General features: G+C 34.5%; 1 protein-coding gene across 4 annotated transcripts; it reads left to right on the top strand.

Moving 5' to 3' along the window:
• The first annotated feature begins 24,095 nt into the window (after positions 1-24,095).
• On the top strand, positions 24,096-108,166 carry SLC38A9 (solute carrier family 38 member 9). Of its 4 annotated transcripts, none has more exons than XM_031965144.1 (16): positions 24,096-24,207; positions 24,929-24,970; positions 32,445-32,596; positions 46,662-46,794; positions 50,728-50,849; positions 51,216-51,279; positions 52,363-52,456; positions 54,769-54,939; positions 56,349-56,408; positions 65,301-65,498; positions 69,277-69,384; positions 71,883-71,989; positions 87,345-87,458; positions 100,947-101,095; positions 102,163-102,205; positions 103,286-103,365. In XM_031965144.1, the coding sequence occupies exons 3-15, from the start codon at positions 32,493-32,495 to the stop codon at positions 102,200-102,202; spliced, it is 1,464 nt and encodes a 487-aa protein (XP_031821004.1). In that variant the 5' UTR covers positions 24,096-24,207; positions 24,929-24,970; positions 32,445-32,492; the 3' UTR covers positions 102,203-102,205; positions 103,286-103,365. The 4 variants fall into 4 exon arrangements, with proteins under 4 accessions (XP_031821004.1, XP_031820987.1, XP_031820998.1 ...); XM_031965127.1 differs by lacking the exon at positions 102,163-102,205 and adding an exon at positions 107,905-108,166 and having other exon boundaries at positions 24,097-24,207; positions 103,286-103,375; XM_031965138.1 differs by lacking the exon at positions 102,163-102,205 and adding an exon at positions 107,905-108,166 and having other exon boundaries at positions 24,194-24,397; positions 103,286-103,375.
• The last annotated feature ends 336 nt before the right edge of the window (positions 108,167-108,502 follow it).

The following is a 108,502-nucleotide window of genomic DNA, read 5'->3' as shown; positions in this document are numbered from 1 at the left end:
GAGACCTTCCAGGTCCTCTAGTCCAACCCTCTCGTTTCACGAATAAAGGTGCTGCCCGCCCTTTCAGTGGGAAGTAAAAGCGAGGAGGTATTTAGGAGGGAGGGGGTGAGCGAAATAAAAAGGGTTTCAGTGGGGTGGGACAATTCAAGCTCTAAGGAGGAAATCAAAGGGGCGATGAACTGGGAGAATGGTTGCTAGGAAATTGGATTCTACAGTCTTCTCAGATTTGGCCAATCAATCCACACTACGTAGGGCGGACTCCGGATAAATTTTGTTGTTGAGTCATTTTAGTCACTCTTTGTGACCCCATTTGTGGTTTTCTTGGCAAAAGCCCTAAAGTAGTCGACTATTTCCTTCTTCAGCTCATTTTTACAGATGAAGAAAGTGAGGCAGACAAGTTTGTGTTACTTGCCCAGGGTCACCGCTATTAAATGTCTGAAACTAGATTTGAACTTATTTAAAGGAGGTGTTCCTGGTGCCAAGCCTACCACTGTATCTACTGCACACCTAGCTGCCTCTCTAACTCCTCTAGATCAACATATAGGTGTGTGGTTTCTTTTTTTATTAAAGCTTTTAATTTTCAAAACATATTCATAGATAATTTTCAGTGTTTACCCTTGCAAAACATTGTTACAGTTTTTTCTCTCTCTGCCCTCCCACCCCTTTCCTAGATGACAAGTAATCCAATATATGGTAAACATGTGCAGTTCTTCTATACATATTTCCATAATTATCATGCACAAGAAAACTCAGATCAAAAGAGAAAAAAAAAAAATGAAAGCAAAAAGGAAGGAAACAACCAAAAAAGTGAAAATGCTGTGTTGTGATTCATACTCAGTCCCCACATCCCTCTCTCTGGGTGCAGATGGCACTCCACCACAAGACTGTTGGATAAGTGTGTTGTTTCTTTTCCATATCGAGTCATAGTTTCCAATTTATTTTTTCACTGTCCTCTGAAATATCCTCTTTGTATTGAAGCCACTAAGTATTAAAATACTAAAACAATTGAATTCAGAGGGATTTATCCAATTTCTTCCTTGACCTCTGTTTTCTGCAATAAATTATTAAATTAAATCAATTGAAATAATTTTCTCCCAATTTTACATATTTAAACCATCCATTAAAACTTTGAGGTTTAGAGATTTAAATTCATTTCTCATTATATTGTTCTCCATTGTGTCCAGCAATTTTTAATAAATTGTTCCTTGCCCAACATTTTTAATTTTGGATTTTTTTTATCTAAGTAAATTTAAATTCTTTATTTTTTTATAAAATGTATTTTCATTTTATTTGAAAATATGAAATTTGAAATATATTTTCATATTATTCATTTTCATTCAATTTATATTTTCAAATTTTCATTTGTTAAAATGTTACATCCACCATTTCTTCTAAAATTAATTTTTTAAGAGAATGAAAAGTTTCTTTTTGTTTTTCTAAAGCCAACAACAGGTGTGATTTAGAATAGAGAAATGAGCGTGTAACATAGAATTAAAGAACTATAATGGTTGTATCTATGACCTACAGCCACTAGTAGTCTCCTAACCATGAATAAGTTACTAAACCTTTTAGCCTTTTGTCATCTAAAAAAGGGGGGGGTGGGATAAGAAAACAGTGTTTGTAAAGTGTTTTGTTAACCTCAACGTTTATAATGTCAGCTATTAAAATAACAATACTAAGCAGAGTTTCTATATATAATAATCTGAAAGTATCTCTAAAACTCAATAACTTCCCACTTTGTCAAAGATCAGCAGTCAGCACTTCTAACTCCTTTTCAACCTCAAGTCTTTGCTTTTTTCTTGGTTACAATGTTGCTTAGTTTGAAGGTATCCTATCACCAAACTTTATTTAAATTAATTTTTCTCTCCATTGTTTTTCATTATTTTGGGAGACAGTATTGGTCATAATCTTCCACTATTTTTAAAATCTCACAAACCATCCATAAACTATATTGCCCTTTGCTTATCATATCTTTCTGTTGGAAAGGAGATTAAATGTTTGCTGGCTAGAGACCATTACATTTTCTTCTACAAATTATACTAATTTACATAAACATTCTAGAAAAAGGTATTAATCTATGTAAATGTTGTTTGAAAGCTGTTCCATTTGACAGCACTGGACCCCTTGTTCACAGAGGTTAGATTAGGGTTGTCTCAGTTACGTAGCTCCATCTTAATTTTATTCTTCTAGTTTTGAGACTGATTTGATCCTTGCTTTAACAATTTGAGTCTGAATAAACACAGACAACTGATTGGAAATAACTCCTATATCAGAAACTCGTCATTTTTCTGTTTATTAAAATAAACTCAATTTCTTTTTTTATACTATTGCACAGTGTTTGTCATATTCAGTTCCTGCCTTGAAGAAATTATTTGTGATATGTAGAGTGAAGCTTCTGCATAATCTATAATCATTTGAACTCACTAATGTCATACTCCTAAATATATTGTTCATCATTGTCCCCATGCTCACCTTTGCAATTTGGGTAAGGAACATCTCTCAACCCTCCACATCCCTACAGGGCATAGGTGGAATTTATTTTTCCAGACTTATTTCAACTACTGGGGTCTTTTTTGTGAATGACCTTTTTCCAAAATCCCCAAATCTATCTTCTCTTAAGGGATTGAGAAATCTAGAAAGTCCTTTTGTTCTAAGTGGCCCAAGAGGGAAGATTATCTCACTTTTTTTAGCCAAAGGCAAAAATCTCAGTTCTTCCTAGCTTCTTCTCTCTGCTGTTAAAAAAAATTTTTTTAATTGTTGTTTTTCAATCATTCTGACTCTTCATGACCCCATTTGGAGTTTCCTTGGCAGAGATACTGCAGTCGTTTGCCTGTCCTTCTTCAGCTCATCTTACAAATGAAGAAACTGAGGCAACTGAGGAGTTATGTGACTTACCCAGGTCATACTATTGAGTTCACATTTTCCTGACTCCAACCCTGCCACTTGATCCACTGTGAGAGCCCATAATGCAAATTATTAATAAAGTTTATTAACTGCTCTAAGTCCCCAATCTTGACTATCATGTCAAAAAAGGTGTTCTTCCAGCTTTTTAAATATTGTACCAATTATTTACTGCTTTCTCAATTTTTGAGAAAGAAGTGACATCTGTAATCATCTTGGGCTGGTTAAATATATTTCTTAATAGTTCTAGAGTTTATCATCTGAAAGATTAAGCTTAGTTATTTGATGAGTACCTCAAGTCAAGGTGAAAGGTGAAAAGGTTTAATTAGTATCATATACAACAGTGTTATGCTCTGATAAAACTTAAAATATAAGCCTTTAAACTTATGACTGTGGGTATAAATTAAGTTACAAAATGATGTATGCTACAATTGTTTTAAGTTTAATACTGTTTTAAGATTGTTTTCTTCCTTCCCTCTCCCAAAAAAGACTGCTTTCTTTTTTCTCTTTGTAAATTATTTTTTCCTTATAATAAACAAAATCAAGAAAAAATATGTTCTCACATTGCCCATGTCCAAAAATGTGTCTCAATCTGCACCTCAAGTCCATCATCTCTTCACTAAGAGGTAGGTAGCATTCTCCATTATGGGTCTTTTGTTAACATGGTTGATTACTGCATTAATCAGAATTCATATGTCTTTCAAAGTTGTTCCCCTGTACAATGTTGTTATTATTGTATAAATTATTCTCTTGGATCTGCTCATTTTTGCTCTCAGTTTTTGTCTTCTCAATTTTCTGAAACCACTTATTTTTATCAATTTTTGACAGCTCAACTCTATTCTATTCGAACATCGTATTTTGTGCAGCCATTGCCCAATTAATGGACATCTCCCTCAATTTTCAATTTTCTGTCATCACATAGAGCTGCCATAAATGCTTTTCTATACGCATCTTTTTTCTTCTTAATTTGACTTGTTTGGAGCACCTAATAATGGTATCACTAGTTCAAAGGATATACAGTTTAGTAATTTGATGGGGCATTATTCCATATTGCTTTCCAGCTTGGGTTTCTCTCACCTCCTCTAACATTGGCAAAGTTGACAAAACAAAACAAAAAGACAAATCTGATGAATATACGTTAGAATTTCAGAGTTGTTTTAATTTACATTTTCCAGACAGAACACATAGTTTTGGTTTTGTTATTGTTGTTGTTGTTGTTTTAGGACCGTTACTCAAAGCCTTTCTAGTATGGTAAAACCTACCACAGTTTTTATTCCACTATTATATCCTTTAAGAATTCACCTTCATACTGTGTGAGGTGTTAGGATAGAACTTTTTAGAAGTTATCTATAATGCTCTTTTGTTTATTTTTATTGTTATTATTCAACATTTCTTTTAAAAATTATATTGACAATTCACTGATTTCCAAGTATTCCTCTCCATTTAATCCTCCCTTGTGATCAAGAAAAATTTAAATAAAACCCCAAACAAGTGATCTTATCTGACAGAGTATGCTCCCTTCTGCTAGTCAGTCTCTCTGCCAACAATAAAAATATTCTATCTCAGCATTTTCTTAAATAAAAAGAAGGAATTCAGAAGGAACACAGATGAACAGGACTACTTTGAAAGTAACATACCAAATTTATTATACACACAAAAGGAAAAGCAAACTGTACAAAATAAAGATTTGCTTTCCAATGCAATCTTTATCATCTCATCTACTTTGTTTATGGAAATCCCCTTTTGCTTGGTGATTGGTAGATTGGGAATAAAAAAAGAAAAGAAAAGAAAATGTGCCAAAGATTATTATGTGAGCCAATTTAATAAGTAATGAGCTACTCAAAGTTTTAGCAGGAAAAAAAATTAGCAGAAGGATTTATACCTTCATTAAATCCCAATACCGTGACAGTATAAATATGATGTCTTCAAAATCAAGTTTGAAAAATAAATTAATGGAACTCAAAATCTTATAAAAATGAACATTGAAAACTATTTTACATATAATTGGAAAAATAAAATATATGCAAAAAATTGAAGAAAATGGGAGGAAAAAAATGTTCCATCATCTGTCCTCCAATACTGATCAATGAAATTCATCTGAATTCCTCTGCCTTTTAGCATTGTTTTCATTTACATTCTTATAGTCATTTTTATCTTTTGTTGTCTTGACTACCAGTTTTCGTTCTGCTCATTTGAGTCTGTCTATATTTCTCTGAATTGTTCACATTGTATTTTCACAAACACAATATGACATTCATATGCCACGGTTTGTACATCCAGTCTCCTAATCAGTGGATACCTACTTTGTTTCCAGTTTTTTTGCTACCACAAAGAGTGATGCTATATAAATATTTTGTCATATGGGAGACATCAATTTCTTTTCTGTCATTGTCCTCTTTAAATTATATGCCCAGCAGCAAGATAGCTAGCTTTAGTATGAAGAACACCATTTATTAGGGTCCTCACCATGTAGGTGGGAGTCATTTCTCTAAAAGGTAGAGAAGCTGTTTGAAAGATTTGGTTGGACCAGCCCCTGATAGTTTCTTGTTTGCCCTATGCCATAAAATGACCAGCACAAAAAGATTCAAGGCCTTTCAGACTGGCAACATTTTCTACTGCTATTCAAGTTGATTTTTGTATATATATCAACTTGAAAATTATTATTATATATATATATAACTTTCTTCACTTCCATTTTAAAAATATTTTTATAATTTTTTCAAAATACATGCAAAGATAGTTTTTAATATCCAACCTTACAAAATCTTGTGTTCCAAATTTTTCTCCCTCCCTCCCCACTTCCCTCCTCCCCTAGACAACAAGTAATCCAATATAGGTTATACATAAGCAAGAAAAATCAGATCAAAAGGGGAAAAAAAAAGAAAAAACAAGCAAATAAACCACAACAATAACAACAAAGTTGAAAGTACTATGTTGTGATCCACATTCGTCTCCATAGTCCTCTCTCTGGCTGCCGTTGGTTCTTTCCATCATAAATCTATTGGAATTGCCTTAAATCATCTCATTATTAAAAGAGCCAAATCAATCACAGTTGAACATCGTATAATCTTTTTGTTGCTGCTCTTGGTTCTACTTATTTCACTTAGCTTCAGTTCATGTAAGTCTTTCCAGGCTGTTCTGAAATAGCCTGCTCATCATTTTTTATAGAACAATCATATTCCATTACAATCATATACCATAAATTATTTATCCATTCCTCAACTGATGGGCATCCACTCAATTTCCATTTCTAGCTATTACAAAAAGAACTGTTACAAAATTTTTTTCCACAAGTGGGTCCTTTTCCTTCTTTTTTCATCTTTTTTGAAAAACAGACCCAGTAGAGACACTGCTAGATCAAAGGATATATACAGTTTGATAGTCCTTTGGGCAAAGTTCCAAATTGCACTCCAGAAAGGTTGGATCATTTCATAACTCCACCAACAATGCATTAGTGTCACAGTTTTCCCACATCACTTCTAACATTATCATTATGTTTTCCTATTAGTCAATCTGAGAATTATAAAATGGTACTTAAGAGTTGTCTTAATTTTCATTTTTCTAATCAATAGTGCTTTAGAACATTTTTTCATAGGATTAGAAATAACTTTAATTTCTTCTTCTGAAAATTGTCTATTTATATCCTTTCAGTATTTATCAATTGGAAAATGGCTTGTATTCTTATAAATTTGAGTCAATTTTCTATATATTTTAGAAATAAGGCCTTTATCAGAAATGCTAGCTATACAAATTTTTTTCCCAGCTTTCTGTTTCCCTTCAAATCTTGACTGCATTAGTTCTGTTTGTACAAATAAAAAAGTTTTAATTCAATGTAATAAAAATTATCTCTTTTGCACTTCATAATATTCTCTAGTTGTTTTTTGGTCATAAATGCCTCCTTTCTCCACAGATGTAAGAGGTAGACTATCTCTTGTTCTCCAAATTTGCTAATAGTATCACCCTTTATGTCTAAATCATGAACCTATTTAGATCTTATTTTAGTATAGAATGTTAGATATTGGTCAACACCTACTATTTTCCAATTTCCCCAGCAGTTTTTGTCAAATAACATTATCAGAAATTTGACCAACACAGCATGGATGATCACAAAGTGATGCATTAAGATACATTAAGTATGTTTTGCATATGCATGACTATACATGTATAATCTATATCAAATTATCTGTCATCTTAATTGGGGGGCAGAGGAAGAAAGGAGGAAAAGAACTTAGAATTCAAAATTTTAAAAAAAACTAATGTTAAAAATTGTTCTTATATGTAATTTTAAAATACTTATTTTTTTAAAAAGACATATTAAGATGATAACCATAGTTGAAAAATATCTATTGTTATGTATGTTGATATCTAAACTCCCAAGTCATAAATATTCTCTACTTATTTAAATTGGAATTGATCTCTTTTTTTCTTGCTGGGTTTTGTTGTTAACAGAGAAATTCTGATGCTGTATGTGGGTTTGTATTATATACTGTGACTTTGATGAAGTTATTGTTTGTTTTAGTGTTTTTTTTTTCTTTCTGGGGCTCTCTGAATAAATCATCATATCTGCCAAAGCAAAAGAAAGAAAGTAAAATATCTATTGTTCAAAGTACTCATATCTCTAGAATATCTATTTCAGAGTTTGAGAATGCCAAGAAGGGAGTACTTGTGTGGCCAAGACAGAGATTAATCTTTAATCAAATTGAATTATGTTTTACATGTAATGGGGCCTTTGGCACATGCCCAAATCACCTAATATAGAGGAATCCCAACTGTGTAACCAGAACAGGCTGCCATACTGGGATTTCTAATTTTCAAGCATGTTCTTTCCTTATGCTATCTAGAGGTTGGAAATCATAGTTCACCCACAATGGATACCAGAAAGGAACATCCCTTTCTAGCAGTTTCTTTTTATCCTATCTCTGTTCTTTAAGATGTTTCTGTTTTGTTTCATATGTCCTTCTGAGCTTGGGATGCAAACAACAATCCCACTGGACCTCAGAGTTTGAGCCATGGTGATTTTGGAGCTAGGATTCCAGGCAGGATATTAAAGCCAGTCAATCCAATCCAGAGAAGCCAAAGTGCCAGGGACTTAGGACTTGGAATTCAATTCTATGTTCTATGGGAACTGAACTAAACTAGTCCTTTTTGGCTCCCCAGAGACTGAAGTGAGTATAGGGATGGAGATTTTTGTCTTTTACATTTTATGGATTAAGTTTGCATAATTGTGATTAGTTTTTACAAAGAAATATTAGTTTCAAAGGATTAACCTGTTAGTAAATTGAACTGGGATGTAAGAAATCACCTGTTATATTTGAGGGAACAAAATCAGTGGGTTCTGGCCTCATTTGCAGAGAGCCTAGATACCCCAATCCTCCTAAGGGTACCAGAGAATCTAGGGAAAGGGAAAAGATGTAACAAATTTGGCTTTCTGGAAAGGAAGGCCAGGGTTGTCAAATGTTGCCTAAGGTAGAAACTGGTGGAATAAGTCTAAAAAAAAATCTCTCTACATTATTTAAAGTAAGTGATGACACTTTGCCCTGGTTTCTTTACCAGGTGAGAACACATTCAATTATTCACAAGATGTGAACAAGCTTTGGGCATGTAAGATATCTGCTTAGGTTGGCTGAATATCAGACTAAATGAAAACAGATTCACACAAGCAGCAACCCAAGAAATAGCATTCCAACCATATATCCCTAAGGAAAAAACAGCCTCCTCACCTACCCTTAGCCAGAAGAAAACCTTGTAAACTTTGAAAGATATGATTTAGACTTTTCCTCAGCATCCTAGCAACTTCTCAGAGAAAAAAGTAACTGGTGGTAATGTCTGAGTCAGGAACCAAAAACATGTTTGTGTGCATATTCAAGTTTCTAGAAAGATCTAAGCAGAAATGAAAAACTACATAGTACCCAGGACCAGCATCTTGAGGACCAAAGCAAAAGTAGTTAAGGAGACTGAATTACTGCTTTGGCACTAAGCTTGACATTACTTTTCTCTGGACTATACATATACTTAAAAATGTGTTCCAGATTGTTGGAGGATATTTGTAGTACCCATGTTTAGTAAATAGTCCTTTGTAAGAACTAATTAAATCTGTTTGACTAATAAACAGCAATGGTGGGAAGCACCCCAATGAAGGCTTGTGAATTATAGAACTAGAAAGATATATACCCTTACCCCTAAAGCTCTGAGAGAAGATATACAAACCATGCTCTGGCAATCTTATTTGTCAGTGTAAGTGGGATTTGGGATAGTTGTTCTCATCACAAATGATACAGTAGATCACCCCAGAGAGTAATACAAGTGCATTATACAGATAAATCAAATCAAAATATATACAAAATAACTTCAAAAGGTAGAGAGAACTACCAATGGTAAGAGGAGTAAGGGAAGAGTTTGCTCAAGAAAGGTCTTGTAGTATATGTTTTAACATACTTAACATGTATTGGTCAACCTGCCATGAGGGGGAGGGGATGGTGGGAAGGAGGGGAAAAATTGGAACAAAAGGTTTGGCAATTGTCAATGCTGTAAAATTACCTATGCATATAACTTGTAAATAGAAAGCTATAATAAAAAATTAAGAAAAAAAGAAAGGTCTTGTAGGAAGTGCTACCTGAGCTGCCCTTTGAAGGAAGATAAGGATTATATAAATTGAAGTTGAAGAAAGATTTTATTATAAACATAGGGAGAAGAATGTACAAAGTCATGGAGACATCAAGTTTTTAGATGGATTTCAAATAAACCAATTTTACTAGAACAAAGTTCATGAAAAAGAGTTACATGAAATGAAGCTGGAAAAGAGTGACTGTTCTCCATTGTGCCCACCAGTTGCCTACCCTGGCAATGCCATGCCAAGCCAAACCAAGAGAAAGATGTGTTCAAACAGAGTTATCAGAGGCAGAGCTGATGACTAGGGACTAATTCAAAAAGGAATCATCAAAACCTGAACAATTTCAAATATCAACAATAAATTCTGTTTAACTGCTCATTTTTAAAAGTGACCTGCCTTAACGTTCTGGGATCAAAATATTCATATGTTCCATCCAACTCTCATTACTTACTTCCATCTAACTTAAAATCATTTACTATATGAGCTCTTAATTCAAAGTTTTCTGTTGAAGAAATTTACTTATGAAAATAAAGAATCAGAATTTTAGAGTAGGAAAGAACCTTAACGCTCACCTTGTCCAAACTGTACTTGAGCAATAGTCACCTACACATCATCCCAGAAAAGTGTCATTCAGAGGAAGCCCACTGTTTTCTAAAGTTTGGGATAGCTTTAGGGAATATTTTGTTATATTTAACTGGAATCTATTTCTGTGTTTCTATCCGTTAAGCTTACTTTTGCCTTCTGAAGCCACGTAGAACAAGTTTAATCTCTTTTTTACATGCCAAATATAGATTTGTAATAATGATTATTGAGAAGCTGAAACCATGCCGATAATATTTTATTCCCTGAGCCTTTTCTTGCCTTATTAAGAACCTAATAAGAGCCTCCGGCTGGCACTGGTTGTTACAAATCAGCCTGAAAGAAAGCATGAAAGATTGTGATGGAGTAAGACTGAAACATCTGTGTAGTTAAAAGAAAATATGTGCAGAATGATCCAGAAGAAAAGAGTCAAGCTGATGTTTGAGAAGATTAAATAGGGACTTCTGAACAATAAGAAAGCTAAGAGTGTCGCAAAATCTCTTTAAAACCATTAGGTGGCATTGGTAGACTATCAATCTATCAGTAATACCCAATGGGGAGTGCCAAATTCACCTATGGGAAATAGAGGCTTAACTAAAAACTGTAATCTTTTGGTAGAGATTGCTGAAAATGTACTTTTCTACATACAATTCTTTATTACCTTCTATGTATCAGACATTGTCCAACGTTTTTATATCCAAAGGGATACAAAGAAAGGCAAAAACAGTAGCAGGAGTTCATAACCTAAAGGGAGACACAACATGCAAACATCTATGTATAAACATATACAAAGGATAAATATGAGAATCTCAGAGGAAACGCAATAGCATTAATGGGGACCAGGAAAGACTTCTCATACAAGATAGAATTAGCTGAGACATGAAAGAAATCAGAGACATCAAAACATCAAAGGAGCAAAAAAATAATTGAAAGCAACAAAACTAAATACTAGAGTTAAAAAAAAAAGTACACTTTTCTATCATTGGTTGAATTGCACATTTGTACAATGTTAATGGAGAATAATTTAGCACCTCACAATGAAAATTTAAAAGAGTATAGTGAATTTTTTTTAATTAACCAATCAATCAAGCACTCATTAAGTGCCTATTAGATATCAGTCACTTATTTCTTGGAGAAACAAATACAAAGAATGAAATAATCTTTTCTCTTAAGGAACTTACATTTAAAGGCAAGGAAAAGGAAACAAGTACAGAATAAATATTAAGAAAATAAATAGCAATAGTTAGGAATGACATTAAGAATTTTGAGGAATTAGGAAAGGCTTCATGTAAAAAGTAGTGTTTTAATCATAAGATCTGACTTAAGATCCCCTCTGAGGTAAAGTTGGGGAAAGAATGCATTCCAAGGATTGGGGACAATCAGTAAAAAGATGTGGAGATGAGAGGTTGAGATTCCTTTCTGTGAACAGTAAGGACAGTTTGGTTGGATCATAGAATGTATGAAGAAAAGGAATGTACAATAATGGTGGAATATCCAAAGAGATTAGGCCAGGTTATGAAAAACTTTAAAAGTTAAGAGTTTATATTTAATTGTCAAAGCAACAGAGCAACACGATCAGATTTGTCCTAAAGTAAATCATTTTGATAGCAGTACAGAGTACTAAAGTAGGGAACATGAGGCAAGGGACCATTTAAGAGGTATTGCAGTAAATATATGATTTTCTTAAAAGAGCAACACGAAGAAATAGAAGAAAAAATGTGAAAGATTCTCATCAAGAAAATTTGGGATATCAAAGAGATGTTTCATGCAAAATTAATAAAAAAGACAAAAATTATAAAGACTTAGAAGCAGAAGAAATTAAGATGCAGTAGTAAGAATTTACAGGAAAACTATACAAGCAAGATTTTAACATTACCAATAAACATGATGATGTGATCTAGAATTGGACATTCCTGAAAATGAAGCAAGTGGAAGCATTACTAGCAATAAGGTAGGTGGAGTTGACAGAATTTAAGTTGAGCTATCTAAATCCTAAAAGATAATACTGTTAAAGTGTTGTGCTCAACATAGCAAATTGGGCAAATTCAGTAGTAGCCACTGCATTGGAAAAGTTTACATGACCCAATTCTAAAGAGAGGCTAAAATATGTCAAGATTCCAAGATTTCTTGGAAGACCATTTGGTTTCTTGCCTCTCTTCTTCTTAATGATATCAGTCAATCAGTTGCTAGGTTCAGTTTTACCTCAAGAAGCTCTCTCACCATTCCTTCCTTTGTATTGCAACTGTAACAAAATTAGTTTAGAAACTCTACATTCTCCTTATAAGGGAAAGTTGTTATTTTAGGCTTCTTAAGAGCTGAAACTGTTTCACTTTTTTTTAAGCATTCTGTTTCTGCTTACCACTTTGTATCGATTGATATAAAGTATTCTCAGCTTTTTCTAGAGCCATATCTTTATGATTTCTTAAAGTATTCTGTCACATTCATGTACTCAAATTTGTTCAGCCATTCCTGAATAGATGGGCATCTCCTCAGTTTCTGATTCTTTGATATTACAAAAGAGCTGCTAAATACATTTGTACCTTATGGGTCTTTTACCTCTCTTTGTTCCCTTTAGGACATAGACTAATAGCAGTATCACTGGGTCAAAAGGTATGCCTGGTCAGCTAGGTTTGGACACCAAATTGCTTTCCAGAATTGTTGAACCAGTTCATAATTTCACCAGGAGTAGACTCAAGTGACTTTTTACCAACAGCTTCTCCAGAATTGGTTCTCTTTCTTTTTTTGTCAATTTAGCCAATCCAGTAGTTGTGAAGTGATATACCTCAAAGATGTTTTATATTTGCATTTTTCTAAATGTTAGTGATTTAGATCATTTTTTTAAAATATGGCTATTGATAACTGAAAATTGCCTGTTTGCATACTTTAACCATTTATCAAATGGGGAATGCTTCTCATTCTTATAAATTTTATTTAATTCTCTATCTAAAATAAAAGAATTTTATCAGAGAAATTGGATGAAAAATATTTTTATAATTTCCTATTTCACTTCTAATTTTAGTTGTGTTTGTACAAAAAAATTTTCAGTTTTATATAATTCAGAATCGTCCATTTTACTTCCTGTGAAACTCTCTCTTATTTGGTCACGAACTCTTCCCTTATCTATATATTTGATAGGTAATTCTTCTATGCACCTCTACTTTTCATGTTGCCTTTCATGTCCAAATCATGCATTCATTTGGAATTTTTTTTGGTATTCTGTGTGTTTAACTTTTTTTTATTTGTACCCCCATCATTTAGATATCTGCTCAGAATATAGGCAGTGTTTAATAAATGCTTTTTTTCACTCATGCATTCAATGAAACTTTCAGCTCAGATGTCATTGACCATATCACATCAATTATTGATACCTTCTATTTAAAAGGGAGAGAGGGACAAAAGTTTAAAATAATTTTACTCAGCTACAACTGATGTAAAATAAGGAAAAGGCTTTCTATTCATGAATTTAGCAGAATTTTGATTAAAGACTTTTGCTTTGGAAAAGTGATATTACATACAATGATCATCAATACTGAAGACTGGAAAGCAGGAAGTGAGAAAGACCTGACACGGAGGATAAGCTAAGAAATTTACCCCAGAAGACCTAGGATCTTACCTGAGAAGGTCTAGTAAATAAGTTCAAGACATAATTCTCTCAAACTTTTTTTCTTGACCTGGCTCTTTTTCCTTCTTATGGCCATGAGAGCTGCTTTTTTTTGTCTCTGCTCCCAGTCCTTTCTTCTCCCTCAGGTTAAATAGAAGATCTGAAGCTTGACGTTCATAGCTATGACTGGTGCAACTGTAATTAGAACTGAAGCAGCATTTGGGAAAAATTAAGGTGGGAGAGGGGAGAGGAGGAGAGCACAGTAGTATAAAGAGCAAAGTAGTATAAAGGTGTAAAAGGGATGGAGTAAAGGGTAAAGTGGTACAATGGGAATGGATAGGGCTATCCCTCAGAGACAAATTGAACAAATAGAAAAATAGACTAATGTCTAGGTAAGAGTATTTTGCTTAGAGGGGATTCCAAAAGGACTGAAATCTTTCCTATCTTTCAAAATCTGACCAAAATATCTCTACTCACAATTTATTGTATTCTCGGAGCAAAAGTCAAGATTACAAAGTTAGGTAAAAGCTTGGTTCTGTTGCACACAATAACTTGTCTTTCAGTATATCCTGGAGTCATTTTCTGAAACTATCTGGTCACTCTATCTCCTTTCAATCTAGTCAAAGGTGAGTTCAAGAGATCCTTTTATTAACTGAATAATCAAAAAGTACCAGTTTTCTAAATTCATCCATTTCAGAGAGGAGTCCTTTTTGGGCTAATCCATTTTGTTCCCTTAAAAATTAGCTAAATGTTTCCTACCTGTGTAACCCTGGACAAGTCACTTAACCCCAATTGCCTCAGCAACAACAACAACAACAAAATTAACTAAGTGTTTGGTAAGGATGATATAAAGAGACATTGACTCCGCAGCCACTCAAGGAAAAATTGATTAGATCTTTCACTGAAATGAGAGCAAAAATCTTAGACCACGGCATTGAAATATTAATATTTCTAAAACTAGGAAATGGGGACAGATTTGGAGTGTATTTCTACATTAGGAACTTCTCTCATATCATCTATATGATGGATAGCTATTAATTTATGTTATGTTCATATAGACATTTTCGAACTAATAATTTTTCTGTTAGAAAAGTATGTTATTGTTGTTCAGTTGTGTACTATTCTTTGTAAACCCCATTTGAGATTTTCTTGGCAAAAATACTAGAGTGATTTGTCATTTCCTTATCCAATTTATTTTATGAGACAAACAGGGTTAAATGACTTGACATTTAGTGTCTGAAGCCGGATTTGAACTCAGAAAGATGAATTTTCCTGACAACAGACTCAGGACTCTATCTGCTAAACCATCTAGCCACTCCAAAACTGTGAAGAAGCAGAGGGTATTTATCCTTTAATTCAAGAGTTTCAAAAGTGAATCTAAGAGGTAACTGTTGTTCAGTTGTTTCAGTCCAACTCTTCATGATCTCATTTGGAATTTTCTTGGCAAACATGCTAGAGTAAAGTTATTATTTCCTTCTCCAACTCTTTTCACAGATAAGGAAACTGAAGTAAATAGGGTTAAGTAACTTGCCCAGAATCAACTCTTAAGTATCTGAAGCCAGATTTGAACTCAAGGTGTCTGGATTCCAAGCCCAAAGCTCTATGCATTATGCCACCTAGCTGCCCCTTATATAAGTCAGAGACCTCATTACATATCACTCTTGAGCAAAATTCTCCCTTTATTTTATGAGGTTCAGCTTTCAGCAGCTTCCATGTTCAGTGCCTTGAAGATTCTATCATTCTACATATTTGGAGTATAAGCAGATTTGTTTATAAAAACAATAAGTAAAAAACAAATCAACTAAAACAATGTTGATGTGAAGAGGAGTTGTTGTGAAGAGGAGAAGTTGGGAGTTGACAGAGACTCCCAAAGGCTCAGACTAAGAACCATAATTTATTTTTCTGCAGCAATTATATTGATTTTGTAAGCAATATGTAATTAACTAAATAAATAATTCTTGTACTGAATATAAATTTTTCTAGCTAGCTGAACATCCTCATTCACTATCACTTGGGTTGTAATCATTATTTTTCTTTCAGCAAACTAAAGGCACATGATCCTGCCTAAAAAAAAAAAAAATCTGAGCATGATAAGGATAAAAATAAAGTCTTACACTTGAATTTAAATACTGACTTCACAAATACATAATCATGGGTTAAGATAACAGTTTATTAGAAAAATAATTGGAACCCAGAGAGAGAACTGTGGGAACTGAGTATGATCCAAAACATAGCATTCTCACTCTTTTTGCGTGCATTTTATTTTCTTCATCATTTTTTTCTGGTTTGATTTTATTTTCCTTGTACAGCAAGATAAAATAATAAATATGTATGCATATATTGGATGGACTACTTGCCAATACTATTGTAATTATTGACACCTGGGATAGGAGAAGGGGGTGGTGGAACTAGAACACAAGGTTTTGCAAGGGCTAATATTGCAGAATTATCCATGCATATGTTTTGAAAATAAAAAGCTTTAATAAAAAAAAAAAAAGAAAAGAAAAAGAGTTGGAGGGCTTGGTGTACTGTAATCAGGGTCAACAGATCTTGTGTCCCAGATCTTAGCACAGTGAGAACTTTTAATAAAAAAAATTTTTCATCCAGTCATTCCTAAACTGGAGTGCATATAAATGAAGGCAACCAGAACACTGAAGGCTATGACACATGAGGATTGGTTGAAGGAACAGGGGTTGTTGAAGAAGAAACTTGGGGAATATAAAGGCTGTCTTCAAGTATTTGAAAGAGGGATTAAATGTGTTCTGTTTTTTTTCCCAGGGTCATATGACCAGAATATGCTATTGGCAAGACCTGAGCTTGAGTTTTCTGGGTTCAGTTATACAGCAGTCACTGTATAGAAGCAGCATACTTTCCTTGTCACCACAGATACTAAATGACACTGCCAGACAAGTGAACCCATGAGCATTGGGAGTGGCAGTAATCCCTAGGCAGTTTCAGATCTTGTTTCCATCCCAACCTTCATAGCCACTGTACTGGGAAACAATTCCTGTGAGAAAGGATTAAGTTGTCCCCACCAACTGCCAACCAACTGTCACCTCAAGTTACCAAGCCAGCCTAGCTGAACCAGCAAGGAACCTTAAAAGAGAGAAAAGAGGCAGCATATACCTGACAAGTCAAATTACCTCCACCATCTTGCCCACCACCTCCCCATGGAGCCTGAAGATAATCCAAAACCCTGAACCCAAGAACTGTGGCAATAGCTGTGCCCTTAAGACCATCAGCCCTCTTAGAATTCCAGCCTACATTCTATAGCTATGATTGAGAAGAACAATTCCTGTAGAAAAGGGACCTTCTGTGCTACCACCACCACCACTAGCAATTGCAGCCATGATCTTGGGAAGCAGCAGTTGTGAGTGTGTGACCTGATAACTCCTTCTTCAGAGATGATAGCTCTTTCCTCTTCAGCAATCACAGTTGCTGAACACTGGGAAGAGAAGTTATCTCTGTACAAGGGATAATGTTGTAAAAAAAAAAAAATTACCCAGGCATAGGGTTTGTCAATAAAAAGTTATAATAAAAAATAAAATAAAATAAAATAAAAGAGAAGTTATCTCTGCCAAAGTCCTTGTCATTGTCAAATATCATCAGATAACATCTGAAACAATATCAGAAACAAAGATAATCAATACAAATGACATTAGCAAAGATGTTTGACTATCAGTTTTGTCGGGACATAACATTCATAGGACTTTTCCATTTGACTTGTAGTTGAAACTTATGTATCTAGTCTTTTGTTTCAATATAAGCTCTTTGGACCCAACCCTTCTGGAGAGCAATTTAGAACTATGGCCAAAGAGCTATCAAACTGTGTATACCCTTTAATCCAGCAATGTCTCCACTGGGTCAGTATCCCAAAGAGATCATAAAAAAGGGAAAAGGACCCACATGTGCAAAAATGTTTCTAGCAGTGCTTTTTGTAGTGGCAAGGAACTGAAAACTGAGTGGATGCTCATCAGTTGGGGCATGGCTGAATAAATTATGATATATAAATGTAATGGAATATTGTTGTTCTATAGGAAATAATGAGCAGGCTGATTTCAGAAAAGCTTGGAAAGACTTATATGAATTAATGTTAAGTGAAATGATAGAACCAAGAGAATATTGTACACAGAAACAAAAAGATTGTGACAATCAATTGTGATGGACTTGGCTCTTTCAATAAAGAGGTGATTCAAGGCAATTCCAACAGACTTAAAATGGAAAGAGCCAATGCATCCAGAGAGAAGACTATGGAGACTGAATGTGGATCACAACATAATTTTCACCCTTCTTGTTGTTATTGTTGTAGTTTGTTTGCTTGAGTTTTTTCTTTCTTGGTTTTTTTCCCTTTTGATCTGATTTTTTTTCCTTGCATGACATATATGGATTGCACATGTGTAACATATTGGATTACTTGTCTAATGGAAAGAGGAGGTGGAGAGGGAGAAAAACTTGGAGCACAAGATTTTGCAAGGATGGATGTTGAAAACTATCTATGTATTTTGAAAAATAACAAGCTATTATTATCAATATAAGTTCTTTTGCAAATTCTGTTATACTTTTCTATTTCTATTACCTTTAGAAATTAGCATAATTTTTTGCACATAATAAATGCTTTTTCAACAAGAGAGAAGAAGCAGCAGCTGGGATTGGAAAATGCAGAGACAAATTCAGGTTTTTTCAGGGAGAAAATCCTCTAACAACTAAAACTTTGTACGAGGGGAATGGGTTGTCTCTGAAGGTGAAGGGCTCCCCTTCAGTGGAGGTCTTTAAGCAGAGTTTGGATAATCACTTGTATTATATAGTGTAGTAAGAATTGAAGGGGGGAGAAGAATATGGGTTAGACTAACTTTCCAATGTATCATTCCCTTTCAACACTGAAATTTTGCAATTGTGACATTATCATATTTAAGGTATTAGACTAATAGGAAGAGAGAAACAGCATAAGTTACTTCTCTTTTCATCTGCCCCTTTCAGCCGCTGAGATTATTTTGGAGTTCTTTCGTACCTCTCCAGCAGGTATTGCTAGTCTGAAATCACAAGGGCTAGAGGCTTTCTCCAATCCCTATCCTATATCTGTTCTCACAGTTTATTATTTATTCTGGTTTGAGAATTCTTTCAACCTCTTGGTAGAAACATCCCTGTCAATGGTAGTCAGTTACTGTGGTCAAAAGTAGGAGGCCAGACTGAATGTACAGAGTTTTAAGAGCATGCTAAGGAATCTACTCTTGTTAATAGCAAATTCAGATTTCTGGGGTACAGATTTAGTTTTTATACCTTTCTGACCCACTTAGAGTACACAACCAATCAGCAGCATCCTGGAGTAACTCCGAGTAGATAAGTAAAGCATTTCACAAAAGAGGGAGGAGTAAAGAAAGAAGGATATCACCCAAGGGATGAAAGGGGGAATTTTTGGAATGCAACTAGCAAGTTTAGTCAGAGTAAGAAATCATTTTCTATTTAAGATCAGAAGATAAAAAGGGGGAAACTTACAATTGTTCTTTTAGGCAGAACTTTAGTACAGTAAATAGTCATTAAAATATTGGATGGAATCATATTTACTACAGACATGCAAAGAGGTTAGGTGTTTTCTAATATAGGTCAAGACTAATATTAGGTTAAGACTAACAGCTAGGTGGCTCAGTGGATAGAGTACCTGGAGCCAGGAAGAATCATCTTCCTGAATTCAAATCTGACCTCAGAGTCTTATTAGCTGTGTGATCCCAGGCAAGTCACTTAACCATTTTGCCTCAGTTTTCACACCTGTAAAAGGAGCTGGAAAAGGAAATGGCAAACCCACTCCAATATCTTTACCAAGAATATCCCAAATGAGATCACAAAGAGTTAAACATGATTGAAAACTCATTGTACAAAAAGAGATTTCTACATTGTTAGTTGATCAAGATGGAGTGACATCTCTGTGGCTCCTATTTCCACCATTCTTGTCTCCTCAATATTCCAACTCACCCCCTCCCTTCCAATCATCCTTCTCACCTCAGGCCCTTGCAGAACAGTTCTATTTTTGGTTCTAATTTAAGGGATCCTTCCAATATGGAATAAGGTGGGCACAGCAAAATAAATAAATAGATAGATAGATAGATAAATGGATAAATGAATGAATGAACAAGCAAATAAATAAATAAATGAATAAATAAACCCAAAACAATAAAGAATAGAAACATGAATCAAATATAGAAAAATAGTTTTAATTCCACACAATTACACTTAGCAAAAAAAGAATCATAGAATGATTACAGTCCTTCACACAAGCCTCACTGAGATATTTGCAGCCCAGTTGTTAATTTTATATTCCCTCTTTGTAGAATACAATCAGATCAATGCCAAGTGGGCCCCGAAATTTGAGTACTAGAAGCAGAAGTTGAATGGAAGGGTGAATGAATCACAGGAGTACTTAATAAGGGTTTGAGTGGCAAACACATTCTATGAAGAAACTGACAAGATCCTCTAAATCAAATCAATAGACACTTTGATATTTGATGTACCAATGCAAAAATGGGGAAAGGTAAAAATGATAAGAAATATTCAGGAAAGATACATTATAACAAACAGGAAAAAGATTTACCGATGTGGGAGTTATCCTTCTATTAGCTGTCTAAGCACTCACTGTTAGACCAGTGACTTGAAAGAAAATGATACAGTATACTATTAAGAAGATTTAATCCTGAATTAAATTAATTTTTGACTCATACAATAAAAAGCAAAAGTAAAATAAGGAAATTGACACTGATTACCATAGTTTCCTACAGAAGTTAAGCCAATCTAAGTTAATTGCTACAACATGGAGACCAAAAAAACCCAGAAACTCCTTAGCCAGCAAATATTAGTAGTAATTACCAAATTAAGAGAGTTGACTGCAGTCAGTGTTAAATTAGACACATTCTTGTATGTCCGGTCAATAAACATAGTGCTTAATATAGATCCTTTTTCTCTTTCTTTCATCTCTTTGGGTGCGTAAGCCTACTAATGATATTGCTGGATCAAAACATATGCCAATTTAGTAACTTTTTGGACATAGTTCCAGATTGCGAAAAGCAACAGAATGGCTGGACTAGTTCACAGCTACACCAATAGCCCATTAATGTGTTTGTTTTCCTGCAGTCAGAATCATAAGATTTAGAGTTGGAGATAACCTAATTCAGGGGTGTCACACTCAAAGAAGAGGTCACAAAAAAAAAATACAGGAAGATCCCCAAGGGCTGAATATTGACTTAGAAAAACCCCAGTTAATATTCTGTTTTATTGCATTTTTATTTATTTTGTTAAATATTTTTCAGTTACATTGTAATTGGGTTCAGGCAAGATTTGGGAGTGTTGTGGGTTGTATGCTACAATAGGACCTAATCTTTAACTAAATTATAACCCAATTGTTTCATTTTATAGAAATCAAAGAATTTGAGATTCAAGAGTACAGTTTGATAGGTTTAACTTTAGCAAAAAGGGACACTTCTATCTTGAAGATATAATGCCAGAGAAATTGAGGCAAGACAGAGATTGGTTTTTAATCTTTTAATTGTGGAGAGTTTAGGCTTTTACTCTACCCATGGAACTCATGTTCAAAAATCATTCGGTCCAGAGTGACTGGGGAGCAGTGTTTATACAGAAAAGCAAGCGGGTGAAACAGAAGCAAAAAAAAAAAAAAAAAAAAAAATGCAGTTAGGTCATCAATCAGCTGTTATACAAAAAAAAAAAATATTTCTCACAGCCTAAAGCAATAACAGGATATACACAATGATGGACGTGGGCTTAGGAGGATTTTCCAGGGTCTGTATTTTGGGCGAACAATATGTAGAAGCACCTCACAGTTGTGATGTCCAAGTAGGCAAAAGAACAGAAATAGACAAGGTTACTTTATGGTCATATCTTTCACTTTGATCTAGTGTGTGAGGATAAGTTCAGGTTCTCATGAGAAACTTACAGGGACCTTTTTGGCTCAGCAGAGACAGAATAAAAAAGAAACAAAGCTCTTAAGAAGGCATTTGAAAGAATTTTTTCTCATACTACTTGGCATTTCTTAGTTAATGGAGCAAGGAGGTCATTTTAAAGAAGGGCCCCCAAAACTCTAAAAATCCTTGAAGGAGAAAATCTCCTTTAACTCTGCCTTAGTGAGGGCAACAAGACAAATAGTTTCATTCTGTTATCTAGGTGGAGATGATTCTAGTCCTTAGCAAAAGAATTCCAACCCTATTCAATTATCTTCTATTTTATTCAAATTCCAGCTCAAGCTGAAACCCAGCTTGTAGATGAGCCAACTTCAGGCTGTCCCAACCCCCACTAAATCCCAGTATAACAGCTTCCTTCAATGAAGGATTTTTGCAGATGGACCTTGGTAGCTCCTTTTGCTGCCAGGACCTTCTATCCACTGAGAACTTCATTCTCAGTGCAAAACTCCATTTTCCATAGATCTTCCACTATAAAAGTCAGGTTCTTGCTAAACTGATTTCTATATAACAATAAACTTTCATTTTGAAACTAACAATTCAGGAACGAGTGAATTCTTTCACTCCTAAAACCTGCGGGTCGATTTAAAGGGGATTCTTAACAGCTCTCTTCTAGCCACTAATCTAGACCACTCAAACAGCATCAATTTCTCAAGAATGGAGGATCCAAGTGGCCACAAGGATGGGGTTATTGGAAAAATTTTGGATTCGCCATAGTACAATAAAGGAGTGTGATAGGGAGTCTTCCTAGGCCAATAATTTTTCAGCTACAGTTGAAAAAAACCCTAGAAATCCCCTTTGGGGATTGTTTAATGAATTCAGAGAACTTAGTTTTTAAGTATTTTTATTAAAAATATTTCAATATAATTGACTTCCCCTTGTATGGAAGATTTATAAGAAATAATGCCAAGTAGAGTAAGAAGAACCAAGAGAATTAATTTATACAATGACAAAGATAATTCCAAAGGTCCTATAATGAAACATACTATTCACTTAGGTCACATTGTAAAACTCTGCAAATTAAAGTTTATTTTATTCTATGTCTTTTTCCTTTTGAGAACAAATTAAAGTTTATTTTATTCTATGTCTTTTTCCTTTTGAGAACAAATTAAAGTTTATTTTATTCTATGTCTTTTTCCTTTTGAGAACAAATTAAAGTTTATTTTATTCTATGTCTTTTTCCTTTCGAGAACAAATTATTTTATTCTATGTCTTTTTCCTGTTTTTTTTTTTTTTTTGAGAACAAATTAAAGTTTATTTTATTCTATGTCTTTTTCCTGTTTTGTTTTTTTTTTTTTGAGAACAAATTAAAGTTTATTTTATTCTATGTCTTTTTCCTTTTGAGAACAAATTAAAGTTTATTTTATTCTATGTCTTTTTCCTTTTGAGAACAAATTAAAGTTTATTTTATTCTATGTCTTTTTCCTTTTGAGAACAAATTAAAGTTTATTTTATTCTATGTCTTTTTCCTGGTTTTTTTTGAGAACAAATTATTTTATTCTATGTCTTTTTCCTGTTTTTTTTTTTTTTTTGAGAACAAATTAAAGTTTATTTTATTCTATGTCTTTTTCCCGCTTTTTTGAGAACACAGCTAACGCAGAAATTAGTTTTGCATGACTATGGATTTTATTTTTCTTGCCTTCTCAAAGGATGGAGAAGAGGAAGAGGTTAGGGAGAGAATGGAACTGAAAATTAAAAAAAAAAAAAAAAAGGTGGGAAATCAATATAATTACTATTCTTTGTAAGCCTATGTATTTTATGCTTAAAAAAAAATAATTCTGAGGCAAGGTGTACAGGGCTTCCCCAGGATACCAAAGGGGGTCATGGCACAAAAATTTAAGGACGTTCTATCTAGCTCTAACCCCACATTTTTGTGGGCCCAGAGAGAGGAATAAACTTTCCCAACTCTCGAATATGAACCCAGGAGCCCTCTCTCAGAACTCTTTCCATATATTTGAAGAGATCAGGTGCTTCGCTAAAAGATAAGCTACATTACGATGGAATCAGTCTTATCTGATGCCAGAGGACCCGTATCTACCGGTCCAACAAATTACACAGCAAGCATGACAAGGACTAGGTCTGCAAACCGCCTCCGCGGGCTGCTCTCGGGGGTTGGCTGGGAGGAGAGAGACACGTGACCAGCAGCCCGGCAAGGGGAGAGAGCCGACCTGGGGTCCCGGGACGTCCGGCAAAGCCCACACCGCACGTGACTACCGAGTCCCAACGGCGCGCTCTCGAGACTCTCCTCGGGAGTGAGGAAGCAAGGACCAGCCACCCACACTCCTTTTCTGGAGCTGAGGTGATGCTACCGCTCCGAAGCGAGCCCAGATTTGCCGCGAGGTCTTGTGGGGGCTGTAGTCCACATGGGTCTGGAGGCTCGAGCACACGCCGAGGCGAGAACTCCATTCCCCATCGATCCTTGCGCTGAGCTCAAGTGGCCACTTCCTGTTTAGGGAAAGCCGGGGATTGCTGGTTTTTTGAGTAGGGCTGTAGGGGCTCGTTGGCTGTGCGCTCCTGTCCTCGATTTGGCTCCTTCCCCACTCGCCCAGCCCTGTCAGGTAGACGCGGCCCCCCTCCCCATCCTTCTTTCCTCTCTCAGACAAAACAAGATCCGCCTCCATCCCTGAGGCTACCAGCGAGGCTCCAAGGAGCTGCTCCCGGCACGTCGGTCTGGCGTTTTGGGCTCCCCCGATCTGGGGCTGGAGGAAAGAAAGCGGCTTTTTAGGGAGGGACGGCACAAAATAAAAGGTTTCCGCGCTGCTCGAGGGCTGGGGCTGGAGAGGAGAGGAAAATGTGGGAGGGGGGGAGGGGGGAGGACAGAAGGGTAAGGTAAGATAAGATCGTGGGCAAAATAAACTCCGGGGACCCGCAGGAGGGAAGGGGGTGCGGGACTCTGATTTATGACTGGGACGCTCGGGCGTGGGCGTGGGGCCTGGGGGGGAGAATTCCACCTATCAGAGGACCCCACACAGGAGAAGTTGAGGGACCTGACGAATCATCAATTAGAAGGAGATCTTGCAGCGTCTCCCGTCTCCCCTCCACCCCCCACCTCGTCGTGTAGTGTCCTGTAGTAGGGCCAGGTTATGCCGAGGGACTCCCAGGAAAGGAGTGTCAACTGTGGTACCTGCTGAATTGCGGAGCTCTGAGTCACAGAGAGTTTGTTAAGTTGTCAATCAAGGGCGTGCCATCTTATCCGTTCCTGAATTAGAGAGGAGGGCGTTAATTAAAAAGCTTTGTGTCTATTCCTGGGATGTCTAACGTGTCTCCTTTTTGTTACAGTATTCCAAGTCTGAAAAGGAATTTTCATTTGCAGGCCAACAGGTAACTAGAGAAGAAATTTATTTTTTCACGTCTTTATTGAGGTGAGGTAAATTCAGCATAGAGCTGCCTTTCTCCCCTCCCCCCCAGTTTAGTAAAACATATATCTATATATCTATGTAGTAAAACTACATAGATATATAGATAGATATAGATATATGTTAATATAACATGTGTGGTAGCAAGCCGAGATGCTACTTGGCATAAGAGGAGAAACATTCACCTTACTCCCAGACTCTAGTATTTAGAGCTGGAAAGGAACCTTTGAGATAACTTAGTTTTGCCCCATTGTTCTGCAGATGAAGAAACTCAAGCCTGGGGAGGTTAAATACCAAGTTTTTCAGTAGCAAAGATAAGTGTATAAAAACTCAAATTCAAACCCCATTGCTTTTTCCACTTCATGGTAGATACTGTTTGAAAAATATAAATTATTTTTATTTATCCTCCTCTGCCTCTAGAAATAAATCAGTTATTTGAAAACAAAGTTTCTTTAGATTCCATCTCAGTATTTTTAATAGTACTGTTTTAGGAAAAGTTGATGGTCCCATTCATTGTGACCTTAAAATATGCTGTATATTATTTTACAGAAAATATTTCTAGTTCATAATGGAAAGTTTAATGTGAATTATAGATTAGATAACACAAAGAGAAATATGTAGAAACTTTGATTTTAAACACTTGCCAGAAGATAGGAAGAAGGGCAGTCAAGGGAGAACCACTAAAGTATACTCAAGTTGTCCTATAAGAAGTATCAGAAACATTAAAGTTCAAGATGAACTGAAATGGATGAGGAAAGCTAATGAAAATAAAATGGAGAAAACTGAGTCAAATTTATAAAAAATGAGAGCCATGCCCTGCTTGATAAATGATCCAAAGATATGATCTGTGTCCAAAGGGCTATAAATTCATTTGCTATAACCTAAATTCAGCATAGAGTTGCCTTTCTCCCCTCCCCCCAGTTGAGTAAAGATATATAGATATATGTTAATATAACATGTGTGGTAGCAAGCCAAGATGCTACTTGGCATAAGAGGAGAAACATTCACCTTGCTCCCAGACTCTAGAATTTAGAACTGGAAAGGAACCTTTGAGATAACTTAGTTTTGCCCCATTGTTATGCAGATGAAGAAACTCAAGGCTGGGGAGATTAAATACCTAGTTTTTCAGTAGCAAAGCTAAGTGAGCAAAACTCAAATTCAAACCCCATTGCTTTTTCCACTTCATGATAGATACTGTTTGAAAAATATAAGTGGACCTCATCTGCCTCTAGAAATAAATTAGTTATTTGAAAACAAAGTTTCTTTAGATTCCATCTCAGTATTTTTAATAGTACTGTTTTAGGAAAAGTTGATGGTCCCATTCATTGTGACCTTAAAATATGCTGTATATTATTTTACAGAAAATATTTCTAGTTCATAATGGAAAGTTTAATGTGAATTATAGATTAGGTAACAAAAAGAGAACTATGTAGAAACTTTGATTTTAAACACTTGCCAGAAGATAGAAGAAGGGCAGTCAAGGGAGAACCACTAAAGTATACTCAAGTTGTCCTATAAGAAGTATCAGAAACATTGAAGTTCAAGATGAACTGAAATGGATGAGGAAAGCTAATGAAAATAAAATGGAGAAAATTTAAGTCAAATTTATAAAAAATGAGAGCCATGCCCTGCTTGATAAATGATCCAAAGATATATATGATCTGTGTCCAAAGGGCTATAAATTCATTTGCTATAACCTAACATATCCTTTGAATTAACAATATCTCTGTTAAGCGAGGATTACCGAAAGAGATTTTAAAAGGGGGGGAAATGAAAAAGACTATATGTACAAAAATATTTGTAGAGCTCTCTTTTCAGAGCAAAGAATTGGAAATTGAGGGATTGCCCATCAGTTGGGGAATGGCTGAATAAGTTGTGCTATGTGGTTATCATGGAGTATTTTTGTTCTGTGGGAAAGGATGAGCAGAATGTTCTTGGGGGGGGGGGGGGGGGGAAACAAAGTCCTTCATAAACGCAAGCAAAATGAAATGTCCTGTATACAAAGTAATAGCAATGTTCTGGGACAACCAGCTGACTTTGCTATTCTTGCAGTACAATGATCCATGGCTACTCTGAAGGACTTATAATGAAGAATCCTATCCATACTCAGAGAAGAAACTGGTTGTGTCTGAATACATATTGAATCATTAAAAAGAAAGAAAAGAAAAGTTTGTTTTGTTTTTAGCTGTATAGGAGGAAAGCCACTTAGATGATGAATAGGACTGCTGCTAAGGTTAGATGGAACTTGATAATTTAAAAAAAAAAAAAAAAAAGCAAAACTATTCAACTTTAATTTTCTTTTTGTTTTATCTACCAAGGAGAATTGATCATAGAACTAGAAAGAACAGGACAAAGATGGCTATTTGGAATAATAAGTTGCTATCCAAGATAAGTAAGGATATATAAAAAGAAAATATTTAGTTGTACTTCATGAGTTCAGTTCACAGTACTCTCAAAGTACTATAGGAACTGGTAGATATGCCTGCTGAAGAATCTTTGAAATCACTGTTGGAAATCTCTTTAAGATTGAAGGATCATAGCAGTTCTCCCCATTTTCACAAAAAAAGAAGAGAACGGAAAATGCAATATTATAAGCTGTTGAACTCTAGAATTCCAGAAGGTATTATCCAAGAAGTAGGTAATCACAAGTCAGGATGGTTTCATCAAGAAAAATCTTATCAGACTAACTTAATTTCCTTTTGACAGGGCCGTTAATTAGCTTGTTAAGTCAGGTGTGATTTACTTAGATTCCAGCAAAGTATATGACAAGAGTTTTTTTATGAACTTCTTATGTATATGATAGGAAAACGTAATAGGTGAATTTGTAACTGATTGGTGGACTGAAAGTTCATTAATGGTGTCATGTTAGCCAAGAAAAGGAGTTCTTAACTTTTTTGTGTGTCATGGATCTCTGGCAGACTGATGAAGACTTTTCTCCGAATGATGTTTCTTGCCTACATTTAAAATGAAAGGAAATGCTAAATTTCACTTACAGATGAGTTTAAAATAAAGGTATAATTTTCCTCCTATTGAAGTTAAAGAATCCACTGAAATATCTGTGCATCCCCTGGGGGTCTATGCTTCCCTAGCATAAAAACCTTTGTTTCAAAAGGAGGATTAATAGAGTGACCCACGGATATATGTTTGATTCTGTGCTTGGTACTATTGTTATTAGTGATTTGAATGAACTAGTCAAACATTAAAGTAGGTACTTTGCAGGAAATGCTAGAGATACAATGACAGGAGTTCCTGCCTTCAGGAAGTTTATTCTCTGTTGGGGGCAAAGAAAGAGATGAATAGCTTATGTATCAGATTTGTATACCAAGCTAAGATTCAAAGCTAATAAGTTGGGTTACAAAGTCAAGGTCTCAAAAGATGTTGACAGGCTAGAATAGTCGGCCAAAGGAAGAGATGAAATTGGACAGGAAGTCCTACACACTGATTCAGATGGCTAGGCTGCAGTTCATCTGAAAAGGATTAGTGGTTCAACTAGTAGTAGTTCAATAAGAGTCAACTTGTGATTTTTGCAGCCAAAAGACTAATATATTTTAGGCTTTCTTAAGAAAGGCTTAGTGCCCAGAACTAAGGAAATATTGATTCTACTGGGTTCTGTCCTGGTTTCGCCTTTTGTGGTGTTGGATGCAATTGTGAGCACTGCATTTTGGAAGTCTATAATGAAGGGCTTGAAATCAGCCAATAATATTGGCTGAAGCAACTGGTAGTGTTGAGTGTTGAGGAAAGAATAATTAAGGAAGTTAGGCTAAAGGACTACCATGGGATAGTGGATAGAGTGCCATGCCTGGAGCCAGGAAAACTCATTCATATTCCTGAGTTCAAATCCAGCCTTAGACAGTGACTCTAGACAAGTTTCTTCATTCAGTTTGCCTCATTTTCCTCATTTATAAAAGAAACTGCAGAAAGAGATGGCAAACCACTCTGGTATCTTTGTCAAGATAACCCCAAATAAGGTCATGAAGACTCAGACATGACTGAAAACAACTGAACACCAACAACATGTAGAAGAGGGTTTAACTTGTTCTCCACAACTCTATTCCTCTTTTCACCAGAAACATATTGTAGGAGCCTAGTTTTAAGTCTTTATTATCTATCATTTGCATCACTGCAATCACCATCTAATTGGTTTCCCTGTCTCAAGTCTCTTTCCTCTGTAATTCTTTTTTTCATATAATCATTACAATGATTTTTCTAACAAATCTAGGTCTAACTATGTCACTTTCTTACTCATTAAATTTTTGTGACCCCTTTTATGTCTGGAACCGATATAAATTCTTTTGTTTGGCATTAAAGTCTTTCAGAAAGCTTTGATAGGCATTAGGATGACTTGAATTTAAATCCTGCCCTAAACACTTAACCCCCTCAGCCTTAATTTCCTTTTTTGTAGAATAAGGAGGTCCATTTATTTCAGTAGTCACTTAAATTCCTTTTGGTTCTATTAACTCCTGCCTTTTTATGCTTATTAGACATTAGTCTATCCCAGATACTTTTGGCCCAACCAGATTGCCCATCTTTCTGTTCTTTACACATAGTGTTACCTCCCATCACTGTTGCCCCCCATGCCCAGAATGTATCTTTTCACCTCTGCCTCTTGGCATCCCTTCTTTTCTTTAAAAATCAACTCAGACACCACCTTCTACATGAAGCCTTTCCTGCCCTCCCATTTCCTTGTACTTCCCCCCCATTACCATGAAATTTTGGGTTTTTTTGTGTATTCGGTTATGTATATTGTCACCTAGTAGAATATAAGGTCCTAGAAGGGGGAACTCTTTCCTTTTTTTGTCTTTTTATACCCATTGCTTAGCATGAACTTGGTACAAAGGTGCTTAATAACTGCTTAATGACTGATTTTATTTATGAATGTCTGGCAGAACTAGAATCAATGGTCAGAAATTACAGAATGATATTTAATTCCAGTATAAAATATCATCAATTACATATATTGAGAAGTGGAATTGGACAGCCTTTATAGGTTGTATATTCCTCTGCTCTGGAAGTCTTCATGTAAGAGCTAGCTTATTCCTTGTGGTGTATTGTAGAAGGGATTCTTATTTGGACATCTATAAAATTTGATGGCCTTCAAGGATCCTTTAAGCCCTAAGATACCGTGATTGTATCAAAGAATGGGAGTTGTTACCTAGATCTTTGTTTTATAACATCATTAAATGTACCTACTTAATAAGCCCCTACAATAATTACTATAGATCACGTTGCAAATAGTGATGTTATTTTAAAATCACAGTAGCAAAGTTTGTATTTATATCCTCTTTGCAACTCTACTGAATCATCGAGGAGAGAACTGTCAAATGCCAGAATGGAGGAGGAGTTCATATTATATTTCTGCTTTCTTTGTTTTTTTTAATATTGGATTGACGGCTCTAGCCTTAAATAACTTGACACTTAGTAGCTGTGTGACCTTGGGCAAATCATTTAACCTCAATTGCCTTGGCAAAAAAAAAAAAAAGAATGATAACTTTTGTTCTCCTTGTTTTATTGTATACCACAAACATCCTGATGTTACTGTTCATTTTTATGGGTTTTCTTGATCTTGAGTTTAATCTAGATGGCTCTCTTTGTGTTTTTAATTTCTTTTGCCATCTGTGTTAGTATCTTTTTGGCATGAATGACTGAAGTCACAGAATCACAAATTTTTATGTTTGGGAGGGGATGCTCCCTTATCAAACTGAATAGGAATCCCTTCTCTAATGTCCCATCCAAAAGATCAATCTAAGGTTGGCTTGAGGACCTCTAGTAATAGGCAGTTCTTTCTACTTTTATATAGCTTTATGTAGAATTTCATTTTTCATGTCTCCACCTTTTGTCATTAGATTTATGCCTTCTGGGCCAAAGTGGAGAAGGCTTATTCCTTTTCATATGACAACTTTTTCCCCCCTTGAACACAAACAGTTCTCATTCTTCAGTCCTTCCTTTTCCCTTATCAATTTCTTTTATGCTCTGAACATTATCAGGAGCATCAGAAGTTGAAATTTGTTTATCATGTGGAAGATAGAGATAGATCCCCAGGGTTTTTGACTATCTTGCCTGATCAGCCCTTTTGAATTTCTGTTATAGATAATTTTTGGGATTTACCATTTTCTAGTTTTCTAGATTTTTTTGGAAATTAAAAACCAAGCCTAAATTTTATCCTTCCCACCAAATATTTTAAATCCTTTATCAAGTTCTGTTCTAGTTATAGTTTCCTTAGTTTTCACTGATTGGTATTTAAAAATTTTTTAAATTTTATTCATTCCATCCAATGAGCTTTTCTTACGGAAGTTAATCAAATTGGCAATTTCCTAGTCAACACTAAAAATCCTGATTTGACCCAAATACCAATCCAACTTAAAAATTAATGGTTCAACAACTTTAAAAAATATCCCATAAGTCCCTCATTCCATCAAATCAGATAAATCAATTGATGGACTTATTTTTGTGTCATCCAATTTTGGTAGGTAATAGAAACAAAAGATGATTTTAGGTTTCCTTCCTCACTTCTAACCATGAAAAGAAAAAGTCAAGAAAAATAATCACAAAATATACCAAAAATTGAGACACTTCTGTGGAGCCACAGCACCATCTTGTGGTTTTGTAAGATAGAGTTCCTAAGAACTTAAATTATTGTGGTTTTTGCATTTCTTAGCATAAATGATGTCACCTCTTATACTTAAGGGCTGGAGGAAAAGAAACCAAAGGCCCAAAGTTTCCCATCTCATTGTAGATGGGGTGCATTTTCTAGGAAAGTATGTATTCAGTGTCTGATGTGCTACGTGTGTGTGTTTATATGTGTACATTTGTTTTTACATATAATGTTCAGGGTTTTTGAGTTAGACTAGGTTTATTATTCTTTGTCATTTATATGTGAGTGGCATGGGTCATTCAGGAAGTTGTGCTTATTGACCTCTCAAATATCTTTCAATTGGATATAAGTTAAGGTTTAGTAGTTGATATATTTATACATAACTTAGAAATTCTTTCTGCCTCTTTAATAATGAGGGATCCCTTTCTGGGTGAACTTGGTTTATGGTAATTGAAGAATATTATCAGCACAGAATTTTTATCTATAATAGCCAATATTTTATGTAATGCTAATTATGTATACCTCTTTTTTTTTTTTTTTTTTTTTTTAAAGCAACTGAGTTACGTTACTAACTTTGTAACCTGGAATTTCTCCTTGAGGAGTTAGAACAAATTCCCTTCAATTTTTCTTGTATTCTATCTTTAAATTATTTGTTAAGCTGAAAAAATTGAGTCCCTCACTAAATTTCCAATGAAATCAAAATTTCAAGCATCTGTTACATGTTCCCAGGGATTATTTCATGATTGTTCTTTTTCAGTTCTACACGATGAAAAAATATAACCTTGTAAATAGTAAAATCATGTCTTTTATATAGAAAATAAAATTGCTTATCTTTTTGTTTGTAAAGGTCAGAATTCTTCAGAAGTCAGAGATTTTAGAAAATTTACCTTTCAATATGGATGATGATTCTAGACCACTCCTCATTTCTGAAGTGAATAATGAAGTTGATCCTCAAGTTATGAACATTCAGTTTGCATCAGCAGACGTGAGGTCCAAAAGGTGAGTGTTTTATTTGTTAGGAACTGATAGTCCCTGATCCTTAAATTTCATGTATAATTATGCAAATATTATTATTAGACTGTTTAGTATTTTAGAATGTTAAATTACAAACAAATTTTGATTTGATAACCAAGTAACCAGTTTCTCATGTTATTTCTTTGGATTTTGTTTTGAGGTGGCAGTATTTACCCTTATGTTTTATGATTTTTATCAAAGTCACTTTTATACAACAATTCATCTATGTTCAGTTGATATAATATCTGGGTTTCATTCACCATGCTAAAGACTTAAGTATTTGAAAAGTGCCACAAGAATTTCAAGAAAAAAAATAAAAACATTCAGTATAGGAATGATTTCATCTTAATAACAGCTGCCTAAAAAATGGCCAATTAATTTAAGTTACATACTAAGTATATCTTCCTTTGGATTTAATTTTCCCTTCTACACCAAAAATATATAGCATGTCCTGTGATTAAATGATTCATCCCTTTTTAGTTTGTGAATTGAGTGATTATCTATTTGCTGAAAACATTTTTTTAAATTAGAAATTGATTTGTAGTAGCTTTGCTACAATACCTCATCATGATGGGATAGTGACCTTGACTTTTTGTTATTGGTTTTTTAAGAATCGTAATTATGTGAAAGGAGCAGTATTGCCTACTGGATATAAAGCTAGTTTTCTGGTTCAGATAAACCTAGATTCCTGTCCTACTTCTGCCCACATATTGACTCTGTGCAAGTCCATAAGTGCTCCAGGTAAACTTCTAAGATAAATTGGAGATAAACGTTACAACAAAGGAGTTGAAGGCTTTTTTATACCAATGAAATCACAAGTCTTGTATAGATACAAACAATATTGAAATTCGTGGGTTTTAAAATTATAAATGATCTTCTGAGCAGAAGAGTTATTGAATCTGTAAGGATCACAGATTTGAGCTGTGCTAAACTTTGGCAATAATCTAGGCCATCTTCATCTTACTGATGAGGTAATTGAAGCCTAGAGAAGTAAAAAAAATTTACCAAAGATCACAAAGATAGGAATTAATCAAGCACCGTTCAAACCCAGACCCTCTCCAAATCCAGTACACTTTGTCATTTATAGCTTCAATAGAAGTTGTATGGTTTCATGCAGAATTGAAATCAAAATGAGAGATAATGAGTGGAAATTCTGCTAACCTTCAGGCCTTTAATTTAAAGGACAAAGAAACACAAAATGTTATGGTAAAACAACAACAACAACAAATCCCCAAACATTTAGAAATTAAAATGCTAGAAAGTCAAGACTTTACTTGGTGTGAAGTTTGCTGGCTTTACCACACAGGGGAGCCTGAAGCCATGATATGAGTTTTGTTATAAACTATGAGTTTTGTTAACCAGACAACTAAGGTGTCTGGTTACTTTTACTTTTTTAGTTTATTCTTTTCTGTTTCTTTGATTCACTTTCAGCATAATGATAGCTTTAGTTTATTGAATTTATAGAAACAGTCATTCATTCAGCAAACATAATATTAAGTGCCTGCTATGTCCAGTTGCTGTGCTCAAGAAGCCTATACTTTATTGGGTCAAAATGACATGTATACAGATAAGTAAATAGAAAATATGAATATTTAAATAGTATTTACACTAGTCTGGAGGGCTTGTAGAGGAGATTGTTTGTGAGTAGAAGGTAGTACTAGGTGACTCCCACTTGGTTCCTGGGATCTTAGAATCTAAGAGCTGAAATAATCATTAGAAACCATCAAGTCTAATGGATTCATTTGCATAAAAAGAAACTGAGTTCTGGAAAGGGAAAAAGCTTGCCTACAAGTGCTACTGCCTTCACTCTTAGAGCTAGCACCAAGATCCTTGTCTCCTTCCAGGGTCAATCCTTTCTCTGCTCTCCATAATTACCTTCCATGTGACCTATGACTTTCTCATTTGTTAATTAAAAGGTGCTTTATTTATCTCTTTGTCTTAATATCAACAATCACTTTAAGCAAATCCTCCTTGCATCCTCCAGGATTTATATAACCTCGGGTCTGTGAACTTGTTTTTTTTTTTTTTTTTTCATATTTTGATCACTGTTACAGTATAATTGGTTTCCTTTGCAATCTTTGTTTTATGGATTTAAAAACATTCCATTGCTTTCACCAGAGTGCTAAAAGATTCAAGATGCCAAAAAAGTTCAAAATTCAGAAATAAGCAAACATATCTGATACAATGACCAATTCTGACAATGTGTGTCACCACCTAGCTACCCTAAAATAATAAGTATTTAATAAAAATTTGCTATATGCCAGACACTCATTTCTTTTTACTGTTAGTGATTTGAAACATGTTTTTATGTGGTTATTTATAATTCATTGTATATTTTGAGCACTTATTTATTAGGAAATGGCTCTTAATATGAAATATGTGTCAGTTTCCTATATTTTCAATATCAGACTTTTTAAATAATATTTAATGAAAATTCTTTTTCTAATTCTACCATTTTTCTCTGATCATTTTATTTCTACAAAATATTTTGGTTTTATGTTATCAAAATGAACTCTTCTTTGACGATTCTTTCTCTCCATTGTTTACTTCAGAATTTTCCCCTTACTCAATTATAAAAGATATTTAGTCACATTTTCTTTTAATCCTTATGTTATGTGAGCTTTTAGATTCAGTTCACATGTCCATTTTGAGGTTGTCATGAGTTGTGTTTTAAGATTTTGGTTCAAATCTAGTTACTTCCAAGGTTCTTCCCAATTTTCCTTTCTGTTCTTGTCAAAAAGGGAATCCTTGCCCAGTGATTTGAATTCTGGAGTTTGTCAAACATTGGGCTACTGTTTTCAGTGGTTTCTTTTTGTTACTTACCTACTCTGTTTCACAGGAACTCATTCTGTAACTCCATACTCATCACACTGATATGTTGGATCTCTTTAACATTCAGGGAACCTGAGATCCAAATAGACTCAGGGGACCATCACAGTGTATTGGACCTAATAGAAAAAGCTTTAGTTTTTTTTTATTAGTGGGCTCTGCAAATTATTGAGTATGAGTTTGAGTAAGTCATTTTGCCTCTTTAATCCTGTCTTCTCATCTGTAAATCAGGTATTTAGATTAAGTAATCTTCAGAATCCCAGGATTTTTCTCAGAGTCTTCCTCCTCCATTCCTACACACATGCTGCTGAACAGAACTGGAAGAATTCACATAATTGTACTTACTGCGTCTAAGACAAATTTGTTATTTAAAATTAACTGGTGCTTCCCTCCAGCTACTCATCCTTAATTAATTCTCTGTAGGGCAGCTAGGTGCTTCAGTATATAGAGACTGTCTGGCCTGAAAGGAAGATTCAGCTTCCAGACTTCACATTTGACCATGTATACTTCCTAGCTGTGTGACTCTGGGCAAGAGAGTTGAACTTGTTTGTTTTAGTTTCCTCATCTGCAAAATGAACTGAAGAAGGACCCAATTAGGGGCTTTCTTGGCAAAAATACTGGAGTGGTTTGTCATTTCCTTGCTTTCTAATTCCCAGTGTACTAATTTTGTTTTTCAGAATCCTTTAATTTTTTTTTTTAAATCAGAATTGCCCATGTTACTTCCTATGATTCTTCTTGACCCTCAACTGGTCCTCAAGACTCTTCCCTTACCCATAACTATAAAATGTATCTCCTTCCATTATCTTTTGCTTTATTATGATGTGACTTTTACCCATTTAGGCCTATTTCCATTTCAAATTTAATGTGTTTTGTGGTATAAGATGTTAGGTGTTTAATGATAAGTATTCATACATAGTACCTAACTTGAATTTCAATTTCTTCATGATGTAATTTGTGATTTGTTCCAAAATTGATCCTTACATACTTTTGCCTTCATGTTACAAACTACTTAGTAGCTTTAAAAAAATCTATTCTTACAGAAGTTTTTGCAAGGGTCAGTGTTGAAAAATTACCCATGCATATGTTTTGTATATAAATAGCTATAATAAAAAAAAAAACTAAAAAATTCTAAAAATAAAAAAAAATTTAAAAATCAATCCTTTAGTACTATAGTTTTTAAACAGTACTTTCTGAATTAAAAGACTGGGGGAAAAAACCAAAACTGGAAACATAACTATTGTACAACAAACTGGGATTCCATGAAATTTTGCAAGTGAAATTTACAACTAATGAATATGGTTACTTGGCTTAAGGAAATTTTTGAAAACTGGCTCCCTTTGTCCATGATTGAAATTATTTGTTTGCTACTGAGTATCTAATAGAATTTTATCATGGGAACTTCTTCCTTCGATCCCCCTTGAAATCTAACCAGGCATTATCAGTAGCCACTTCTCTTTTTTCATTTTCTCTTACAAGGAAGGCAATTATTTAATTTAACAAGATGATTAAGCTAAGGAAAATTCAGAAGAGAAGAACCAGAGAAATATCAGAAACTTGAGATTTTGAATAACTGCCCAGGAATTTGGTTGTTTTAAGGATAATATCTAAGTTAAACAAAATAACCAGTAATGTTCCAAGATGACTGCACAATGGATATTTTTCCTATTAATAAATTCATTCATTGTCTTTTAGCCATATTGATACATTTTAGAAGGAGTAATCTCTGTTGAATATGAAAAACAAATAAATATGTATATACATAATGTCCTAGAATTTTTAGTGCCATTTTAAGTTTCTGTATCTCAAAACTGGAATAAGATATTAGGAACACTGTGTGTATGTATATATTTATGTATATATATTTATACGTGTGTGTGTGTGTGTGTGCGTATGCTTTGTCATGTATTAAGTTGAAGCATCAGCCAAAACCTTCTCTCTCTAGAGAATGATAATAAAATATTGCTAAGTTTGCATGTGATTGCTATCTTGTTAAGATTTTATGTTTAAGCCACAAATAAGGGTAAACACTTCTGGCCCAATGGGTATTTTACTGCAATGTACCAACAAGCTTAGCAACTGTCAGAAGCTCTAATACTTCCCAGGTAATGAAGAACCAGCTTTTATAGGGAAATGTAAGCAAAACCTTGGGTGTGAATAAGGGGGCTACTGAACTTAAAGCATCAAGACTTGAGACTACTAAGAAATTTACTTTGCCTGGACAAATTAGAAAGCTAAACTAGGACCACAAGAACTAGCCATCTTTGGTAAATTCAGTCAGGATAGTGTGAAAGAGGATGTGGTACAGCTTCCAAAAGAGGTAGACTTCAGCTGGGTAGGAAGTGAAAGGCATGTCAGCAAGCTAAAGATCACCAAGATGTTTTCACAAGGGACCAGGGAATTTCCAGACACAAACTCCTTTGTTTTCCCTTATTTATCAAAAAAAAAAAAAAAAAAAAAAAAAAAAAAAGTGCTTGGCAGCCACAGAAGATCCCACTGTGAAGATAGAAAATGATATATTAGTACAATTTGTCATTTTTAATGTTTGTTTCTGGGATACTGTTTCAAAAGATGAACATTGTGTCCTGTATTGGGCCATCATAAAAATAATCTAGCAGGTAGTTCTCAGCATTTAAGAATATAAGGAAATTACTTAACCCTTATTGTTTGCAAAAATAAAAATAAAAAAGAACACAAGGAAATGTGTTTTTTTCAGTTGTTATCAATTAAAATTTGGGGATGATTTTTAAAAATATAGCATACAGAGAAAATAGTAATTAAAAAAAAAAAAAACCAAAACTTTCATTTTCAAGTACGCTAAATGGGAAAAAATCTGATCTGAAATTCTGCTTTTAAAGCATTTTTGAAATTTTGTTGCATCCTGAAAGCGCATTTCCTGTGTTCTTTGAGCTTTGACATGCTGGTAAGATTATGTAAGCTAGCAAAAACATAGTTTCTTCTAATTAACATTAGACATTTTGTCTTCAGAAAATCACACTCTTAATCATTCCTTTTTTAAAAAAATATGGACAGATGGATGAATTTATTCCATAAGCATTTATTAAATACTACCTTGGTTCTATATGAGAAACAGTGTAGTATGTAAACAGGGTAGGCCTTTGAATCTTTTGACTCATTTAGCTATGTGACCATGGACAAATCACTCCTTAGTACCCCACACAAATTTTCAAAGTTAATTTTCTTCCTCAATCAGCAAAAATCTTACTTTCTCATGAAAAATCCTCCACAGTGGAGAGAGGAAGAAAAAACAAAATCTGTGTCATAAACATGATATAAAACAAAACAAATTCTTGCATTGGTCCAATTGGGAGAAAAAAAAGTTTCATTTTACACTATGAGACCGATACCTCAGTGAAGAAGTAGGTAACATATTTCATGAGTTTTCTCAAATACAGTTGGTCATTACTCTGATTAGAGTTCCTAAGTTATTCAAAGTTGTTTACCATATTGTCATATAAATTGTTCTATTGGTTCCACTGATTTCACTCTATATCATTATCTTCCCAAGTTTCTCTGGAATTATCCCCTTCATCATTTCATACAACACTGTATTATTCTATCACATTTACATACTGTAACTTGTGTGTTCATTTTCTAATCTGTGGGGTACCCTGTCAATTTCTAATTCTTTGCCACCACAAAAAACTGCTGTAAATTATTTTTGTACATCCTTAGAATTTGTTTTGCTTAGGGCTAATCCCACCTTGAATAAGGAATATTTTACATGGAGAAGGGATTTGTGATCAAATGAGATAGTGAGAATTATGAGATATAAAAAAGATAATTTAAATTATATTAAATTAAAAGGTTTTACAAAAACAAAGCCAATGTACCCAAGATCAGAAGGAAAACAGAAAGTTGGGAAACAAATTTTTTTAGCAAGTGTCTCTGATAAAGGCCTCATTTCTAAAATATATAGAGAAGTGAGTCATATTTATAAGAATACAAATTACTCTCCAACTGACAAATGTTCAAAGGATATGAACAGACACTTTTAGGCAAAGGAAACAAAAGTATTTATCATCATATGAAAAAAATACTATAAATAGAGAAATGCAAATTAAAACAACTCTTGAGGTACCACCATATACCTGTCAGATTAGACAGAAAAAGAAAATGATAAAAGATTGAAGGGGATATGTGAAAATTGGAACACTAATGCACTGTTGGTGGACTAATTACAACACTTTGGATGTTATAAACTGATCCAGCCATTCTAGGGAGCAATTTAAAACTATGTATATCTTTTGATCCAACAATGCCATTGCAAGGTCTGTATCCCAAAGAGATTTTCGGGAGGGTGAAGAGCTAGCTCTTTTTATGATGGCCAGGAATTGGAACCTGATATGCTCATCAACTGGAAAATGGCTGAACAAATTTTGATAAATGATTGTAATAAAAATGAAGAACAAACAAATTTAAAAACCCCAATCAAATACCAAATTAGAAATTCTGAAACTCAAAGGAGAGATTAATAAAATTGAAACTAAGAAATGAAGAGCAGAGTGACTTCAGAAAAACCTTGACTTATATGTACTGATACAGAGTGAAATGAGCAGAACCAGAAAAACATTGTACATAATAATAGCAATATTATGCAGCGATTCCCATGAATGACTTTGCTATTTTTAGCAAAACAATGACCCAAGACTAAAAGGACTCTTGATGAAAAATATTGTCCACATTTAGAGAAAGAACTGATAAGAGTTTGAATGCATATCAAAGCATATTTTTTCACTTTTTTTTTGTGATTTGGTTTGTTTTTATTTTATTTTTTTGATTTGTGTCTTTACAACATGACTTGTATGGAAATATGTTTTGTATGATTATACACATTCAACCTATATCAAACTGTTTATCATCTTAAGAAGAAAGGGAGAGAATTTGGAACTTGGAATTTTTAAAAATGAATTTTAAAAATGTCTTTTCATGTAACTGGAAAAAAATAGTATTTAAAAAAATCTAATCCCTCCTTTAATCTACTTTCACTTATTGCCCATTTTCCCTTCTCCTCATTCCTTCCTGTTTTCCTGTTCAGGGAAACGGAGTTTTGTACCCAGTTATGTGTGTACTTTTCCCCTTCTTTGAACAGCTTAGAAGATAGTGACATGCAAGTTGCACTTTCTTACCCTACTTCTTGTTTGTATAGACTTCTTGCATACACAAATTAGGGCAATTTTCCCAACTCTTTTTCTCCCTTTCCTTGCTTAATATGTTGCTCTCACTTTCCTTTTCTAGTCTTCTTTTAAGATCATAAAGATGGAATCCAGACTTTTTGTCTAATTAGATTTCCTATATGATCTCTGATAATGATAAGAGTTCAGAGGGAAATCTATATTAGAATACAAACAATTTATATTTGTTTAGTTCTATATGATTGTTTGCTCATGTTTATTTTTTTATACTTCTCTTGATTTTTGTTTTTGTAATTTATAGTTCCTATGCAACCTTGATTTTTTTTTCTCAAGAATGCTTCAAAATTCTATATTTCTATTAAAGATCCATTTCAGACCTCCTCCAAATGTAGGATCATATTTAGTTTTGTTGTGTACATTATTCATGGCTGTAAGTATATTTAATATATGTGTATATATACATATGTGTGCTCAACCTATCAATATTTTTTGTCTTTTGGACTATTGTATTACAAGCTCTCTACTCCTTAATAGTGGTGGCTGCTAAATCAGATCTTAACTGAAGTTTCTCTGAATTTGATTTCTTTCTTTCTGACTGTAAACACTTTTCTTTAAACTGAAAGCTGGGTTTTGATTATAATGTCCCTGGAAGTTTTCATGTGAGGATTTCTTTCAGAAGGTGGCTGACTGGTAGATTCTTTCAATATTTACTTTTTACTCTAGTTCTAGAAATTTGGGCATGTTTTTTAAAAATAACTTCTTAAAATGTATCTAGGATCAGTTTCTGATCATGACTTTCAGGTAGTCCAGTGATTTTTAAATTATCTTTCCTTGATCTTTTTACCAAATTTGTTATTTTTGCTATATAAAATACCATGGCTGGTTCCATCCAGCCCAAAGTTTGATTCTCTTTTTCCCGCTAACCTCCCCTACCATACTCTGCTCTGGTCTGAGAGTTTCAGGTTCCTTAACTGTTTGGGTCTGAGCAAATATGCTTGTTGTTTTGCCCCAGTTAGAGGTCCAGTAGAATGCTGCTATATTTAGTCATTATTAGTCAGCTGGAAAATGTTGTTAATTCTTGGTGACAGAACTATAGATTTCCTTTTGGTCTTGGATTCCTGTCCTGGCTATTTCTCTTCATTTTTCCAGTTTGACAATGTGGTCAGAACCACATTCCTGCTGCTGCTTGCTTCTGAACTTGCTCTTTGTTTGGTATACAGTCTGGCATCTACATAACTGCTTTTTACCCTAGAATGCTACCAGTAGGAGAATCGGCCTCTCCTCACTCTCCCTTGGATCTGTGACCTAGAATTGGTCTGTGAGCTACAGAGTTCCCAGTTAACATCTCTTCATTTATCCTATACAAATTTAGGTCTCTTTTTGCTAGCACTAGGTACTAGATCTCTTTTTGACTTGGTGCCCCCTGTGCTAGAAAGTTCTTATGTATACTTCTGGCCAGCCCCTTTCCTCAGTATCCTCAGTCATCCTGTGTCCCTATGCCAAACTGGGCTCGAATAATGACTCTCAGTGATTTTTTTTCTGACATTTCCTAAGCAAGACAGTCTGGTGCACTTTCTAGATCAGCTTGGAGAATATTGTCATTCTAAAGAAAATTAAATATTTTTATGTGAAAGTATTAGCAAATGAAATTTAGTCCCAGTTTCAAATGTTTCATATTCTAATTAATATTTCTGTATAAAATGATAATTGTTAGTCTTTGCAAATCAAAATGAGCTTAGTCTGGAAAAATAATTTATTTCACTGATCTAAAAACATTTGTTTCTAATTACACACATATTATGTTGGGACTAAGTATTTTGTAAAATAAAGTTTATTTTTAAGGGATTCCAAAGTATCTGTCTTATACAAACATTCAGTGTCTCCATCAGAACTCTTTAAAAAGGAAAAATTCCATAGCCACAATGTAATTTCAGAATTCCCAAGCCAGCTGAACTCGTGGCAACATCTCTGTGAAAGGTCAAGAGCCAATAAATTTAGCACTTCCTGGACAGCTTTTTAGTAGTTTGAGACCAACTGAATGGATGATATATATATCATAGACTCTTCAAAATAAATAGATTATAGAAGAATTTGGATATCTGAACTTCTCTCCTTGTGTTTAAATGGTTAGCTCCTAATATGTTTTATGTTGTAGGGTAATAAGTAACTGTTAAGGCTATAATAGAAACCAATCTAATAGGATAGTTTATGTTGAAGATTTTTTTGTAGAAGGCTATTTCAAAAGATGATGAGAATTTGTTAAAAAAAAAAAATTGTCAGACTAATTCAGTCAGCATTTATTGAACACCTATCATTGTGCTAGGCATTGAAAATAAATACACAAATGAAAAATAATCCCTTCCCTTAAACTTACATTCTTGAGAAAAGGGTGGGAAGGAAAGGTAGTTATAATATATAAGCACATAATTATTAAGTATATATTAAGAATCTGAACTATACTAGGGGTCTGGGAATAAAAGATAAAGAATGAAATAATCAGTGCTCCCAAAGAGATTATATAATTGAGGATGAAGGTGGAGAGCATGAACATATACAAATATATACAAGACAAATATGATTGTTAGATGCAAGGGAGGGCACAAATATTTGGGGGGGATCAGGAAATGACTCGTACAAAGAGATCTTGAGTTTAGTCTTGAGGCAAAAGATGAATTATTTGAGATGATTAAGAAGAAGTATACTCTTAGCTTGGAGAATAGTCATTGCATAGGCAGAAAAGGAAGATAGAACACCCTGTAAAGAGCAGAGAGAAGGCCATTCTGGCTAGACTATAAAATACAGGAAGGGGGTATGTGTAGAAAGGCTAGAAATAGAGTTTGGGAAGGTCTTTTAAAACAGGAATTTATGTTTATTCTAGAGCAATAGGGACTGGAATGAGAATAGGGAGTGACATCGTCTGATTTAGCAATTCTGTAGAGGATAGGTTAGAGTGAGGAAAGCCTTGACAAAATTAAGCTAAAAGACGCTTGCAAGTCAATCAGGAGAAAGATTTTCAGTCCTCACCAGTGGTGGGGGCTGTAGGAGTAGTGAGAAAAGGAGAAATGGAGACAGGTGTGGTGAGATAAGGCAGCAGATTACATCCATCAGGTGAAGGGAAATAGGAATGTTAGAGGCCAGTGCTGATGTTATAAACATCAGAGACTTGAAGGACAGCAAGTACCCTAGAGAGGAACGGGGAAGTTTGCGAGGAGAGAGGGTTTTAGAATAAAGATAGACATGTTATTCAATTTTGGTAGCTTGAGAAAGAAGAGATCCTGAATAAAGAGGGTGATTAGGAAAAGTTTCCTGTAAATGATGATACATAATCTTTTCCTTGAAGTAAGCTAAAGGCTCTAAGAGGCAGAGATACAGAATTCTGTATGTTTCAAACATGAGGGGCAGCCTGTGAAAGGCATAGAATGAGAAATGTGCTACATTTGAGGAACATCAGATAGGCCAGTTTTGTTTAAATATTGAATGTATAAAAAGAATGCACAATAAACTTAGATAGGTAGATTGGAGCCAGAATATGAAGAACTTTACATGACAAACTGGATGGTATTTAGTTATATCATGGGAGGGGGAAGAATTATATTTTAGAGATAGAGAACCACTGAAGTTCTTGAGAAAAGAGTAGCATAGCCAGATTTTTTTTTTCTCTGTCGAGATCTATGACATGAAAGTCGTGGGTGGACAAAGTATTCAGGAGGGAACATGTTCAGCATTGTTAGATGTTGTAGAAAGATGAGCTTTGAGAACAGCAGGTCACTGGATATCAGGCCTTATCAATGGAGCAAAGAAACTGTTTGCTGAACTATTTGCTGAAGTGTGTTGACATTAGTTCTTTCAGGCCACAGGTATCAAAGTGATGTGGAGAAAGAATTTTATGTATATAAAATACCTTGAAAAAGTTAATAGAGTTTCCAGGGTAATTCTTTTTTTCCTCAACAGTATTTTATTTTCCCAAATACATGTAAAGTTTTCATCATTCATTTTTTGTAATATGTTGTGTTTCAGATTTTTTTCTCCTTCCTTTACTCCCTCTCTCCCCAAGACAGCAAACATTCTCTTATAGGTTAATCATGTACAATCGTTTTAAACATATTTCCATATTTGTCATGTTATGCAAGAAAAATCAGACTACAAAGGAAAAACCCACAGGAAAGAAAAAGCAAACAACAAAAAAAAAGGTGAAATACTATGCTTCAATATACATTCAGTCTCCATAGTTCTTTCTCTGGATGCAGAGGGCATTTTGCACAGAATAATTCTTTTAGGTTTACTTTCCTCCCCTGTAGAATCTGGCCCACCTGTCATTCATTCTCCAAACTTTTTTTTTTTTTTGAGTTTGCTAATAAGCTCATTGAATTCTTTTAACACTGTATTAAGCTTTTATTTACTGTTTACCTCTAAGAAATTAAATGATTTGTGGGAAATAAAATGACCAAGAAAGAATTCAAACCCTTAACTGAATAGAATCAAAATACTTAGAGAACAAATGTAGGCAAAGTATTAAGAATTGCAAGGTAATTTCATAGAAATTAATATAGATACACAGCAAGAGAAGCATAAATACGTTTTAGTGGTATTTTCTTTTTTCCAATTACATGTAAAGAATTTTTGATATTCATTTTTTATAAGATTTTGAGCTCCATTTTTTTCTCCTTCCTTTTCTCCCTGAAACACTATACATGTGCAATCATATAAAACATATTTTCATATTAGTCATGTTGTCAAAGAAGAAACAGAAGAAAAGGGGGGAAAAAAAACTATGGAAAAAAAGTTAAAATAGTGTGCTTCAATCTGCATTCTCCAACACTTCTTTCTCTGGAGTGAATGGCATGAGCCTTTTGGAATTGTCTTAGATCATTGTAAAGCTAAGAAGAGCTAACTCCATTATAGTTGATCACCTCACAGTGTTGTTGTTACTGTGTAACTGATACTGAGAAGCATCAGTATTGACTAGATTTAATCATAGCATCTTTGGATTGGAAGGAACCTTATAGACCATCTATCTTGCCCTGCACATGCATAGGAATATTTTCTGCAACTTTCATCATGTGGAATCATCAGCCACACCACTATTACCTTCACTAATGGATTAAACACTTTATAAATATTAAAAGAATCCTTCAGAATCTTAAGAATGACAGAGTTTTTTTAAAAAATGACAGAGTTGGATAAAGCTGATGGATAATCTTGTTTTTCTAGGGGTTTTATTGCTCAGCTCTTTGCATAATTAGAAATGGAAAATTAGACATACTTTTTGATAGAACAGCCCAAGTAGACATTATGATTTGAATTTCAGTGGACATTGATCATTCTTTAGCAGAGAACCTCGGTCCTTTTGTCGAATAAGGACCTGATAAAGGTTATATCAATAGCATTGAAACAAGCATTTTTATAATTGGACAGGGCCTTAGATAGAGATCATCCTGTTTTGGGGTACTATAAAGGGAACTTACCATAGCAATAACAAGGAAAAAATTCTTTGAGGAAAATAAGAAATGAGAAAATGAGGCAAAATAGAATCCTGATGTTGAATTTCTTGTTATTGTGAGAAAACCTTATGAGGGAAATGGTTGAAAGGTCTGTTCCCCAAGATGTGTCTAAGCCAAGAAATATAATTTCTGTTTGTCATAGGAAATAGTCCTGGTACATCATTAAGGAGATGTTCCGTAATAAAGGGACTTTCCTTCATTTTATTCTTCTGATTTGGTGCCAAAAACTTCTCAAGAAAATATTCAAATCTCTATCCAAGTTTAATGATAGAAACTGACTGTTGCCATATTTCTTCCTAATAACTGCTTCAAAGGTCATTTCTGTGTGTCCCTTTAGTTATCACAGTTCCCAAAATTAAATAAAGTATAACTTAAAGTAAAAGAATTATAATATAAAAGTTTGACACTTTCCTCTCCTACCAAGAGTGAAAAGAGAATGCTGTTTGCTGGTGCCTACCAGATCCTCTCAAAGTGAGGATGAAAAGTTCTTTTCTGAAATGTTTGATTTCCAGAATTTTGGGGATCCTGGCAAACTACTGTTTTTCTTGTGTATATTCTTTCTTTCAGACCTTTTTATGTGGAGCCCACAAACATCATCAGTGTGGCTAATGATACTCCAAGGGTCAGTAACCATGCTTCTGCCATGAACAAGCGAATTCATTACTATAACCGGCTCACATCTCCTTCCGACAGAGCACTGGTGAGGAGCAAAGCCCAAGCTTCTGATAACACGTTGAAACAAATAGTAAATCTGCCACAGCATGTATCACACCCGTTCCCACACAGTTGCCATTCTGGTTGAACTTTGAGCTGGCCAGATGCCAAGAGCAGCATTAGAGAAGGCTGATGTTAGCAAATCTAATAGCTTTCCTGTTCACTCTGTCTGAAAACTACTCTGTCCTCCACTTTTAGGAGAAGCAGTTCTAGATTTCCTGAATGTCATCTAAGTCATCCCCAATCCCAGGGACCCTGGGAGAGTAGTCATTTCTGAAATCTCAATGATACTTTGGGTCTATGATGGACTAGAATTCTAATTAAAAGTATACCTTTTTAATCATAAAGCTATAGGGAGTCACCCCCACATTTTGTGACAAGTTGCTTTTTTTTTTAAATTGTGGGAGAGAGGTTGTTTTGGTAGGATGAGGAAGGAAGGGAAAGCATTAAAAACTCAAGGAAAAAATTTGAATATATGCATACTTTTTTCTTTTAGCACCTTTTCACTCTTAATTTTCTTCATTTGTTTAGAAACCTAAAACTGTAACATGGCTTTCTCACAGAACAATCACATTGAGGATGTTTAAGTCATATATGAAAGCCTAGAAATTAAAAAGAAAAAATTTGGCCAACAAACTTTTTTTTTCTGATGGTGAAGATTAAACTAGAGTGAAGAGGTGACCACAATAATTGAGGGAAGAAATAACTTTTAATTTTTTCTTTAGTTTTCTGGGCCATCATATTGCTAGTTGAGGTGAGAGTAATCTAAATATTCTGAGGCAGGACTGAACTGCTTTCTTCTCTTAAGGCCCAAAATGGACTTTTTGGAAGTGCTGCCTGTTCAGAACAGGCTATAATTTTTGTTTTGTTTTGTTTTTTTCATATAATGAGTTGGCCTTGAACACATTAGTTTTAGCTTCAACTAAATTAGCCTTAGATCCCATGAGGGTTGAATAAACCATTTGGGTTAAGTACACTGAGCTGCTACATGTTGTTTAATAAAGGAAGCAAAGAAGAGAAACATTGTGGTGTGCTTGCTTTTAGGAACTTTCCCACATGTGTGATTGCATTTCCCAAGGGGACTTCTATCTAGATCAGACTGCTTTGGGTGCAGTGAAAGCTTATGGGTCCCTAGCAAGAACCTCCCATGCCATCCCCCTTCCCAAGATCTTTGAGGAAGTTGGCTCTCAGTCACCTGGAAAATAGTGGCAGGACTCCAGATAATACAGATCTATACCAAATAGAGGTACAGCCATTCTTTCCAGAAATACTCAGTGCCTGACCCCAATATAGTCCCAGTTTAGGAGAGAAGTCTAGAAATAGAGGAAACAAACAAAAAAAAATGATAATAAATAACTAATAGGTTGCCAGGGACAATTGAAATACATTTTCTAAGATTATTTGCACAATTTCTCCCTTTTCCCCTTAGATTTTTACATTAAAATGATGAAAATAATAAAATTTTATGGCAGCTGACATGCCCTGCATTTTTTCCAAAGCAGCCACAATACCCTTGTTGTCTTTGTACTCAAACTTTTTGTTTCCACCCTCTCCCCACTTCTTCTGCTTCTCTTCTCGTTCTGCCCCAGATTGCCTTTTCCCCTAACTTCCTACTCGATATAGGCCAAGTCTAGTGTTCTTTCATTCTATGGCTGTACTTCACCAGGCCAGGAATATAAATGCCTCCCAAAGTCTGCCTCCCAAAGTAATAATTTGCTGAGTTATCTCAATTGTGGTATCTTTTTTACTTTCCCTTTTTTTAAAAAACAGATAATGTAAACAGCAGACACATAGCCTATGCTGTCATCCTTCCATGGAGTTAGCTTCTCATGCTCTAGTTCATATAGATCTCTTCATTCTTTAAAATTATGACATCTATAGCCTGTACCACCTAATTATACTTTCTGTCATCTAATTTTTTTTTATGCTATTGGTTTTGGAGACAAAACTTGACAGACAAGTACCAACATCCCACTACTGCGGGCACAGCCACATCTGTAGGATCTCTCAGACAGAGTATTCTTAGGGACACAGCATTTGCTGATCTTGCTCCTGGCATGTCCCCCATCTACCAGAGATGTAGAGTGTGTATATATATATATATATATGTGTGTGTATGTGTGAGATTCCTTAAGAATAATTAAACACATTTTTCCATTTTCCTAATAACCAAAGAGAAAACAGTTGGCAAAGTTCACATATATATATATATATATATATATATATATATATGTGTGTGTGTCATCTAGATCAGTGATGTCAAATTTAAATTGAAACCAATCCCTCTAAGCCATATATGCACTTAAAAACTACAAAATAACATCAATGTAGTATTCTGTTTTTATTTATTTTGTTAAACATTTCCCAATTTCATTTTAATCTGGTTCTGGCTGAATTAAGTCTCACTCCAGCCAGGAAGGAGGAAGGAACTTCTCCAGGGACATTTTCCCTCACAGTTACCTGAATCTTCTTTATAGCATCCCTGACAAGTAATCATGTGACCTGTTTGTAGCTCTCTATAAACCAGGAGCTTACTTCCTATAGTATTAGTTTACATTTTTGTATAACTCTAAGAGCTCAGGGAAAACTCTCCCTTTATTAAGCTGAATTCACCTGCAATGTAACTTCACCAATTTTTGCTAATATGGCCCCTAAAGGCCAAAGAAAAGAAATAATTTCATTTTTCTATGACCATCTTCCCAAGTATTTGAAGACTTTCATATCTCCCAGACTTTTTTTCTCTAAGCTTAATATTTCTTCAGTTCCTTTAATTGATATGTGACATTTTCCCACTTCTCTTCACTATTCTGATAAACCTTGTATTCCAGTTTGTCAGTTTTCTTCCTTCTCTAGATGTGGCATACCAAACTGGACATTGTGCCCAAATGGGATTTAACAAGAACATAGTATACATACATTGCTGCATGAAGTGCTATGTGTTTGCAGATTTGTTAGATCCCTTCCTTCTACTCTCTTTTGAATGATTTTCTAACCTTTGTTTTTCCTGTTGTGGACTTGTACAGTTTTTGAAAATCATGCAGCATTTTACTTTTGTCTTTAATACTTCCTTCAGAATAGAATGGAGACTCGCAGGAAAAAATATGTCCTTTTCATCAAGAGGATTGGTGGAAAAAATAACTTCATTCAAATAACTCATGATAGGTTGAGCTAATTCTTTTATGTAAGTTGTAAAAAAAAAAAACCTTTGCTCAAAATAAGATGCTTGGTTAATATTTTAACTGGAAAATAATTGTGTGTGTGTCTATGTATATATACATAAATTATAGATAGATAGTGAGCATATAGAGAGAGTAGTTTTATAGTGAGAGCGATATCTAGATAGATATATGTTAACCACTTTTCAGAGTATTAGAATACAAATTAAAATAGACCAAAGTCTAGAACCATACTAAATGTTATTCATTCTTAGTGATTTTAAAGGTAGCTCAGAATCTTGTGGTGCCACAATTATTATGAATTTTAGTTGTCACTGTATCTTTAGATAGAGAAGACAAGGGAGTTAATTAATGCTGTTTGGCCTTCTAGAAGGAACCTTTATGGTTGCTTTTTAAAAAATTAATCTCTTATTGTTGTTAGTTTCTTTTTGATAAAAATGCAGAGAAAAAAAAATCTACCCTGTTGAATATTCTAGGGGATGGATTCCAGGTAAGTGTTTATTATGTTTTCTGTGCACCCTGATTTCTCTGGAACCATGCTTCTCATTAAATCAGGTTCTCCCATTTAGCTTGAAAAAGAATATTTTTAGCTGGTCAGAACTACCTGTCATTTATTTGTGAACAATATACTGGACAGTGTTCAGGTATTTTACTGCAGAATTAAGAAATCTCACAGCACTATGGCTCCTGATCAGCTCACACTGATTTTTTTTTTTTTTTTTTTTTTTTTTTGGTTCATTCAGATTGCACCTGATCATGTGCTTCCAGCACCTGAAGATCTCTATGTATATAGTCCACTGGGTTCTGCCTTTAAAATGGATCACTATGCTGATGGTTATGGTAAAAACACCAGTTTGGTCACAATGTACGTTTACCTATTTTTCTGGAGAGTTATTTAAGTTGTATGGGAATGAAAGTTACATGGTCTGTTTGTTTTGTCTGTCTATTATTTCAGTATTATAGAGAGGTCCTAGTAAGAAAACTCCCTCTACAAGTATAGACTACCTGCTGTTCTATTATTGGGGGCCCCAAAAAGTTAGACTGGGAAATTAAGGTATTTTCTGTGTCTGTCACAACCAAAAGGAGTTGACAGGGAACATGAGAATTCAGTTCTTCCTGATTCCAAAATTAGCCTCTGTCCATTTTATACATATTTCTAATTTACTTTTAATTATGATAACCTATAGCATCAAATTCTAGTTTTTCATTTCCATTTTTCTGCTTTTTTCAGTTTCATGATTTGGAATACTATGATGGGAACATCTATACTAAGTATTCCATGGGCAATAAAACAGGTAAGGTAATTTTCAAATTTTGCCTAAAAATATATATATTTTTTGTTATCTTGAGTTCTCATAGAAATTTCATTAATTTTATTAACTCTTCACAAAATAATTAGCTGTTTAATCAGTGATTAAATTCCATTCTTTTAAAAGTTCCTGGGCATTTAAATAATATATCTTTTTATTGAAATCTTTTGGTGTGTTCTTTTCTTACATTACCAGAACATTCCTTAAGAAATAATATTTTTAAGGGAACACAAAAAGAGAAAAGAAATCAGTGACTGATATACATTTTTAAAAAAAAAGCTGAAAATATGGGCAAGGTACACCACCTGTGGACCTCTTACTTCTACAGAAGTGTGGAATAGGTTATGTTCTTGTATCTTGTAGATGCTTGTTTGTTCTTTTTAACTTTACAGCCTTCTTTTTTATTTTGATTTTGCAGTCCTTACCTTTTATATTATTGTCCTCATTGTGTATATTGTTTTCTTGGCCATCTTTACTTTGCTCAGTATTCATGCAGCTCTTTCCTTGTTTCTCTTTTCATATTCTTCATTTATTATCATACAGTGATAATTATTATATTCATATATCATAGTTTATTTAGCCATTTCCCAATTGAGGGGCATCCATATTGTTTCCAATTCTTTGCTATCACAAAAAATGCTGATATTTTAGATATATTTTAGAGACTATGGGGATTTTGTTCTTATCAGTGGTCTCTTGATGTATGAATTTGTATGTAATGAAATCTGTGGGTCAAATTGTATGGCTATTTTAGTCACTTTAATTTCAAAATTCCAAATTTCTTTCCAAAATTATTGGACTAATTTGCTTCACAACAATATACTAGTATGCCCATCTTCCCATAGTCCCTCCAACACCAAGTAATTCCTTTTTTGGGAATCTGCCAATTTGCTGTTCCTGGTACTTTTCTAATGAGTCTGGGGTTATGTAATCATAGATCCATGTGATATTTCTTAGAGATTTATATTTTTGTTTTTTCTTTTATAACTGTACAGATTACTTTATGTTCATCTGGCAATGTATTTTGTGCTGTATTTTACAAGTAAAGTCATTTTTGTGTTTATACAGGCTGGATTTACCACTGGAATCTCTATTATCATTCTAATGGGTCTTCTAACACTTTATTGCTGCTACAGAGTAGTAAAATCACGGACAATGATACGTAAGAATCTGACCCATTGAAAGAGAAATAGATCACTGATATGGGTATTATTCAGCCTACAGCATTTATTATCTACGATGTCCCTAAAGTTTTCTTGCCTCTCATTTTATAATCATTAACTTTTATTTTTACTTATTTTTAAAATTTTTATTTAATTTTTTTTACTTATTTAATTTTAGGACACCTATATTTTACTTTATTTTTAATGTTTAGTTGATGCTTTTTAGAACATAGTTTATTCTCAATAACTATGCCCCTAGAAACCTTTCCTTATAACAATAACATACAAAAAGGAATTCATCAAAAACTAGCTAACACAGGGATCATATCTAACACTATAGACAACACCATGAGTCCAAAATATTTTACCACCTCCCTACCAAAAAAAGAAAAAACTTTCATTAGTTGGAAATGTTCAAGGGAGTAATATCTGGCTTTGAAATACAAGGAAGTATGTGGCTCTTTGTAAAATACATTCATTTTTGAAGCAATTTGCCATTCAAAAGAATCTTGAAGTTAAGGAGATAGGCCATATGTATTAAATGAGACTTTTACTTGCAGTATCTTTACAAGACTTATATTTTTGTCCATTGAGGATGAGAGTTGGGAGGCATTTAGGGTTTTTAGTTCTACAAATACTCCATATAAATTTGGAGGGACCTCTTTTAAAAGTAAAAATAATAACTAGAAAAATATTGAAAAAAATTCAATGAAAATATTTCTTTGAATTTCACCACATTTTGATATTCTTTCCTTATAGATTTTTCAGACTGTTTTTTAACTTGTTCCCAAAATGTTTAGGCCAAAATATACATTTCCTGGATCTTACCAGGATAAACTAGAAGCCTGGAGATATTTTTATTTAATTCTGACCCCTCTCGGTTAGTGTACCTTCTGCTTCTTGGGGTCCATTCTTAGTCTTAAGGTTTTTGAGGGGTTTTTTGTTTTTGTTTTTTAGGATATTGGGAGCCCCTTTAATAGGAAGAGGAGCTATTTTTAGTTTCATTGTCTATCAGATTTGCATTGAGCTTTAAACACATGTAGCTATTGAGGGGTCTTAGGCTGTGCCTTTTTTGTAAGTAAGAATCCAACTTTACCAACAACATTATTGCAAATAGGATTTGACCGATACTTGACACCTTGGCCAAATAACATCTGAAAAATCCAATGCATCTATTATAATGATGATTGTAATGATAATGGTTTGTATGTTGTGCTTTAACATTTATGTATCACTTCACAGACACTGTCTCATTTGATAACTAAGTTATTTACTGGCTAGTTGGGGCCTCCTTTCAGAGTTGTAGGGAAGCTATAAATAAATGCCATGTGGTTTTTGGTTTCACATTTTGCCAAGATTTTGTGGGGAAGACTGAATGCCAGTTAATTTTAATATTCCCATATAATTATGGAAGTATCACCAAACATTTATAAAGTTTGCATATTGTAAGACTTTGCTGAATTTTTTTTCCCTTTCAGTTTGAAATGTGAATTGGACCTGAATTGATAATTTTTAAATAAATACATATAATTAATTACATTTGCTAATTTGTTTGCATCTGAGTACTGTTATAAGGACAGAATTTTTCTAAGGGCTTATTTTTTTTTTTGTCAATTTTTAAATTTTTTTATTTAAAGTTTTGAGTTCTACATTATGTGTCTCCTTTCCCTTTCCTCTCTCACCCACTTTCATAAGGGTTTATTTATAAGAGCTATGCACAGTTATTTGGACAAGACAAATGAGAAACTATTTAGAGATAAACAAGTTCTTCCATCATTATAATTCATTAGATGCTATCCTTTCATTTTACTTACAAATTGTATTTCATTAGAACTGAAACTAAAAGAGGAGAGACTTCTTGTTAAGTTTATGTCTTGATTGTGGATAACTGTTTTAGTTATGTAAGGAGCATTGTTACCACACTCTGTCCAACTTCTAAACTTTATAGGTTTCATTGCTAGTTTCTGGTCCCATAGTTTTTGGCCTACATAATGTTAAGTATCTCTTTATTAGATGTTGTATTTCAGTACAGAAATAACAAAATTCCAATTAGTGAATTAATTCCAGAATATGTTGTATATGTCAGATTATCAAACACTATGTCCCTTTCAAAGTGGAAAGGACGGTCTGATTGTATACTTTATTCATATATAAGAGATTGTCCTATAAAGGAGATCTTCTGAAATAAACCTTTCCAATGGAGAATAATCCAATCTTGTGATCAGCATCTTAAGATACTTAAAGGACAAAAACCACTATGTGTATATGAAATATTTAACTTAATCTGTCCTTTTTACTTTTTTTTTTCTAGCTTCATTAGATACTACTAACTGGGAATTTCCAGATGTTTGCAAATATTATTTTGGCTCCTTTGGTCATTGGTCTGGTCTACTATTCTCCATGGTATCTCTCATTGGAGCCATGATAGTTTATTGGGTGCTTATGTCTAATTTTCTTTTCAACACTGGAAGATTCATTTTTAGTAAGTAATAACTTTTATTCTTATATTTTCTTCTGCCAATACATAGTACTACATATGGTATGATGTAATATAAAAATGTTGAATTTGGAGTCTGAGATGAGTTAGAATTCCACTCTAATTTTTACTACCTGTATGACATAGAGCAAGTCACTGTAACTGTCTAATAATCGGCTTTCTCATCAGTAAAATGAGCTTGATAATATCTTATAATCATCTTATAAGTTTGTTGTGAAGTTTAAAGAAGATAATTTCTCTAAAGTGCTTTTCAGTCTAACACACTATATATAGTGCTGTAATTGGCAGGGGGAAAGCCATATTCTATACAGGGGTAAGGGGAGGGTGGTAAAGAACTGAATTCAGAAACTTGATCAAGAAGTGACACAAAGATAAGGGAGGGATGAAGTGGTAGCTGCATGGGGTAGAAGGGCCAAGATGGAAAGCTGCTTCATTCCCTGTACACTTTCTAAATAAATAAGAAGAAATCAGTGGAGAGAGAGGGAAGTTGAAGGGATGTGTTTGAGAAGGAATGATTAATTTCTGGAGTAAGATCATGAAAAGTAGAAAAAGTCAATGGCAACGGAGGGAAATAGATGCATAAGAAATAAGTATATCTTTTTCTTGTGAAATAGTCAAAAAAGAGAAAAGAATAAATGATAATGTTATGAAATTTTGAGAAATGGAGAAAGGAAATTGAGAGAATTGACAAGTAACCTAAATCATCTTTGTGGAGGTGGGTGGAATCTTGGCATCTTAATAATGGCAATTCATAATATAATATTTTTTCATCTAAGAATTACATAATACTTCATAGACATTCATCTTAAGGAAGGTCGCTATGGGGCAAATTATGAAATCACAGAATAATTTCACTGCCTCATTCAGCTTCCTCTTTGGGGGGAAATAAATGTATTTGTTTTAGTATAAAACACCACAATTTCTTCAGAGACTTTAAAATGTCAGGGACTCAGTCTTGTAGTTAAAATCTAAATTGGAATGTTTCCACTCTGGGTTTATGTTAATTTCCATGAATATATTATTTCATTAATCCTTATCTGTTTTCAGGATAGTAGTGGGTAACACATGTTTATCAAATATCTGATAAAAAGAAACTAAATCATTAACAGTCAAAAACTTAGGACCTCAGGGGTCAACTAGGTGGATGCAGTGGATAGAGCACTAGCCCTAAAGTCAAGAGGACTCAAGTTCAAATCTAGCCTCAGACACTTAACACTTCCTAACTATGTGATCTTTGGCTCAACCCTCCTCCCCCCCCCCCCCCCCCCCCCCCGCAAAAAAAAATTTTTTAGGATCTCCAAGACCTGGAGCATTAACTATTATTGCCTACCAGTGGTTTTGGTGATGGTTTCAGCATCTAGATCACATAAATTGTTCTTATTTTTATATTTCAGATTTTGTTCATCATGTTAACATCACAGAAGATGTCCTTAGTACTAATGGTACCAACCCAGGTAAAATGTTTATAATAGTTTAAATAATATGTAAGAATTCTAGAATTAAAGCTTGTGACTTTTAGCTTACCAGTTGGAAGAATCCTTTGAATTTAAAGTAATTATTCTACTCTTTAATCCAAGATTCATTGTGCTTTATTATTCTCCCTCCTCCAAAGTACCTAGGAATATTATTCAACAAATCAAGAAAAATTTCCTGACAGTGAATAGAGATCAGTAAACATTAAAGAGAAGGTTGGAGTCTTAAGAAAAATCTTGGCTCCCAAAGCTTCATTTGATTGACAAAGTAAAAGAGACTTTAAGGACAGTAAATATGAGATGATAAAAGTTAGTAAAATTCACAATAAGTAAATGAGTATCTTAAGTATCAAAGCCTCCCCCTTTTTTTTTTTTTTTGACAATAGAGAGTTGTTAGAAGGCTGGTGGTATTGCAATAGCTCATTTGTGTGGCATTTTAATATTTTCAAAGTCATTCCTTCAGAAGGACTCTGTACAAGAAGGAGTGTTCTCACAGTAGAGGGATTTGCAACCCATAGAACTTCAGTGACTAGGCCAACATCACATAGCTAACAAAAGTTAGAGCTTGAACTTGAATCCAGATTTTTGGACTGAGTTCAGAGCTATTTTCTGATTCAAATTCAAGTTTGAATTAAATTCAGAATCTAAACTTCAAACAAGATTCAGAGGGCTTAAGTAACTTCTGAAAATTTATGGAGATACATGTTAATCAATAATTTGAGTTCACAATAATTGTACTTATGTTTTGCCTATTAATTATATCTACTTTTTTTCCCTGGGCAATTGTAGTTAAGTGACTTGCCTAGGGTCACGCAGCCAGTAAGCATTAAGTAAATGCTGCTATTAATTATATCTAATTAGCTTGTGTGCTAAAAAGAAAATGAAAGAATTAACAACTGTTACCCATTGTGGTCATTTTCTTTTTCCTCCCACTCTAAGTTTTCATAATTATCTTGAAATCTCTACTTTATTCCCCTCTCACTAACAACCTCCATAGGAAGCAAACAAAGCCTTGATTGACATAAGAAAAAATGCTACTGTCAGAACATCCCTGATAACAGTTGATAATATTAGTAATTATCTACTAATGCTGTTGTTTCTAAAATTTTTTCATTATATATTTCAATAGTCAGATTAAAGTCAAGTCACAGGTAAAATTCATGTCCCTTCTATGTTATCTTTTGCTAAAACCTCTGTAATGTAATTCTCTACCTATACTATATCACATATGGCACATGCCTGCTAAAGTATATAAAAGGCAGATTGAAATATGTTTCTGAGCTATCTATGAATTTTTTTGCCCATTGCTGAGGAGGTTAAAAAAAAAAACAAATCTTTGCTAAACAAAAAAGTAGTAAGCCTTCTTTTCTACTTAGTTTGATTTATGTATGGTATTTTATATACTGGAGACAAGAACCATAAAGTTAGAAACTCTTATTAGAGACGAACAAGTTATTTTTGTCTTTGATAAAATGTAAGACTTCATAATTTGGCTTGGTTGAATCATCTTTTTTATGATGAGTTAGATCTACATTTTGCACAGATGTTTCTTTATAAAGAATAGCTTAAGAGCAAAAATTGTACTGAAAATGAATCACAATGAAACTGGTTTGAATTTCTTCCTATAATACAGGGAAAAGTTATCATTCACAAACCAGTTCCAGGAAAGTTCCATTGACTATCACATTATCTGGTTGTCATCAGGTTCTTAAGAAGTTACTGAATTTCATTGATTGGACCTTACCTAAGTAGTTTAAGAAGGATTGCTTCACTTCCCTTAAATTCTTATGTTTGGCCTCATTATTATGGTTCATACATAGAGATCTACACATAGATTTACATATACCTATAAAGAGATATTTATATCTAAAAAAATATATATGTGTGTGTATACATAAATATAACTATACACTGTGTCTATGTACTGTATAAGTTATTTTCTGATTAAAGTATAGTCTAACAACCAATGATTATATTATATTCTTTGTTGAGGGAATAAATAAACATTAGGTTATTTGTCTTCAAGTATACAAAAAGCCTTCACAAATATAGTATTTTTATGCATTTATATAAAAATCATTGTCCCTTTTTTGGCTATCCTTTCCATTTCTGCTAAACACTTATTAAGCATTTCTTATGTGTCCTAAATACTAGAGATATATAGACAGAAAAAGTATCTTGGTGCTCACATGGAATTTACATTTCTGCCAAGTAGAGATAGTGGGTAGAAATACAACATTTCCAGTTAAGTAAGTATAAGGTAACTTAAGTAAGGCAATTGTACAAAAGTTGAGGTCAGGAAAAACCACAGAAGGCTTCACAAAGGAGGTAGAAATTTGAGTTGAACCTTGATAAAAGATAAGGATTCTCAAAAGATGGAAGGTGAAGAAGGATATTCCAGTCATGGAAGACAGTATATGCAAATGCACAGAAACAAAAGATGGAAAGGAGATTTTGGGGAAGAGTGCATAGCCTGGTTTGGTGGGAACCCGGAATGAAAAGAAATAATTTTAAATAACTCTAAAAAGAAGATGAGGGGCAGGACAGAGCCAAGATCACAGAGTAAAGGTAGCAAACCAAATGAGTTGTTTCAGCATTCACTTCTAATCAACTTTAAGATAATGCCTCAAATCACATTTTAGAGCAGCAGAGTCAGCAAAAGATCAGGATTAGAAATTTTTTCCAGCCTAAGACAATTTAGAGGGTTGGCAAGAGAACGCTATGAAACCAGGGTAGGGACTGGCCCAAAGCATACATGATACTGGCATCATTGGTGGGCCTTTCAGGTAGCTTGGCAGCAACAGCTTTAGAAACTCTCAGCCCAGAGGTGGTAAGGGGGTTGGAAAGCTGGTCAGAAAGAGATTACAGGAGACCTTCCTGCTGGCACTGATTAGCACTGTTGTTCATACACAGTTTTGAGTTATATCTCCAAAGCAGAGGAACGCTAGGAGTCAGTCACAAGGAATCAAGGGTCTTAGGAACAGTTTCAAAGGAAAGGGAAGTGCCAGCACTTGTGGTGTCAGGGAAATGGATCCTTTTTGGTAAAGACCAGAGCACAGACTAGGAGTATTCACTCTTCTCCACATCAAAAATTTGCTGACCCACAGAACTATCTCTGAAAACAGCATCATGAAAAAAATCTGAAGTTTGGAATAGTCCTCCCCTCTCCCACTCCAGATGAGCAGTGCTCAGCATGAATATAAAGTTAAGAATTAGTCTGAAAAAAATTAGCAAAAATACACAAAACATAACTTGACCTTAAAAGACTATTAGGGTGTCAGGGCATAAAATGCAAAATCAGAAAAAGACAAAAGTATGAAAACAGTTACAAGTAAATCCTCAAAGAGAAACTCTATTTGGACACAAAGACAACAAGAATTTCTGAAAAAGATAAAGAGACAAGAGTGATAGAGAAAAAAATTGAAAAAAGAAATGAGAGTGATGTAAGAAAATTATGAAAAGAATTAGTAGCTTGGTAAAAGAATCACTAAAAATGCTGAAGAAAATATACCTTAAAAATTAGAATTGGAAGGCAGTGAGGTAGCGCAGTAGAGAGAGCACCAGTTCTGAAGTCAAGAGGACATGAGTTCAAATCTGGCCTCAGACATTTAACACTTCCTAGCTGTGTGACCCTCAAAAATTGCCTCAAAAAAAAAAAATGGCTCCAAATGGAAAAAGAGGTACAAAAACTCACTGAAAAAGAAAAAATTCTTCACAAATTAGAATTGGGCAAGTGTAAGCTAAAATAAACGAAAAATTTTAAAGAATATTAAAAATTAGTGTTTGTTTTTTAAAGAAAGAAAACAAATTGGAGGAAGGTTATGATAAATTGGAATCAGGTTATGAAGGGACTTAAACATTTTCCTGAAGAGTTTGTATTTTATTTTAGAAGTAATATGGAGTCACTAAGGGCTTTTGAACTGGGAAATTACATGATTGAATATGTAAAACTCTGGAAAATAGGAAATGAGGGGAATGAGTGGTAGGAATTTGCCGGCTTTAGTATGAGGAAAGAACAAATTTATTTAGGAAATTACTTTCAAGGTTTTGGTGATAACACAAGTGCTGAGTTACCCAGGGGTAATTGTCGATTTATATATAGCATGTTATGGCAAAGATTTATGAAGCTAGGGAGAGATTTTTAGCTAGGTGTATGGGTTGGTATGTTTGATGGGGTCCCTAGGAAATAGACTGAACTCACATATGGCTCTGGCTCTGTAAATTCATTTCAAGATAATGGGTGAGGAATGAGGCACACACAGAAGAAGCTGCACACAGAGCAAATTGTTGATTCCAGATTTCTGAGTTCCTGACTTTCCTGTTGCTTGTGGTTTCTGATAAGATACTAATCTCCTATAGTCTGGTGCTTTGACAAAGGATGCTTTTGTGAATGAGTGTGATAGCTGCCCCCCAGAATGTTATATTTGAGATGTCTTTTAAACACTACTAGCTTCTAATTAATTACTACTTATAGATACATTTAATTAATAAGAACTCAGAAAGACTCAGGTTTTGATGCTGGCTCTTATTTCTTGCCAACTGCATGATCTTGTCTTTTTACCTTTTTTTCATTTTCCTCAAGTGAAAAGGGAACAGTTGGGAGAAAATTTGTGTACTTATCTGGACAACACAGAGATACCCAGTATTTCCCAGAAGGCAAACTCTTTAGATGGGAGTTAGAAACAGAAACTATTCCTTGGATACTGAGCAATGAAGTTTGTTAAACTGTATGAACTAGAAATCCTGATGCAAGAAGGCAAATTCAGCCTCACATCATTGAGTCTTAGTGTTAAGGACCCATAGTTTGGGTGCTTTAAATATATACCTTATTCAAAATTAATGAAACAGATCATTGTGTTTGGGAGAGAAGGATTGCAAAGTAGCATTGAATACTAGGAAGATGTTCAATGAATATATTTACCAAGAAAAACTAAGAACCAGAGCAACAATAGAAGAAAGGACAGAAAAATAGCAAAAAACATTCTTTATGACAATTTCATATAGACTACCTAGACAAAAGGAGGAGCTAGATGAGGATTTTTTAAACATGTAATGAACATGTCAGAGAAGAATAATTTAGTAATATTGGATGACTTTAATGCACCAGGAATCTGCCAGAACTCTCTCTTAGCCAAAAAAAATAAAGCAGCTAATAAATTCTTGCCTTGCTTTAATGATATCTCATTCTTTTAAACACAGAGGAAATAATTCTTATGCTGGATCTGATTCTGACTAACTGAAATGACACTCTCCAAACTTACCATTGATCTTCTACTAAACCTAGTAACCTTTCCTCAATTCTCCTCCTTCTCCACCTCTCCATGGGATAGAAATGTAGATCACTTTCTCTTCCTGAACCTTCTCCTTCCTGGGTTTTCATTACCCTGGTTTCTCTTGGTTCTCCTCCTAGCCTTTTGCTACCTCCTTGTCAGTGCCCTGCCCCCAAGCTAGGAGATGTGCTCCATAGTTCTGCACCTGGCTCTCTTGTTCTCTCTCTCCCTACTGTCTTCATGATCCCAAGAGCTCCTGGGCAATCAGATATAATTTCTAGCCGATGACTTGGTTCTGTAGATCCAACTGGAGTCTTTCTCCTGAGCCACTTTCCTATATCTCCCATTATCTACTGGACATTTTCTGATTGGGTGTTTAGGCATCTCAGACTCAAAAGGTCTAAAACAGAATTTATTGTTGCCTTCCCCCTCTTCCAGTCCTGCCTATTTATCAGGGGCACTGCCATTCTTGCAGTCACCCAGACTTTTAACCCCGGTGTCTTCAACTCCTCCAAGAACATCTAAACATGTTTCCAAATCTTTCTCTCAATGACATCTCCTGCATATTTCTTTTTTTTTTCTCCACTCAGATACCATTCATCTTTATCACTTCTTGCTTGGAATGTTTTAATAATTGGGCCCTGGTTGGGTTTTCTGTGTAATATCTCTCCCCTTGACTTTATTTTCCATGTAGCCTCCAAAGCAGTTTTCCCAAATTACAGTTCTGACTAATCATTTTCCCGCTCATTAAATTCCCCGTCTCCTCTAGGATCAAACATTAACTTCTGTGTTTGGCATGATCAGCCTCACTCCACACCGTGATCCAGCCACAATGACTTGCTTACTATTCCTCGAATCCATGTCTACACTAAACTCTCATCCTCACCTTCCTCACCTCTCTTGCTGCTCCTGCCTTCCCTCCGGGGTTACCTTAAAATTACTGTGGGAGGGGGGAGTGTATGTGAATACACTGCATGTATGTGTATGTGTGCGATGTGGGGGGACACGCTTACACCCATGTTGTGTTCCCTGTTAAACTGTAAATTCCTTGAGGACAGAGAGTGTTTTGTTTTTGTCTTTATATTCATATCTCCTACCACTGTAATCAGCGCATAATAATACTTAATGTTTGTTGATTAATTGAATGTTCATTGGTAATAGTAGGAAAGTGTGAGGGGGTAGGTATGGCATGGAGTGACCACCCCTTGGATTTTTAACAAAAGGAAAGCTGAGCTTAGCCTGATATGGTGCCATATAGGAGATTGTAGCAGAGCTCCAAAGATTCAGAGAATGGATAGGATCCCATGGATTAAATTTCAGTAGACTAAGTTAGTGCAAAAGAGACAGGAAACTTCATTAATAACCACACAAAGCCAAATCAACACAAAATTATGAGGAAAAATAGAACTTCTCTATGAGGAAAAATAGAATTGTTATCTTCGTCAGCTTGACGTGTATGAAGTAAAACCTGAGATGTTTTAATTTATAGCATTTCATGTGATTGTTGATAGTATACTGTTTTTTTAAATTGCCTTTTGTATCCTTTAGACTACTTAGATATTAAAAAATGGCTTTTATTTTTATATATTTATATCCGCCTCATATATACCTTAGATCTCAAACTATTCTCAGAAATCAGAACAAAGATTTGTTCCCTCTTTTATTATAGTAGCATTAGTTTTATGTAAATGCTTTTAAATCTCATGTAATTAAAAATGCCTTAATAATTGTCACTTGTTTAAGACTTTTTTTCCCTTTTTGTACAAGGTAGTACCTAACATTCTCCTGTTTTTTAAAATGACATTACCTAGCATATATTTTTTATGTATACATTTGGACCTTATTGTGGTATACAATATAATATATTGTTCTAAACTTTATTTTCACTAATCTGCTTTGCAGTTATCCTAGTAGTTAGTCTTTGTCAAAAAGGGAGTCTTTACCCCAACATTTTGGGTCTTTTGATTGATGGAGTAGTTGGTTGCTATGTTTAATTGCTTCTGGAAAATCTTTTTTTTTTCCTATTGTTTATATTACATTGATAATTTTTAAAGTTATAACCAATATTTTAAAAATTGATGACTATTTCTTTATAATAGACTTTAAAATCTATTATTGCTAGGCCTCTTCTATTTCTCTTTTTTGTTGTTTTTATTTCTGTCAGAATTCTTTACCTTTTCTTCTTCCAAATAAGATTTTTTTAAATGATTGTTCCATTTTACAAAGCATTTTCTTAGTGGTTTTGTTTGATACTAAATCTGTAAAGTAATTTTTGTATTGCCATTTTTTCATGATATTGTGGGTCATTTGTGAATAATGAATATCTACATGATTTTTTAATTCTTTATTTTTGTAAAGGGTGTGCCAATCACCCTTTAGTCACATATAGTCCTTACTATTGGTTTGGTAATTTAACTTCCATATATTTTATGCTTGTACTTATTCTGAATGGAATTTCTTTTTTTTCTATCTTCCTAATGATATATTTTAGTAAGATATAAAAAGGCTGATGATTTTTATGAATCTCTTTTATAAACTACTACTTTATTGAAGTTATTGTTTGGTTAATATTTTCATTAAATTTTTGGATCATCTGTAAATAGAGATAATTTTGCCATATTTTGGGGTTATGTTTATTTTCTCAATTTATTTTTCTTGTCTTTTTTCTATAATTAGCATTTCTAGATCTATAGATGATCTTTGAATAATGCATCTGCATTAGACATTTCTAGATTTTATTGGAAAGATTTGGGGGGGTTTCTCCATTATAGTAATGTCAGCTTTTGGTTTTAAAAAACTTGTTATTATTAGTAATAATATTAATAATAAGGAAAGTTTCATTGATCTATATGCTTTTAGTAATTTTAATACATGGATGTTTTATTTTATAAATATTTTCCCATCTTTTAATTTAATTACATGACTTTATTTTTTTATTATTATTAAGCTATTATGCTTCTTTTTTTAAAACTAATACTAGACTATGCCTATATTTCTGATAAAATTTCAACCTATTTAGCCTATTTGTGAATATTTCTTTTAGTTTCCTTGCTTATATTTTATTAAATATTTTTGCATTAGGATTTATTAGTGATTTAGATCTATAGTTTCCTTTCCCTTCTTGGGTTAGGATTTGTCTCATAAAAATAAGTTAATATAGTAGGTTTTTTCTTTCCATTTTTATAAACAACCATGAAAGGTTAATTTTCTTTAAATGTTTGATAGAATTAGCATAAGTTTATTTGAATCCAGTGTTTTTATTTGAGATTGCATTTTTTATTTGTTTAATTTATGTTTCTGAATTCTTCTATTTATATATTTTACTTTTTTGGAGCAAGAGTAAAGCTTAAATTTGTATTTTTGGCTCTTGAGGTTTCTCAGAACTATATTTCAACTTATTTTTAACTCGAACTGTTACCATTGGATCAAGATTCTGACTATTAGAGTGTGACCACCTGAACTTTAGATTGTTCTTATAGGACATCACTTGGAGTTAAAGAAAGGGATGTAATCTGTCTTATGGGACCTTTAGTAAAGAAACTGAAATTTTCCTGAGTCAGTGTTTTTCATAATTTCACTTAACCTAATGATTTTTCTATTGCAGTGATTTGCCCAGAGGCTGAACGTGATAGCCAACCCAGCAACTACACCTTTGAAGTTTTCCTTGCCAATAACACTGACTTCCAGCAGTTTGAAAAATGGTGGAATAAGTCCAGGACAGTGCCTTTGTATCTTGTAGGATTACTCCTACCACTGCTCAACTTCAAATCTCCATCTTTTTTTGCAAAATTTAATATTCTAGGTAAGCCCAAGTATCTCCTTACAGCAGAGTGCAATCTCACATCCTTAAATGCCCATATTTTCTCCTTCTAAATAACCTATTCTGAGAAATTTTCTTCTTTCCCAATCAGTTCTTTTCACAGTCCATTCATTTACCTAGACCATTTCACTATGCCATTTGGAACTTCTGCATTCTCAATAAACTCCCCTATATTTTTTAACTTTTTAGTCAACATTCCTTCCATCTCCTCACTTTAATTTAAACCTGCCTTTCCCCATGAGGATATCATATCTCTTGCAACCATTTTTATCTATATCAATTTTCTTCAGCTCTCCATTGTAAGAGGAAGGATTGTTCCACTGCCACCTGAAGGTCATTCTTCTGTCCCTCCTCCAGATATCTTTCCTTTTTCATAGAGTATGTAATCCACTTGTACCACCCTCTTCCCTTTTTTGTTCCTTCCTTCTACTGAAGGAAATCTAGATCTTAGATTTTTTTCGTTGAATTTAGTAGCCATCTTATGGTCTTCCTCTGCCTCTCATCCCCTGTTGTCATTCTTAGGCTGTTCAATACTTGTGCTGATAAGCCCTCTAACAACCTGAATACATAGTTCTTTACCCTGTTCAACTCGCATTGCTACAAATTTCTTCAATCACATATTATCATGTTTGTACTCCATCTTTATATTTGGATCTCAGCTCTTGAAACTGATTATTAGGCTCCTGCAAGTTACATTAGTGGGTTCCTTTTTATCCATCCTTTTTCTCCTAGACTATCTTTCCTATTTGGTTTCAGTTCTTTTCATACCAAAGACTGGTCAAAGTCTATAATGTTTCTTTAAGCTACTATGCCAGAGTGCCTTGTCCTTTTACTCTTGCTTCTCCTATTTCTTTCATTTTTCCCAAATACATGCAGAGATAGTTTTCAACATTCACCTTTGTAAAACCTTGTATTCCAAATTTTTCTCCCTCCACCCTACTCGCTCCCATAGACAGTAAGCAATCCAATACAGGTTAAACATGTACAATTCTAAACGTATTTCCATGTTTGTCATGATGCATAAGAAAAATCAGATCAAAAGGTGAAAGAAAAAAAAACAAGCAAACAACAATAGCAAAAAGGGTAATGAAAATATTATCCTTTGATCCACATTCAGTCTTAATAGTTCTCTCTCTGGATGTGGATGGCCAAACTTTTTTTTTTTTTAAAGAAAGCTAACTTTCACCAAGCCCTAAAAGGACATTGGCTAAACCCCAAACCAGGCCATAAAACTACAGCTGTTGCTTCTAGCTATCAAGTTCCTTTTGAACTAGTTATTAAATCCCTGAGTGTAACTACCCCTTCCAACTAGACTGTCCTATATCTCCACATGCTCCCCATTTTCCTGTGTGTGACATCCAAAGCAGGGTAAAGCCCAGGATCTGCAGTTTATAACATGTAATAACACCTAACTAGGACTGGTTTCTAACATTTTAGCCAATTCTTTCTTTAATTCTTTCAGTTGTGTCCTAACTTAATTTCTTCCTTATCATCTCAGAATTCCATGTTAAAGCAAGTCCAGATTAGGTTTTTTTGTTTGTTTGTTTTGTTTTGTTTTTTACCTCACAGGGTTTTAGCTTATGTTAATGTAATCCAATTGAATTTAATCATGACCAACTTTAGCAAAGTTGCAGGTTATAAAATAAATCCCCATAAATCCTCAGCATTTTTATACATCACCAACAAAATCCAACAGCAAGAGATACAAAGAGAAATTCCATTCAAAAAACTTTTATAGCATAAAATTTTGGGAATAAAAAGGAAAGTCAGGAATTATATGACAAAATTCAAAATTTTCCCACAAATAAAGTCAGACTTTAAAAATTGGAAAAATATTCATTCCCTGGATAGGCCAAGAAATAATAAAGATGATAATACTCTAAACTAATCTATTTATTTAGTCTATACCAATCAAAATTAAGAAAATATTTTAATGATCTGAAAAAAATAACAACAAAATTAATGGAATAATAAAAGGTCAGAATCTCAAAAGAATTAATGAAAAAAAAAAAAATCAAATGAAATTGGCCTACTGTACTTGATCTAAAAAACTATATTTAAAGCAATCACCAAAACCATTTGTATTGCTAAAGAAAAATTAGTTGATCAGTGGAACAGGTTAGGTTCACAAGACAGAATAATCAATTAAACAATCTATTTTACAAACCCAAAGATCTAACTTTTGGGATAGAATTTTATTTGACAAAATTGGGGAAACTGGAAATTAGTATGGCAATTGGCATAGACCCACACTTCACCTATACCAAGATAAGATCAAAAGGGTATGATTTAGACTAAAATCAGATTTAAATAAATTGGAGGAACATAGGATAGTTTATTTCTAGACTTGTGGAGGAGGAAGAAATTTGTGACCAAAAAAAGACTAGAGACCATTGATCACAAAAAAGAAAATTTTTTAATAAATTAAAAGCCCTGCCAAAACTAATCAAACAAGATTAGAAGGAAGCAACAAACTGGGAAAATATCTTCCGTTAAAGGTTCTATAAAGGCCTCATTTCAAAATATATAGAAATTGCTCTAATTTATAAAAATCAAGCCATTCTCCAATTGACAAATGGTTAAAGGAATAACAAATTTTCAGATAAAGAAATTAAACTAACCTCATAAAAGGGTGTTCCAATCCTATTGATCAGAGAGAAATTAAGACAACTCTGAATACCACTACCACCGATTTAAAAGTGAAGGGAAAAATAATGATGATTTTGGAGGGATGTGGGAAAACTGGGACACTGATACATTGTTGGTGGTTGGAACAAATCCAACCATTCTGGAGAAAATCAATTATCCCAAAAAGTTAAATCTGTCATACCCTTTTTAGCAGTCACTACTGGGCTTATACCCCAAGGAGATAAAAGAAGGAAATGCCTGTACCAAAATTTTTGGCAGCCCTGTTTGTAGTGGCTAGAAACTGGAAAATGAATGGATGCCCATCAAATGGAAATGATTGGGTTTGGGTATATAATGTTATGGACCAGAAGGATGAATACAAGAGGCGGAAGATTTACTGGATGCTAGTAAATAGGCAGCAAGATCATTATATCGTCAACAACGATCTGTGAATGTACTCGTGGGTGTTTCTTTGACAAAAGACCTAATTCAGTTTCAATTAATCAGTGATGGACGAACAGCTACACCCAAAAGAAAAAAAACTGGAAATGAATTAAACTGTTTATTTTTTTCTTCCTTTATTTTCCCGAATCCAATTCTTCCTGTCAACAAGAAAACTTTTGGTTTACCAACATACATTGTATCTAGGATATAGGACATATTCAACATATATGGACTGCTTGCCATCTAGGGGAGGGTGGAGGGGTGGGAGGAAAACGGAACAGAAGTGGTCAAGGGATAACGTTTAAAAAAATTACCCTGGCATGGTTATGTCAATAAAAAATTTTTTAAAAAAAGAATTTTATAAAAAAAAAAAAAAGAATTTAATCATGGACCCTAAGGGAAAGTCTAATTAAAAATAAACTAGAGTCAAAGAATAACTTGAAATGTTGCAATCAAATTTGAAAGAATTTTTTTTTATTATTGGCATTCTCCTCAGAATCCATTATTTTTCTCTGATATTCTTGTTCCCGAACTGAAACTTTTATCTTCACCTCAAATTAGTTCTGTGGGAAATTGCTCTTGGATTCATAGAGCAATAAAGTTTCCTATATTTAGTTTAAAGTACTTCCTAAATTCTTTTGTAAGACACTCAAATGATAAACATTTTCTGATTGTTTCTTTCTTATAGGCACTATATCAGTTATCTATTTGATTTTCTTTGTCACCCTGAAGACTTTTCAATTGGGTTTCCATTTGGAATTTCATTGGTTTACATCAACAGAGTATTTTGTGCCAGGTAAGCTGTTAGAGACAAATTAAAAACTATAAAATCAGTATTATCTGTAAGTTTACAACCTTGCTCTATAATTATTATAGAACTATCCTATTCTTTGTTAAACTCTAAGTGGTTTCTATTAAAAGTAATAAGATAAAATCAGGGCTAAGGTTGAAGCCTTTTCCCTCTTGATTTAGTTTAGTTAAGCAAGTTAATTTATTCCTTGCTGTCTTTTCTGCTTTGAAAGTAATGTATGTTGGAATAAAAAAAAAGAAACAGTTCTTTAATCTTAAGGCTTTCCGAGAGGATATTGGATTTTGGAGGTTGTGAATCTGTTGCATGATTGACATATGTAGATAATGTCTACTTTGAGTCTGTTTCTCAAGAATTCTGCCTATCATCAACATTGTTTCTGTTATGGTAAGATCTTGCTAGTTTTGTAAGAGTGAAGATTATGATTATTGTTTCTCCTTCTAGTCTTTTCATTTTTTTTAATATTTTGATGTTTCTTCAGTATAATAGACTATCCCCTGAAAAACAGTGCCTAACAGTATTACTATGAGAATCAGGCAGGATGATTAATTAGAAATAAAAATGTGGTGATTTTCTTTACAAGTAACAATACAAAGGGAAGTATAAAAATCCCAATTCTTACAGTTTTTACACTAAAGTTGGATCTCTCTGAGTAGCAAATTGTTTAAGTATGGTTTTGAAGCTTATTTTTTTTTCTTCCTATAGCTTTATTGGTTTTGTTTTTACATTACAAATCTTTACAGAGTATCCCTGCCACCACTTGATGAGAGATCTCTTGTAGTGAAGTAAAATAATTAAGTAAAACTAACAATTTAATGGCCTCATCCACATATGTAGAGTATAGTAGAATATTTGTGTGGGGGGGGATTAATTTAGAGAAATCTAGTTTCACTTTTCCTAACCCCTAAACTATTGATAAAAGAAAAAAATTATTTTGTAACAAGCATTTATACTCCAATAGCACAAATTCACTCATTAATTGTATAAAAAAAAATAGTTTATGTTATATATACATAAACGTCTCATTCTGTACCCTAAAATATACATATATATTTGTTAGCTATGCATTTGTGTGTGTATAAAACATGTAAATATAATTATGTATATATTCATATATACAGATATTGTCTTATTTTGTACCCTAAATCCATCACCTCTCTGTCAGGAGAGAAAGTTTATATTTCATTCACAATCTTCTGGAATTTTGATGGTCACTGCATTGATCATGGTTCTTATAGTCTTCAAAATTATGTACAATGGTATGGGTACATAGAAATTGTTCTCCTGATTCTTCTTAGCTTCATTCTTCACTTTATAAAAGTCTTCAAAATTGTTCATATTTATATTGTTATTATATTGTTCTTCTGGTTCTGTTCATTTTACTCTGCATCTGTTCATATATATCTGTCCATCGTCTCCTTGAAATTCTGTTTTTTCTCTTTTTTTTCGCTGAGGCAATTGGGGTTGAGTGACTTGCTCAGGGTCACACAGCTAGGAAGCCTTAAGTGTCTGAGGTCAGATTTGAACTCGGGTCTTCCTGACTTCAGGACTGGTGCTCTATCCACTACACCGTCTAGCTGCCCTTTTTCCCTCATTTTTACATCACATTAATGTGTGTTCCATCATATCATTTATCACAACTTATTTAACCATTATTAAACCATTGTCATTAAACATTATTAACCATTGTCTCCTCAATTCCACTTAGTTACAAGTTCTGGCCCATAACAAAAAGGATGTCCACCAATTGAGGAATGATAATATTCAATTACATTCATATGTCATAAGTTATTCAGCCATTCCCCAATTGATGGGCATCACCTCAATTTCTAGTTCCTTACTACCACAAAAAAGGCCAATACAAACATTTTTGTACATGTGGATCCCTTTCCCTCATTTATGATCTCTTTGGGATGTAGACCCAATACCCATTCCAAATGGAGTCATGAAATCAGACATAATTGAAATGACTGAACAACCATAAAAAGGCAAACAGGATAATCAAAATACAGCACATCTACACTGAGAAACAGGTTCTTCAAAGACTTCTCTCTTTGTTATCATTCATATTTATATGCATTATTTTACCTTTTCTTCCCAGAAAGTTTGATGTGGCCCCTAAAAGTCTAAATTCATCTCACTGGTTTTTCACACTTTTGAAATTGAATGCCAAGAGAAGAGGGCTAAGAGAAGAATGCCAAGAGAAGAAAAGTATCACCAATACTTTTAAGATCAGTTGTTGAGAAAAATCATACAAACTTTTCTTCCTTCTCTGATCTTTTTTGTGGAACATTTTCCTAGCAAATTTTTGCCATTCCCATGTAATGTTGGTCAAAAGAAACAACAAGAAAATTTTTTTTAATTGGCATATCTAAAACAAAACAGAAACTACTGATTTTTGCTGTTTAGTTATTGATCACATCTTTGGCAGCTAATGTATCTCTCCTAGTTGTAAATTTTGATGATTTCTCTCCTTTTTTTTCTAGAGATCAGATTGCATTTTCCACAGTTGACTGGAGTACTTACTCTTGCTTTCTTCATTCATAACTGTGTTATTACACTTCTAAAGAACAACAAGAACCAAAAGAACAATGTAAGTATGTATATGAAGGAGTAACTTCATTTTATCCCATGTATAGACTTTTCATTTGTTATTAATCATTTTATATTTGAAATAGAAACATACATTTTTGTCATTTTGCCTTCATTTGTAAAGTTACTAATATTTTGAAATATTTAGATTTGTGATAAAAAAAGGAAATAAGCATTTATTAATATTTATTATGCGCCAAGCATTGTACTAAATGATGAATATGTAAATACAAGCAAAAAGACAGTCTGTCCTTAAAGAGCTAATTAGTTGGGTCTTCTTTTAAATAAATCTTTATTGATGTCCTTTTTTTCTTATATTAGCCAAGTTTTCCTTAGTATTCCACCTCCTCCTAAAAAGCTATGATCTTGAAACCACATTTAAAAAAAAAAAAAGAAAAAAAAAAGGAAAAAATCAGCACAATCAATTAATACATTGAAAAAGTATGAAAACATGTGCAATGTACCATACTTGTGGATCTCTCATCTTAATAAAGAAGTGGGTTGACAGTGTCCTATCATATCTCTTCACTTAAGTCATGCTTGACTTGTATAATTTTGCTACATTCACTTTTGATTTCTCTGTATGTGTGTGTATGTGGGTTGTCTTTCTTTCCATTTATATTAATTGTTGTCACTGTGTATATTGTTTTCTTGGTTCAGTTTACTTCATTCGGTATCAGTGCAGATCTTTCCAAGCTTCTCTGAATTCATCACATTCATCATTTCTTACAACACAGTAATATTTCATTACATTCATTTGCATATACATTCAGTTTGTTTAGCCATTCCCCAACTGATGAGCCCTATTTGTTTTTAGTTCTTTTCTATCACCAGAAATGTTGTAAATATTTTTGGTGTAGATCAGGACATATTTCTTACTGTTGGCCCCATATAAGCCCAGTAATAGAGTCTCTGATTCAAAGGATATGGACATTTTAGTTAACTTATTTGTGTGTAATTCCGAGTTATTTTCCAAAATGGTATTTATGCAGCAAAGGGTTTATATTCCAATGCAGGAAGACAGCACCAAAAAAAGGAGTGGAAGAGGAGCGGAAGCAAAGATTATTTTGAAGCCCAGAAAATTAGGAACAGTTTTGGGAGGACAGTAAAGGCAGATCAATCTGGGCCCCTTCACAAAATGGAGTCTCCAGGAGAAACTTATTGATGGGCAAAAGGGATGAGCTTTACAGACAGATATTTAATAGTGAGTAGGCTGCAAGTGTGATAGGATGAACTAGAAGAAGGAGGCGTAAACCACTGAGGTAAATTCCATGATGAAACAGCATTAGAGGTAAAATTTTGAAGTCTAAAAGGTGGGGAACGAGGCCAGGAGAGGAATCAGCTTCTCATACAAACCTTTCATCCCTTCAATGTGTGTATTCCCTCCAGTATGATACAAATTGCAATCTATTTGTGCCCATTGATGCCTTGTGGCTCTAGCTATGTACCATGGCATGTATCATAAATTTGCTGCAGAGGTTTCAGTCATTTTGTTGGGGGCTTTATTTTAGTTCTCTTAACTTTATTGGAGTATCAGTAGAGCACATACTCTGTTCCTTAGTTATTTCTACGTAGTATGTGTGAGTTTAAATTACTTATTGAGAAGATGCTAAGATATATGACTAAGCTAAAACATTTTTATTAGTATACTGCTAGAACATAATTAATAATTCACATTATAATTTGGTCATCCAACTTCTTGATTTTATAGAAGAGGAAACATCAAGAAATATGGTATATTGAAAGTTATAGTGGCAGAGCTGAGACAAGAACCCAGGTTAGTCTAGTTACCTTTTGTGCAGCAGTATCCAATAAATAAGATCATGCCTTTATTTTATTACTCTATAAAACCTGAACATGATTGGGAGGAAAGAATTGTTTGAACCTAGATATTTTTGAATTAGATTTGCTTTGTTCTCTAGACCTAGGCCAAATCTGTTTTTATCATGAGAATGTGGGTGCTTTAGAGATTTATAAGAAGTTAATGTTCTGGTCTTTTAGATTTTTGAAAAGTATTTGAGAACTCTGTTTAAAATTATACTTGTCAGAGCAATGCTAATAATAAAAATGAAGTGAGCTTACACATAGTTGGCCCTAGTCCTTATTAGTTCCATTAGCCAAGCTATCTTAAGAGTAGTACACAAGAAGTGTGTGTGTTTATATGTGTGTATATACATATCAAGTTTTTAGGCTCTGGGACAGCTCAGAAGAACATAGTTAGGCTATTTGTACTTTTGGCTTTATTACCAATTCATTTAGATAGCCACTCTGGTCATAACTTCATATCTTTATGGAACTTGGAATGATCCCTTATAATATGATATAAAGAAGAATACCAGGTATGGAAATCTCAGATCTGCCATTTGCTTTCTTTGTGACCTTAGGCCTTAGTTGTGTTATCTGGAAATTTCAAGGAGTTGGACTAGATAACTAGTGAGTTTTCTTTTAGCTCTAAATTTATGATTCTTTTGTCCTGATTTAGAGCCACTAAAATTTACAGCCAAGTCCAAACACAAGAATATCAATTATCTCTCTATAACAAAAGAAGCAGCTTCCAAAGCTCTCTTGAAAATAGTAGATATTGCAAGTGAAACAACAAATCATAGATAAAATCAATAATTTCATACAAGAGAATGACAGTAATGAAACAACATATCAAAATTTATGGGATGCAGCCAAAGTAATTCTTAGGAGAAGTTTTATGTCTCTAGATGCTTACTTGCATCAAATAGAGAAAAAAAAGATCAATGAATTAGGCATGCAACTAAAAAAACTAGAAAAAGAACAAATTAAAAACCCCCAATTAAATACCAAATTTGAATTTCTGAAAATAAAAGGGGAAATTAATGAAATAGAAAATAAGAAAACTATTGAATTAATAAACAAAACTAAGAGTTGGTTTTATGAAAATAGTAAATATTTTCAAAATAAAAGTTACTCTAAATATTTTTTTGGAGTCACTAAGATTCTTAAGGTCATGTTTCTTCTTCCTTATTAAGATGTTAGTATTATATCATCCTATAGCTCCTTCCATTTTTTTAGATTTCTCTTGACTTATATTTATATTTCAAAATTCCTACTCGGTTCTTTTTATCTCCATCATCAGAAATTCTTGGAAGTTCTCTGTTTAATTAAAATTCATTTTTTTCCTCCTGTAAGATTATATTCTTTGCAGGCTAAGTCATTCTTGATTATAAACACATTTATTCTTTTGAAAAATTGTATTCCAGTATCTCATTTATGTTAGAATGTCCAGGTCTTATGTAGTCCTTACTTTGATTCCTGGTACCTTGAAGAACTTCTAGATTTAAATTTTTTTAATTTATAAAAATTATTTTTTGGCTTTAATATTTATGGGACTGGTTTTCATTTATATTTCCTGAAATATAATATCCAGGTTTGTTTTGAAAGTATAGTCTTCACTAAAAACCATTACATTGAATTCCCAATCCCTATATTTTTGCCCACCTGCATTTTTGATTTCCTTCACAGGCTAATTGTATAATATTTCAGAGTCTGATTCTTTTTGTACAGCAAAATAACAGTTTGGTCATGTATACTTATTGTGTATCTAGTTTATATTTTAATATATTTAACATCTACTGATCATCCTGCCATCTGGGGGAGGGGGTGGGGGGAGTAAGAGGTGAAAAATTGGAACAAGAGGTTTGGCAATTGTTAATGCTGTAAAGTTACCCATACATATAACCTGTAAATAAAAGGCTATTAAATTTAAAAAAAAAAAAAAAAAGAAAGAAAGAAAGTATAGTCTTCAGAGAATCCAGTGATTCTTAAATGCTCTCTCCTTGACCTCTGTTCCAGTTGTTTTTTATTGTTTTTCAATTGTTTTCATATCAGATATCTATTTATTCTAATATTTCTTGCTATCTCATGGAATTATTGATTTGTATTTGATCTACTCTAGTTTTCAGGAAGTGGGTTATTTGGGTAAGATTTATCACTTTCTTTTTTAACCTCTTTTAATCTTCTGGTTCTTTCTTCACAAATCTTTGTTTCATTTTACATCTCTTGCTTTATTTCTTTTAGGTACTCATGCATTCTTTGAGGAAAATGCATATTTTTTATTAAGACACTGTTTATATTGACCCTTTTCTTTTAGGCTGGATTTTTGCACAGCCCCAAATCTATGATTCATTATATTGGTTGGTGTCTTCTTTGGACCTTTCTAGCCTTCCTTCTTGTGGGATTTTGTACCAGTGTTAGGTCTGCCACCAATTGCCTTCTGTAACATTTGTGTCTTAACCCAAATGACCTGGGTTCCTGTGCCAACCTTTATTTCCAGGATTAAGTCTATCTGGATCTTGGAGGTTCATAGCATTTGATCTTGAGTGCTCAGTGGTGATTCAACCCTGTGCTAAGGACCTTGGACTTCTGGAGTATCCCTTAGTACCAATGTGCCTGCACTAGTTATCACCTTTTCTGGATTCTTCCAGTGACCTACTTTTGATATCCAACTTCCCCTATGGCTTTTTTAGGGAAGCCCTCTGGCTTAGCTCTTTCTAGATATGGACTTTTGCAGGCTACACGATTCTTCAAATGGTTTCTGGTTCCCTGGGAGGCTGCAGTTTTATCTGCCCACAATGGAACTGGCTTTGCTGATAGGCCCCTTTTGTGTTACCTGTTGACTTCTCAATGACTTTTCATACAGCTCAGAGGTAGAAAAATTCACTTTTTTTTAACTTCTGGTCAGGCAGTCTTCTAGGCTAGAACTCCAAGGGCTCCATAGATTGGAAAAGATAAGATAAAGAAATAAGTGCTTCAGGCACTCTCTGAGAGAGAGAGAGAAGGCTATATATGTGAAGTAGTAGTCTACTGGCTGGTAGGTACGTAAAGTGTATGTGGGGCAGTAAGGTGCACTCTGATGAGTTTGAGCCAGATTGGCCCTACGTACTTCAGGCATCAACTAACTGGAGAGCAACCAGAAAAGGGCGCCAGGATGCTGAAGGGTCTGAAGCTCATGCCATATGATAGTGATCTGGCAATGTACAGCCTGGAAGAAAATGCATATTTAGACTTTTTCTTCCAAAAACTTTTCTAATGAGTAGAATTGTCCAAAAGTGAGATGCATTGCCACTGGAAATAGTGTGTTTCTCTTAATTAAAAGACTTGAGATTACATGACAAAGGAACATGCTCTTTCATATGTGAGCCAGAAGAAACTAAACTATCCATATTGCCAAATCTTGTTTCAAGAGAGGAAGTTTAGAAAGGGTCCAGCTTCCATGGATGAATTCTTCTGTGCCTACAACCTATAACTCGCTGCCAAGAAAAACCTCCATGTCAGCAGAAAATCCTTAGCAGTTGATATATTGAAAGCTAACAGGAGAGGGTATTGGGAAAGATGTGAATCTTTGCCCAGAGATATGGACTCTCTGATTTTATTCTGTGAAAGAAAAGTAACAGATCTTGGGTCATTTTAACCAATGGGTTGAGAAAATTAGTGCACAGATTAACAGTGTCTAAAGAAGCACTTTTTTGAGTTAGCTGTTATAGAACTGATTGGCCCTTAACACAATTGGTCTGTTCTGTATGTCTAAACATCTTGAAAAAAGCTCATGATTACACTAAACTTTGTGATGAAGTTCTAATGATTGCATGTAGAACTAAGAAAAAAATTTTTAAATCTTTTTTGTAAATGCACCTCACACTTCTCAAATTGGCTAAGATGACAGGAAAAAATAATAATAAATGTTGGAGGAAATATGGACACTAATGCATTGTTGGTGAAGTTGTGAAATGATCCAACCATTCTGGAGACCAATCTGGAATTATGCCAAAGTGTTATAAAACTGTGCATACACTTTGATCCAGTAGTGCCATTACTGGATTTGTATCCCAAGAAAATCATAAAGGAGGGAAAAGGACACACATGTGCAAAAATGTTTGTAGCAGCTCTTTTTGTAGTGAAAAAGGAACTGAAAACTGAGTGGATGCCCGTCATTGGGGAATGGCTGAACAAGTTATGGTACATGAAGGTAATGGAATATTATTGTTATATAAAAAATGATGAACAAGCTGATTATAAAAAGGCCTGGAAAGATTTACACAAATTGATACTGGGTAAAATAAGCAGAACCAGAAATACATTATACACAATAACAGCAAAAATGTGCTCTGATCAACTATGAAAGGCTTGGTTCTTTTCAATAGTTTAGTGATCCAAAGCAATCCCAGTAGACTTTGGTCAGAAAATGCCATCTGCCTTCAGAAGAAAAACTATGGAGATTGAATGTAAATCAAAACATGCTATATTCATTTCTGTTTTCTATTTTTTTATCTCTTCCATGGTTTTTCCCATTTACTCTGATTTTTCTTTCCCAACATGATTCATAAAGCAATGTGTATTAAAAATAAACTTGCCACAATAAAAAAAAAAGGGGGTGGGGACTCTTTTGGTGGATTATTTTCCTTAACTTATTTCAAACCACACTATTGAATTAGGCATAAATTTTGTCTTAAAAGGATATTATATTCACAGTAAACACTAAATATTTAAAGTAGAGGTAGTATAGTCTCCTTAATGTTTTATATATAGAGAGAGAGAGAGAGTGATTAAACTGATTTAAATGATTATCTTATCATGCATGAGGGTTAGCATTTAGGTCAGTTTGGTTTGCCCGGAATGTAGCATGATTGAGAGGGAATAAAAAAATAAGTTTGGAAAAGTAGATTATGCAGTTTGGATGAAGTGTTAGTGATATGAGAAGGAATAACATGAAATAAAATTTGATAGGTAAGTTGGAACCAGACTGTAAGTGGCACTGACCAAAAGGCTAAGGAAAGTATTGTTGTTGTTTGAATTCATTAAGAAGTCAGAGTAATTGAAGGTTTTTTAAGCAACAAAATGACATAGTCATACCTATTAACTAGGAAGACCAGTACAACAGTTCTCTGTAGGATGATTGTAGGAGGAAAATACTGTAAACAGGAAGCCTGTTAGATAGACTGTTATATAATTCAGTAATATAAGTGAAAAATAATAAAGATTTGGACCTAGATGAGAAAAAAAGATAGGTACAAAAGATACTACAAAGATAGAGCAGTAGGATTTATTAAGTGCCTGCTGTGTACCAATTACTGTGCTCAGCACCAGAGGAAGACAAAGACAAAAAATAATCCCTTCTCTTCTGGAGCTCACAGTTTATACACACACTAATTTTCAGCATTCGTTTTTTGTAAGATTATATGGGTTCCAAATTTTTTTCCCTTCCTCCCTTTACTATTACATCCCTAGAACAATAAGTAATGTGATACAGTTTATACATATACAATCATTTTAAATATGTGTTCACATTAGTCATATTGTGAAAGAAGAATCAGAATAAAAGTGTGGTTTTTGTGAACAAGAGGGGAAAAAAAATCACAAGAAAGAAAAAACCAAAAAAAAGTGAAAATAGTACATTTCAATCTGCATTCAGACTCTATAGTTCTTTTTCTGGATATGTAGAGCTTTTTCCAACACAGTCTTTTGGAATTCTCTTGAATCATTGCATTTCTGAAAAGAGCTAAGTCTTATCATAGTTGATCATTGCATAATGTTGCTGTTACTGAGTATAGTATTCTCCTGGTTCTGCTCACTTCACTTAGCATCAGTTCACATATGTGTGTACGGGTCTTTCTGTAAAATTTTCCTGCTCATCCTTTCTTATAGAATAATAGTATAACATTACATTCATATACCACAATTCGTTCAGCCATTCCCCTATTGATGAGTATCCTCTCAATTTCCAATTCTTTGCCACCACAAAAAGAGCTGTCCTTTCCCCTTTTTTGTGATCTCTTTGGGATATAAACCTAGCATTGGTATGGCTGGAACAAAGGGCATTTATAGTTTTACAGCTCTTTGAGCATAGTTTTAAATTGTTCTCCCAAACAGTTGAATCAGTTCATACTTCCACCAACAATACATTAGTGTTCCAATTTTCTCACATCTTCAACAATTATTATTTTCCTTTTTTGTCATATTAGCAAATCTGATTTGTGATGTGATATCTCAGTTGTATAAGTTTGCATTTCTCTAATTGTTATTTAGAGCATTTTTATATGACCATAAATAGCTTTAATTTCTTCATCTGAAAACTGCCAGTTCATATCCTTTAAACCACTTATCAGTTGGGGAATGGCTGTTTTTCTTATATAGTTGACTCAGTTCTTTATGTAGTTGAGAAATGAAACCTTTATCAGAAACACGGGCTGTAAAAGTTATTTCTCAACTTTGTGCTTTCCTTCTAATCTTGGTCCTATTGATTTTGTTTTGCACAGTTATGTACAAACAAACTCTGTGCAAGATAAATTGAAGATAACTATCTGAGGAAACAATAGTATTACCTGAGTAAATACCTGATTTAAAAAGTAATCAGGAAAAACTTCTTAAGGAAAGGTAGGATTTTGGCTAGAAGATTAGATGGAAGCCAGGGAAGTTAGGAAACAAATAAAAAGGGAATAATTTAAAGTCAGTGATGAAAAGCCCAGTCAGAAGATGGAACATCTTGCTAGAGAAGCTCTAAGGGGGCCAGTGTCACCAGACCACAAAGGGCATTTATGGGGAAGGTAGGAGGGAGGTATAAGGAGATTGGAAAGGTAGAAGGGGGATCAATTAGGAAAGGCATTAAAAGACAAAAGGTTTATATCTGTTCTTGGAATTTATAAAAAGCCAATGGAGTTTACTGGATGAGGGAGTCAGGGGAGGCAAAACCAAGATGGCAGAGTAAAGACTGGGTGAGGAAGGCACATAGTCAGGCCTGTACTTTAGGACAGCATAGTGGAGGATGGCCTAGATACCCACCAGCCATTGCAGTAATCCCAAGTGATGAAGCTAAAAATGTCAGAAGAGAAAAGAGGGGAAATTGAACAGACAGAATTGAAGCAAAGATAATAAAATTGATGAGACTTAGCAACAGATTAGATATGATGGGGAGGAGGAGGTGAAAGAGAGAGTTAAGGATGACTCACTCAATGAGCAGGACCAAGAGATCATTATATCCTTCAACAACAATACTATATGATGACCAGTTCTGATGGACCTGGCCATCCTCAGCAACGAGATCAACCAAATCATTTCCAATGGAACAGTAATGAACTGAACCAGCTATGCCCAGAGAAAGAACTTTGGGAGATGACTAAAAACCATTACATTAAATTCCCAATCCCTATATTTATGCCCACCTGCACTTTTGATTTCCTTCACAAGCTAATTGTACAATATTTCAGAGTCTGATTCTTTTTATACAGCAAAATAATGTTTTGGTCATGTATACTTATTGTGTATCTAATTTATATTTTAATGTATTTAACATCTACTGGTCATCCTGCCATCTAGGGGAGGGGGTGGGGAGTAAGAGGTGAAAAATTGGAACAAGAGGTTTGGCAATTGTTAATGCTGTAAAGTTACCCATACATATAACCTGTAAATAAAAGGCTATTAAATTAAAAAAAAAAAAAAAAAAAAAAAGGATGACTCACTCCTGGGTGGTAAGCTTTGGTGACTGGGAGGATGGTATTGCCCTCAATAGTAATAGGAATATTCAGAATAGTGAAAGATTAGGAGTGGGGGGATGTGACAGGAGTATGGGGAGTTCAGTTTGAACATGTTTACATTTAAGATGACTATATGGCATATAGTTCATGATGTCTAATAGTTGGGAAATGTTAGATTGGAGGGCAGGGCAGGACACATAGATGTGAGAGTCATCTGTATATAGATAGTGGTTGAATTTATGGGGACTGATTAGTTCACCAAATGCAATGGGATAGAAAGAAAAGAGGGTCAGGTAGTGAGTCTTGGAGTTGGTGGATACTATCTGGATGAAGTTCCAGTAAAGGAAACTGAGAAAAAGCAATGTGGGGAGAGGGGGGCAGTCTGCTGGAGAAGATAGGATAGAATGTAAATAGGATTGCTTGGCAAGTGGAGCCACTTCTCCATATGAGACAGGTATAGGACATGTTATCCAAATAATATAAGAGGAATATAAGGAGAGATCAAGGAGATCTACAAATGACTTCAATCTTTTAAGGCCGCCAAATATTGCATTAGATGTCTTTACTGCCCTAATCATCTGATGCCAAAGTTAGAAACTAAGGGGATGCAATTAGAGCCAGGTCAAGTGAAACCAGAAGAACAAGGCAGTCCACTGCCCTGCTGAAGATAAGCCTGATTTACCTTTTATAGCAGTTGTGTTCCAACCACACCCTCCCCTCCTACACAGCTAAACATTATGCTTATTGAGCATTTTCTACCTTGTCTAAGATGAACTCATTTATCAAAAACATGTATTTTTCTATCCATGGTATTTTCTTGTTCTTGATCCATATAATTTTAAACTTTCTTTTAGAATCAGTTCACCTCCTTCTTAGCTTTGACAGAAGTATAGGGTTCTGGGAACTCACAAGGATTTAGCTTGGGGTAGAACAGGGTGTGAAGTAAAAGGAAGCAATATAGCTAAGCTTCCCTCCAGCCAAATTTAGAAGATGTGCCAGACCAAAGGTGACAGAAGGATCTGCAAACATGGGAAAGGTCCAGCCAGAAACACATGGCTTCACTGGAGTACTTTATCACTCAGGGAAAGGTGTACACCAAGGTAAGAGGAAGTCCACAAGCCATACTTGAGCATCACCAGACTAATACCAGGGTACTACAGTAGGAACAGGTGAAAGCTGATAGTTTTGTTGCCTACTCTCTGTTCTGGCTCACAGATCCAAGACAGACTGAGAAAGGACCTGGGCACCATTCCCGTGTAGGAATGGTGTTTGAAGGGTAAAGGGCAGGGAATGTACCTAGAAAGGAAAACATTCAGAAGCAAGAGGCAGTTATGTGGCTCAGACTCCCAAGAACAGAATTGGGTCTTGATTCCAACTTCTGGCCTAGCTTACAGGACAGGACTGTCAAAGGAGAGCCTACAATTCTTTCATTCTAAACAAGAGTTTTTCAGCTGATAGGGCTAAGTCTATTGTTACTCTGATTGAAAGTCAGGTCAAAAACTTACCAAGTTCAGACCAGGGAGCAGCAATCAGATTCTGCCTTGGAGCAGACCAGTTTGGGGGCATTAAATAGTTTGTAGGCCCAACAGGCTCAGTTTTCCTTCCAAAAATATAGTAGAATCCAGTCCAAACATCAAATCCACAATAAGGAAAGTAGGCTGGAAGAGTGAGGAAACTATAAAGAAGCACATTGTAAAAAGCTATTATGGTGTCAGGAAAGCTCAAGACAAAAACTAGGAGAGAATGACTCCAAAACATCTATAAGCAGAGATTGAGAGAAAAACACAACTTGGGCACAAACTTAATTAGAATTCTTAAAAGAGGTGAAACAAGAGTTGAAAAATGTTTTTATAAATGAAATAAGACTACATGAGGGGAAAAAAATTTTAAAGAAATGAGAGCTATACAAGTAAACCTCAGGTGATAGGATGGATAAGTCTACAGAGAAGAATCTTGAGTCTGCAAAGCTTTAATCGAATTGATTTGAATTTGGATTGAGTGCTGATTGAAGTTACACAGGGATTTGAGTTAGGTAGTGAATGAGATTACAGAGATAGACAGTCCTAAGAATGGAGATTCATTTCACAATGAGATGAAGGGTGAATCCTGAATGGAGATGAAGGGTGAAGTTACAAAGGAGTTTGGATTTGCCTGTTGTGGGAAAATATTAAATCCATGCCAGTTTGATTAAGTCTTAAAAAAGAAAACTATAATCAGTTTTCAGTTTTATACCCCTCAAGAGGTGGCAAAGAATAGAAATCTGAGGAGGGGAATTGGGAGATGGTAGATTAAGTTATGCTACATAAGTTATGCTAATAATAGAATACATTGTGCTGTAAGAAATGAAGAAGGGGATGGTTTCAGAGAAAGTTTTCAAGATTTATGTGAACTGATTGAGTAAAGTGAACAGAACTAGGAAAACAGTTTGTACAGGAACATCAATATGGTAAAGAAAAACAATTCTGAAAGAAATAGGAACATTAATCAATATAATAATCAAATATGATTCCAAAGGACTAATAATGAAACCTGTTACTCACCTCTTGATAGAGAAGTGAAGGATTCCTGGTGCAGAATAACACTTGGATTTTGATGTTTGTTTTTAATATAGGAAGTGTGGAAATTTGTTTTGCTTGACTATGCACATTTGTAACTAGGGTTATGTCTTTTGTTCTCAATTGGAGAGTAGAGGGTGGAAGACAAAAAATGTGGATTTTTGCTGATTGGAAAAAATAATTTTTAAAAATTTTACTTCACTATGAGAAATTTATTAATATAAAGAATTCAGAGAAACATGGGTAGATATACGAACGGAGTTGGTAAATAAAGCAAAGCGTGTGTGTGTGTGTGTGTGTGTGTGTGTATGTGTGTGTGTGTACCTGTGTGCATGCATGCATTATGCAACAATACAAGTGAAAAGAAAAAAAGGAAAAGGAGAATTAGAGGAAAGATACATTGAAGAAGAGATTAGTCTTAAGCCAAATAAACTTTGAGGATATGCAGAGCTATTTATAATTCTTTTTGAGCTGGAAAATAATTTGAGTCTGAGGGAGCACCCACAAGGGAAATTAACAAGTATAAATGTAAGTATACAAATGTGATGGAATACTCTTGGACTGTCAGAAATGATAAAGGAAAGGATTTCAGAGAAACTTATCAAAGTCCTATGTGAACTGATGCAGAATGAACAGGATCAGGGGGACAATTTATGCAATGAAAGAAATATGGCAAAGGCAAACAGTTTTGAAAGAATTAGGAATTCTTATCAGTGTAATGACCAAGCATGATTCCAGAATACTAATGAGGAAACATGCTGATAGAGAAAAAAAGGATTCAGAATGCAGAAAAATGTTTTTCTTTGGACATGGTCAATGTGAAAAATCTGTTTTCATTGACTATATATTTGGTAATATGTTTTGTTTTTCTTTCATTCTCAATTGGAGAGAAAGAAGTGTGAAAAGACATATTTTTGTTTGGTGAAACAAAATATTTCCTTTTTCTTTAAAAGGAACTCATTTCAGGAGCAGCTAGACAGCACATGGATAAAATACTGGCCCTGGGGTCAGAAGGATCTGAGTTCAAATTTGGCCTCAGAGACTTGACATTGACTAGCTTTGTGACCCTGGACAAGTCACTTAACCGCAGTTGCCTCACCCCATTCCCCGAAAAATTCACTTTGGACCATACCATTTCTCCTTGGGAGTGGTCCCCCATCTGGGTCTGTTTATTATCCCAGTTATCAACAGCTGCATCTCTAATCCTTCTATGGAGCAAAAGCAAAATCCCCAACTTCAAGCTAAGTCTTCTGAAGTCTGCATTTCATCATTTTGGAGCCCAGAGTGGCTCTGGAAATAGCTAGTCAGCTTCCTAAATCCCTGATAGCACAAGTCCTTAAAGTTTGTACTCTGTATAAATAGATTGAGGACCTGCTGGTGTTTCTGATGTAATAGAAGCTATCCATTGACTCACAGTCTTGGGGAGCCTGCTCAGCACTCTTCATAGTCTTGGCCAAAATAGCTTAATTATTATATTTATATAATTATATAATAGCCCTTCATCTGGGATAGGTTGCCTGCTGAGCCACCCCTACTTCACAGGAAATAATCCCCTATTGGACACTGGAGGGTTTTCATATGGAGCTTACAGAAACAATTGGAACCTAATTATGGTTTTATATTTCCAGTTACTGGATTCACTGGCTCGGGTAAGGCAGGGGATCCTAGAAGTTTATGCTACCTCTTTAGCCAACTGCATTTTGTTGATTTGGGGGAGTTTTAGCTGCACTTATCTCCGTGAGTAAGAATGTTATAATTGATCACTGGCCAGTTCCTATAGCCTTTACCATAGTCCATATCGTTCTGATGCTCAAAACTGAATTTCACAGCTGCCAGATATTGCAAGACTCAGCTTTACAAAGACTTGGTCCTTGTTTTGTGAGAGGTTGCAGCCCTGCACACACCTCCCCAGTGGTGATTGAGACAGTCTCTGGGTACCCCTATGATCAAGTACCTGCAGGTCTGGGAGAGCAGCCATTGCTAAGTGTTCCTCCTAACATCACTCCTTCCCCCATCAAAGCATGCCTCATGCTTCATATAAAAAACCTAGCCTGGTACATGTTACCACATCCAGCCGCAAGTGGGCCTTTCCCTGCTGTCCCCCTCCTCCACCCATCATTGTCCCTCAAACCAATGTTCTCTTCCCTGTAGACTTAAGGACGATTTTCTTGTTGCATTGTCAACTAGGTCAATGTGAAGTAGTTTGAACGAAAGGAAATTAAAGTGATAATATACATATTGTTTCTTTAATCTCTTTCCTTAGCTTTCAAAGTTATTTATGCTCAGAGAGAATAGGATCGTTTCCATAATTTAGTTGTGCTGAAGGGTTTGGCTGTAACTTTTTAGTGCTGATAGATTGCAGATTCGTCCGACGTAGAGTCTGCAACTTGGCTCTAACAGATGGCTGTATTAAACGTCTTGAAGCTTTTAACTTGCATGGGGCCAAAAGAGAGAGCAGCAACAGATGGAAGCAATCCTCTGTATTCAATGCTCTGTATATGTTTATGAAATCCAACAATAACATTGCACATCTGTTTGAACAGCTGTCTCTCAATTTCATTCTGTTTGTTGTTTAGGTTTAAATAAATGTCTTTAATACTTACTGCCTGATATTTTGGCTAATCTTTCTTCTTTATTAACTATAACATGTCCTACTTCTTTTTATTATGGGTCTACTTTAAGGATTTGTAGAATGACTTAATTTACTTGTGTAATTGTTGATTTAGTTTATTCTTAATGTAGTCTCCATTGGTTGTCTTATTTAAGAATAAACTAACTCAGAGCTTCTGTAATATTAGACATTAATTTTCTAAATGAATGAAAAAACCCTTATTTAGCATAGCAGTAAATACTAAGGATTTTTGCTTAGTACTAAAAGCTAAGACAGTCCCTGCCCTCAAAGAAATTATATTCTAGCAGCTGAGGCTACCCATATTAGGGGAGGGATGGTCAGGAAGAGATATTTTACTCATAAATATCTAGGTAAAGAAATCTTAGAATTTTAGGGCTGAAAATGGATATATGCACATAATGGGTAAGAAGAGTACAGAGGCCAGTAGTAAGGAATTTTCATTTTGTTGATGTTCTTAATAACATATGCATTGTCACTTCGCTTTCCTTTTATGCCATCTGTTTTATGTAGATATAATTGATTGTGCAATTGATAAATTGAGTGAGGACTGTTACAAGAAGAAAAATAAGGGAGATTCAATTGGCATTTATTTTTAATGTTATTTTTATCTAATTCAAAATGACTTTAGCTTTTTTTTTTTAAGAATAAATATGCCAGATTCTATCTTTGCAGGTAAGAGATCTATCCATTGCTTATTTGCTGGTGATGTTAACATATCTCTACGTTGGTATCCTGGTTTTTGCTTCATTTCCCTCTCCACCGTTATCCAAAGAATGCATTGAGCAGGTAAGGAAATATGCATCATACAAAAAATATTTATACCTATGTATTGTACAGTGTTTCTTTTCCAAATGAATTACATAAATTCCATAACATTTCCAGAGAAAACAGAGTCCAATCCCTTGTTCACTCTTTCTTAAAAAATAAACCTCGTAGTTATCAGTGTGACTGTTAACCAGTAGGTAGTGCTGTAGACTGAAAACATTTAATTCCTCCTATGTGTAGATAATTGTACTAACACCAAGTGAGATAGATTAAATGAGACTAGGCTCTTCCCCTCTTGGAAATCACAATTAAGATAGAACATATGATCAGATAATTTTAATCCAGAACGATGTTTGGAAACTCCATGAGAGATACAAACTGAGTATCTTGTGACAGCCAGGCAAGAAAAAAGATGTTACTAATTGAAGAATCAGGGCAGGCTTCATGCAAGAGATGGCATTTGCCTTAGTCCTTAACATGTGGGTAAGATTTTTATTAGATGCAAATGAGGGGGTGAGATATTCAAGATGTAAGAAATGGCATGAGCCTAAAGCACTGGAGTGTGGAAGCATATGGAGTATCTATTCCTATACTAAAAATGTCTGCTTATCAGTATTTAAGTAGTAAGTTAAAAGAAGAATGTTTATAGATGCTTTCCTAGTTGTCTCTCAATTGTCCTCTCACCCATTGGTCATGTTTATTCTTATAGGTGCATATTAAAATCTTTTTAATTCAAGAGAAAATTTTATATACATTTATTAAAAATTACACATATTATTTTGAGGGCTATAGCAAAACTAATTAACATGAATCCTTCCCTTTCCTTTTTTGTATATTTGCATTGTATTAAATACAGAGCAAGATAATGAAGGACTATTTTAGACTAAAATAGGTTGGTCTTTTGAATAGCAAGGTCTTTTAAATGGTTAATTGAAACTGAAAAAAAAAATAAGATTAAAGTAATAATTGTTCTGAAGAGTTGGAGAAAAGCTTCAATCTCCTTTTTCTAAATTGCCTAGCAGGTTCCAGGACAGCATTAGATTATACTTTTTTTTTTTAATTAAAGCTTTTTATTTTTCAAAACATATGCATAAATAATTCTGCAACATTAGCCCTTGCAAAACCTTGTATTCCAGTTCCCCCCCCCCCAAGATGGCAAGTAATCCAGTAGATGTTAAACATGGTAGAAATATATGTTAAATTGGATTATATTTTTGAAAACTCCCTTTAGATAGGCTTCACACAATCTTTAAAAACATAGGTACCAAAGTTTATTCATGTTCTGAATTTTTCAATTGATTTTTTTTTTCTCTTATAAAACCAACCTTCTGTTTACTCAGAGAGGATCCTGCAGGCAGTTAACTGGGCCTTTGCTATAGGACCTGTTATAAGCATTAGTTGATACAAGTTTAAACAATACCAAAGATAAAGTGGAAGTCATTTAAATAGGATATGACAGTATGGTTTAGATTTCTCCAAATCACAAAATTTATCATTGAAATATAGTACAGACAGTATTTCATATTTCATTTATAGTCCAAATATTCAGACTCCTATAAAATGCTTTCAAATTATGCTGGTATTTCCTACTTCCCAAAATCTGCTGAATTGTTTCCCAAACCCAAAATAACTTTCTGATAAAGCATAACTGCACATTTGAATTCCTAAGACAGTCCCTAATAAAAGAATGCTGTCTTCCAGACAAATGTCATTAATATATGATTTTTCTCATCCATAAATCATTTAGCACTCACATAAAAAAAGGATCTCACCTTCTAACATTATAAATGAACCAAGCTCTAGTTAATCTCCTACATTTTAAAAGACATATATATTTTCTAAAATTAAAATGCAAAAAACATTAAAACATGGCACTAATATAAAATAATCTCATTAACATAATATGTAAAGCATAAAACAAGTCAACAAATACAAGATTAATCCAGTTAAATACATTTAAAATTATCTGTGTGGAAAAAATATTCCATGCATCTGGATTCTATTTTCAGTATTCAGATATTTTAGAATAGTTATCACTTCCACTTACAACTACAAGATATGGCATCAGCAGTTACTATTCAAAACATATTTTAACTATAGATAAACAAATAATAATTGCTCAGTAAAAAGCCAAATTTTAAATTGCTCAAGTCTAAATGTTGCTACATAATTATAATTACTTTCCCAAGTCCACTAGAATACTAGTATATCTAAAAATTAAGCTTGGAAATCATGAGAAATCTCAAAACTAACTTCAGCTCCCTGAAGAAGGAAACCAGCATTTCTCCAAGGGGAATTCACAGCTCCACAGACATAGTAATCTTAGCAATTTCAACTATTCTCTTCTTTTTCAATGAAGTCTTAAAAAAAAAAAAAAAACTTTCTTAAATATTCTTTGTCACCTACAACAAACCTGGAGTTATTTTTTTTCTGCCCTTTTTTTTTTTCCAGTTGGCTTAAATCTGGCAGAAAAAGGGGGGCGGGGGATTTCGATTCTGTGAATGAGAAATAGATTTTAAAATGTTCTACTTTGAAGAATATTTTTATCCATTTTTCATTGTCTTTTATCTGAACTTTAGGCCTTTAATGTGTCTGTGTAAACTTTCCTACTGTCTTACTTGGCTGTTCTTTTTTTTGTTGTTAATTGTAAGTGATTCTTTTTAATTTTTCCATATATATATAATGCAAAGATAGTTTCCAGAATTCACCTTTGCAAGACCTTGTGTTCCAATTTTTTTTTCTCTCTCTCCCCTTTCTGTCCCAAGACAAGGTTAGGCATATGCAATTAGTTCTTCTAAACTTATTTCCATATTTGTCATGCTGTGCAATAAAAACTTGCTACAAAGGGGAAAAAACACAAGGAAAAAAGCCCCACAAGCAAACAATAACAACAAAAAAGTGGAAATACTATCCTTTGATCCATATTCAGTTTCCATAGTCCTCTCTCTGGAGACAAATGGACTCTCCACCACAAATCTGTTGGAATTGCCTTGAATCACTTTATTATTGAAAAGAGGCAAATTCATCATTTGATTATCACATAATCTTATTACTGTGTACAATGTTCTCTTGGTTCGGCTTACTTGGCATCAGTTCATGTAAATTTTTTCAGGCTTTTCTGAATCAGCTTGTTCATCATTTCTTATACAACAATAATCTATTACATGCATATACCATAACTTATTCAACCATTCCCCCCCAACTGATGGACATCTGCTCAATTTCCAATTCTTTACTACTTTATATAAAAAGGGCTGCTACATACATTTTTGCACATGTAGTTCCTTTTCCCTTTTTAATCTCTTTGGGATACAGACCCAGTAGAGACACTGCTGGATGCAAGGGTATGAATAGTTTTATAACCCTTTGGACATTGTTCCAAATTGCTCTGAGAATGATTCTTGCAAATCACAAAATTATAGTTCTCTTTATATCTGTTCACATTAATAACACTATAACAATAATTAGTATCTGAAACTAAATTTGAATTCTTATCTTCCTGACTCCAGGCCTAGCACTTTATCCACCTAGCTGCTAGTAGCCAGCATCAATTAACCCATACTGTAATAAATCAGAGAAGGAATTAAGAAGACAGTAAAAATGAGATGAATGAATATCATTAAAAAGAGGTAAACCTATTCTAAGGAAGTGCTAGGAGATAACATTTTGATTATGTCATTTATTTCCAAACCACCTTCAGTCTTGGACAATCCAATCAAAGAATTTGTCCCCACTTAAACCTGAATAGAACACTGTGGGCTTCCTTGCCTGTGTGGTGTCTGAACAAGATTAAGAAGAAAGTTAATCCAATTTCTTAATCAGTATTGTCTTTCACATGCTGGTTTGGCCTAGCAGAGAATAAGCTTTCAGAGAGGGATACATCCTTTGTCTCCCCAATTTTAACAATTACTTATTCAATGGTTATTTCCCTCACACCACATCGTGGACCTTCAGTCATCCTGGAGGGTGAGGCTGATAAGTTTGTGTGACTGCCTCACTTAAATCCAACTCACGAACAAGTCAAGACATCACCCTGTGATATCATTAGTCCTCTTTAAAAATGAGAGATAAACAGCATTTAAACACCAGACACCATGTTAAGCACAAAAAGAGGAGAAAGACAGTCCTTCCCTTAAGAAGATTATAATGTAACAGGAGAGACAACATGCAAACAAATATATACAAAGCAAGCAATATACAGGATAAAGAGTTGAAAGAGAAGTGGACTTGATTGGTTTATGGAATGTTTCTTGTAAAAGGTAGGATTGAGCATATTTTTTACCCATTGGGAAAGATTTATGGCAGCCTCCAGGCCCAAGAAAAATTGTTTGATCTTGCTTACTCTGAAGAATTTGGCCACAAAGAAGAGAACCACAAATGCTTTGAGGTCCACAGGTGAAACTGGCTTAGTTCCACCTACGTCAGGGATGTGATTTAGAACTGTTAAAGGAAAAGCTTACACTGGCATAATTCAGGAATTGGAACATATAAGGAAATGTGTATGGTTTATGGTTTATGAACCCATAAACACCGATGGGAACAATATTCACAAATATCTCTTAAGTGTAACCTTCCTTTTAAATGGTCAGATGCCATGGGCCTAAATAGGGAGTCAATGAAGCCAGGCAGCGCTGATGTAAAATATTTCGCGTAAGTGTGTAAAAGATCTTCTCATCTGTGTTTATTAAGCAGTGGAAATCTATTGAACAGGAACAGTCATAACCCATTGATGGCTTAGCTTATTATGCATCTGAGTCAAAAGGCATCATTTATTTAATTGTCACAGGAAAAAAATTTTATGGTGTTTTGCATCGTAGCCACAAACCTGCCAGAAAGTTTTCATTAATTTATCATTATTCTGAATTTAAGCATTTGTTCAGTTTCAGAGAGGAGTGTACAAACAGAGTCTGCTCAGACTCTTAGATATCTCTTTTTGCCTGTGTGGGACAAGTGCTAGACCTCTTTTTCCAAATTAACTTATCAGAGACATCTTCAGGTACAAAGAGAAAGCATTTACTTAGTTCCTGCAGGGAGAGGCCCAGACACACACTTGGGAGCCATCCCAGCTCCTACCAGGTGTTCCTGCAACCTGACTAGCTTCTGGCTTGTTGGAATTTAAATAGCAAAAGACCCGAGCCTTTTCATTGGATTAACTAAAAGGATGTAATCATCCTTGACCAATGGTCACCAATGTTGTCTACTTCCCACAGGTCATGTCACTTCCTGTAACTTCAATGACCCCTCAGGGTCTGACTTGGCTCTGGGAATAGGGATCATGTGACTTAGTCTCAAACTGAGAAAACTTCATCCAATGAGTCCCATTCATGCATATGACACATTTGGAGTAACTTTTATAGGAGCCTTCAATATATAGTTTGAGATTTCCCTCAAACATTTTGACTTCTTAGTTACTGTGACATGCTTCAATGTTGAGCTTACCTTTGACTTTGCCAGCACAAGCAAGTGTTCTACTTCCTTGTTCATGAACTCTGAAATTCCTTTATCTTATCACAGTCTTTAATTGTTCTCTCCTTCCATTTGCCTCATGACCCCTAACTCTGATCTCTTTCCTCAATGTAACCTTTGGACCCTCCACTCTACAGTTCTTTCCTGAGCTGTCATGTCTATACTGGCTACTATATTATACTCTCCTCTAATCCCTATCTTGGCCCTTTGAGGGACCAGATAAATTCACTATTATCTCCTATTTGAATCCTTTGCCCCTTAACTCGTAGTCAATCATACTTTGCCAAGCCTAATCTTAGATTGTTCTTTCTGTCTGCCTCTTTCATTCCTATTTATGTATTGTTGAATGGAGCTAGAAAAAAAAATTACAATACTACACTGATTAGGTCCAGTACTCAATCTGATCTTAACTAGGCCCTCATTGCATAGGCCAGGGGTCCTCAAACTACAGCCCGCAGGCCAGATGTGGCAGCTGAGGACGATTATCCCCTTCACCCAGAGCTATGAAGTTTCTTTATTTAAAGGCTCACAAAACAAAGTTTTTGTTTTTACTATAGTCCGCCTCTCCAACAGTCTGAGGGACAGTGAACTGGTCCCCTATTTAAAAGGTTTGAGGACTCTTGGCATAGGCAATTCTTTTACATCTCCCTAATAAACTCTCTAACCCATTCATCATGGCAATCACTCTAGATTTTTTCTTTTTTCCTCAAGACTCCCATAGCAACCTGTTTGCCTCCCTCTCATGTTTCAACGAAACAGTGAAGACCATTTGCTAAATGTTCCCTCTTCATCTGACATCACTCAGACATCTTTCACACTTTCTCCTCTTTCAGGTTGTCCCATGTGAAGAAGTGGGCCTTCTCCTACCTGAGGCAAACCCTACTATGTGCCTTTATAATCCCCTTCCATTCCTTTTTCCCCAGCACATTGCCCTTTTGTCATCTATACTCTTTCACTAATCTTTCATTTTCCCCTACTAGCTGCCTCCCTACTGTCTACAAACATGCCCACGCCTCCCCATCCTTAAAAACTCTATCCATTCATTCCCGCTGGCTATACTCTGTATCTTCTCCCTTCCATGGCTAAAATCCTTGAAAAAGCTTTTTGGTTTTGGTCTCTGCTTCCTTTCCTTTTACTTTCTTCTAAAACCCTCCACAGTTTAGACAACTTCTAACCTCATCATTCAATTGAAACTGCTCCCACCAAAGTTATTAATGCTTTTTTAATAAACAAACTGGGGCATCATCCTTTTTTTTTTAAATAATAACTTTTTATTTACAATACATATGCATGGGTAATTTTACAGCATTGACACTTGCCAAACCTTTTGTTCCAATTTTTCTCCTCCTTCCCCCCACCCCCTCCCCTAGATGGCAGGATGACCAGTAGATGTTAAATATATTAGAGTATAAATTAGATACAAAATAAGTATACATGACCAAGCCATTATTTTGCTGTACAAAAAGAATCAGACTCTGAAATATTACACAATTAGCCTGTGAAGGAAATCAAAAATGCAGGTGGGCAAAAATATAGGGATTGGGAATTCAATGTAATGGTTCTTAGTCATCTCCCAGAGTTCTTTCACTGGGTGTAGCTTACTCAGTTCATTACTGCTCTGTTGGAACTGATTTGGTTCATCTCATTGCTGAAGATGGCCGGGTCCATCAGAATTGATCATCATATAGTATTGTTGTTGAAGTATATAATGATCTCCTGGCCCTGCTCATTTCACTCAGCATCAGTTTGTGTAAGTCTCTCCAGGCCTTTCTGAAATCATCCTGCTGGTCATTTCTTACCAAACAATAATATTCCATAACATTCATATACCACAATTTATTCAGCCATTCTCCAATTGATGGGCATCCACTCCGTTTCCAGCTTCTGGCCATTACAAAGAGGGCTGCCACAAACATTCGTGCACATACAGGTCCCTTTCCCTTCTTTAGTATCTCTTTGGGGTATAAGTCCAGTAGTAACACTGCTGGATCAAAGAGTATGCACAGTTTGATAACTTTTTGAGCACAGTTCCAAATTGCTCTCCAGAATGACTGGATGTATTCACAGTTCCACCAACAATGTATTAGTGTCCTTGTTTTCTCACATCCCCTCCAACATTCCCATTAACTTTCCCTGTCATTCTAGCCAGTCTGACAGGTGTGTAGTGGTATCTCAGAGTTGTCTTAATTTGCATTTCTCTGATTAATAATGACTTGGAACATCTTTTCATATGACTAGAAATAGTTTCAATTTCTTTGTCTGAGAATTGTCTGTTCGTATCCTTTGACCATTTATCAATTGGAGAATGGCTTGATTTCTTATAAATTAGGGTCAATTCTCTCTATATATTTTGGAAATGAGTTCTTTATCAGAACTTTTGACTGTAAAAATGTTTTCCCAGTTTATTACTTCCCTTCTAATCTTGTCTGCATTAGTTTTGTTTGTACAAAAACTTTTCAGTTTGATATAATCAAAATTTTCTATTTTGTGATCAGTAATGATCTCTAGTTCTTCTTTGGTCATAAATTCCTTCCTCTTCCACAGGTCTGAGAGGTAAACTATCCTGTGTTCCTCTAATTTATTTATAATCTCATTCTTTATGTTAGGTCATGAACCCATTTTGCCCTTATCTTGCTGCACGGTGTTAAGTGTGGGTCGAAGGCATCATCCTTCTTGTCTTGTTGGCAACATCTGTTAGTCCCCCTCTTATCCTAAATGTTCTCTCTCCTTCAAGGTTACTGGGACATGGCTCTCTCTTCCATGTCCTCCTCTTTGGGTGACTTTCCTTCTCACCCTCTTTTTCTGAATCTTCCTCCAGGTCACATCCATTAACTGTGGGTATCCCCCCAAGGTGGTGTCCTGAGCCTTCTCTTTTCTCCTTCTACCAGGGATTGCCATACTACAGCCTGTTGCTTAAATTTTACCCATTGCCTCTTTTTATATGGCCTTGTGATTTTAAAGTGGTTTTTGAGTGATTGAAAAAAATAATCAAAAGAATAATGTTTTGTGACATGCAAAAATTATGTGAAATTCACATTTCCAGTGTCTGTAAATAAAGTTTTATTTGAACACAATCAGCCTACATTGTCTATAGCTGCTTTCATGTTATACAGCAGACTTGAGTAGTTGTGACAGATCAGATGTGGGGTTTTTATCACTTGGCACTGCTACTGGGCACACTACAAAATGCAGTGATAAAGTTATACCTTCAACAGTTTGCATGTCATCCATTGTATTAGACCATAATTGTTTTTTAATCTCCAATGCATATTTTTCATGTTAGAACAAAGAGCAAAATAAACTTTGGTATATCCACAGTGGAGTATGGATTATTTTATTATCAAATTAGATGTCCAAGCATTGATCTTATAATGCTATGACAATATAGCTGTGCTATAAGAATACAAAATACATCAGTATCGCCAGACTAAACACTCAACATAGTATTTCCAACTCACAGAATAGCAATAGTCAGAAAAATTACAAAATTTAAAATGGGATATCTCATCAGAGAAGAATTTTTTGGCAAAATTAAATATTGAAAATGAAATTGTTGCAACCAAATGAAATTTCTGAGTGACTCACTTATTAGTCAAGCATGAAAAGTCATTTACCAATGGTGAATTAATTAAATTATGTTTGATTATGACAACCTAAGAAATGTATCCAGAGTAAAGTAGGTTGGTTTAAGACTATCATGCTTTTGGCTCAATTAAAATTATATGCTCTGTCTTAGAAGAGGAGATATGAGAAAGAACACCTCCAAATCACCCCTAATTCATGGAGATGGGAAACCCACAAGTATTGTACATTGCCCATGTTTATTAACTTTTTCAATGTATTAGTTGGTTATGCTGATTTTTTTTTCCTCTACTTCTATTTCTTTTCTTTTAAAAATACTTTTTTTGGTGAGGGATAGCTGTATAAGAGGAGGGGAGATATGGGGGGAACTATGATGATTTAAAACAAAAGACATCAACAAAAACTTTTTTTTAAATCATATGCTTAGAGGAAACTGAGTCAAGTTTGTTAAAAAAAAAAATTAGAGCCATGCCCAATTAATAAATGATCAAAAGATATGATCTGTGTACAAAGGGCTATAGTTTCATGCATATCCTTTGACCCAAAAATACCACTATTAGGCAGGAATACCAAAAGAGATTTTTAAAAGATGGGAAAAGAACCTATATGTATAAAAATATTTGTAGCAACTCTTTTCTCAGGGCAAAGAATTGGAAATTGAGGGTTGCCCATCAATTGGGGAATAGCTGAATAAATTGTGATGAATGACTGTTAAGGAATATTGTTGTTCTGTGGGAAGTGATGAACAGAGTGCTCTTGGGGGAAAAAAACCTGCAAAGTCCTCCATGAACTTAATCAAAGTGATATGTACTATATACACAGTAATAGCAATGTTCTGGGATGACCAGCTATAAATGATTTTGCTATTCTCAGCAGTTCAATAATCTATGACTACTCTGAAAAACTCATTTGAACAATCTAAAAAAATCCTATCCCATACCTAGAGAAGAAACTTAGTGTGTCTGAATACATATTGAATCATTAAAAAAAATCATGTGCTTGTAATTTCACAATTAGTATCTAACTGAAAAAGTCACTTTCAAATACGAAATATGATCAGCATTAACAGATGACCATATGTAATCAATTTTAATGCTAGAGAACCCTTAACTTTGAATCCTAAATGAAACAAAATGTTATTCCTCCCTCCCAAAAGAAGAATTCCTTTCCTTTCATTAGTAGAACAGTATTACAGAAAATTTTGCATTATTATATTTTCAATATTGGCAAGAAAAATTGATGAAAATGTTTTTTTCTTGTTATATAAATATCTGCATAAGACTACAAAGTCCATGATAATTTCTCTCTGATCCTTTATAGGAAAAAGTTAACCCTAATCTCTCTCCTAATATATACTCTTATATCAACAACTACCTATTGGACATCTCTAACTGGATGTCCTACAGCCATTTCAAACTCACTGTATACAAATATAACTCATTTGTTTTCCTCCCAAACTTTCTCCTGTATCCAGTTATTTTATTTATGTCAAATGTACATCATTGTCTTCCCAATTGTTTTCAGTAATGTCTGACTCGTCATGATGCCATTTGGGGTTTTCTTGGCAAAGATGTTGGAATGGTTTACAGGTTCCTTCTCCAACTCTATTTAGGATAAAGAAACTGATGCAAACTGGATTAAGGGACTTGCCCAGGATCACACAACTAGTAAATGTCTGAGGTTGCATTTGAACTTAGGAAGAGGAGTCTTCCTGACTCTGGGCCTAGCATTGTATTCACCTATCTGCCACAGCCTGGCACATAGTAACTGCTTAATAAATGTGTGTTACTAATTAATCAAAGTAATGTTGAACAAGGAAAATTTCACTATCTCAAACTCAGGGTTAAGTATAAGTTAATTTATCATTCATCAATCCTAAACAATAGTCACTTAATCTTGGAAAATCATTTCCCTAAATCATGCAATTCCTTTAAGAACATTTCCTTCCTTCAAGAGCTGTCTTGCTGATTCTCCTTTCCCCCCAGACCTGGTCACAAAACATCTCCCTCAAGTCAGTTCCTTTTTCCCATCAAGAGAAGAGGTCAAAGATCTTAACTAGAATTGAAGTATTCTCATCTAAAAATGGTTACTACCTTCAACCTAGTTTCTAAATCCTTAGCTTTCCTCCTTGATTTTTTATATACTTTCTTAATTTAAAAAAAAGTAGGAGGGATCAGCATAAGGGGATTTTAATAGAAAATAATTTTAGCTGAAGACACTATTTCCTGAGAAGTTTGACTAAGTACTGATAAAGTCTCCTTCCTTCAGCTAAATCTGGAGAGGATGTTAGACCAAAGAAGTATTTATTTTATAATATTTTCAGTTGAACCACAAAGGGCCTTTTAATATGCTCCATAATTCTCTTGAGAGGAAGCATAGTATAATAGAGTGGGATATAGATTTTAAGTCAGGAAACCTGGATTAAAATTCAAGCTCTGACACTAGGTATGTGGCCATGAGCAAATAATTTTACCTCTCACCTTTAGTTTTTTCATCTATAAAGTGGGAATTCTAATACTTACAGCATTTCATAAACTTTAAAATGTTATAAAGATGACAGTTATGGTACAAAATGTCCTGAGAATTATTTTGCTTCTCTCACACATATAAATGAATTGGAGGTTATTTGGGAGCAAATTGAATTTTACAAATGATGGCCTATTAAATTTCAAAAATAATTCTTTTAGAAGAATTTCCTTGGCACAGTGGACAGAGCTGGAACTAGAGATCTGGAGTCAAGAAGAATTCAAATTTGGCCTGAAATTATAGCTATGTGATCTTGACCAAGTCACTTAACCTTTTTGCTTTGGTTTCTTCATCTGTAAAAATAAGGATAATAACTTTTACATCTGTTTGTGAAAAATATTTTCAAGTATAATCAGCATTAACAGATAGATGATTGTGTACAGTTTTAATAAAAACAACTCAAACTTTGAATCCTAATGAAACAAAATGTTATCCCCAAAAAGAATTCCTTCCTTCTCATTAGTATACCTGAATTATAGAAAATTTCATATTATTATTGTTTTGAATTTTGACAGTAAAGACTGGTAGAAATTTGTTTTCTGAGTACCTGAAAAATCCTATTTTGCTTCATGGTTCACAAAGTCTAAAATATTTACTTTATGGCCCTTTACAGTTGCTGACCCTCCCTACCCCCTACTCCATAGTATCTCATTTGGTTATCTCATCAACTCCCTTTGCAGCTTTAAATCTGTGATCCTCTGATTGCCAAGAGAAAAGAGAAAGCAGAGCAGGCATAGGACAGACCCTTGAAGGACTTCCATGATTAGAGAACAGGAGAAAGAAGATAAATCACGAAAAGAGACTGAAAAGAATCTGTTAGACAAGAAGAGAACTAGAGAGAAGCTTCACCAAAGGCAAGGAAAGAGAATATTAATGAGAGAATTCTCCCTTCTTGAAACATTCTCTTCCTCTTTGATTTTCATATAGCAGTTCCTCAGGATCTCCTCTTTTCTCCCATCACAATTTATCTCAATATTATTCTTGGCTGAACATAGTTTTATCCCTGCTTCCCAGTGGGCTAGGAGCCTCTTTGGGCCCCAAATCTCTAACACTATGTCTTACTCTCAGGAAGTACTTAGTAAAGATTTAACCAAATTTGAAGGGACAGTAAGTGATATAAAAAATCATGGGACTTGAAGAATTTGGAGGCAGGGAAGAGTTGGCAATTGGGTCATTGGAGAAAGTAGTTTTAATGGTGATGGAACTCACCTCCAGGGGATCAACAACTGATAATTTTGTTATTTGCTTTATAGAGGAAATATAGTTAACAGTCAAATGTAAGAACTTTAGTCCTACATCTGACTCAGTTGGGCTTTGTGACCTCTCAAGCTGTAAATTGACAGTAGTCCCAGGTCTGAGTTAGCAGAGGGTATTTTCTTCCTGATGTTTTCCTATGCCCATGAAATCATGGATTCATTGGGGGTGGGAGGGAGGGTTAAATTATTATATTACTGTTCTGATAGCAGCTTTGGTAAGTTTTCTTCTGTCCTTGACTACAGAATCTTTCTCAGAGAAAACTTACTGGAAATTTTTCATTTCTGATGAGCAAATTGGTCCCATTCTTTCAGCTGACATGTGTATGGCAGAGAAAGGAATAAAGAACAATTCTGTGTGACAGACTTTCCATATATCAAGCCATTTTGGGGAGACAAGAATGGAAACAGGAAGTAGGGAAATTATACCTTTCCATTTGGTGATAGTGCTGAGACAGAAGCCTCCATAAATTCACATGAAGGGATCCCTGCTTTTCTCCACAGAGTTGCTATGAATGAGAAGATTGGACTAAAATAGTCATTGCAAATAGATAAAAGCCTAATGTGCTTTTACTACTCTGAATACCTAGACTGAGAAACGTTTTACCTTTTTATATATGGTATATAGAATTTATTTGTCAAGAATTGTTTTGATATTTTCTTACTAATGTTCTTGGATTAGAATTTCTTAGACAATTTCCCGAGCAGTGACATCTTGTCATTCATTGGAAGAATGTTTCTGCTGTTCCAAATGATGACTGTCTACCCACTTCTGGGCTACTTGGCTCGAGTCCAATTATTGGGATATGTCTTCGGTAATGTGTACCCTAGGTAAGGCTTTTTTTCAGTGGCAATAGAATTTCTGGAGTGTCAGATTATGTAAAAAACAAAATTAAATTTGCTATTTCAAAATAGAGCATTTTAAACTGTAACAATCCCCTTCAGTTCTTTATTGGTTTCTCAGTACAGGTTTTTAGACTCTTACCTGGATAAATAGGGAAGACAATCAAGGATCATAGATTTCAAGCCAGAGAGGACTTTCAAAGTCATCTAGCTTGACACCTTCATTTAAAGGGTGAGAAAAATAAGACCAAGAGAGATTTTAGGTAATTTGCCCAAGATCATACCCCAGTTATCTAGAATGATAAGAACACTTCATTCCAGAGATAGGAAGCTGAGTTAAATGACTTCTGATACTAATTGGATTACCTTATGGTTTGGTTGGGGAGAGAGAATAGACAAATTATTTCACAGATAATGGAAACAACTTAGGGAGAGAATTCTTATCTGTGACTTACAGTCTTGGAGAATTGCTTGCAAGCCTGAAAAGTCCTCACTCTTGTCTAAGAGGCACATTGGAAAGACCAACCTGCAAGTCCAAAACTACACAACCCTCCCTGCAAGTCATTCCATGATGAAAATATTGTTTTGCCCTCAAAAATAGGACAGGAGTGTGTGTGTGTGTGCGTGTGTGTGTGTGTGTGTGTGTGTGCGCTTGTGTGCACACATGCTTATGTACCTTACACTTAAAATACAGAGCTTGTGAGATTATGTTTTAATTTCATTTGTTACTATTTATATATTTGAGCAAGGTGTATTAGGGCAGATTGTGAAAGAAGAATTAAAATGCGTACCAGCCTTTGAAACTCTTTGTTTTGTTACATGTTCATATTTGTAAAATAGTCTTAGCTTTAATATATTTGAGGAGAAAAATGGGTTTTGATCAGATTAAGTAGAAAGTCTCAGTTATAACAGTTAAATTTGTAAAGTGCTTAGCACAGAGTAGACACTATAAATACTAGCTGTTTTTATTATCTATTAAATAAATAGTTCTTTAAATAATTTCATCATAGATTTGCTAAATATAAAATTGAAAGCAACTAATTCTCTTTCCTCAGGAGAATTGAGACAACAACAGCCTCGACATTCCACATATAGGAGGTAGATTTCGTCAAATCCAAAGCTCCAGTTGTGTCTTACACCCTTTGAATTATTTATAGTCAGCTGAAATCAATCATGGGCAAAAGTATTTTTAAAATGCTTAGCTTGTTCTCCTTTTTTCTTTGTGCTTTTCCCTCTCTGTATGGACCAAAGGGTGGCTCCTTAAATACAGACTCTGACTAAAAACTGGCGTGTACCAGAAGGAGCTTTGGGGACTCTTCTTTGGGTCCCTCTCCCATCTTGCCAGCCTTCCTCCACTCACAGGAGCCAGGACTTGGTCAGCTCTACAGAGACATTTGCATGTCCTTTAAAAACATAGCCTTTAAAAAAAAAAAAAAAAAAGGCAAAAAGTTGTGTGACTGGGCAAGTCACTTAACCCCAGTTGCCTCAGCAAAAAATAAAAGTAGCCTTCTTTGAATACATTTGTTGTGTCTTTTTGTACAGCATGTTTTGGGGAGGATTTTTTGGCTGAACTTTGAACTTTGTTCAGCCAGTGCCTTAGTTGGTGAGTGTTCCTCATCCCAAGAAAGGTTAGGTCCCTGAGCAAACAAGAAGGATGGGTTCGAAGATTAGACATTTTAAGTCTATTGGATCATACAACAGACTACCTGTTTATTTTAGCATGTTTTAAATTATCCTTTCCTGATGCTTTTCATTTTCTCTGGTGTAATCACTAGGTTTTATCCGCTTGTGATCATACTTTACATTAAAAAAGGTTTGCTTTTATCTGGAAATTCACTTATTGAGAGTAATTTTTCTTGGTAGAATTTCTTAATTAATTGTATTAATAATTAATGTATTAATAATGTATTAATAATCACATGGTAAAATATAGATGATTTGTCAGATTACACTTGACTTTTTAATAGGGTTTGAAATCTAGTAGAGCTACAGTCACTATATGTCCTTCTGATTTGAATGACTGATTTATTCTAAAAGGTGAAGTTGTATGAGAATGCTCACTAGCTATGCCATTGTCATTATAGGGAAGTGATAAAAGAAGACTGTTCTCTTTCAAAAGAGTTCAATGCTGATTTGTTTTTTGTTTTATTTCTTCCATGATCATCTTTTGACTTCTAGTATTTTCCATGTGGTGGTTCTTAATCTCATTATCGTGGGAGCTGGAGTGACCATGGCCTGTTTCTACCCAAACATAGGAGGAATCATAAGGTAATGACCACATATCCCTTACTTAGTTAACATTTCTTTATAAGAAACAGCCTTTCTGATGTCTGATTTTACTTGTGTCATGGTAGTTTCTTCAAATATGCTGAAATTAATTATAGCTAAGTATCAGCTTTTTTTTCTCAATACTGTTTTATTTTTCCAAATACATATAAAGATAGTTTTCAGCTTTCTTTTTCATAAGATTTTGTGTTCCATATTTTTCCCTCCTCCCTTACCTCCCCCCTTCCCAAGACAGCAAGCAATCTGATATAGGTTATACATGCACAATCATTTTAAACATATTTGTCATGTTGTGCAAAAAAATCAGACCAAAAGAGGAAAAAAAACCACAAGGGAAAAAAAGCAGACAAACAAACCCCCAAAAAGGTAAAAATACTATGCTTCAATGCACATTCAGTCTCCATAGTCCTCTCTGGATGTGAATGGCATTTTCCATCTTAAGCCTATTGAATTATCTTGGGTCATCACGACATTGCTGAGAAGAGCTAAGTCTGTCATAGTTGATCATCACATAATCTTGCTGCTGCCGTGTATAATGATCTCCTGGTCCTGCTCATTTCACTTAGCATCAGTTCATGTAAGTCTCTCCAGCCTTTCTGAAATTATCCTGTTGGTCAGTTTTTTATACAATAATATTCCATAACATTCATATACCACAATTTACTCAGCTATTCTCCAACTCCACTCAGTTTTCAGTTCCTTGCCACTACAAAAAGGGCTGCCACAAATGTTTTTGCACATGTGGGTCCCTTTCTCTCCTTTAAGATCTTTCAGATACAGACCTAGTCATCTAAGTGCCAGCTTTTTGCAAAAGTCAAGAGTTTCAACCATTCTGATTTGGGGTTTGTTTGAGAATAGTGATTCTAGTAGGCAAGATATCTTCTTGGGAGGTCCTAGTCTCTTTCTTCCTTAGATCCCATTACTCTTCTCTTATCTAATTGCTCCTATTTTCTTCCTTTCTTTCTTTTCTTTTTTTTTAAAGGTGGGGGGGAGGTACAAGGAGGAGTCAGAGTTAAGTGACTTGCCCAGCATTACATAAGTAGGATCTGAGGCTGGATTTGAACTCATGTCTCCTGACTTCAGGGCCATTGCACTAGTCATTGTGCCACCTAGCTGTCCTCAATTGCCTTTATCTTCTATTCCTTTTTTTTTTTTTAAACCAAAAGAGATTTTAAAGAAACATTTCTTAGGTATCTCTTTGTGTGTGTGTGTGTGTGTGTGTGTGTGTGTGTGTGTGTGTGTGTGTATGTAGATAGTGTTAGCTGCAAAAACCCACCCCCAAATGGTGAGGTGTTCTGGTTGAGTTGGAAGAAAATCATTTGTTAAAAGAAAATGTTATTAGGCCTGTTTAGCGGGGCAGCCCGGTAATGGAGCCCTCATCCTGGAAGAAGCAGAGACAATTTATGCTTGAAAACCAGGGGAGGTTCAGGGAAGGATTAGTATAGAGAGTGGACAGTCTTTTCCAGGAACAGGTGGGACACAGAAATAGGATATTTTGTAGCAAAAATTGACCACAAATTTCGTCTAAGTCAGTATGAGGTGCCCAGCTTCGCAAGATTAGCCAGCAAGCAGCAGCAAAGGCCTTCTGAGAATGAGCAAGCCTTTTGGCTCATTTTTTGACTCCTGATTGGTGCCTTATGACACAGGCTTATTTTGTGTTCACTCCATCTATATTGTAAAGTAACTCATGGAAAATAGGCATATTAACCCTAGGAATGTTTTCACAGTGGAAAGAGAATTGAAAATTGCTTCCCCTAGATGTCAAAATTCTCCATACACTGTGACCCCCTCCTCTTCCAGGTAGTAATTCTATTTCTCTTCTTTCCCCCATCCCTCTTATGATTCTGAAGGGTTTTTTGGTTCTGGGATCTGGGGAAAATCTGTTTATTTTTCTTTATTTTAAAATTGTCCTTTGTCTTTATGAAATTAACTGAAGGCATTTGTCAGTCTGACTGTACTTATTAGTATTGCAATAGGGAGAGTCAATTGAGGTGAAAGCATCCTTGGAGAAAAGAGAGAGAAATTTATCACTGAAATGTTGTGCCAGAGCCTTATTCTCTAGCTCAGGACTCAAGATAAAACTGGAGAAAATTTTAGATCCTTTTATTACAGTTTCCCAGAACAAAGAGAATACATTTACATTGGGATTGAATACATCTAGGTATTGAATCAGGAGTATGGTGGGGAGTGACTAGAGAAGCCCGTTCACTACATTATGCCATCATTACTACATAGACTGTTTTAAAAGTTGTACATAAATTAGGTTTATAATTTCATAATAAAATCTTATTTTTCTTTGTTGTAAAAAGAAATATTCATAATTTTTGTTGCTTATCAAGTTCCTAATAACAATTTTTTTTTATTTTAAAGCTTTATATTTTCAAAACATGCATAGTTTCCAATATTCATCCTTGCAAAACTTTGTGTTCCAAATTTTTTTCTCTTCCCCCATTCCCTCAGCAAAATTACAGCAAGCAATCCAATATATGTTAAATATGCAATTCTTCTATATATATTTCCACATTTATCATGCTGCTCAAGAAAAATCAGATCAAAGAGGGGGAAAAATGAGAAAGAAAACAAAAAGCCAGCAAACAACAACAACAAAATGAAAATACTATGTTGTGGTCTACCCTCAGTTCCCACAGTCCTCTCTTTAGAGGTGCAGGTGGCTCTCTCCATCACAAAACCATTGAAGCTGGCCTGAATCACCTCACTCTTAACAATTTTTTTTTAAAAATGGCTTACCCCATGTGTTACTTCATTGTCATCCTTACATATCGTCTTAATCACAAAATACATAACTGTGTGTGTCTGGAAGAACAGAATTTTCCAATGTTAAAAATATTTATAGAAAACTTAAAAATTTCTCATTTTGTATCCCCATTTGTGTTGGACTCTAAGCAGATTCTTATTTGCCACAAACTCATGTTGATTTTAACATCTCTGATCCAGTTTTTAAGACTGGATCTGCCTGTCTCATGCAGTCTAGAAAGAGAAGGGCTATTTATAATGAACCCCATCCCACTTGATAACCATGGAAGTGTTGATTTCTTTGTTTCCGATCTGAGCTGGTTTTATCTTTCCTCAGATAACTTCATGGCTCCCCTCCTTACCATATTAATGGTGCAATTAAGTGCACTCTCCCAACCAGCTTAGCCTCCTGCAATTCAGCAGATACTCCAGCCTCAGGCTCCTGGGCAGCTGGGGTTACAGGGAGCTGCCACTGGGCCCATCTTCATTTTTGACTCCCATCTTTTTTCACGCTCTATTGACAATATACTTGCCCCAAGTACTTGAAGGAAATAAAAAAAAAGGATCACTATTTCCTGTAATTTCATACCCTTTATACAGTCTTTCCCTCTACCTCCAGACATTATTTGTTCTGTATACTTTCTTTGTGGTGTCCTTTGAAGCTGTTCTTGTCATTAGGAGAAGAGGGGTTCTGGCATAAAAGGCTAAAATTAGTCTTATAACATATGTTTATGGTTTCATAGTCCATGGTTTGTCAGAAAACACTCAAGCAAATATATGCTACATGTTGAATTAATGTACATGCTACATTATTGGAAGCTGTATTAAAGAAATAAAAGACTTGATTCTTTTCTATAGCAGAGATAGAAGAACAAAAAAAATGGAAAACTTTCTTCCTTATTATCATCCCTCCCCAAAAAAAATTATGGTAATTGAATAAATGAAAGAATTGATTAGATTTGTGCATCTTTAGCATAGTTCCCAGGATGTTGGGCTAAAGATATTTCTTTAGAGAGAGATAGCTAGATTTAAATAAAGATCACTCTCTCTCTGCCTTTCTCTTTCTCTCTCCCCCTCCCTCATTCTCTCTTCTTACCTCTCTTGTCTCTCTTTGTGTATGTCTTCCTTCCCAATCAAATCTCTGAAGGCTCTTGCCTTTAGCAAGGGAAAAGTGAGAGTCTTTTAGGAAATAGGGTGGAGTGTGTGAAGTGATAGTCCTTACAAATAAATCCCTGTTGCTTTTAGCTTGGAAAGGATTTGTAGAACCCTTTAAATTTTTATTCAACAATTGTTGGGGAGGAAGAGGGCAATTGTAAGCTCCTTTTTTGTTTCAATCTATAATAGTTACATTGACACTACTGACGCACTTCATGCCCATCCTCATTTTTAAATAGATGCCAATAGACCCTTAAAAACCCAGAATGCATAATTAATTTGTAGAAGATCAAAGCTGGGAAGTCTATCTCCAGATGTATCTTGGGATGTGGCTGCAGTCTGTGACAGCTGGATGTTTTGGAAAAAAATAAAAACTCTTTATCAAGCGGATGTTCCTGAACAGATAAAGATGAACAGGAAATAATGTTTTATATTAACTTTGATGGGGATTTTTAAAAGTTTTAAACCCTAAGTGCCTTTTCTCAACAGACGTGATTTCCTTGCCCTTTCAGATTGAGGGAGATTGAAATCTTACTATATTTTATTTGTAAAGCAGAAAAATTCAAGAAGAACATTATCACAGTGAGCTTTGTATTTTGCAGATATTCAGGAGCAACATGTGGCCTGGCCTTCGTGTTCATATATCCGTCTCTCATCTACATAATATCCCTGTACAACGAAGAGCGCCTGACGTGGCCCAGACTGTTATTCCACAGCTTCATCATCATATTGGGCCTTGCTAACCTGGTGGCTCAGTTCTTTATGTGAAAGTCCCAGGATTTTGCTGCTATTTCAGAGTTTTTTTGAGCTTGTATAACAGCTTGGTGTAAACTGAGTAGTAAATGTTAATTGTGATTGATAGGATTTTGAGTGTCTTCTAGGATATTTGAAAACAAAGAGGAAAGGGACCCATTGACAGGGACGTGTGTGTGTGTGTGTGTGTGTGTGTGTGTGTGTGTGTGTGTGGAGGGCAGAGGGCAGAAACAGAAAGAAAACTAGATTTGTCTTCTTACTTTCTCTACTCAACCCTGGTTATCTCTTACAAAATTGTCAAAAACCAGGTGAAGGAAAGGATTTGCTTTCCCAGGCCGAAATAGTTTTGTTAAGCCTTATATTCTTTCTAACAGAACTATCCCTAATTGTCCCCATATGTCAGTTGTTAATTCTTGTCCATAAAAATCTTTAGTGGATAAGATTTAG

This window comes from Sarcophilus harrisii, chromosome 1 (genome assembly GCF_902635505.1).
Source record: "Sarcophilus harrisii chromosome 1, mSarHar1.11, whole genome shotgun sequence".
NCBI classification, from domain to species: Eukaryota; Metazoa; Chordata; class Mammalia; order Dasyuromorphia; family Dasyuridae; genus Sarcophilus; species Sarcophilus harrisii.
Note: the sequence above shows the minus strand (reverse complement) of the source record. Positions and strands in the feature narration are given on the sequence as shown.

What these genes read in the sequence shown, in the direction of transcription:
- SLC38A9 (XM_031965127.1), top strand. Translation starts at nt 32,493, where the DNA reads ATGGATGATGATTCTAGACCACTCCTCATTTCTGAAGTGAATAATGAA. An exon ending in TGCAAAATTTAATATTCTAG is followed by an intron (nt 65,499 to 69,276) that starts GTAAGCCCAAGT and finishes TCTTTCTTATAG; the next exon opens with GCACTATATCAGTTATCTAT. An exon ending in ACAAGAACCAAAAGAACAAT is followed by an intron (nt 71,990 to 87,344) that starts GTAAGTATGTAT and finishes CTATCTTTGCAG; the next exon opens with GTAAGAGATCTATCCATTGC.